General features: G+C 40.4%; 3 protein-coding genes across 4 annotated transcripts; 2 read left to right on the forward strand and 1 right to left on the reverse strand.

The window, feature by feature from the left end:
• Window positions 1-4,261: 4,261 nt before the first annotated feature.
• Window positions 4,262-11,231, forward strand: LOC131247054 (integrin-linked protein kinase 1-like). Its single transcript, XM_058247500.1, has 3 exons — window positions 4,262-4,462; window positions 10,933-11,073; window positions 11,220-11,231. The coding sequence occupies exons 1-3, from the start codon at window positions 4,262-4,264 to the stop codon at window positions 11,229-11,231; spliced, it is 354 nt and encodes a 117-aa protein (XP_058103483.1).
• Window positions 11,232-21,328: 10,097 nt separating this feature from the next.
• On the forward strand, window positions 21,329-105,723 carry LOC131246087 (integrin-linked protein kinase 1-like). Of its 2 annotated transcripts, none has more exons than XM_058245953.1 (8): window positions 21,329-21,880; window positions 22,301-22,380; window positions 24,979-25,041; window positions 25,163-25,281; window positions 35,148-35,233; window positions 36,891-37,015; window positions 38,298-38,429; window positions 105,412-105,723. In XM_058245953.1, the coding sequence occupies exons 1-7, from the start codon at window positions 21,851-21,853 to the stop codon at window positions 38,362-38,364; spliced, it is 570 nt and encodes a 189-aa protein (XP_058101936.1). In that variant the 5' UTR covers window positions 21,329-21,850; the 3' UTR covers window positions 38,365-38,429; window positions 105,412-105,723. The 2 variants fall into 2 exon arrangements, with proteins under 2 accessions (XP_058101936.1, XP_058101935.1); XM_058245952.1 differs by lacking the exon at window positions 105,412-105,723 and adding an exon at window positions 102,367-102,682 and having other exon boundaries at window positions 21,333-21,880.
• LOC131247055 (uncharacterized) lies at window positions 51,922-52,629 on the reverse strand. Its single transcript, XM_058247501.1, has one exon. It carries the CDS (start codon window positions 52,627-52,629, stop codon window positions 51,922-51,924), a length of 708 nt encoding a protein of 235 aa, XP_058103484.1.
• Window positions 105,724-144,179: the final 38,456 nt, after the last annotated feature.

Here is a 144,179-nt window from a genome sequence, read left to right on the forward strand (position 1 = left end):
GAAAACTTTGAAAAATGTGTGAACTTGTTGTGCTTTGGCCCAATCATTTGTGCTCGACAACCAAGAATACGTTCTGTCACGTGCCGCGTATTCAGGAAATGCAATCTGTAATTCCATTGCCGCATCTAACATTTCATAGGTCGAGTTCCAACATGTATAGATATCCAACTTCAATGTTTTTTTAGATGGCACATTCAAACGTTGGATGATGTCATTCCATATACTCAGTTTCGATGGTGACCCCCTTATATATTTCACACTTTCTCTTATGTTCTCTATAGTGTTGTCAATTGCTTTCAGCCCTTCCTGTACAATTAAATTTACAATATGGGCACAACATCTGACCTGGAATATTTTTCCTTTAAAAATAAATTTCCTATAGCCCTAAACTGGTTACGTAAGCATGAAATGACACTGTCATTTGCTGAAGCATTGTCTAAAGTTATTGCTGAAATTTGCTTCTCAATGCCCCAGCCTTCTAGACAACTGTAGATGCAATCTGAAATAAGTAAACCAGTATGTGGAGGAAGAAGGTGTTTGAAGTTTAAAATTCTCTTGCATAGTTTTCAATCTTTATCAACATAGTGAGCGGTTAATGAAATATATCATTTTCTTTGATTAGACGCCGTCCATAAATCAGAAGTCAAAACTATTCTAGTCACTGAAGCCAAAACTTCTTTCAGTTTCATCTTCTCCTTTGCGTACATCTTCATGCTTTCTCTCTGCACTGTGACGCGAGAGACATTCTCAACCCGAGGGTTAAGGAATTGACAGAAAGCCCTAAATCCTTTACTTTCAATCATTTTGAAAGGTTTTTCTTCCAAAATCACTAATCTAGCAAACCACTCATTCAACTTCTCCTTGTCAAACTTATGAGTGGACACTATGCCTTGGTAGTCGTCCCCTTCTGACTTCGTAAATGACAGTATCTGTTGGCCAAGATGAGGAAGTCTTGTTTTCTTAGGACACGTCTTCAAATGTCTAATTAGATGTGTCATAGATCCTCCTGGAATCTTGCTGAATAACCCTTTGCAGTGATTACACTTTATCTTCTATACACCGTTAACTGTCACATCTTCGAAATCATCTCACACTGCTGATCTCTTCTTCTTCCCTTTGCATGTGGTTGACGTATCTGTGTCTCCCTCTACTATTAGAGGAGTTGTGGCCGATGCACCCATTCCAGGGGTATTTGGGCTTTCGTCTTGACTAGCCATTTATAAAATAAAGTTCTCGATATGTTATACGGCTATACTTAGGGGCTAGGGTCCTAGATGGCTAGACCGCTAGACGGGCATAATTACTTAACTGTCTAAATCAGTCACCCATTCAAAGTTAGATAGATTGTAATGCTTCATTTTTCAATTTAAATGCTACGCCGAAATTCCGGTAGCATCTCCCCTTATCTCTCCAAAATATATTAATCTTGTATTTGATTCCCATGTCAATCATCAATACAAAGTGTGGATATTTGACCACGGAAATAAATACATGAAATATATCCAGAGAGAAAAAGAAGAGACGAAACAAGAGCAGGCATATGCATTTAAATTGGAATAAATAAAGACATTACAATCTATCTAACCCTGAATTGTCCAAAAAGGGACAATTTGAGAATTTCTATGCATCCAAGAACACACTGAATCTATGTCTGGCAACATAGAAATCCTCAAATGGGCAACCGATTATCTTATACTATAAGTCTACAACTAAAACAATACAAATAATTCATATCTATGCAAACAAAGGAGCATGCTGAAATTGACATTTATCATCTAGCTAACTAATAACAAAATGTCAAATGAAAAATCAAAGACATCTTAAAGTGGTAGCATTCAACACTAACAGTCTCATTAATTGTTAGCCCTATCCACTTATTAAGTGGATCACATTTAAAGATCTTTATAAACAAAAGCTACTCTGACTTTAATAGGCCCATCATGATATTAATTGAAGACCCACAATAGGCTTAGAAATAAACAAACAAACAAAATGATGACTTGGAATTGAGGTGGGCCACACTAAAGTAAATAATTGGGAGTGAGATGTTCACCTTTGATTAAACAATTTCTATATTAACAATTTCTAACATATATTAAACAATTTATATATTAACATATCAGGTTAATCCCAAAACTATATTTTGACCATACAGGATCAAATTGAATATTTTGACCTGGGCCCACATGGCCAATTTGAGACCGAGGACAGGCTAGGAATTTTGATGGCTAGCTAGCCCGAAGCCATCAAGATCCATCTAGATCTTCAACTCCCATCACCTTTGATTGGGTTCATGTTAGTTGGCTACTTTGTAAGTGTCACATGAGATTTATTTACTACAACCATGTGAAATCTCTCACCCCACCTGACAAATGATGTAGACATTAGGTCTGTCAGGCTCACCCAAATGCTTACTTTTCTTCCGACAACATGTGATGACCCAAACCGCCCATTTAGAACAACTAAATAAAGTTGGTACATAAATAAAAATCTCATTAATTAGACATGTTCATACAATGTTTCTTAGGATCAGTGTTCCATAAATGTAATTTCTAACTCACTCTTGTAGGATGATCTTCAATCACTTACAAGCATTTCAAAGGCCTAATCTACCATTAGGAGTCATGGCTCTTTTGTCAGTGTGGATTTGAAATCATGCAGAATGGGGGTTGATCTTATGGTTTGTGTCGAATCGAGCCCATTTGAAATCATGACCTTTTGAAGGATTTGGATCACAAATCCCTCCAATTCTTTATTTCTAAATGACCAAAAAACAGTATATTCGCCGCCAAAAATACATTGGATTCCATGCTTCCAAATAAACCTTAAGTAGTTCTTCATTGATGGTTGTGGACGGATATCACGATTTTTACATTCAGAAGATGTGCCTAGGCTGTTAGCAGTATACAATAAGATGATTCAGCCCAAAGGTTGTATAGCTTGTTTAATTGATTTTTACTTTGTACACTGTAGGTTTAGTAATCCAACTAATATAACTTGGTTGAAAAATCCTAGCTATAGAATATTTACCTTTCATGTGCAAATGGAAACTGAACTTAGCAATTCACCATGATATCAAGAGAAAACACAAATATCAGGTTAATCTCAAACTATATTAACAATTTCTAACATATATTAGCAATAAAAAATTAAAAAAATTAACCCCACACGGCCACACGGCCCACACCTTACCGGACGAGCAGAAGAGGGACGACCGCCAGCTGCGTGCAGGGCAGAGCGATGACGGACGACGAGACGAGTGGTAGCCTGGCAGGGACGAGCTGCGGCACACCAGACGAGTGGCAGGGACGAGCTCCGTCACCGGACAGGGGCACCGGACAGGCCGCAGGGACGAGCGGCACAACCGGATAGGGGATAGGGGCGAGTGAGAGAGAGAGAGGGAAGAAGAGGGACCGCCGGACGGACGCTGGGACAAGCTGCGGCACTGGACGAGTGGCAGGGACGAGCTCCGTCACCGGACAGGGGCACCGGACAGGCCGCAGGGATGAGCGGCACTGCTGGACAGGGGACAGGGGCGAGTGAGAGAGAGAGAGAGGGAAGAAGAGGGATGGCCGGACGGGCACTGGGAGAGGGAGAGAGAGAGAGAGAGAGAGAGAGAGAGAGAGAGTTTTTTTTCGAACGCTCGCTGGGAGGGAAGGGTTTGGGCGCTGCTTGAAAAGGACGGGTGGGGCGGTGGGGGTAGGGTTTGGGCGCTGCTGGAAAATGACGGGCGAGGTAGGGTTTTTTTTGTTTGGGCGGACTTATATACATAGGTACGAGTCGAGTACCGAGTCGAGTACTTCTAGACTCGTACTCTACTCGTAATCTAAACGAGTCGTGGAAACCCGCTCGTACTCGGTTCTAACTCAGACGAGTCGAGTACGAGTCGAGTATTCCGAGTCGAGTCGAGCGAGTACTCGAGCCTTAGTCTACTCGTGTACAGCTCTACTTACAGGTCATCCAAACAGAAAAACTAACTTACCTGTAAGTGACTTACAACTTACATCCAAACAGGTTACCTGGAAGTAACTTTCACTTGTAAGTGACTTACCGGTAAGTCACTTACAACTTAAAATAACTTACACGCATCTAAACAGCCCTAAGGAAGAGGAGCAAGTTCAGTTTTAGCAGGCAAGCTTCGTTCGATCTGAAGCGCAATGCGCTGCGTTTCAGCTTCGGGCGGCAGTCGTAGCTCGATCCGAACCGTCGGGACAAAGTGGTCAAGGAGGAGCTGACGGTGCCAGAAAATCTCGACTCGACGATGCAGCTGCTGTTTTTGGCGTGTAAAGGCGATGTGAAGGGCGTGGAGGATTTGCTGAACGAGGGCATTGATGTAAATAGCATCGATTTGGATGGGCGAACTGCGCTGCATATTGCAGCTTGCGAGGGACATGCTGACATCGTGAAGCTGTTGTTGAGGTGGAGAGTCAACATTGATGCCAGAGATCGGTGGGGTGGCACGGTAATTTGTACTTATCACTTGTAGTTCATGTGACGTCTACCATACACGGGCCTGCCTGTGTGATCAGAACTGTTGATCCCATGAGCCTCCGCTGTGAGTGGCCATGGTGGAAAAATCACACCGATTACACCCATCTGACCATCAATGCAAACCATTGGCCCTTTGAGTATTTGCAGGCCGTGTGCAGGTCAGAGTAGGGCCCGCTGAAGCTGTGCATGCCATCACTATGGTGCGCACCAGTGAACAGTTCTGTCAACAGAGGGTCGTCCCATGACAGTTTAGGTGTTGTGATCTACAATTTCGTATACCAAATCTGCATTTTGAATGTTTTATCTTATAATTGTTCCAGAGATTATGTTTGTTTTTTTAGAAAGAGATGTGGTATATTTTATTTTCGGTGCTCCCTTGGTGGGCTAGATCTGAAGCCAGACGAGCTACGGTGGGCTGTCAGTGGGTCGCCGGCACAGGTTGGCGGCTGCCGGTGGTGCATTGGCACCTTTTGGTGGTCACCTGCGGTGCGGTAGTGCTGGCTGGTGGCTGACAACTGTAGTATAGAACCCCCTTGAGAAGGGAGGAAGAAAAGGAAAATGGAAAAGAATAAAAAAGAAAAAAAAAAAAAAGGAAGGGGAAAGGGAAAGGGGAAGAGGAAGAGGGGATGATGGACGAAGGTAGGGCAACTAGGGTTGGAAAAACTCTATGGCTCATATCATGTAAGAGCATGAGTAGGTCATTTGGGGAAAATTGATAGTTAGGGAGCTAATGACTTCCCTAACCTATTTAATTAAGAAAAAAGTATGGTGTCCCGAGGGAGCAATGAAAATAAACTACACAAACATTTATTTCTCTCTAATAATTTTAACAGTTTCAGTACATGTTCTGAATTGATTAAATTCACGGAAGATGAATTTTGTTATGGGTTGGTATCACAGAATTTCTAGGCAGTTACCTCTGTAAGTGCACATGGGTGATCAGAACTGATGATCTTGTGGGCCAGTGTGTGGATGGGCTAAAGACCAAAAATACGATTATCGGACAACTCTAAAGTTTGATCATCCAGTTATCGTGAGTTTTTCTGGTTAAGTTAGGTTCATCACTCCATTTTGAGCTATGGTTCCTTTCTTCAGGCCACTAATTGGATGGCCACTATAGTTCAATTCCCTTGCTCTTGGAGTATGGGTTATCCACATCGTGGCCTACTAGATCAGATTAAAAAATTAAATCTGGCACTGTTCATTAAAAAAATGTCCCAAATTTTTCAAAAAAAAAAAAACCAAGAAAAAAATAAAAAGAAAAAGAAAAAGAGATGAAAACGTTAATTTAGTGCATGCATGTGACTATAGATCTAAACTCTATACATGTATTTGAACAATCTACATTCCAAATATTAAAAAAAGAACGCTGAAAATTATATAAAAACTAGGAAAAATACAAAAATTTTGAAAAATTATACAAACATGGCCAAATCAAGCACAATTCTAGTAAGATTTGGCAGATTCAGTAATATAATGTTAATTCAATATATTTGCAGAAAGAAAAAACAAAAAAAAATAATTTTTACCCCTTTTTTTTATTTTCCCCTAACCTTCAAAGATTCCCCAAAATCTAGTCGAAAATGGATTAAAAATAGTCCCAAGAAGCAAAAATATTTAAAAAGTGAGGGAGAAATGGTGAAAAGTTAGAAAAGAGTCCCTTGGAAAGAGGCTTATATATGTTGGACCATAATGGTTTGTTTGGGGCTGTTACAATTCGATTTTTTTTGGGGGAACGGGCCATTACCGTTGTGGTTTGATTTACAGTTTCGGTCATGTGATAAATGCATGCGTGCATAAAATTGAATGTGCGGCTCAATTCAAACCGAACAACTATGACCCCAGGCGCCAAGATAAGCAGATACAAAGTATGTGACCGAGATTGACGAAGATCGGTCGCCTATTCAGCCACTCACACAATATGTTAAAATGATCAGGTGATAGTCAGAATGTAGGGTTTGTCTTTTGATAATAGGTTATACTTTTGCCTTCCGTACGAAAGGACTTTTTGATATAGATAAAAGAAGAACAAGCAAGGAATTCTTATAGTCGGTTGCAGAGAACAACTGCAAAACACCTTTTCCTGGATGAAAAACTCTGGTTAATGCTTGAACTGAATCTAGCGTATGAGTGTAGACTCAAATTACAGCTAAAGTTAACACCTACTTGGTTACCATTGTGGATTACACTAAGGAATGTAAATAGCAGATAAAAGTAAAGGATTACACTATGGAATGTAAGTGACTTGTGAAAGTTAAAGGGTTACACTAAGGAATGTAAAGGATAGATAAATGAAAGGATAATGGAAAGATAGATTTGGTTGGTTTGGTTGGTATGAGACAATTTGTTTTGCTGAATTCATTTACTATTTATATCCTTAATTCGACCATCTGAATGCTTCCCACATTCTGACGGTTGTTATAACCATTTTAACACTACTTAACCCTCTCTACTTCTAAACTTGCCATTTGTCCTGTAATCACTTCAGCACGATCACTCTTCACTCAATCACTTAAGTAAATGACGTGACGTTGCTTGATACGCTCCAACTGTATTACCTTCATCTTCGTTTATCCCTGAAAATCTTCAAATACACCATGCAACTTGATCCTGATTACAAGTAACCCATTATAATTGGCTTTCGCAAGAATTGACAACAATAGGGATGAACATTGCCCCCCCCCACATCACTTTGCCTTTGGAAAAAAAAAATGTGAAAGCGAAATGTGACCCCTCATAAATGCAAAAGTCCTTCGGTACATGTAGCGACGCCACAGCAACCGTCTCTAACCAATGTAGTCCCACATGTTAGCTCCAACTACCATTTTTTCAAAAGAAGAGTTAAGCCTGTTGCGACGCGTGTACATGTATTGTATAAAACGAGAAATTAATGATGCCCTAATAAATGCTCTATATCCTCTGCCGATATAAGTGTCGTTTCAAACGTTCTCTCTCATTCCACGCTTTCTTCTTTATTGTTTCTCCTTCGAATCTTAAATCTTTCTCTCCGATTTTAACGATGGCTACTTCATCGTCTTCTGCTCCATCTTTCCATCTGGATGATTTAATCACTGTATTGGACGCACTCTTCGAGAAATGTTCCAATGAAATAGTCTTCAAATCACCGATCAGAGACTATTACTATATGGGACTAGCATTCTTCCCTGGAGTTAAACCTGAAGAAATCAGTATGATGGACCCTCTATTCCTCAACTATCCAAGCGAAACAATACTGATTCAATCTGAATCTGTCCTAGAGCCATTCAATGCTCTGAAGAATCCTCTATCCTAGCCGAAACCTCTACTAGAATGGGACAACTGGTTCGATCGTGTTGTTGCTCAATATGAAACAACATGGAGGAATTTTGGCATTTACGAATGCATCAAACTCTTCATGTACGAATATCCATTGGATCCTGACAGCGATGTCGACATTCTGGAGCCCATCTACCAACACATTCTTCTTTTGATGCGGCCCTATGAGTCTAACAATCTTGGATGTTAAAAATTTGACCTAACTCATTCCCTTTGACGAGATTGTCTTCCCCAGCTTCGCTAAGTAAAAAAACCAAGACACTTTACCAATTAGGCCGACAATGCCCATTCACACTTCATGCATGTTTACCACAAATATGAAGTCCCGGTCGAGTATGAAGAACACACGACCTTCTTACTGCTCTGGATTTGTTGACATTTACTGTGTGAATGCTCTTTAGATCACAAATGAATATGTCCAATTGGTCGAGGTGCTCGCACATGTTCGAAAACTTGCTCTAGCGCCTTTTGTACTTGGCCACCTGTACAGGGGTATTTTTGAGATTATCATCAAAGGTTTGTATCTTGGAGGAAGATCACAATGGCTTCTCCAGATGTGGATCTATGAATATTTTGGCTCTTCTCTTGTCATGGTGTTCCGTATCTGTTACGATATGCCCGTAAAGGCCGATACATGTAGGTAATGGTCATGACCATTACGCGATACGGGGGTAAAATGGGGCGGTTGGTTTTTTGGGACCGTATCGGCCGTTACAGTGGCCATAAAGACCGTCACGGGCCATAATGACCGTTACTCTTTTAATTGTCGAAAAACCACCATTTTTTTTCTATTTAAATTCATTTTTCTCTTCATTTTTTCACTTTTCTCATTCCAAAAACTCTCCTAGATCATTTTACAATAGATTTCGACCACTTTTACTATAGTTTCTAAGATTAAAACCGTAAATTAAAGTAATTTCAATGAATAGAAGCTCCAAGGGTTTTTTTTTTTTTTTTTTTTTTTTTTATAAATTTGAAAAAGTAGCATTTATGCCTTTTTAATGATTTCTAGTTCTAATGCTTGATTGTGATGTGTAAACATTAAAGACATATAATCATGTTCATAAATTCACTAAACAACCCGATACAATACTCTCACCAAAGAGTAGACCGTTACACTACCATAAACATGATCAAAACAAAAAATGAATATATATTTGGAATATTTACATTATTCTGGATTTTCTAGATATTTTTTTTTTTCAGAATTTTTTGAGCAAAAGAAAATTTTCAACCGTTACAGGTGTCGTAATGGTCTTTATGCCCCTGTATTGGGCTATTGGCCATTATGGCCAATTCCCGTATCGGTAATGGTGGTGACCGTTATGGAATACCTTGTCTCTTGTACATTCTCCCATTCATTCCGATGTTGTTTATACTTCTTATGATCACCGTGTTATTCATTCCCCTAAGGAGATTCGTACATTTTCCAGCTATATGGGCTCCCTATTCTTTCCTCTCAATAAAAGCAAACACAATCTATCCTTCACCTGATGCAGGACGTGAATTTAAATATGATATGCAAGATTTCAGACTTAGATCACACCAATTCAGAAACAATCACACAAATTCCACATCCCACATGAAAGTCCAAACATTCAATTAAATGGGAATCTATGCGGATCCAGGCCTACACATGTTAGGGCTGGATCAATGAAAATTATGAACCAAACAATACTTAAAGGGAAATAGAAATCACCCACACATGTATAAGAATCAGTCCCTAATCCAAGGGATTCCCCAATCTCAATTCAAGGAACCCTAGGATGAGAAAAGAGGCAAATCAATTAGGGATAATGTAATCTAGGGTCATGATTTATGAAATCATATATAAAAGAGAGGAAAATAGGAAGAAACTTGAACCCGAGACAGTCCGTGCTTGTGGACAGCGAGCCAGGTGCGGGTGCACGTGCGTCTGAGGCTAGCCGCACGTGTGGTGGGGGACGGAATCCAAAAATGGATTCCTAGGCCTTGGTCGGCCAGGCTTGGGCTGCAAAACCTCCAAATTTGACGTCGATCCGAGCTCTGGTCTGAGTGTGGTGCTCCGCTGACGTTTTAGCTTGCCCGCGGGCTGAAATCTGGAAACCTGCTGTAATGAAGAAATCTGATGCAACAAAAGGGACGAATTTGAAGTACGGATGGTGGGGGAAGATGGAAAAAAAGATGGAGGATGGGGGTGAATTGGGATCGATGTGGCTTCGCACCACGGTAGTTAGCCCTTCGAAAAGGGAGGGCTTCGCACCCACTTTTGAATTCTTCCACAACTCACGAAGAGAGCAGAAAAATAAAGCAGGAATTTTTTATTAACTTCAATGAATCAAAAGAACTACAAGGGGTGCCTATTTATAGGGAAAATCCTATACCCCAAAACTCGCACCATGTTGTATGGACCCTTTTTCTGTATAACTCATGAAAACTTATAAAACAAAGAGGTTTGAAACTATGATGGTATTTGTAACCAAGGCTGAAGTAGTTATTACTGTCTCCAGGTTAATGTTAATTTTCTTGGCAATTCTGTTTGAGCCTTGAGGTCTGGAGTGATTCTCTTAGGGTTTTTTGGACTTGGGATCCGGGGAAAAAGACGGAAGAATTTCTTTTAAATCTAATAGGGTGGGAAATGTTGTTCCTATTAAAATGTCATTCCAAGGAATTGGTTGAAACGAGAACATGTTTCTGCTGTTTGTTTTACAGCAAAAATTTCCTTGAAAATTGGTTTAGTTTTCCACCTCCTTTTTAGCAGTGATGTTCTTCCATGGAAAATAGACTTGGTTAGGCTCAAGTCAACTAATGGATCATCTATCGATGGGCCCCACATGGAAACACACATGGATAGGATCGACTAAAAATGGGCTCCACATGGTTAAGATCGTATAACAATGGGCCCCACATGGAAATACACATGGTTAGGATTGATTAACGATGCCTGCATGGAAATATACATGGTTAGGATCTTGTAGTGATGGGTCCCACATGGTTACTTAAGATCATCTATCAATGAACCCCATGTGGAAATGCACATGCTTTAGATATGGATGTGGAATTTGGAAATTTATTTCCGAAGAAAATATTTTCGAAGCTAACTAGGGAAATTTTGTTTTCACTGAAGTGTGCTGCACATCCAACCAGGTCCTTACATTAAAAGTGACTTCTAATATGTTATCCTTGGAGGAGATACCAAACGCAAAACAACAACAACAACAACAACAACAATTTAAAATCCAGTGGAAGTTTCCTAAGGAAAAACAAAGCAGTAATTTGGCTGCTAAGGTGTGAAATATGATCCCTCAGTATGATATTTCAAAACAGAAACAATGATATTAACAGAATATATAAACACAAAATTACAAGATAAATTAGAGAATCCATCACTACAGATTGTTCTTATTTGCTACAGTATTTTCCTGGCACTACAGATAATCTCTTAATACAAAAATGGTAATAGATACATTGATTAGCATTCAGCCATAAGTTGAACCATATCAATTTTACTAATATTCATTCTCCTTACCATTTATTATGATGACATCAAGAGATAACAGCATACTTCATACAGGTGATTAAGCAAACTGAAATTGGAGGTTAAAAATTGTAACTTCCAAACTGGAAATATAGTAAAAAACTAAAAAAAAACTTACTATTTTTCCCCCCTTTAAACATAAATGTAAACCCAAGGAGAGGTGAGATGGTAGAGTCAAGAAGAGAACCTGATTCACGAAGAGGCGTCTCAAGGCAAAGCAGATCTTTGCTTATCGAATCAAAGTAGAGAAGAAGTCTCTGATCCCGTGGCCGGTCAACGTTAGTCCGAGATCGTTCTGTGAGAGGGCATGGTATCTAAGCAAAACATTTGGGGGAAGAATGGAAACTCATCTTACCCTCTGCCAATTCTTAACCCCTTTTGTGACAGATTTTCCGGAGGGACAGTTTTTGGGGAGGAGGCCTTTGTTAAGGAGGTGGTTATTCCAAAACTCAAAGGTTTTGGTCAAAGCAGGCAATGTTGTTGAATCACATGTGTCTATGCGCATATGGGATCGCACAATTGCATATGCGACCGCATATTTTTTTGTTTTATTTTTATTTTTTTAAAAATTTTAAAAAATTGAAATTTTTTTAAAAATTCAAAAAAAAAAAGTAAAAAAAAGGAAAAAATTAAGGGTAACTTTCCTAAGATAATAAATAACTAATTTTACATATTTAAAATATATTTGAGAGAAATAAAATCAATTAAACAATGAATTAAATAACAAGTGCTTGAATCTTGATCTTTCAACTTCTGAGAGAGGGAATGTAGGGGAGAGAGAGACCACTTGGAAGTAGGAAATATAAAAGAGAGAGAGAGAGAGAGAGAGAGAGAGAGAGAGAGAGAGAGAGAGATTAAAACCACTTGGAGTCAAGAAATGTAAGAGAAGAATAGAGTACAAGAGTTTTGGAGTAAGAATATTGCAAATGGGGGAGGTTTCGAAGTCTTCTTTTAGAGAAAAAATTATTATTATTATTTTTAAATTTTTTATTACTATAAAATAAAATAAAATAATGTGCCAACCGTTGGCCAATATTCGATCGCATATGTTGTATGCAATCGGATACGTCGCATATGCGATCACATATTTTCGCATATGTGGCAGATCGCACATGTGATCTGCATATGGAATCATAAGTGGAGTAGCGTTGTTTAGCCTTGTTCAGCTTCTCATTGGAAAAGGCCAGAGGATGTCCCTCTTGGCTTAACAATCTGCCTATGGCAATTCCTGACACGTCACATGCTACCTCAAAGGCTTTGGTAAAGTCAGGTAGACGCATGATTGGTGCTTCCGTTATCTTCTTCTTAGCTTCTGAGAAAGCCTGTGCTGTGGCTCTAGTCCATTGAAACTCCCATTTTCGTATGCAATCTGTGATGGGAGCCATAATCGAGCTAAATCCACGGATGAACCGCCGATAGAATGTAGCTAGGCCGTAAAAGCTTCTCACGTTGTGTATGGTACACGGCTTAGGCCAATTGACAATGGCCTTGACTTTCTCAGGGTCTGCAGACATACCCTTTGACGATACAATGAATCCCAGGAAGATAACATGGGAGGTCAAGAAGGAACACTTTTTGAGGTTCGTATAGAGCTTTTCTGTGCGCAAGGCATTGCATACCTACCTCAAGTGCTCGATGTGCTGGCTACGGGACGTACTATAGATGAGGATATCATCTAAGTACACAACTAAAAAGTTGCCCATAAAGGGTCGCAGCACCTGGTTCATCACCCTCATAAACGTACCTGGGGCATTAGTTAACCCAAAGGGCATAACCAGCCACTCATATAAGCTGTCCTTCGTCTTGAAGGCAGTTTTCCATTCATCTCCTAGGTGAGCACGAATTTGGTGATAACCAGTCTTGAAGTCAATTTTTGAAAAGATAGTAAAGGTGGCCATCATGTCAAGCATGTCATCAAGCCTCGGGATGGGAAGTCGATAGTTGATGATGATTTTGTTTATGGCTTTACTATCAACACACATGCGCCACGTACCGTCTTTCTTAGGCGTAAGAAGCGCGGGCACGACGCACGGGCTCAGATTCTCACAAATGAATCCCTTTTTAAGCAATTCATCCACATGCCTCTTCAACTCAGCATGCTCGATGGGGTTCATTCTGTAGTGAGGGAGGTTTGGTAGGGTCGCCCCTGGGACGAGATCTATCGCATGCTGAATGTTTCACATTGGTGGAAGCTCCTCTTGAAGGTCCTCAAGGAAGACATCCCGAAACTCCTCTAGGACCAGACGAGCCTCCTAGGGTATCCCCATAGCAACCTTAGGTGTATTCTCCGTAGCTAGTAGGCCGTACACCATACTTCCCGCCTTGGTCTCTCTCTCAAACTTTTTAGTATCTATGATGTGGAGAGACTTTGACTGAAGCGCCCTTTAACTCTTAGGACCGCCTGGGGACGCAACATCTTTCGCTCCTGTAGACGATTTGGGAGGGCACGGGCTTAAGACAAGCTTCTTTCCTTCATGCTTTAATACACAATTATTCGTATGCCCGAATATTATGACATCTTTGTCATAGAGCCATGACCTTCCCAAGATGATATGACCAACGTCCATCTTGACCACATCACACCACAACTTGTCCTTGTATAGTCCAAACTCAATCGGAACAAGGCATCTCTGGGTCACAGGTAGGGATGTCGCATCCACCCAAGAAACTCTGTATGGGTTGGGGTGAGGGACTGGTTTCCCCAAGCGACTCAAAGTAACTGGGGAAACTACATTCTCATAGCTCCCGTTGTCTATGATCACTTTGTAGCTCTTTACTCCGCAGTTGGTGTAAGTGTGGAAAATGGTGGTTCTGCGCAAATCTTCGCTTTCCTTCCTCTGGGTCACGACGCACCTCACCACTGCAAGTGGGACAACCACAGTATCATCTTAGGCATCATTAGCCAGTTCAAGGGAGGGTATAATGATCTCATCATCCTAGTCACCAATCAACTTTATCTGCCACTTCTTTTGTGGGATGTTCAGAAACAAAGGCAATGTGCCTACCCTTATTTGAATACTCGGCAGCAATGTAACCCATGCCACCATAATGGTAGCACTGCCCTGGCATCGTGGGCCTAGTACTTGGTCCAGCCATATTGTTACTTCGATTTTTGTTGACTGGCTGGGTGCCAAGTTGAGCTCTGGGTTGAATTCCGATCTGGGGTCTCACTCCCTACGGAGCTACTCTAGGCGTAGTAGGTTGAAAATCAATCCCCCTCACATTGGACTGGCGCACATAGTGCTCTAGTTCCTGCACCACTTGGTAAGCATATTCCAGACTAGTGACCATGTGAAGCGTGAGCTCCCGTTGAAGCCATACAGAAATGGGAGAGAACCACAGTAGGGTCCTCATCCATATCACACCTCATCATATATTCATCAAACTTGGCACTGTATTCCGTCATCGTCATGAATCCTTGGCGCAAAATGTGCCATTGATACAACAACCTCTACCTGTAAGAAAGGGGAACATACTTCTCTCGCAACAGTTCTTTCATTTCAATCCAAAAAAGAACTGGCCTCCCTCCACATCATTCACGGCGACGCTCCACATTTCATCAATATAGTTTTGCCTGACCCACTAATTTCATCTTGGCGAAACCGACTCGTCATGGGTTTGGCAGACCGTGTCACTCAAAGAAGTGGTCCATGTCTGCTAACCAGTCAGAAAAAACTTTGGGATCCAATCTCCCATCAAAACCGGAGGCGTCAATCTTGATGCCCTTCATGACCCTAACAATAGGGTCCTCGTGCTCATGATATCTCTGGGGGTATTGACGACACGCCCCATCATGTCCCTTTCATTGGGTGGGAAGAATAGGATCACGATTGTGTGCAGGTGGTAATGGATATATGATGCGGATAATAGTGGTGCACCCTTTAGAGTGTACCAGAGGAGGAGGCGTCGCCGACAGAGTACCAAAGCAGAGGAGTTGATGTGAACGGACGACGGGTCCATCGGACCCACTTTCTAACGCGTTACAAGTGCAGGAGCGGCATGGCCGCACCCCGATCATAGATCCATGGGTCTGATTTTACACCCTTCCACCCTGACCATAGATCCATGGGTTGGATTTCACACCCTACCACATGGGTGTTTTAGTTTTGGACTTTTTTATTTTTTTCCTTGTTTCGGGGGCTTTATTCCAACTTTCTTTATTTTTCATCTTTTTGTTATTTTTCTTATTTCCAGGGGCTTCACACCTTACTACATGGGTGTTTTAGTTTCGGACTTTTTTATTTTTTTCCTTGTTTCAGGGGCTTTATTCCAACTTTCTTTATTTTTCATCTTTTTGTTATTTTTCTTATTTCCAGGGGCTTTAGTGCACTTTTACTTTTTCCATAGCTTATACATATGTTGTGAGGAACCCTATTTTCATTATTATTGAATGAATAAGAATTCATCTATTTTCTTCCTCTTTATTCAAGAGATTAGAGTTTCAGGATTGGCCCTTGGGTGTTGAGGATTCCACCCCGATTTCGGGTTTCCCTCTTTTTAAGATCTTTGAGGTGCAAGAAAAGGTAAGAATCATCCGCTTCCTTTTTTTTTTTTTTTTTTTTGACGACAAAGGACCTATACCTTCTTCATCTCGAATCCCTCATCCTTACCCCTTTCGTTTCTCTTTAGATACCCATTTCTAGTTCGAACGGAAAAAATGGATGGTTAGTCAGTAGAATCAGATCCAAGCTTACTCGTGGATTGACTTATGCTAGATCTGGGATATCCTCATATCCCGAGGTCCTCCATTTTTACTGTTTATGTGATCTTATGCTAAGGGACATGATCTTGACGAACAAACCTCATCTTTGTGTTGAGATTTACCTAATCCCTTTGTTTGGAAACAGTTAGTTAATTGGTGTATTTATTTGAATATTCTTTAATCTGATTATGCATGTATCTAGGGTTAGGTTATCACATGTCCCTGCATCAATATACCCCATCGTGCTTGTTGCTAGGCTCACAGACCTGGCCTGTGCCCAAACCATCCCTAGGCGGATCAGGGCCCATAACTTGGACTGATCGACAACCTCGGTGTCAAGGGTCGCTTGGGCTCCTCCACCTACAGTGGCGGTTGGAATAACAGCCTCTAGATGCACAACTCTCTCCTCTAGACGCATGAACCTACCATCCTGATGCGCAAACTGCTGCGCGATATCATCCCTCAAGATTCGAAACTGTTGATCCATTTTCTTAGTTAGGCCCTCCATAGCTTTGGCAAATTGATCGGAGTCCATGGTGTAATGGAGACCGAATCCACGACCAGTGCACGTGGGCATACACCGGGAATGACAAGTGAATGGTCTTATGTGCGAGAAAGGGTAAAAACGATGATACCAATGCAATACAACTACCTTATATGGCCTAGATCTATATGGGGACTCAACAAAACCTAGGAAAAAAGGGCTAATTAAACTCAACAAAATATGTCCCCTACTCTACTCATTTTTATTTTTTTTGGGCAAAGGGGTTCTTTAGAAAATTCTCATCAAAAGATAAACTGACCTACGTTAAAAATCTAGTCTCTGATACCAAAATTGATGTAGAGACATGTGATGACCTAATCCTAAATGCATGTATAATCAGGTTAAAGAATGTTCAAATAAATACACGAATCAACTAATCGTTTCCAATAAAAGGGATTAGGTAAATCTCAACACACAGATGAGACCATTCCGTTTGGATCAAGCCCCTTAGCATAAAATCATGTAAACAGTAAAAAGGGAGTACTTAGGGATATGAGTACATGTTTACATGAGTCAGTTAACTCGTTAGCTCGCTCGGATCGACTCGGAAAAGCTTGACTCGACTCGGATTGAAACTGTGTTCGAGCCGAGTCGAGCCAGTTTTAATGAGCTTGAAACATTTCGAGTCAAGTCTGAGCTGGACCTAGCTCGACTGGACTTGCTTAGGCTCAGATCGACTCGGATCGATTTTTGAGTCGAAGTATATATAGGTTTTTTTTATTAAAAAAGCCCTTACCTGTTCTGCCAACCCTAACCCCAGTGGCCAGCACTCAAATCCTCTTGGTCGTCCGTTCGCCCAAATCCAAACCAACTGTTTGATGAAATGACCTAACCAAGTGTCGACTGATGGCAAGGAAGGTATGTATGTGAAACAAATACCCCTTTTTCTTAATTTTCATGTTGCCTACGAGGTGTTTGATGAAATACCTATAAAAACCGCTGTCGCTGTTTTATAAAAAGTGAGAATTTGAGATGCAGTCCATGTGTTTGCGAAAATGCCGCAGAGGCGAACTCGACTTGATCTTGGCTTGAACTAGCCCGAGCTACTGACCGAACCGAGCCGAGTTCGAGTTGGGGTCGGCAAGTGGCCGAGCCGAGTCGAGCTATGCCAAGCTCGATTCGGATCGACTCGTGTACACCTCTAGATATGAGGATATCTTAGATCTAGCATAAGTTAGTCCACGGTCAAGTTTGGATCTGATTCTACTGACTAACCATCCCTCTTTTCCGTTCAAACTAGAAGGGGGATATCCAGAGATGAACAAAAGGGGTGAAGAATGAAGGGTTCGAGATGAAGAAAGTACAGGTCTTTTGTCATTAAAAAAGGAGGATGATTCTTACCTTTTCTTGCACCTTGAAGATTTAGAAAGAAGGAAACCTGAAATCGGGGTGGAATCCTCAACACCTAAGGGTTAATCCTGAAACCCTAATCTCTTGAATAAAGAGGAAGAAAACATACGAATTTCTATTCATTCAATAATAATGAAAATTTGGTTTCTCACAACGTATATATAAGCTGTGGAAAAAGTAAAAGTGCACTAAAGCCCTTGAAAATAAGAAAAATAACAAAAAAGATGAAAAAAATAAGAAAGTGCAATAAAGCTCATGAAACAAGAAAAAAGAACAAAAATATGTTTAAAACTAAAACACTCGTGTGGTAGGGTGTGAAATCCAACCCATGGATCTATGGTTAAGGTGCGGTCATGCCGCTTCTGCACTCATAGCGTGTCAGAAAGTGGGTCCGATGGACCATCCGTCTATCCACATCAACTCCTCCGCTCCGGTACTTTATCAGTGATGCCTCCTCCTCTGGTACACTCTAAAGGGTGCACCACTGATGTTCGCATCATTCTTGTTCCTTTTGTTCTTGCTTTGGCACTATCTCAATGCCTTTTCAATGAAAGTTCTAGTTATCTTTCAAAAAAAAGTTGGGTGGATAAAACAAAAGTTGTTTTCAAAATTTTATCGTAAAAATATGATGGGCCTTCTATAATCATGGGATTCACAAGTTTCATGAGTAAGTATTAATTGTCTGGATCATGGGCTTTCTAAGCTTACTGGTATGTGACCTTCGAGCAGGAGTTGAGTGTTTTAGGATCTGCTATAATGTGAATTTGTAGGGAACTTTATGTGTGTTTACATTTGTAGGCTATCCTTGTAATCTTGTTGAGTACCATATCTTTGTTTCATATTAATTTAAGTGTAGTCATTAGAGCTAATGCTTAATTTGTTGCCCTAAATTCTCCTTCTCTCCTTCTTCCCTGTTCCTCACTTTTCTCTCATTTGTAGCAAGTTTGAGGACACCCGCACGCACGCACGCGCACACACACCCGCACGCACGCACGCATGCGCGCGCACACACACCCGCATGCACGCATGCATGCGTGCGCACACACACAGGGAAAAGGTACTATGAGGTCGATCTCAGGGGAAGCAACCCATGAGGTCAAGCTGTGTGGGCCCCACCTTGATTCATGTCGGACATCCACCCCATCAATCAGATGCACCTGTCCATGATGGGCCATGAGCCTAAACATTAAGCCAATCCATAACTTAGGTGGGCCACACCACAGACAACAATTGAGAGTGGATGACTACCCATTGAAACCTTCATGATCATTTATAGGGCCTATTTTATGTGTCCCACTTGGATGAGGGGTCACACCAAGTTTTAGCTGTATCCAAAACACAGGTGGGCCCCACCAAGTGCTTTGAGATGTTTTAGGCGTGATTTCACAGGGTTTTAGATGGTGTGACCGACTTGAGTTTTGGATACGATCGTTTTTTAGAATATCCCATAACCCAGAGGGGACCCACCAAATGCATGGTGTGGATGTTCGACGTAGATCATGGTGAGGCCCACACAACTCGACCTCATGGGAAGCTTCCCATGAGGTCGAGCTCTGTGGGCCCCATTGTGTTGGGTGATGAACATCCGTCCCATTAATCAGATGCACCCTTCCATGGTGAGCCATTGACCTAGAAATCAGGCCAATCCATGACTTAGGTGGGCCACACCATAGACAACAGTTGAGTGGATGCCGCCCATTGAAACCTTCCTGATTGTATATAGGGCCTAGTGAGATGTGGTTTAGACATTCAACCCATCCATGTGTGTGTTCCACTTGGATGAGGGGTCACACCAAATTTTAGGCCAATCTAAAACTCAGGTGGGCCCCACCAAGTGATTTTAGATGTTTTAGGCCTAATTTCCTATGATTATAGATGGTGTGGCCCACCCGAGTTTCAAATACCATATATATATGAGAGAGAGAGAGAGAGTCCCATGGTGTTGAGCAATTTGTTTTAGAGATTCACTCCATCCATTGGGTGTGAGCCCCTCAAGCTCTAGCAGGAGGCTAAGAGGGGAGCCAAACCAATAAAACCTTCCAGATTGATTGTGGGGCCCAAGTAATGTGTATATGCCATCCAATTCATTCATCAGTGATGGGGACATCATGCGCACACGCGCACGCACACCACCTCCCCTATGCACGTACGTACGTAGGAGGACCCCACCATCGATCTGGCTCGATGACGACGTCCAGGGAGAGTCTCCTAGCTAGAAGATGAAGTTTTGGTTCAAAAGGATGGACCCGATAGTCAAGAAAAGCCCATCATGGGATCTCATGATCGTGGCCCACTCGTCGGATTGATTTCATATTTTAGGTTTTGCTTATTGTTATTATTTAGAACATCGTGAACGCTTTAGATTTCTTTGTTTGGTTTTTATTTTAGTTTACTTCATCGCCAAGTAATAGGTTGCGCACATGGTGTGAGTTTTTGGGGTATAGGGTTTTCCCTATAAATAGGCACCCCCTGTAGTTCTTTTCATTCATTGAAGTTTAATAAAAATTCCTGCTTTATTTTTCTGTTCTCTTAGTGAGTTGTGGAAGAATTCAAAAGTGGGTGCGAAGCCCTGTCTTTTCGAAGAGCTAACTACCATGGTGTGAAGCCATATCTATCCCTATCCCCCCCTACCCTCTTCCATCCATATCTCTCATCTGCTATCATCATTATTGCTTTGAATTTCTCAGCTTTTGCAGCTATTCATCCCCCTACAGCCAGTTTCCAGAATTTGGACCTGTAGGAGGGCTGAAACTTCAGTGGAGAATTACGCCTCGACCTTACGTTAGATCGTCGTCAAACTTGAAGGGATTGGAGGTCTCTCCTGGCCGACCGAGGCCTAGGTGTCACTTTGTGGATGCGGGCTTCCATCACACTTGTGGCCAGCCCACCTGCGCAAGTGCGTCAGCCCTGGGCCACCATCTACACGCAGGAGCTTTCTCCGGGTCAGGTTTTCCTCTGATTTTCCTCTTTTCATTCTTATTTCCTAAACCTTAGCCTTAGTTTGCATTAGCCCTAATTTATTTGCCCTTTTTTTTCACCCTAGGGTTCCTTGAATTGAGATTGGGGAATCCCTTGGATTAGGGACTGTTTGCTATGCATGTGTGGTTGATTTCTATTTCCCTTTGAGCATCGTTTGGTTTATAATTTTTATTGGTATAGTCTTAGCCTGTGTAGGCCTAGACCCGCATAGATTCCCCTTTACTTGAATGTTTGGACTTTTTATGTGGGATATGGAATTTGTGTAATTGTTTCTGAACTAAGGTGATTTTAAGCCTGAAATCTCACACATCATGTTTAATTTCATGTCCTGCATCAAATTTGGTATCAAAGCTTAGGGTTCTTATAGGGGAATACATTATTTGTTTAGGGTTAGTTGGCGCAGACCATGTTTAGAGTTCTTAGGCATGATTTTAGACCGTTCCCTCTGGTGTGATCCACCTGAATTTGGATCAACCTGATTTTTTGGATCAAGGGTTAAGGTGAGGTGAGTAGGTGACGTATGTGATGGACTGAGTGGATGTCTAACACAGATCATGGTGTGGCCCACTTTGCTCAACACTGTGGAAAGATTCACAGATGCGTCTTCATACAAAGAATCTGGGTCCAAAGTAGCTTTGTTTTGTTATTGGGATACTTCTGGTTGAAAGCTTTCTATTTTTTGGTTGTAATGGAATAATTCTCACTCCCCAAGAGCTGTCCTGTTGGGAATTTCTTCATGGATGGTTTTTTCACAGTAGATTGTGTCAACTTGTTTGTTAATGAATATTTTCAATTATCTTAAAGCTATGCCATTCTTTTTTGTTTGTTTTCTTATTCTTATGTTTACTTCTGCTGGAGCAGAAATGCTTTCAACCATAAGCTGACATTGTTAGCAAAGGTTCGTCATCCTAATGTGGTTCAGTTTGTGGGAGCTGTTACTCAAAATATACCCATGATGATTGTTTCAGAGTACCCTTCAAAAGTAAGCCTTTTCACCTTTATAGTACAGAATATCTGCTGTGAACATTATGCCATACAAGTTTTAGTCTAACTTTTTGTTTCCTTGTGCTGTCTCATTCTATTACATTTTATTCTGACTAGGTTTTCTTGTTGAGTGGTGGTGTTCCCTAATATGTTAATTTCTTAAAAATCGTTATATGTAAGCGATCAGTTATTTGGTTATACTGAAAGTGCTATGGTGCATTTTTACAAATCAGTTTATAAGTATATTGTCCTTGGTAGAGTGGAATGGTGGAATGTTATTTGCATGACCCCAATTGGTTGGAATGAGGCTTTAGGTGATGACAATGAGATGATGATTTATTTCTTTATTTATTTATTTTATTTTAAATATAAATTATTATATCATAACTAGTAGCTCTTATACCGTGGTGATTTTCAGGGCGATCTTGGAAGCTACCTTCAGAAGAAAGGATGTCTGCAGCCTACTAAGGCTCTGAGATTTGCCCTTGATATTGCTAGGCATGTTCTACTCTTGTTTAAAAAAAGTTTCCCTGAAAATCTATGAATTTTAGCATGCTGTGTTTCAGTGATAGACTTTTTCTGTTGTTTCTTATATTAATTTATCGGTCCTGACAAATTTCAGTCCTTGAGGATAATGGTGCCCCATCAGTTGCTGAGATAGGGCGAGTGGGCACCCCCTTGACCCATCACTTTTCATGGTTGTGGCCCTTGCTTCTTGCAGACGGGCAGCTGAACTAATTTGCTAGACTCGGATCTTTTTCTCTTCTTGAAATTGACCAAATTGTTTGCTTAAGAAGTTACTTGTTTATACTTGTTAAAAGTGATGTGTGCAAATATGCGTGGATAGCATTTCTTCTAAGATAACAGGTTCAAAAGCTATTTAATTCAGATAACAATAAAATGCCTTCAGATGGTGACTGCATTGTCTTCTGATCATGTGGAGTGTTTCATTTATATCCAAACAATCAGTGGAAGTTTTTATCATTGTGCACCTATGATTAAGGGATGATAGCCATTTCAAGCACACAAACATAATATAAAAGTTCAGAAGTATCGTCATCATCAGTTCCCTAAAAGCTGGTGACATTCCCTTGGGCCCAATTTTGTGGAAAATTTTAATTTCTTTGAAACGTATTTTCACAGAAATGCGGGGAAATGGAAATGAGATGTTTGGGAATTTGTTGATTTCCTTAAAAATTGATCTCATTAATACTTTTTCCTGACACATATTTTTCATTTGTTTGCAAGAAATTGAGAAATGTAAACTAGTCAAATCCAAAACATAGGGAGTATGTTTTCAACTAGGAAAAAATAACAAGAACAACTTATCGGGGGAAAAAATTTGAAGACGTTTCAAACCTCATAAAGAAAGTAATGGCTGAAAACATTTGAAAGGATACCTTCAACAATCCCCTAAATGATTTTGAGGTGAATTGTAAGAACCCTTGCTGTCAAAATATTTCCACTGTGTAAGGAAGGTTGTAATGGTCGGCCCAAAAATGTGTTCATTTGAAAGGGGAAACCTCACAAAAAAAAAAAGAAGAAAAAAAAAAGAAGAGAGAAAAAAGAAAAATGCATGATACTTTGATTAGAAGCAGTGGGTGTGGGAAGGGGTCCTCAGTTGATTGAAAATGGCGATTATAGGGACGAAAGGAAAGAGATGACCAACATCAGTAATGATAGGGACAGAGTTTATGTCAGGGGAGCACTCCCGTAAATAATGAGTCTCTGAGAATTTCTTCTGTGAAAATTGAGTGAATGTATTGAGTTCCATGGAGGAAATGCTTTTGGTCCCTTTTTTTGTTGAAAGGAAATGTGTGGAAAATGAGTGACAACGGAAATGATACATTTCCACAATCTCACAAATTTCTGAAATGGCTCATTTCTGCAGAGATGCATTTCCTCAATTGCATTTCAAAGCTCCCCAATGGAGCCTTGTAGAAATAGAAGGTATGATAAGCATAACATCATTGAGAATTTTCAGTTATCTACTGAAATTTCTTGATTAACATAATCATTCAAGAAATCACCAAAAGGTCCAAAAGGATCTTTACTCAAGCATCAAGTTGTGGTGTGGCATCAATTAGCATATCCTATTACTATGCTGTTTATGGAACACCAATACCCTTACTGATTGTTGTCATTGGGTATATGTCTGGAAGGAATATCAGAACATCTCTTATTCTTTACTCAATGGGTGTGATGTTTTTGAGGGACTATCAAAAAGCCAAATTTTTTAGCCTCTACGATGGCCGGCTGTGGAGCCTGGGTAAAAGAGAAAGGTTCATCTATGCTGGGAAGCTGATAGTAAAGACTTTTTCCAATCTTCCATTTCAAAGCCAACCCCAAATTGCTGGGAAAAAGTTAAGGTTACGATGAAGATTTTTTCAAGGCACTGACTGATTGTTTCTGAACAGTCCTTGCATGGAATAAGGGTATTATCTTCCCTTCATGTCAACTTTTTCGTTTCATGTATCCGTGGACTTTATCTATTATGAGGGTATTATCATTCTCCTATGTCAACCTTTTCGTTTCACATATCCAATGGATTTTCTGTTGTGACCCACATAAGCATACTTAGTCATGGAGTACATAGTACTCTGGAGTTCAGGTAATATGCATTTTGATGCTTATTCCCCTTTGTTACACATCCATAATCTTGCATATGCACAATTTGTCTAACATATCTATGGATTTTATCATTTTGTGTATCCATGGATTTTCTGTTCTGATCCACAAAAGCATATGTAGACTGTCCTGCAGTACACGGTACTCTGGAGTTTGGTCTAGCATGCATATTGATGGTTATTCCACTTTACACATCCATAATCTTGCACATGCATAATTTGCCTGATATATTCTCCATATGGTGTATAACTCTCTCTCTCTCTCTCTCTCTCTCTCTCTCTCCCCCCCCCCCCCCCTTTGATGCATTAGACATCAGCTGTTTTTTTTTTTTTTTCCCCTTGCTCTTGCTAGCTTGTATATTGGTCATGCTAGGTGGTAGTTGCATTCAAATCTTCTTTTGTCATAAAATTTTCCAAATTGTACAGGTTATGACTTTTTCTTATACGCGGGCTGTTTTCCTGTATTCAGGGGTATGAATTATCTTCACGAATGCAAACCGGAACCCGTTATCCATTGTGATTTAAAGCCAAAGTAATGCATCCAAATGTGAGAGTAATTAACTTTGCTAGATAGAGTTGTTGCAAATTCAATGTAATTTGTACTCAGTGGGGTGTACTGCTCTTGATTATTTGAAGTTTTGGTTAGGTTCCAGAAATATTTTGCTGGATAGTGGAGGCCAGTTGAAGGTAGTAGGTTTTGGTTTGGTCAGGCTGTCAAAAATATCACCTGACAAAGCCCAACTAGCTCCAGGGGCTCAGATTGACAGTTCAAGTAAGTTTGCTTCATAAGCCTATTGAATACTTATACACTCTATCAGCTCCAAACTTTAAATAAATGGTCCTGTGGATTCTGATATTTTCATGTTTATAACTATGTGAGTAGTTCCTAACAGTAACTCGTACTTGAGAAGATCAATGATTTCTTAAATGGGATTTGATTAGAAAAAAAATGAACTGAATAGATTCTCCAATTTATTGTTGTTTTGTTTTGAGTAGAAATCAGATCTAATATCTACAAAATGGTACTAAATAAATCCAATTGGGTTGAATGGAAGTTCAGCAGCGAAGTTTTATAGTTTCTGTCTAGTGCTTTTATTTTGTATAATAAATGATATCAAATATGAGGATCAGAGAAATATGTAATGTGGTGTGTAAATGCATTTGATGGCACCAATGTTTCAACCATTAAGAAGTATTAACAAATGATTCTTTTATAGGCACCTAGGTGTACCCAATGTTCGAGTTGTCGGTATCGCTGTAAGTTTCGTTGGCCGGCGATAAAGATATAATATCGTTATCGCCGATAATATCGCCAATAACCGGAAATGCGGGGAAAAGGGGGGAAACATGGTGAATCGGTGGAATTTTTCAGTGAAACTCAGGACATGCCTAAATACACATATTTGCATATTCAAGAATAAAAAATTGCCAAAAGAATGTATTAAATAATAAGTTTTCACTGAATGGGGCCCAAAAAGTATGCGCTCCCATAATAAATCACTAGAGTAGTAACCAAAATGAGTTTATATAATACAAATGCAGCTAGCCTATAATAATTAAGACATGTAAAAGTAAATGAATTCAAAAAGTACACCTTTTTGGTCATATTTCACTCCACATGGAGTGACGGGGTGGCTCGTAGTCAATCAGATCCCTTTGCAGTTGGGCGTGGTACTGTTGCCCAACATGTTGGCAGTACTATTCTCAGGTCATCCTCTGCTTGTACCATTTGAGGAACTCTCTTATGTACCTCTGATAATTGTCCTCCCCGAATTGTATGAGTATGCCCAGATGTGGGTACTGCGTGACATACATGACGACATTGGCTAAGTAGGGTCTTGAGGAAATAGATCGAGTCCAACCTTGACTCCCTGATAGTATTGTTGCCAGTCATACAAGTACTCGTATATCCTCCTGTTAAAGGGTCATGACTCAAAGAGCTATCTGTCGGTTGCCTGTATCCATGGGTAGACGAGTCTGATTGAATGTTCGAGTCGCCATACCCATACCCGTGATATCCCCCATGTGCATAAGGTGGGACAGAGTTGGAGCTCATTTGCTTTGAACCAATGTCCATAGATGACAAGCTATGTGCGAAAGCATTAGCCGCGACCCGTTCGACCTTCTTTTTTGAACGATGCTCGAAAATATGTGTGGACTTCTGATGCTCTCACCCTGGATGGTGGACGAGATCCATGGTCATCGTCATGAGTGGCATGGTCTAATTACTGCTCCTTAGTGAACTGGCAAACGGATTGCTAGCTCTAACCTGTCGTGTACCCTTCACCATTGCTACCTCCACCTCCACCCCGACTAGTACCATCTACATCAGTGCCGGTGCCTCCATCCCCTCCACCACCATTATCATTGTCGTCGTCGACTTGTCGTCCCCATGATCAATGTCAAGTGGGGGTCAAGTCTTATCATCATCGCTCACTACAACTTGATGATGGGGAGGGGGCCCTGATGATGCTTCCTCACCCTCATTGGAACGTGCCGAACTCCTTACCAAAGGATCAAAGAAGTTTGTATCTGCCCTTTATTGGCTTACTAACTGGTCAACATCGATACCAAGAGAAGCCGCTTCCACGGGTACCTGTGGAGCAGGGCCTCTATCCGCATCATCTAATCAACCGACTTGAACCACTCATAAAGTGGGTGCTTAGTGTTGTTACGTATCTGTGCCATGGTACCTATCGATAACAAGTCGAGCTGGTCCGAATTTGCCTCCATGTCTCGGCCTTCTTGCAACTGCCTCTCTCTTAATTTTATATTGTAATGGTAGTAGATGAGCTTATGCAATTATCATATGCCAGCCTGTTTCTTTTGCTAGTGTGTATGAGTGACCACGTGCTCCAATTCCTCTCGCATGCTGAAGAGGATAAAGTCTGGGCAAGAACACGAATTGCCAATAACTGCAGTGCAGGTATGCCGCCTCCATACATCGCCCACCACTTGCTTATATAACCATGAGGAGTTTGTTTTAGTTTGAAGTTTAAACGGGGAATGCAATTACCCAACCATATACCATACTACATAAGTAAATAAATTAAAAATTATACTCACACGGCATCATCGTTTTTTGTCGATGCTTTTGCTAGTGTGGATGAAAATGTACCCCTAGCATCCCTAAACTACAACACCTATAAACATGGATTCGCAGGTCACCATTTTTAACTACCCATATTTATAGAGACTAAGAAAATCTGCTCATTAACAAAATATGCTCAAATTGTATTACCTGGTCACTGAATTCTGCTTGCGCCGACAATTCAGGGAACAACCTTTCAAACACCTCTTGGACAGCCATATTCAAATAATCTCTCATGGAGCCGACGCTTGTAATGGAATTTGGGATTCAAGTAATATGCTGAAATCCAAATATTATTTACTCAGTTGCTTAAAGTGTAAGTGGAAGTGATAAAAAAATACAGGTAAACATAACAAACTTACTAGCCTGGTGCAGTGGATCTTCGAGGGTCTTGGTGAAATTGCACGTGGTGTAGGATACCATGGCTATGCGTGGAAGCTTGGCGGAGCTATAAAATGAAGGCTATGTCCCGGGGTGGGTGGGAGTGATTACGATCAAATAAATTTGTGTCAGTTAAACATACAATTGTTTAAACTAATTTTCAATTAAAATTAAGGCAATTAACTCTAAGGCTTCCAAGCCAATAGAGGGTCCAATCACATAGACTATAAATGATATGCTAATGAAGCAACTAGTCTATAGTAAACAAGATAGTGTACATGTGTGTGTAGGATGTGCTATCTATCAAATCCTAACATTCATCTAATCATGCATAAATATAATTCATCAATTAATCACATAAACATAATTAAACAAGTGCTTAAAGACAATACCAAAGATGTGCCCTACCATGATGAATTTGTTTCATTCACGCCGTCCATCAATTTTCCTAGATCATTTTATGGTATGATCCCAAAAACGAGGAAGATGGAAATCTCAAGTGGACCACATCACAGGAAACATTGCCGATTGAAGGCCCACCATTAAAAACATATTGGGGGTCACAAAAGTTTTGGATCAAGCTGATATTTGTTTTTTCCTTTCATCCAGGTCTGTATGACCTAATTATCAGGTTGGATGTCAAATAAACATTACAGTGGGTCCAATGTTTGAGTTATCGGCAAGAAATCGATAATATCGCCAATATTATCGGTGTCGCCTGACCTGCGATACCAAAAACCCAATATTTCGTTTCTCTTCTGGATGTCGCCGATATTTTCGATATTATCGGCGAGATTTTCGGATCACTGGCCAAATCAGCCAACTAACCTGTAGATTTTGATAAAATAGGCAAAACAAATGCCGTGTTTTCGGCGACATAAGGCGATGACCCTCTTATTCGGAAAAAAATATAGAAAAAAGAAGAAGAAGAAGAAGAAGAAGAAGAAGAAGAAGAGGCTCTCTTACCTTTTTACTCAAGATCTACGTCAAGGAGTGGCCTTCGGCTGGATTTGGTTGGCCAATCGAGATCAACAGCGCCGGATCTTTCACAAGAACGAAAAACCTAAAACCCCCTTTTTCCTTCTAATAGAATAGCTTTGAAAGGAAACTAGATTTCTACCTAGGCTTACGGGGATTTGATTTGGGATTTGAAAAAAATCTGAATTTGGAGAGAGATTTTTGAGAGTTTTAATGGAAAAATCATCGAAATCCCCTTTGTCGTTGCCGGTTTATCATCGAAATCATCGAAATCTGAATTTTGGTTGCCGGTGTACGACACAGTAGCTACATAGCTGCTGTAGGTACGTGTCACGCGCAGACGAGCACTAAGGCTCCTCGAGCTCCTAGTACGAACGATTCAAAGGAGATTAAAGTTACGTGGCCCCACAGTGATGTATTTATTATATCTACACTGTTCATCTATTTTTTGAGATTATTTTAGAGCATTAGAAAATGAATCATATCCAAAGATCATCTGGACCACACCACAAATAACAGTGGAGATAATGATTTTCACCGTTAAACAATTTGTTGGGCCCACCATAACGTTCTGTAGGCCCCACCATGATGTATGTGTTATATCTTTACCGTCCATCTATTTTTCGAGACCATTTTAGAGTATGAGACAAAAAATGAGGTATATCTCAATCTCAAGTGGACCACATTACAAGAAATAGTGTTGAATGAACGTACACCATTAAAAACATTTTGGGGCCTATAAAAGTCTTGGACCAAGCTAATATTTGATTTTTCCCCTCATCTAGGTCTGTATGACCTAATCATACAGATTTGATATCAAATAAACAGTACAGTGGGCCTTAGGAGGATTTTAATGATGGTTATCCAATCATTATTGTTTTCATGTGGTGTGGTTCATTAGAGATTTGGATCTGACTCATTCTTTGTCTCATACACTAAAATGATATCTTCAAATGGTTGGACGGTGTGGATACGAAACATAAACCATGGTGGGGCCACATAACCACTCGACGTCACTTCAGTGGCAGGTCCCGCTGCTCAACCCGTCACAACTAATCTGCGTCCCTACGGACTCGGGTGGGTACATATGTGTTGCGTATTGAGTAAATTATGTGGGGTCAACTGTGATTTACATATTTTATCCACTCCGTCCATCCATTTTAACAGATAATTTGAGGGCTTTAGCCCAAAAACTAAGTATATCCAAATCTCAAGTGGACCTCATGAAGGGAAACAGTGTGTATTGAAATTATACCGTCTAAAATTTCATGAGGCCAAAGAAATTCCGGATCAATCTGTTATTTGTGTTTTTCCTTCATCCGTGTCTTTGTGATCTTATGAATGGGTTGGATGACAAATAAACATCACTGTAGGCCCTACCAAGGTTTCAACTGTGGAAATCATTATTACCATTGTTTCATGTGGTGTGGTCCACTTGAGCTTTGGACCTGCTTCAAATTTTGAAACAACCATTAAAATGAGCTGAAAAAATAGATAGAAGGCGTGGATAACCCACGCACATTCATGGTGGGCCCAACATGTTGGGCAACAGTACCACTCTCAATTGCCACGAGATCTGGACAATGATTACGAGCCACCTCGTCATTCTATGTGGGGATGAAATGTGGCCAGAAATGTGTATTTTTTTTTTAAATTCATTTACTTTTGCATGTCTTAATTGTTATAAGCTTGCATTTGTATTATATAAACTCATTTTGGTTACTATTTGAGTGATTTCTTACGACAACGCATGCCTTTTGGCCCCCATTAAATGGAAACTTCTTATTTAATGCATTCTTTTTACATTTTTTTCATTCCTAAATATGTAAATATGTGTATTTAGGCATGTCATGAAGTTTCACTGAAAAATTCCACAAATTTCTCCATGTTTCCCCCTTTTTCCCTGCATTTCCGGTTATTGGCGATATTATCGGTGATAACGATATTATATCTTCATCTCCGGCCAGCGAAACTTGTAGCGATATCGACAACTCGAACACTGAGTGGGTCCTATGAGGTTTTTAATGGTGGACAGTCCACTTGAGATTTATATTTGCCTCATTTTTGGGTCAAGCCCTATAATGATTCGGAAAAAATGGTTGGACGGCGTGGATAGATCACATACATCATGGTGGGCCCACAGAGCACCAACCAGTAGCCACCTAGCATGTCTAGGGAGGTTTTAACGGTAGCCATTTCCCTACCCATTTTCCTTGTCATATGGCCCACTTGAGTTTTGGATATCCCTCATTTTTGGGCCCATGGCCTAACATGATCTAAGAAATGGATGATATGGCACAGCTAAACATTACGGTGGACCCTACAAAGTTTAATGGTGGGTATTCAAAGAGCACTGTTTCTTGTGGTGTAGTCCAACAGAGATCTGGATCTGCATCGTTTTTTGACCCATGCCCTAAAATGATATGGCAAAACGAATGGATGACATAGATGTATAATGCATACAATGAAGTTGGCCCACATAACCACTCGCAAGTCCCAAGTGTGCACTCAACACAAGGAGTGCGAGAAATTGGCTTGTGTACTAAGGTACGTAGTACGCTTTTATTGTACCGAGTAAACTCTATTGGGCCCACCATGAATGTTTGTGGTTTATCTACGCCGTCCATCTGTTTTTATAGCTCATTTTAGGGGTTGAACCCAAAATTAAAGCATATACAAAGCTCCAGTGGACCAGACCACAGAAAACATTGGGAATAATGATTTCCACTGTTAAAACCTTCCTAGTGTCCACAGTGATGTTTCTTTGTCATTCAACTTGTTCATAAGATCACATTGACATGGATAAAGGGAAAACACAAATATTAGCTTGATCTAAAACTTCCGTGGCCCTCGAGAATTTTCAACAATAGATGTTCAATTCACACTTTCAGGTGGTGTGGTTCACTTGAGCTTTGGACATGCTTGATTTTTTTAGCTCAAGTCCTAAAATTATCTAGTAAAATGGATGGACGGAGTGGATAAAATAAATAAATCACAGTGGGCCCCAAGAGTTTACTCAGTGCGCTTAGGGTATCAATAAGCAATCTGCTTCCATTTCCTTGGGTAACATGTTTGTGGGAGCGGATTAAGTGAGACCCCAGATCCACCGAGGTGGGTGGGACCCATGACTGTGGGTCCCAAAAATGAAGCATGCCCAAACCTTAGGTGGACCACACCACAAGAAACAGTCGTGATTGACTCCCCACCATTAAAAACTTCATGGAGTCCACTGGAATGTTTATTAGCCATCCAATCTATTGATAAGGTCAATCAAACCTGGATGGCAGGAAAATACAAAGATCGACTTGATGTAAGACTTTTGTGGCCTATAAAATGTTTTTAATGGTCATTTACCACTATTGCCAGTCTTGTGGTCCATGTTCGCCTGAAATTTGGATATGATTAATACTTCGGATCACATTATAAAATGAGCTTTGAAAACGGATGGACAGCGTGGATAAACAAAAAATTCATTAAGGTGGACCCCACATAGTAAGGGTAACACCCACTAAGGTGCTAGCCGAGTAACACATAATTCACTTAAATCGGATTGCATATTGAGTAGCTCAGTATGCTTTTTTCATAATGAGTAAACTCTTTTGGGCCCACCTTGGATGTATGTGGCTTATCCATGCCGTCCATCCATTTTTTCCACTCATTTTAAGGGTTCGGCCCAAAATTGAAGCATAAACAAAAAGTGGATGACACCACAGGAAACAATGGGGTTAATGATGTCCACCATTGAAACCTTCCTAAGGCCCACAGTGATGTTTATTTGTAATTCAACCTGTTCATAAGGTTTCAAAGATACGGATGAAGGGAAAACATAAATATCAGCTTCAAAACTTTTGTGGACCCACAGAAGTTTTCAATGGTATACGTTCAATTCACACTGTTTCCCATAGTTTAGTCCACATGAGCCTTGGATATTCTTGAATTTTGGGACCATGCCCTAAAATGATATGGAAAAACGGATGGGTGGCGTGCATATGACGTGTACATGATGGTGGGCCCCACAAAGTCTACTTAGTACACTAAGGGCCTGTTTGGATTCGCGTATTAGACTGTATTGTATGGTATTAAAGGGCTTGATTTGACATTTACCGTGTTTGGTTTGGAGTTGAGATGCGTGGAAAACCATGCGCGCGAATACATCGTAATTCTAAAAAATCGCAGCGATGGTAGAGGATTGTCAGACGACTCTGTTGCCGTCAGTACAGACCATTCAATGCAATGTATTCGCCAACTTTCATGTCTATCTCTTCCAAAAAGGAGTTCATCTCTCTGAGAAAAAAGAAAACAACTGAAAGTCAAATAGTTTTTCTTCCTCTCCTTTAGATCTCTTCTTCCCATCTCTTGTCGGTGAATAGGATCGGATTTTGTCGTTTTTCTTCTTCAAATCTAGCAAGAAGAAGAAGAAGAAAAAAGCCCATCTCTTTTGTTTTTCTTCTCCTTTTGTTATATAGGTTTTTGAAATCAGTTGCTGTTTTTTCTTTCTTTTTTGATATCTGAGTTTTAGAAGGAACAGAAAAAAATACAAGAAATAGGGAACGGTTGAGATTGAACGTTCTCTTTTAAGTTTTTTTTATTTGTTGTACTGCTTGTTCTGATCTTTGATCTTGAAAAGAACATCTGAAAATCCGATTCAAATGGGTTTTTCTCCTTCTTCTTCATGTTCTTTCAGACTCTCTTTGATCTCTTTTGCACTCTTTCTTTTAATGGTTTTTGGTTTTCTGAGTTTGATTCCATCAACAACATTCCTTACATTCTCAGCTTTGATTTTATCTACAATTGCGATCTTCACTTCCACAAAGAAGAAAGATATTGCAGAAGCAAATTCATCGAAAGCTGAGATTTTTTTAACAGATGACGGGCTAAAAACTCAGCCAGAAAAGGAGGTTGATATGAAAATTCATGACTCTGTCGTCAAATCATCGGAGCCGTTGTCGAACAATGGGTATGATCTTTCATCAACAACTGAAGATTCTGACGTCGATCACTGGAGCTATTGTCGAACTCTGGAGTGCTCAGATTGTTCAGTTTCCGACGACGAAAGCTTAATTGAGATCATGCTTCCAGAAGGGCGGTACATTGGCAAATCAGAAGGATGGATGGATAGGATTACTCAATTACGAACATGTTGGACAGCTAGGATTAATTATATCACATGACGGTGGGCACCACCTCTTATGAAATGGACGAGAAATTAAAAATAACCAATCCGTACAAATACTATTGTATGTTGTACGATTGTACAATACGCAGGCCTAATACGTCGTATCCAAACATTGATCTGTACAAGAATTTGTATACTTGCTCGAACAATACCTCCTATCCAAATATTGATTAATGGCATGTTGATTTGGATGTATTCTGAAAATCATCCAACGTATACATGAATAGTACTCGGATACAATACAATACACCCTAATACGCGAATCCAAACAGGCCCTAAGGGTACTACATAGTGCGTACGCAAGCCGATTTGTAATTGGCTCCCTTAATAAGGGTTAAAAATGAAAATCTATCCCCCCTACCCTCTACAACCCGAAAATCCCTCTCCCTAGAACCCAAAATTCGAAATTTCCTTCATAAGAAAACAGATCTCCAGATTTTTGTAGCCCTAACAACATGTTTTGAGGTTGGCAAGCCGATTCTTTTCGGAGAAGTCACCATTGGTGGATTTTTTGATGGAAAGTCTGAACTTTATTAGGGTTTGATTCGTACCTTTTGAAGAACAGTTGCCAATCTGCAATCAATGACCGTTGAGCTCTGAAAATTTCTTCCTCAAACAGATCTGGGAGACAAAAAAGGTATTAAAAAGGGGTTATATATGTTTTGATTACCCAGTGATACCGATATTATCGGCGACAATTCGATATTGTCACCAATAATTTAAACACTGGTTGTACCCTTCGCATGATTGTGTTGAACTCAAAACTACGCTAGGCCTAACCAGATTCTTCATCATTAGGATTTGGAACAGAAACAAACAATAGTATCCACCCAGATGTTTAAATCAACACTGACCACTAAAATCCAGTGAACCCGTTACCCTTACATTCAACAAATTTCATCACAGAATAACCTTGTGATTGTGGTTTTTGTATATGTTATTCTATAGTTTGCATCGGTCATGCAATCCATGTACCTCTAAATTGGAAAATAATTTTTCTTGTTCACGCTAGGTTTATACATGGCACCGGAGGTTTACAAAGCTGGAATATTTGACAGAAGCGTTGATGCATTCTCTTATGGTCTAATTTTTTATGAGGTATGATGCCTTTGCTTGTTTCATGTTTTTCTTAGTGTGTAGGGTTCCTCCATTCCCTGCCTGGTTTGGTAATTTTCTCAAGGTTCAAATATTTGAGACCATATAAGAGGTTTGCTTTAGTGGTACCAGTACCACCATAAGTAATGGAGGTACCAGGCTGTTGTGGGAATTAATGTGGTGTTTTTATGACATTCAACCTGTCCACACAGTGTGCCCCACCAGGATGACCTGACACCCCAAATATCAGGCTGGTCCAACCATCAGGTTGGCTACACCATATGAAACAATGAAAATGCACAAAGCCTCCAAATTCAGGTGGTGGGGCCCACCTGATGATTGGATTGGCCTGTTTTTGGGGTTTCCCATCATCATGGTGGGGCACATCTTTGGACAGGTTGGATGCTATATGCATCCCATGTGGACTGCCACTTAAATTTGGTGGTTTTTGGGTGGTTGTACATTGTTTTCTATGGTGTGGCCCACACTGCTAGGTTAAAATAATGGTGGGGTGCACCTTTTGGATGGGTTGACATCATACGCACAATACATGGGCGGTGGGTCCTACAACAGGCCAGTACCAATGTTACTTACGGTGTTACCAGTACCATTGCAGCGCTCTCCAATATGTGATCTTACCACCACAAACAATTAGAGCATGCCAGTTTGCCATTTCTCATTCAACTTTAAATGGATCTAGATCAGAATTTTAGTAGGGAACAGCTATCAATTTTGGGGGACTGCCTGGTGCTCATTATTTTCTGGATATAAAAACTCTGAACCTAAATATGTGTAGTATTGGTATCCATAAGAATGGATTGCCTACTCAAGAACCATATTTGAATTAGTAAGATCTGTCTTTTTTGTTTTTTGTTTTTTTGTGAATAAGCAATTAGGCAGATCCTTCTGTACCTAATGCATGCTCGTTCTTTATAAAAGAAAAATAAGAAGGATGCTTGAACCCCAAAGATTGATTCTGTTCTCAGTATTTCTTTATCGCTGTATGTGAACCTGTCTTTAGTTCCCACATGAAGCATGAGACAGGTGTTTAATATTCACATTTAGCCAGAAATGTGTTACAAATATCATCCTTGGTATGGAACAGATACTGAATTGGATCAATGTGTTTTATTGAACTATAAATATTAATCTTACGAAAAATAATGATGCTAAAATCCCAATATACTCTTACAGAGATGCATTGGTAAGGTAATCACTGTTGTTAAGTGATGTGCTGTGAACACTGTCAAAATCCCGACTTTGTTGGTGCTGGAGGAGAGGAAGTAGCTGGCTGTTAATTGTTCTGAAGGCTATCAGTTCCCAACTGATATGAAAGACTAATTACATTATTCTATATAGTCACCTGAACAAGCACCTTCAGTCTTATTTCTTGATCAATGCAAAAGTTATAATGTGATTTATACACAGGTGGCCTGTTGAAAATCACTTGATAGGCGAATGTTATTCCTGCCCCCTTTTTTTCTGTGACTCCAGATATTAAGTTTAGCACTTGCTCCTGATGCCATATTAGCAAGTGTTTTGCTAACTAGTATTGTCCATCAGCTACATTATGCAAATTATCTTCTCGGATTTACCATTTATTAGGAAATAAGTATACTTTTTCTTTCTACATTTTATGCGTTTGCTTGACTGGGTTCAGATGATTGAAGGAGCACCCCCTTTCCACCCCAAGTCCCCAGAAGATGCTGCTAAAATTATTTCTTTAGAAGGAATGAGACCACCATTCAAGCTTAAATCAAAAAATTATCCTCCAGACCTTAGAGAGTAAGTCCTCTTTCCAACTAGCAATACACTTCTGAGTTTTGGGGGCTATCCTTAATAACTGATATAAAGTACTAATATTTTAGAATTGCTACTAATAGTTAGTTATTTTTTGGAAGTCAGTTTTGAGTTTAGAGAACATCTTTAGAGCTAGCTTAGAAGAATGCACTAAACTTGAGCATGGTTGACTAGTTGGCAAGCTTTTTAACTGCTGTTTGGAAGCCTTGGATGGAGTAGGGTCAATCACGCTGATGGAGGCAACTAACTATAATCAAAAGCTTAGTCACATACATGTATTTCATATTTCGATGATAATTTCCCAATGCAAATAACTTTTTCTTGTACTTGGAGGCTGACCATGAAGTATTTGAAGACAAGCTAATGCTTTTAGCTTGCTCTTGAGTGTGCAATTCACATATTAACTTTTTACAGATATCTGTAGAAGTAAGTCTCACAAGATATTTGAAATCGCTAACTTCATGATGAGAGTAATTTAGTATTTAGACCCTATCAAATTATTGGCACTACCAATTGAACTCAAAGACAGCCTTTTCTTGAACCAGTCATTTGGTGTGCTCCAGCTGATGAAATAAAAGTAGCAGGACAAACATGACTCTTGTTACCAGTACCATCTTTTCCAGGGGAGAGATTCGATAATTCTGATAATTTTTTAACCATCAACAAGTGTTACCTCGTTATGGACATTTTCGATCTCTCCTGTCTTTTAATAATGATATTGGAATAGCAGAATATTGTGGGCTAGGTGCTATAAGAAACAAAAACATACTATTGTTATCAAGCTTTCCTCACTCCAAAGAGTCTTTTAAGTCGAATGCTACCTTTAAAAGCTTAAGCCTTGTTTGACGTGTGGAGAACTCAAATATTACTATAAATTGCAATAATTTCCTAATATCTGTTTTCTTCATATTGTTTTCCAATGCTATAGGTCAGTATGCTGTACCTGATTACAGGTATTCAAAAACAGTTAAGTAACACCGTAACAACAACGGTGATGCCCGTTATGCGATGCAGGGCTGTAAGTCCCGATCAAAGAAAAATTGGCCTGTAACAGGCTGAAATGGGGACGATACATTTTTTCTTTAAAAAGAAAATTTATTTGACCATGACATGGCTGTTAGGGCCCTCATCTTGACAGTCATATGGCCGGCCGTTACGCTGGCCATCAGCATTACCAAATACCTTGAACTGATTTTATACCTCTTTCCTATACAAATTAATCTTGAATGCTTATGTTTCTGATCATACTTGGGATGTACTGATGCAGGTTATTTGAAGAATGTTGGGACCCTGAACCTGTGGTTAGACCAACCTTTTCTGAGATTATTGCGTGACTGGACAAAATAATTGCAAACTGCTATAAGCAAGGATGGTGGAAAGACACTTTCAAGCTTCCCTGGTATGTGTTATTTTACCAAATGTCTCCTTTTAAACCCCTTTTCTAGTTCTAAAGACTGCCCTAGTCACTGCAACTCATGATGTAGTTTATCATTTTTAATGAGAATAATTTTCCTTTTCTGTATGTGTGTGTAGGATACATTCATACAGTTAGTGATTCTAGCATGACGAATATATATATCCAATTTACTTGAGAATGATATGACTAAGATATTAGTGGCATGGGTCTGCAAAGCCAATTAACATAGGGGCTTGGATTCTAGGCCTGGGAATTTGGCATGATGTGCTAGCCCAAGCCCAGTCCATATCGAGCCAGGTTCAATAACCCAACAAGCTAGCCCAGCCATTGACAGTAACCCAACAAGCGAGCCCAGCCATTGACAGCCCCAAGTCTAACCCAGCTTGTGACGGACTGGGCAATGACCTGATAGTTTGATCCCATCTAAATGGGACTCCCAAGTCTAACCCGTTAGGTTTTTTTTTCGAGATATTGTTAAATTGTCATCATCTTCATCATCATCTAAGCCTTATCCCATCTGAATGGGGTTGGCTTAAAGATAGTGTTTGATCTTCATCATTTATTTGTGAAAATACAATTAGGCACAGTTTGGTAGATGCCTAAAAATAAGTGTCTCATTTTAGTAACAGTGATTATGTATTAGATATCTACTCTAATACATAATGAGTTCATCTCATTTTTAGGCGAGTTTGTGTATTGGAGATGAAGATCTCTACCAATACAAAGTTTGTTTGGTAGATGCCTGAAAAAGAGTATCAAACAGGGCCTTAGTGAATAAGTTAAGCTGTATTTGGCTTGGGCCTGAGAAAAATAGTTCGTGATTTTGGAATTTCTACTCTTAGTATAATTTCCAAATCCATGAATCAATACTGAAATGAAGAGGTTGTTGTACCTTATTTCTAACTGTTCCTGGAACAACTAATTAAGAAGGGACACTTGTCATTGCACGAAAGATATATAGCATGCGTAAGACCTATAAGGATATTAGGAGCGCTTTTTACAGAATTATAGTTGGCATTGATCAGGTCTTACATGTCATCTATAGACGGAGCGTGATCGAGCAGTTTGAAAGGAGGATGTGTTCGAGATAAAAACAGTGCTAAGAAGGTTACCAGGATAGGTGTCCAAGAAGAGTCTGGAAGGCTGGAGTGGTGCCAAAACAATTACTATAATCGACTGAATGTGGGAAAAAGGATCTAGATGACTATCGCGAGGAAATCTATAAATAGCAAAGGAGTTCAGTGAAGTAAAGTGTCTCGTACCAACCCAATCAAACAAATCAAATCTATCAATTATCCTTTATGTTCCTTAGCATAAACTGTCTTTTATGTTCCTTAGTGTAACCAATAGCCTAATCTTACATTCGGAGTAGCAGTAATTCAATAGCTGAAGTCCTTAGTTGTAATTCAAGTCTACGCTCATATGCTGGACGAATTCCCATTGTAATACAAGCAACTCTTCTCTCAGAAAGGTGCTTTGCAGTTGTTCCTTGCGGTTGACTGTAATTGTTTCCTTTTTGTTTTGCTTTTGTATTTGAAAGTCTTTTCGTACGGAAGGCAAGGTGCAACCTATTCTCGGAGGACGAAACCTGCCCTCTAATAATCGCTTGATCATTTTAAATAACATCTTGTGAGTGGCTGAATAGGCAATTGGTCTCCTCAGATCTCGGTCATATATGCTCAATTATGATGTATCTTCCTATCTTGGCGCTTGGGGTCAAAGTTGTTCAGTTGGAATTGAGCTACACACTCGGTTTTGGCACACCCACAAATATTACACGTGATCAAATTCTGCATTCGAGAGGACAACAATTTTTTGGCACAACTGGTGGGACTCTTGATTTGGTGTACATACTGGTGTGACATAAGCCTGATTAATCAATCTAGCTTGAGAAATATGAGTAGAAGGGTTACTCCAAGCTCTTCTGACGCTAATGAGCACGCTCCACCTTATGCGTTACCTCCACTCGAGGAGATGCAGGTGCAACCATCACCTGAACTCCTGGGTTCGCCATCAAACCCAATGCCCAAATCCTCCGACCCAAGATGGGGCATCCTCATCTCGGAGTGACTCTCTTGATACAAAATCGGTAGGGCTATGAGATATGCAGCTGGGAATTCAACATATTGTGAAGCAAGGAAGGGCTCAAGCCGAGCAAGCATGAGCTCAGACGGAGCAATCACGAATTCAGGCAGAAACATTCAACAGGTGGATGGCCATTAGGTTGGATCTTATAATAAAAAAATGAAAGGAAATGCTTTCGGAGAAGGAGACATGGTATGAAAGGTGGCTCTGCCACTGGGGGTCCAAAGATGCTGCTTTTTGTAAATGGTTGCCAACTGGGGATGGACCATTTACAATTGTTCAAGTTCTCCGAGGTGGATCTTATATCCTTCCCGACATGCAGGGAAAGGTAACAAAAGCTCTAATTAATGGGAGAATTTTGAAAGCCTATCATTCCAGTAAGTCCTTACTTGGATGATGATAAGGATTTATAAACAATAAGTCCTTGCTGCTAAAATAACTTCCATAGTTGAGAATAAAGCATGAAAGGAAACATTGATTTTATTGATGCAGGGAAGGAACACAAGAGGGCTCCTGACCAATAATAATAAAAAAAAAAGAAACAAAAAAGAAAAGAAAAGAAAAGAAAAGAAAAAAACAGAAAAAAGAGAAACAGAAATAGAGGCCCGACAGAGATGATGCTTCAGGTGTACGCTACCTTGATTTTTTTCGAACTCTCGCTGTGCACAAGCCTTGGTCTCCTCCGCTTGACGCTTCTTGTCCTTCCAGGATCTCCCCTCGACTACCACACACTTGGGGAAGCACACGACTTCGTCCACATGAGAGCCGAGGGCGATGGCTTTATTCTCCACATCCATCTTGCGAGTATTACTCTCCTGCGTCCGAGCTTGGAAGATATCAATCTGGGAGTCTATGAAAGCTAGAAGCTCTTCAGGGTTGGTGCGGTCTCTCCCATGGTAGAGGCGCTTCGTCTCTCTGATGTTGTCCATTAGATCCTTGCATTGAACCTGGAGAACTCGCAATACCATCTTGTCAAATTGGTGTCGCCGAGTCCAGCGAAGGCATTCATTCCAGGCCTCCTCGTACTTCTTAGGTTGGCCGCGAGCTTCCTCTTGGATGGAGGTTTTTGGTTTAAGGAAGAAGAGGATGGGTTGTAATTCAAATTTTACCTCGAAGTAGGTGTTCCCAAGGTGGTGAAGTATTCTTAGGATCTCTAGGATTTCTCCCAGGGTTAGATCGGTCGGGGCAGGTTCCCTGTTGTCTTGGATGAAGGTGTCTGCGTCGAATAGGAGAGAGGATTGACTGTAGAAAGTAAGGACATCAGAGAAGATCTCTTTCAGGTAGGCTTTAGCATGGGAAAGATAAGAAGAAGTCACAATTGAAGACATGATTGGCTAGAACTTAGTGAAAAAGAAGGTTAATTGTAAGGAAAATTTGGAAGCGTGAAGAAACAAAATGAGAAGTGTCGTTTATATAGGTATCAAAGGATAGAGATCATTCTCCCATTTGTTGTGTCATGGCAGAGATATGTATGGTAAATGTATGCAAGGTGTTGTACCACCTTCCGAGGAATTGGGATGTGCAAACCGCAATGGCATTATTTCAACAAAGAAAACAGCGCGTGATTCCTCGTTTCTATGCCATGTCATCATGGCAATCATGCTTTCTAGTGCAAGTAAAGGAAAGACGAGAAGTAAAAAAGCTAAGTAAAGAAGAATAGTCGAGAGGTAAAGAAAAGAACATGGCACTTAGGCCGATTTTGTAAATTATAAACTGTTTAACAAATTGAGGATTAGAAAATCAAAAGAAGAAAATGCAATTGAAATTGCGGTTTTCCGGCCGCAATGCGTTGTGCGGAAGTATGGCAGAGTTATAGAATGTAGACAAGGTCCTAGAGGCGGGGTGATTAGGACTTTTTTAAAAATATGCCTATTAAAAACAACAATTGCCTAGTTTGAACTAATTGCTAATTAAACTAAACTAAGCAATGTAACTCTAAGGCTTCCAAGCCAATAAAGGGTCCAACACACAGGCTACTTAAGATATGCAAATTAAGCAACTAACCTATAGCATAGTGAACATGTGAGTATGAGATGTGCTACCTATCAATCCTAGTATTCATTTAACCATGAAAGCATATAATTAAGCATTCAACATACAAGCATAATTAAACGGATGCGCAAATCACAATCCTAAACACAAGTATGTATAATGGTTCGGTTATGTGCTTACTCCACTCTTGGCGGACGCACTCTTTCCTAGGGTGTATCGGATTTCACCATCGGAGGTTTTAAATCAGGTTTACCTCAAACCTTTATAGCCCTACACAAGGACTCTAACATTTATGTCCTACACAAGAGTAAGGGTCATAATCCTGAACTTGATAATTTAGGCCCTACACAAGAGCCAAAGTCGTACACAAGAACCTGGTGGTTTAGGCCCTACATAAGAGCCAAGGTCCTAATCCCAAACCTAAGATTTATGCCATACATAAGAGCAAGGGTCCTACTCCCGGACCCGACACGTATTCTCCCGCCAGAGGCCTACACAAGGACTTGAGTTGGTTTTTCCTTCGGCTAACCAACAACATAGGTTCTACAAAAGCCATAGAATTTAGGACCCACAGAAGAGCTAAGGTCCTGTGAAAGAACCTAGGTGAGTTTGAACACAAACTCTTGCATTCCAACCTACACAAGGAAGGAGTACAAACATGGACTCCTACATATGAGACTTGTCGGATTGAGTCCCTTTTGATGCTCCTCTTGGGTTGCTTGATCTCCGCTCTATCGTGCTTCAATCAGCTACCCTATGCTCCCCTGATCATGTTGCCGCAACTTTGCCAAGGCTTCAGCTCTACGATCAATCTCACTGCATTTGATGCTTCTTCAAGATGACCAAGGTGATGGGAGTGGGTTGAATCTCCTCCAAGTAATGTGTAGTTGTTTATCTTAGGAGATCTAACTAGATGGGTCTCTTAGAAGAGTTGGACAATGATTTACCAAGAATACTTAAGTCTAATCTCTAGGAAATAGAGGAGTTCAACCATATATCAATGTTCAGGTTGGAATCCTCATTAGAGTTGTAATCTCAAAGGAGATGGCTTAGAACTCAATGGAATAGAGGCTTGGGATGAGGGATTTACATATGGAATCACCCTACCTTCTATTACTCCAAAACTTATAGAAATGTCCAAAGAATTGACTGCTTTTTATTAAAAGTTCGAGCTCCAATGGTAAATTTTAAAAAAAAATTTAAAAAAAAAGTAGAAAATGGCTCTTTCAATGTCATCGAAGATTCCTTCAATGTCATCGAACAATCTAGACAAATATGATGTTTTCTTGCTGGACAGTTTTGGACCATTTTTCGATTTCATCGAACATTCTTTGATGTCATCGAAACGTGCTCTTTGATGTCATTGAAGAGGCTTCGATGCCATCAAGAAAGTTAGGGGCAAAAATCCATTTTCTTGCTAAACAAAATCTGACTCTCAACCGATGTCATCGAGAATTTCAGAAAGAAATCCAGTTTGGTTGCTGGACTTTCTCAACTCACGATCGATGTCATCGAAGACCGTTCGATGGTAGCTCGATGCCATCGAACATCACACAGAATTTTTGTTTTGGGCAATCTTTTACGTAGCAGATTCGTACCTCTTCTAGCCTTGTTTATCATGTTTTTCTTAGTCTCCTACAGTTAAGGAATGATCAATTAATTATTCCTATTAGGTCAAGATCATCTAGAGGTGTGTGAGTTATTTTGAGTAAAGAGTTAGGGTCACCAAGGCCACTTGTTTACCTGTTCTTGTTACCTTGATGCTTCAGCTCTGCTTGTGTCTTTGGTCTTCACTTTCTAAAGGCTCAACTGACTTTACGACATAAGGACTCACGTGATTGACAAACTGAGGTACAAAAATGAGTGCACTAACAGCAATAACAACTGTCTCTATTATATGTGCCTGCCTAGCCATATGTTTTGTGAGTGTTTCTTGAGTCTTTAGAGCCACCTGCCTGGCTCAACTAACTGATAATGTTCTAACTTCAACGAAGTTGACTAGATTATCTATTTCATTCTCCTGCTCCTTGTGAGCTCGTTTGATCTCTTCTCGGCATTTCCTCAAAGCTCCTAATTGTTCCTCTAATGCTACAATTTGAGTGGAGAGATCAACCTCTTCCACTTCTAATTCTTTTAGCTTGGTATAGGCTATAGAAAGCTTCTCCAGCAGCACTAACCTTTGTAACTTCAAGGTTCGCGGTTGAGTGCTCAGCTTGGATCTTCTCGACTATGACATTGATTTACCGGTACTCTTCGACAATGTACAAGAATTCATGAAGTGCTGGCAACGTGGCTGAGATGGTCTTATCTAATCGAGAAAATACTTGGTAGCGTTAAATGAGAAATGCAAGTCTCTCGATCGATCCCATAAAGATAACTTCTACAACCCTTGAATGAATGAGAGCTCCTAGTTCGTCCTTGATTTGTTGAAGTTCTGGGGAAGGCAGAGGAGACTTGGCCACCGTGTTATCATTGTTGAGAACTTGGTTGAGAGAGGAGAGCACAACTTCCATGTGAAATACCTTCATAGGAGCTAAAGGGATTGATGTTGCTGTTTTGATTTGCGATGGTATAGAAGCAGGAGCTGGTTCTTAAGAAGTGGCGACTCTAGATATGATGGAGTTTGAGTCTGCCACAGGAGCATCACTGGTTGTCCCTCGGCTAGGAGTCATTTTTGATAGATTAACTGGCTGAGTTGGTTCTTCTTCCTCGTCCATGATCACCAAACGCCTAACAATTCTGATAGGAGCGGACCGTTTAGTTGATGGTGCAGGATGGCTGGCCGATGTGGGAGTAGAGTGATAAGATGTACCTTGTTGTATATCTCGCGGTGTCGACATAAGTGGTTCATCACTGTCTTGGTCGAGCATGGTCGATGGAGCTTCAGAATGAGGAGAAACATGAGTAGGTTCCAATGGTTGGGCAATTTCCGTGTCTCCAGAGATGTCTTCTTTGTACCGAGGTGCATCGCTTGTAGTCGCTTCAGAATCCGAGGCCGTGAGTTCTATTGTAGTTGTAGAAGTATCCACAATAGCAAGGGTGGTACTTTCTGCATTTGGTTGGAGAGGAGGTATTGCTTCATGAACAACTTGTTTCTTAGTACTCGTTAATTCTCTTGTCACTACATAGGTGAGAAAAGGTTGACAAGGCAGGAGAGAATGTATAGGGAATGACTGGAAATGAAAAGAAAGGAAAATATCCACCTAAGTCGGATTGGATAGCGAAGGTGGGGTATTGGTCGATCATCGACTGAATTTTGATAGGATTATTGATAGTCACAACAAAAGGACGAGCAAAAAGAGGAAAAGGTGGAGGATTGGGATGATGTAGTTTGAGGTATTGATCAAGAGAAAGCTTGAGATCATTCAATCTTTCCTTATCTTTCATACCTCTTATGAGCTTGCTTTATTTCCCAAGAATATTTGGAAGGTGTTATTCTTGGTTAGTACTTGTAAGTGTAAAGGTTTATCAATTACACGTGTTATGTGTCATCAAGTCCAAGTGAGCCCCATGGATAGTCAAAGACTCAAGAAGACTTGAAGACTTGCAGACATCAAAGTACAAAGAAAGGTAAAATGGTTGTGCCATGGTACAATACCTCAAAACCAAAAACTCCTAGCCCTTTTCTTGACCCAAAAACCCAAATTCGAGATGTCTCAATTCTATAGGAAAACCTTAGAAACCCATCTTCCAAAAGCCTAAGATAAAATGATTTGAAAAAAACTGAACTTCAGGCATGTTCTATCGCACTGAATCCATCTTCGGTCCGACCGAAATAGATCACAATAGGACAACAAGCAAACATGCTAATTTGGCTGCAACCGATTGACATGTTCGGTCTGACCGAATGCATCTTCGGTTCGACCGAAGGTGATGTTCAATCCCACTTAACTTTGTGAAAAAGGGACAACAATGAAACACAGTAATTTGGCTAAAATCGATTGACAAGTTCAGTTCGACCAAATGCATCTTCGGTCTGACTGAAGGTAATGTTCGGTCCCACCTAACTTTGCGAAAAAGGGACAACAAGCAAACATACTAATTTGGCTGCAACCAATTGTCAAGTTCGGTCCGACCAAAGGTAACGTTTGGACCTACCTAACTTTACGAAAAATGAACAATAAGGAAACTAATAAATTCAGCTGCAACCAAATAAGAATTCAGTCCGACTAAAGTACATATTCGGTCCGACCGAAGGTACCAAAAACTATCCAGTGGCCAATGATGTTCTTCACGCTTAATTCAGTGCAACCGAAGGTAAATTCAATCCGACTAACAACTAGTCATTTTTTACTTTTTTTCACCTGTTTCAATCATTCTATAAATTCAATCTTTGAGCATCTAAGCCCTTGAGTGAGAAATCCATAGAGCCTTGAGAGAGTGTTATTCCCTAGCTAAAATCCCTCCTCCCATACTCTTTTCCTCATGGAGTTCATTATTCAATCCTTGTGATTAAGCGCATTCATTGAGCATTCAAAGCTCGGATTTAAACATGAACTCCAACATTCATTAATGCCCTAACACCGATCTTTAATGGCAAGTCTTTTGTGTTAAAGAGCATTGAATGCTAGTCCGTAGGGATCCTAACTTGTACCCTAAAAGATTCCTCATCTTAAGTTAGGTTCTCCTACCCTTCTCCTTTACCTCGGCACTAGAAATGCACATTTACTTCAAGGTTGCTGTTGAGGCATAAAAAAGATGAGAAAGAACTGAAGAAAAAGAAGATTAAATGTGAAAAGTGGAAGGAAACAGAAGATGAAGAAGAACAAATGACTTGGAGGGGGTTTGCGCGGGACCGCGCAAAACATATCGGTTGCGCGGGGTCGCGCAACGGGCTTTTGGACTTGTGCATGCATTAGAAGAATCAATGAAAGGTGGGTCCCTTGGCACCAAGATCGAGGTTTCGCACGTGGAGGCCTATAAATACCCCCCTTCTCCTCTCATTTGGGGGGATGAAGATTTTGGAAGAAGTGCAGAGCAGCAGAGAAGACCGAAAGGTAGGACTGAAGAGAAGCCCATGGTTTGCACGGACCCGCGCAAACTATGTTGGTTGCGCGGGTCCGCGCAACCAGACTACCATGTAGTCTATAATGATGAAAGGTCGAAATGTTGCCAAAATGATTAGGCTCCAGTTCCTCTTCTATCAAAGCTTTAAGAAGAGAAATCAGCTGATCGGATCCGCATGATATTCCTCTTAAAGAGATGATCAAATCACAAGTCGAAGTGCTGTCGAATTTGACATCCGGCTTGGATATTTGAACTTTGTCAATTTCTATATTCTAGATAATTTATCTTAGAATTGAGGGACACTCGAGGATGTAAATTGTAACACCCTGATTCTCATAACTTGAGGATGATCGCTCGAGCATGAGAATCCCGAGGGTTATATCATACTATGTAACTACCATTCATGTAATGTTTAACACCTTTCATAATATCAACACATAACTGCTATATAAACTAATTAATCAAGTTCATCATGTGTGAGTGGAAGTAAAAAAAATAAAGCAAGATCCCACAGCAGGGGATTTTTATTTACATTTCCCAAACCAAGCAAAACTAAGATAGTGTCTGAAAACATGAAAGTAAATAGATTCTATATCATTAGTTGAGCTCCAACGGCTCAACTGTGTAAACATACTGTCCTTTCTCTCCATGCTCATTTGAATTCGCTGGAGTTTTGGGTTTTTATCTGGTCAACGATCGTTTGACCCGATACTTGGGTATCCTGCATGGCGTGTGCACATTATATGTGTACACGCACAGATTAAATGTGGGGCCCACGCCGTGATCCAGTCCGATCAATTCCGTCCATTGATCTTAGATAGTCCTTTAATGGCTATAGATTTAAGAGTTGGTAGGTTTAAGTGGTTAAATGTTTACTTTTTAGGGTTTTAAGATCCTTAATGGTAGATTATCGTAGGTCATGATCGTTCGTGGGTGAAATCTGAATCACACGTTTCTCGTACCAGGTTTGTTATTGGCTTTGGATTGAAGATCAATATATCCTTGTTCCTGCAAGGGGGTCCTATTCGCGGATTTACTTTTCATGAGTATGATTGTTTTAATTGGGGCTGTTAGTTTCTATTTTCGGCGTGAAAATTAGCAATCCTAAGGTGTGTCTAAAGGGAGATAGTCCTTCTTAGGGCTAGGATATTGCTATCGGATTTATGTTAGTTCATAGTGTTGGAAAGTGGGGTGGTTGGTCCTACTTCAAGTTGAAATTTACGATAAAAATATATGAGGGTCGTTACAATCTCCCCTCATAAAAAAAAATTTTCATCCTCGAAATTGTACCTGAGTGAGGTCGTCGAAAAGGTGTGGATACTTTTCTTCTATCTCAGCTTGGCGTTCCAACGTTGCTTCCTCGACTCCGCGACGAGACCAAAGAACCTTCACTAATGGAATGGTTTTGGTGCGCAGGATTTACTCCTTGTGATCCGATATGCGAACTAGTGCTTCGATGTAGCTAGCGTCGTCGTTCAACTTGATCTCTTCCCAACTGATGATATGAGATGCATTCGGTTCATATTTCTTCAACATAGATATGTGAAAAACATTATGAACATTGGCAAACTTTGGTGGAAGAGCTAGGCGATAGGCAATGGCTCCAATCCTGCCCATGATTTCGAAAGGCCCAACGAATCAGGGAGAGAGCTTCCCTTTCTTCTCGAATCGCATGACGGCCCTCATCTCGCCTACGATTGTCTGCGTAACTCTTCTGTCTGCTTTGAGCCGTACGCAGGTGTCTTTGGATTATGTCAATCTTCTCTGTAGTCTCTCGGAAAAGTTTTGGTCCCAGTAAACTCTTTTCTTCGACTTCAGCCCAGCAATGCAGTGCTCGATAAGGTCGTTCGTATAGAGTTTCAAACGGTGCCATGCCAATGCTGGTTTGAAAGCTATTGTTATAAGCGAATTCTGCGAGATGGATATGTTCATCCCAACTGCCCTTGAAGTCCAATACGTAAGCTCTCAACATGTCTTCTAGCACTTAGTTCACCCTTTCGGTCCGACCGTCTGTCTGGGAGTGAAATGCTATGCTAAATTTTAACTCCGTACCTAATTCATCTTGTAGCCTTTTCCAGAAGGTGGAGGTGAACCTGGTGTCGCGATCCGACACAATTTCCTGTGAGATACCATATGCATGAACAATCTCCCGAATATACAGCTTAGCCAAGTCGTCAACTGAATTACTTACATGTATAGGGAGGAACCGGGCTGACTTGGTAAGTCTGTCAACTATCTCCCAGATGGAGTCATGGTTCCCATGTGTCATGGTTCCCGAATATACAGCCTCTCCCTTCAATGATTCGTCTTGATCTTGAGATTTAATGATACGGCGGATCAAGGCTAGTTCCATAACCAACGAAGCTACTAGGATACTCGGTCCTCTGAAAGAAAACTGCGCATCATAGTCCCGGATGAAATCCAGCATCTCTCCTTCTCTTATCATGAGGCCAGCCATAACTTTGTGATTCCTCTTCCGACTCAAGGCATCAGCTACAAGGTTCGTCTTGCCTGGATGATAAGATACTTCAAATTTGAAGTCTTTCAACGTTTCCATCCATCGATGTTGCCGCGTGTTCAGATCTTTTTGAGTGAAGATATACTTCAAACTCTTGTGATCGCAGAATAATTCGAACTCTTCCCCATATAAGTAGTGCCTCCAAATCTTCAGGGCGAAGACTACTGCAGTGAGTTCCAAGTCATGGGTAGGATAATTTTCTTCATGTTTCTTCAGCTGCCTGGAAGCATAGGCGATGACCTTCTCGTTTTGTATGAGTACGCATCCTAGGCCTGTCTGCGATGCGTCAGTATAGACCACGTACTTGACCCCTACTTTTGGAAGTGTAAGCATGGGGGCCGTAGTGAGTCTTTTCTTAAGTTCCTGGAAAGATGTCTCTGCTTCAGCGCTCCAACTGAATTTCACATTCTTCTTAGTCAACTGAGTTAGGGGTCAAGTGATACGAGAAAATTCCTTTATGCCGATAATATCCAGCCATTCCCAAAAAGCTCCTGACTTCTGTGACTGTATCAGGTTGTTCCCACTTCACTACAACCTAGACCTTGGTTGGATCAATTGTGATACCTTCTTCTTCATGACGTGACCCAAAAATTTTACTTCTTCTCTTTAGAAGTCACATTTCGATAACTTTGCATATAGCTGCCTTTCCTGGAGGGTCTTCAAAACAGTTCTTAAGTGCCCCTCGTGCTCTTCACGACTCTTGGAATAAACTAGAATGTCGTCAATGAAGACTATGATGAATCGGTCTAGGTATGGCATAAAGACCCGATTCATCAAGTCCATGAATACCGCAGGTACATTAGTGAGTCCAAATGACATCACCAAAAATTTGTAGTGCCCATATTTGGTGTGGAACGCTGACTTGGGGATGTCTTCTTCTCTGACCCTCAACTAATGATACCCTGACCTGAGATCGATTTTTGAGAAATATTTGGCGCCCTTGAGCTGATCGAATAAGTCGTCGATACGTGGTAGGGGATACTTGTTCTTCACTGTAGCCTGATTCAATCTCTTGTAGTCAATGCAAAGGCGTTGCGATCCGTCTTTCTTCTTCACAAATAACACTGGTGGGCCCCATGGAGATACATTAGGGCGGATGAATCCCTGCCCCAATAATTCATCGATCTGCACCCGTAATTCTTCCATTTCACATGGCAGCATCCTATATTGAGCCATGGATATCGAGGTGGTACCGGGTAGGAGGTCAATGGTAAAATCTACCTCTCTCCTTGGTGGCAATCCCGGTATGTCTTGAAACACTTCAGGGAACTCACCAACCACCGGTATTTGGTCGATGGCGATCTCTGCTGATTCTGCCTCTTCTAGAGCCTGTAGACCTTCATTGGTCTCAAATTGATGCCTTCCTTGCATAGTAAAGGGTGACTGCCCAGATAATGTTACTGTAACCATCCGGGCATGGCAGTCCAATATTGCACGCGCCTGAGTAAGCCAGTCCATACCAATAATGATATCGAACTGTTTCATTTTCATCACAACTAAGTTCATACGAGTCTCATGGCCTTCCAATACGACCAGGCATGCGGGACAAAATCTCACAGTTTCTACAAATCCTCCCATTGGAGATGCTATGACCAAGGGTCTTTCAAGATGGTTTAATTATAAATTCAGTTCTTTAGCTACGGATGAACTAACAAGAGATATGGTAGAACCCGAATCAAACAAAACAAATACTGGAATATTCTGAATATAAGCCGTACCTTGGACAACTCGTGGAGTGTCCCCATCCCGTTCTTCTGCGGACGTAGCAAATACCCGTGCTGTGGGGGCTTTGTTCTGTAGCGGAGTTGTTAGTCTCTGAAACGGAGGTCGGCTACTGATAGGTGGCCTAGCCACTGATTGGGGTGGATGAGGCTAAATCGCTAGTGGCCTAGGCTTATCGCCCTCATCTCGTGCCCTCCTGAAGCAAAACATGGCGGTATGCCCCGACTTCCCACAATAATTGCACGGCATACCCGGATACGAAGAAGTCTTGGCTCGCTTATCAACCATAGTGAGGCTAGGAGGCAGAGGCGCGGGCCTAATTCGGCTACTCGAATCCCTGAATGGAGTTTGAGCTTTCATCATCTGGTCTATATCCTTCTCTACTCTAGTGGCCTTGTCCACCACTTGTGCATATCTGGAAAAGTCGAAGTAGCACAATTTCGACCTTATTTTCAGCCGCAGACCATCTCTGAATTTCCTCAGTCTAACCCTCTCTTCATTGACGATAGTCGGCACGTACCGAGAGATTTCGGCAAAGTAGGCCTCATATTGTGCGACCATCATATTCCCCTGCTCGAGTTTGAAAAACTGTGACACCTTCTCGTCATGAAACGACTCTGGGAAATATTTCTCGTTGAACTTGGTCTGGAACCTCTCCCAAGTCCATAGATATTCTGCCCCAACGATCCTTCGAGTAGAATCCCACCATTCATCTGCTTCCCCCTCTAGTGCGAAGGTGGCAAGAGTCACCTTTGGAGCATCTATACACCCCAAAGGTTCCATCAACTTTAGCATGCGTTTCAACCATTGTTCGGCTACTATGGGATCTGTCGTCCCAGAGAAGGTCGGGGGCCTCATCTTCTAGAATCTCTTGAATACGTCGATATTATCCCCTGCAGCTGAGCGCGGAGCAGACCCACGCTGTCACTAGTTTATAGCCTCTACTGCGGTCGCCATGGTGGCCTGCTGGTCCTGCATAAAGGCATGCTGTTGGCTCAGCAAGGCAACCATCTGTTCCCAGGCATTTGGTGTCGGAACCCCTGACTAGGCCTCAAATGACGAAGTCCTCTCTGCATGAGTTGGGTGAGGCGTCGGGACAGCCCTTGCCCTTGACTCTGAGTCAGGTTCCTCAGATTGCACCGGGAGTGCCGGGGTGTATATAGGACTCTCCCCCCTTTCAGTCCTCCCTGTGTCTTGCGGCATCGCCAGATATGCCTGTACTTGCTTGGATTTCTTCTTTGGGGGCATCGTATCCTGAAATTTAGGAACGCAATGTCAAGTGCAGTATTTTATCATTATCGCACCATAGGGCAGGAAGTCCTGACATAAGGATTCCGCTTTGTAAGGGATTCTAAACCCCCGATTCTTGTTTGACCAAAAGGAATTTCTCAGAGATTTAATCGGTGTTCTAAAATGAATTTTCCAAAGAAAACAACATCTCTAGTTTTTTTTTTTTTTTTTGAATCTATGTAGGTAATAGTAAAAAATGGGGGCCTAGGTTTTGTTCCTATGTTTAGACAATGACTGCATACAGAGTGGAGAGCATGCAATAACTAACAGTGAGCCTTGTGTCAAGAGGCTATAATAACGTGACTGCAGTTCTAACTTCCAATTCCACATCAAGGTTAAAAAGGCTCATAGAAATAATTGAAATACTATCCACGTTAGAAATACTAATACCATGTGGAATGATGGATTTCGCAGGGTAGTTGTGGTAGCAGCCAGATAGCATTAAATGAGCATAAGAATGAAAAGAAAAGCAAGAAATTTAAACAGGGTTAGAGCCTACTCACGTTTAATAATCACAGTTTCATAAATCAAAGATTACTAATATCTTATAAAATTTGCAATGCTATCATGCATAAAGATAATTGATAGTTTAAAGGATAAGCTATTTACAGCTGCGTGTGTTTTGAGATGAATGAGTGTCCACGTCACTTTATCCTTTACTCATATATTCACATATACAGGGGGCTTTCTAACTCAATCAAAAGGATATAGTCACTTGCATGTGGGTCTATTAGGCAGTTAACGTTGGATAGCCCATCAGCATGAATCAGCTCCAAACGTCCTAGTATTACACTGTTGTCCGCTACAGACCTATGTCATGTGTTATTCAAAACATGCACAGTGGTTCCCACTTCAAATGGTACATAAAACAGTGACTTGATTAAAATGAATCACCTACTAGTTAGTTAAACTAAGGGAATGATCTTCATGAATACGAAACTTGATTGTTTAAGTTTAATACTTACAACTTCATAGTTTAAATGTTTCAACCATACACTCAATGAAAAGTTCAGTTTGTTTTACTTGAGAAAGATATTATAATAGAGTTCAAATCGTGTAACAATATGGAATCTATGTACTTACCTGATGTGAAAGTCAAGTCTTAGTAATGCTATCATAGATAGGAATATTTGATAGTTAGAAAATAGGTAGTTCATAGTTGAGTGTAGTCGAAATAAGGGCATTGACATGAGTAAGAGTATATGCCTGAAACCTAATGTGATTATGGGATTCAATATTGGGGACCTAAATTTGGGTCTCTATGTTCATAAAATAGCCTAAGCCTAGGGGAAAATTTTCCTATGTTCAACTTTCTAATTTAAGGGGACACCCATGAAATTTTAAACGTAAAATGTAGAAAGTTTGTACAAACTCCTTCCCAAAGGCAAGGTTTGTCTAAACTCTCTCTCTGATACCAACTTGTAACACCCTGATTCTCATAACCCGAGGATGATCGCTCGAGCACGAGAATCCCAAGGGTTACGTCATACTATGTAACTACCATTCATGTAATGTTCAACACCTTTCATAATATCAACACATAATTGCTATATAAACTAATTAATCGAGTTCATTATGTGTGAGTGGAAGTAAAAAAAATAAAGCAAGATCCCACAGTAGGGGATTTTTAATTACAATTCCCAAACCAAGCAAAACTAAGATAGTGTCCGAAAACATGAAAGTAAATAGATGTTATATCATCAGTTGAGCTCCAACGGCTCAACCGTGTCAACATACTGTTCTTCCTCTCCATACTCATTTGAATTCACTGGAGTTTTGGGTTTTTATCGGGTCAATGATCGTTTGACTCGATACTTGGGTATCCTGCATGGCATGTGCACATTATCTGTGTACACGCACAGATTTAATGTCAGGCCCACGCCGTGATCCAGTTTGCTCAATACCGTCCGTTGATCTTAGACTCCTTTAATGGCTATAGATTTAAGAGTTGGTAGGTTTAAGTGGTTAAATGTTTACTTTTTAAGGGTTTAAGATCCTTAATGGTAGATTATCGTAGGTCCTGATCGTTCGTGGGTGAAATATGAATCACACATTTCTCATACCAAGTTTGTTATTGGCTTTGGATTGAAGATCAATATATCCTTGTTCCTGTAAGGGGGTCCTATTTGCGGATTTACTTTTCATGAATATGATCGTTTTAATTGGGGTTGTCAGTTTCTATTTTCGGCGTGAAAATTAGCAATCCCAAGGTGTGTCTAAAGGGAGATAGAGTCCTTCTTAGGGCTGGGATATCGCTATCGGATTTATGTTAGTTCATAGTGTTGGAAAGTGGGGTGGTTGGTCCTACTTCAAGTTGAAATTTACGATAAAAATATATGAGTATCGTTACATAAATGAACTCAGTATTAATAATACGATGATCGTTCTTAATGAACTCTTTCTCTGTTATATTTGAATAAGATAATCTTCCAAATCAAAATGCATTTGTTTCTTGTTCAAAACAAAATGGCGACTCTGCTGGGGACTTTTATCTTATTTAATGTTAACAATGAGATAGTTCCAGGACTTTCATTGTAGTTTGGCGTCTTTCTGACGCCAAAATGGTGACTCTCAGTAGAAACATCCTCTCCTTCATCTCTCAGAGAAATTATATTGTTATTCAAATAATGATTACAATTTTTTATTGTATTTCGAAGGTAAAAAAGATAAAATTGCGAATTACGATCAAATGGAAAACTCAGCGATGAAGGTAAAGTTTTACTTCACCGCAACGGGATTCATGGTGGAATATGCGCTAGATCAACCTTCGAGGTGTGAAACCCAGTCCCCCATAAGCAAAAATAGCCCAACCCGAACAATGGTTGGAGTCGTGTCTGCTTCGCCTCGAGTACCAGAAGGTGACGAGAATTGGACTGTCCTGACATCTCGGAGAATCAGGGCTCGAAATGCAAGGAGCTTTAGAACAAGTCTACCTTCACCACGAACCAAGGGACTAATAACACGGAACGCTGCTAGAAAGAATCCTGAATTGGCCCCTGCTGTTATATATCCGGGGCACACGATTCCATAGTTAGCATCACGTGACTTCCTGGCTTTGATTGCTCCAAGAGTTCGATGGACAAAAGAATAAAAAGGAAAGGTGTTACTCGTGGGATCACCTGCTTCTGTGTCATCACGATCAATCAGTTGCAGAGGAAGTATGGGAAAATCAGACGGGACTCCCCTCCTTGTAAGCCTCATCACATCAACATATTCTTATCCCACTCCGACTACGGCTTCATTAGGAAGGGAAGCTACAATACACATGGCCGGAATAGATCAGGGGACCATGCCGACTACAGAGGATCGAATGAATGAAATGGCGCACGCACAGAGGACGTTAATGGAAGAATGTAGAAATCTTAGAGAGGCTCTGACAACTCTCGCGCATAATGTAGTCCAGATAGCAGCCCCTCCGATGATGGGCACGATGAACGGACAAGAACATCAACCTGAAGGTTTCCAGCCACAGGGGGCAGGATCACTCGGATTTACTCCGACAGTGAAGACCATAACTCAAGAGGAAGTACGACAAGTTGTTGAGGAAGCCGTGAGAGTGGAACGGGAATGCGAGAATGTCGATTCAAATATCAAACACCATATCCACGGGAAGTAGAGGATGTCCCATTCCCAGTTAACTTTAAGCACCCAGATTTTCAAAAGTTTAATGGAGAGGGATCGCCAGAGGAGCATTTGATGCACTTTAATACCAGCATGGGGAATTTCTCCACGATACCACAGTACTACCTACGTTTGTTCGGATCATCCCTGACAAGTAAAGCATTCCGATGGTATTCTAGTCTGACTCCTAGATCGATACGCACATGGGAGCAGATGTAGGATGCCTTTATGTCGAACTTCTTCTCCTTAGAACGCGATGTCAGCATCACAGAGTTAGCTTCAGTACGGTAGAGAGAAGGGGAACCAGTGGAGAAGTTTATAGATATGTGGAAGACGTTGGGAGCCTCGTGTAGGTAGCTATCGAAAGAAAAAGAACAGGTCAAGATGTGCCTAAACTTTATGGAGACGGGAATTGCATTCAGGCTCACTTAAAATTTTCCGCGACTTGGCCACCAAAGCCCATGCCTTAGAACTGATGACTCATAAAATGCCAGCGTTTCACTACGAAATAGGCATAAGAGGACCAAGTAGGTTAATTGCAAATACTGTGGACCACAAGAAAAGGAGTCAAGCAATAAGGTATTCAGGAGAAAAAAGGACAGAGCGGAAGGAAGAATCAAACCGTCCTAGAAGCAGGTTCGCTAGAAAAAGACCCAGATCGCTTAATTCTCACGAAGGGTTTGCATTCGATAGAGAAGATATCGTTCCTATGATGAATCAGTTGCTAAAAGCCGGTACGATAGATTTACTCGCGTCCAAGCGCCCTGAAGATCACAAGAAAGAGATTTTTGCCGCTACCATCGTCTAGTGGGCATTCGACAGAAAATTGCTAGACATTAAAATGCATAACAAAAAGAATGATAAATAGGGGCGAACTAGTGATCGGAGAATAAAAAGAAAGGGATGCAAAGGCGACGGTGAACGTGTTGACGGTTCGGAAAAGTGCTCATGAAAGAGCAGAGAAAGAAAGTCGTGAGATGACAAGGAAAGCCGCGGTAATTACGCTATGGTCAGGGAAAAGAATGGCAAATCCCCCAAGATAGAAAGTCGGAACGACAAATACTGAGGTCATCAAGGACCAACGCGATACTGACGAGAAAGAAGAGAAACATTGAAGGGTATACCAGCTTGGTTAAGCGTTTACGACGCGTTAAAGTTATCCGAAGATTTCAGGCAAAGTCTGATTCAGACGCTATCCAACCACAATGTCAGAGAAACATTGCTGGTGGAAATGGAAAATGAAAAACACAGAGAGCAGGAAGACTGTATGCCAGTAGTCTCTTTCTCTGATGATGATCTAGCTTGTGATATAGGACATAATAGGCCACTGATGATAGTAGGCCAAATTCGCGGCAAAGAAGTAAAAATGATTATTCTCGACAATGGACCTATGGTAAACCTGTTACCATTAACAATGTTGAATAAATTGGGTTACCGTTGTTCTGATTTGCGCCCAAGTGGAATGATGATACAAGGCTTTAATCAAGACGGGCAGCGTGCGCTCGGCAAAATTACGATGACATTGGAAATAGGAGACTTAACTACTGACGTTGTTTGTCACGTGATCAGTGCGGTTACGACATATAATCTTCTCTTGGGAAGACCGTGGATGCATCAGTACGGTATTATACCTTTTACTCTCCATCAATGCTTCAAATATTGTAAGAGTGGAATATAGTATAAAGTAATGGCCGATGCAAGACCATACACAGAAGCCTAGGCCTTCTTTGCAGATGCCAGTTATTATGACGGATTCGCTAGAGGAGGAGAGAGAATGATGAAAACAAAAACCTAAAAGATGCTCGTATGAAAGTAATAAAGGGAGACTCTGAAAAGGTAAAATCGTCGGAAACTTTAGAAGCAAAGAAAAAGTTCTATTTTGTGCCGAGACATCTGAGGCAGCCAGGACAACCGCCGTTAGCGTTATTATCGCCTGAACAGTTGAAAATCCTACAGTCAAACTATATAGTACCATTGCCATATGCCGAAAGAAACAAGTCATTTCCAGTTGTTTCGGAAAAGTTTCATGTTGAAGCCAATGCAAAATATCCGGAGCCGATTGAATTTTACGCCTCTTCGGAAGAAAAGACAGAAATGAGGGCTGAGAATAATGTGTATCACGGAGAGCTGACATCTCGTGATCTCAAGAAATGCAATTCGGCAAGCGAAAGAATGATGAAAAAGATGGGTTTTGATAATGAAGAACCGACTGGTTTAAATCATGGGAAAGGAATTCAGGTCCCTATTGGAGTAGGGCAGAAGAGGAGAGAGATTTCAAGGATTGGGTGCAGAGTCTTCAATAAATATGGCCACAGTCGATCAGCTATCAGAGGTAGATCCCGAAATAGTCAAGCATCCTGAAACAACTCCGAAGCAGATAGAAGATGGAGGGCAGCCGACAATCGACAGTTTGTGAGAGGAAAATTTGGGCACAGAAGAAAAGCTGAGAAATATATTCATAAGCGCTGGTCTTCCTGAATAAGAAGCCGAAGAATATATCCAACTGTTGAAAGAAAATAAAGATGTCTTTGCCTGGACATATGCGGAAATGCCGAGTTTAGAACTTTCAGTGGCAGTACATCGATTAAATATTTCTAAGGACAAAAGACCGTTTAAGCAAGCGTAAAGGTGATTTCATCCAGATTTAGTCCCTCTGATAGAGGAAGAAGTGAACAAGTTGATCAAAGTCGGATTTATCAGAGAGGTCAAATATCCCAAGTAGATATCGAATATTGTCCTAGTAAAAAAGAAAAGCGGACAAATCAGGGTGTGCGTAGATTTCAGGGATCTGAATGAGGCTTGCCCAAAGGATGACTTTCCCCTTCGATAACGGAACTGTTAATTGACAGTACAATGCAATATGCCGTTATGTCTTTCATGGATGGCTATGCTGGTTATAGTCAGATTAGAATGACACCTGAAGACGAAGAAGCAACTGCATTTAGAACTTCGTTGAGAATTTACTGCTACAAGGTTATGCCGTTCGGTCTTAAGAATGCTGGGGCAACATACCAAAGGGCGATGCAAAGTATCTTTCAAGATATGATGCAGAAGTATGTTGAATGTTATGTTGATGACCTGGTGGTTAGGTTGGGGAATCATCAGGAACATCGCGAGCATTTAGCATCGGTCTTCTGTCAGCTCAAAAATAAGCAACTAAAGATGAACCCGGCTAAATGTGCTTTTGGAGTGCTGTCAGGAAAGTTTCTCGGCTTCGTCATCAGGCACAGGGGTATCGAAATCGATCCAGGGAAAATCAAGGCCATTCAAGATATGCCGCCTCCAAAAACTTTGAAGGAACTGAAGAGCTTGCAAGGGAAACTGGCGTATATTCGCCACTTTATTTCAAATCTGGCAGGGAGATGTCAGTCATTTTCCCATTTGATGAAGAAAGGAACAGAGTTCGTGTGGGATAAGGCCTGTCAGAATGCGTTCGATGCAATAAAAGAATTGTTGAGACAACCTTCGGTATTGACAGCTCCTATAAAAGGTAAACCACTTATCTTGTACATATCTGTGGCTGAAAACTCGCTGGGAGCTTTGTTAGCACAGGTGAATGAAGATGGAAAAGAAACTGCTCTTTATTATCTAAGTCGAACTCTGATAGGCGCGGAATGTAACTACTCTCTGATCGAGAAAGAATGTCTGACACTGATATTTGTAGTACAGAAATTGAGACATTATTGTCTCTCCCATGACATAACTTTGATCTCAAGAGCAGATCCGATAAAGTTTTTAATGACAAGGCCGATGTTATCGGGAAGATTGATTAAATGGATGCTGTTACTTTCGGAATACACAATCACTTATGAACCGGTAAAAGTAGTGAAGGGACAAGCAGTGGCAGATTTCTTGGCAGCGTATCCTGTAACGGAAAGTGAAACAATTAGCGACGATTTTCTCGATGAGCAGGTAATGATGATTGAGTCACAAGGTCAATGGCAGATGTATTTCGACGGTGCTTCTTGAGCGTCAGGAGCGGGGGCAGGAGTTATTTTCATCACACTTCAGGGTGATTTATTACCCTATTCTTTCACATTGGGCATCGCTTGTACGAACAGTGAAGCCGAATATCAAGTTCTTATCATTGGAATGGAAATTGCCCATGAAATGAAAATAAAGATGTTGCAGATTTTTGGAGATTCCAAGCTGATTATAAATCAGCTAACGACCGAGTTTGAAATAAGAAAGCAAGAACTCTTGCCATATTGTCAAAAAGCCCAGCAGGTATTGGAACAATTCTGCCGTGTTGAAATCACACATGTACCCCGATCTGAAAATGCAAAGGCAGACGCTCTAGATAGTTTGGCGGCAGCCCTGTCCTGTCCAAACCGAAGTCCAATCCAAGTAACTATAGAAGAGAGGAGATTCTTGCCTTCTTCTGAAGTTGCCAATGAAGTCATTGAAGCACTTCCCATATCATGTTTAGAAGTGACAGCAGATGATTGGAGACAACCGTTCATAGATTATCTCAAATATGATATCTTGCCAGAAGATCCAGCGCAAAGACAGTATATCAAGCAGAGATCGGGCAGGTTCATCGTTTGTAGTGAAGTGCTATATAGAAAATCTTACAACGGGATGCTGCTACGTTGTCTGGGTGAAGAAGAAGCAGGTCAGATGCTACGAGAAGCTCATTCTGGGGAATGCGGAGCACACCAGGTTGGACGGAATTTATTTCATTGAATACATCGAATGGAGAATTACTGGCCCACAATGTTCAAAGATGCAATAGATTATGTAATAACGTGCCATGAATGTTAGATCCACGGAGATGTCGTGCATGTTCCTCCTGAAGATCTCCATCAAATGATCACTCCTTGGCCTTTCGCCACTTGGGGACTCGATGTTATCAGGCTCATAAACCCGCCTTCATCCAAGGGAAAACAATATATTCTAGCTGTAACAGACTACTTCTCCAAGTGGACAGAAGCGATCGCATTACGCAATGTCAAAGAGAAAGACGTTGTCAATTTCATTCGACATGCGATAATATATCGTCATGGCATTCCAAAAAGGATTGTTACCGATAATGGTACCCCTTTTAAGAATAGAGGCATGGAGAAGCTGTGCCAAAAGTTCGGTATCCACTATTCGTTTTCAACACCTTACTATCCATTGACAAATGGATTAGCAGAGGCATTTAACAAAACGATTGTGAAACTACTAAAGAAGACGATGATTGGAAATAAGCACGACTGGGATGAAAGATTGCAAGAGGCATTATGGGCATATAAGACTACTCACCGAACGGTAACAAGCGTAACACTGTATTCACTAGTTTATGGCATAGAGGCGGTCGTTCTGATTGAAACGCAAGTTGTGTTGCTCAGAATAGCAGTGCATCAGTCTATTACAGATGATGAAAATGCAAAAATAAGGCTGAAAGAACTGGACATACTCAATTAGAAGCGTCTGACAGCCCAGCAACGATTATAGTTGTATCAAGCAAGAATATCGGCCGCCTTTGATAAACGAGTGAAATATCACTCTTTCAAGGAAAGGGGATATGGTACTAATGTTGAAAAGACCAATAGTGGTGACCCGCATAACAGGGGGCAAGTTTAAGCCTATATGGGATGGGCTGTATATCATAAAAGAAGTTTATTCAAACGGAGCATACAGAATGGTTGATCAAGATGGACGGGGTATTAATATACCAGTCAATGCGCGCTTCATCAAGAAATATCATCCCTAAAGATGGTTCCGATTTTGATCTAGAAGATTATCGCCATAATGCTTCTACGTCAAAAGGGGGCAAAGACGAGTGAAGTCATGTTCATATATTCTTTGTCAGACGATTGAATAAAGGAGGAATTTCAAATATATCGTTAAAGATTACATATCAATGATTTCTTAAAAGAGTGTAACCATTGTTGTCGTTATTAAATAAGCTTCGTTGAAATTCGTCAAAATTGGTATCATCACCAGGCCGATATATTATCATTATCTGCAGAGTACGAATATTGTCAACATTATCAGTAGTGATGATATATTGATCAAGACACCTATTATTATTATGACAACGATGGCAGCTTATCCTCATCTAAGGCAGCCTGGCCATGCCTATACGACTAACTATGCATAAAGCTTATCTCCATCGTCATTCGGGCTACAGTGAGAAGCCAGTGGCTCGAAAAAGCCCAGGAAGGCTATCGTACGCGTACCCATGCGGGCAGCGGATGAAGTTAGTGACTGAAAGTCCTATAGGGCCAAAAAGTCCTCAACGGCCAATCATGCGTAACACCCATCCCGTCTGTATAGCTTTCCGGCAGTGTCACGGGGAATGGATGAAATTGCCCTCCTGTGAATGGGTTTGACCTTGCAGACGAAGAAAACGCGGGCTACAGTGTGCGCTCTTTGGCCATTGTCTATAGATAGGCCAACCATGCATAAGGCCCCCCAGATTCTTGGATTGATTTCAGTAACTCATGAGGAAGGGCCTAAACCTACTCATTGATGGACTGACGGCCCTGGATTTGGTACCCCAAAGGTCGCCTTGTGCGCCCCGTGAACTCTAGAGAGTTACTGCAGCCAACCCCTTGCGTAAATCCAACCGAGTTCATGGCCCCGGTAGCTTCACTGGGCCCCTTTGATGGATTGCGGTTTGTGAACTCACCAGGCTGTGAGAAGTTCAGTGAACTCATGAGAGTTACAGAGACTATCACGTGAGACCCGACTCCACTACCCAAGAGTCTAAAAAACTACGTTGCTCCACTACTCAAGAGCTTAAACTGTATGATCATTTAACTAAATTGAAACCTAGTACCGCCAATAAATTTTTTTAAAAATCATATAGGAAATCCCATACTGACAATCATAATATGTTAATGTTTTTTTTTTTTCCTCAATTCTTCGTTAAATATCATGTTGAGATTATTGCATAAAACAATATGCTTGAAATGATCCATGATGTAGAAATTTATGGAAGAGTAAAATATCTCAAAGATATCATCATGCCGTCATTGATATATGCTGAAAATCGAAAGGAATTACATGTTCAAAAAAAAAAAAAAACATACACAAATAAAATGATTTCTTTAAAGCTCATCTGTAATTCCTAATATTCCCATATACTTTTGCAAATCTTCCTTTAATTGCACTTGAGCTGCGGTATGTTTTGACTTTTCTTCAAGGATGATCTTTGCCTGGTAAGGAATTCCAGCTAGCTTGTTTTCCAAGGATGCGATCATCTCTTCACTTCTGAGTAATTTAGATCTCCCAGCATCAGCAGATTGGATATTGATCCGTATCTTTTCTTCGATTTCCTTCATAGTTGATTCTTTTGAATGATTTTTCAACTCCACCTGCAAGATTTCCTCTTTTCGGGCAGCAATGCGGTCCTGAATAATCGTCCTGTCATCAGCGCAAGTCTTCAACTATTCTTGAAGGGTTAATTGTTCTTGATTAAATTCCGAAATAACAGAAGCGATGAGGGAAGCCTTTTCCTTGGAAAGAGTTAGTTGCTTCTCGTATTCCAAAATATCAGGTGCAATGGTGACATTTTTTGCTGATGCTAGGGAAATTATTGAATCACGGAATCTGAAAAGAGAATCACGTAGGGTAGAAATGTTGATTTTCACCATCCTTGCAGTACTTTCTAGGATTTCAATGGCGATGTCCAAATCCAACCATTGCTCAGGATCCTTGAAAATATGAACTATTGCTGACATAGAATTCTTCATCAAAAGCATTTTTGTGTGTAGGAATCTTCGCAAAAGACAATAGTTTAGATGCAGTGGCTACATATTCGGAGCTTGCTGCACCACTACAAGGAGGAGTTCCTGTAGTATGAAGGAGAGGAGAAGTTAGGGTAATCATAACAAGGATAGAGGATGCGAAAATCTCGATAAAGTAGCTGATATATATATATATATATATATATACACACACCTGCTGCAAAAATACGACTGACAGGAGGTGGAATTTCATGGACCGAAGAAGGACCAGCTCCTAACATATCGGCAAAAGAAGGCGCTTTGGCCTCCATGCTTGAATCTCTGGTAGTTGGAGTTGGTAAATCAGTGGTCTCTACTTGGAAAATAATTTCACGAGCTACCACTTTTGGTGTTATCAAAGGAACCAGAAGAGCCCTTGGTGAAATCACCAGTGTAGTTGAAGAAGGATCCGTGGGAGGAGTATCACCTGTCTTAGCATTAACAATACGAGCACCTGAAATAAAGATATAACAATAATAATGAGATAACTATCGCAAAATGCGTACACACACACACACACACATATATATGGAATTTAAAAAAAAAGAAAAAAAAAGAGAGAGAGAGGAGAGAATTCTTTACTTGGTGAATATCCATGCTCTCCATAATCCAAAGGCTCATCTTCTTCCTCCTCTATTACTACAGAAGATTTTGCAGGAACATTGATACTAGGAAGAGTCTCGGAATTTGGTGGAGGATGCTCTTTGTCAGCACTTTCTGCAATGACATCCTCCTCGCCATCTATGTCGACTTTTCCTTCTTCGAAATCATCATCATCATTTCACCATTTTTGTCGTCTTCATCATCTTCGTATTCGGCAGAAGTGGTACCCTCCGATGAAGAAGCTGGACTTTCATCCCCTAAGTCTTCTTCATCGACTTCTTCAATCATGACCTGTTTCCCTTTAGAAGGAGGAGCTCGACTACCTTCTGGCTGAGATTCTTTGTTAACTAGAATCGAAGGGGATGGAGAGCCTGTCTACTTCCTTCTTGGGGAATAGACGGCGACGCTTGCAAGCGCGCCCGAGACCTAGTCATGGGAGAAGATGAGCTAGGAGTAAGCTGTGAAGGAGGAGCGGGTTCATCTAGAGCTGCAGCAGTGTCTGCCGGAATGGGAGAAGATGTTCTTTCAACATCATCTGTAACCCGGTCAACGAAGTCATGAGGGACTTGTTCAAACTCTGCCATAACCCCATGAGCGATCCTACCTTCCAAAGTGTTGATGACCTTCTTTTCATGGATTGTATCTTCTAAAGATATTTTTCTGCAAATCTGGCTGTGAAAAGGGGCGCGACTCTTCTCAGGTATATAGCCAATTCTGTCTTCAAGCTTCCTACCTCTTAGCCTGGGTGGGGGAAGCCAGATGGGTTCATCTACTGGCAAACAATTGTTGACCAAGTATGATTGGTGATCCCACCATCGCATCTAGCTATAAGAGGCACGTACTATACGATTGTAACTGGGGATTATGAAAGTGGAATCAACACGACCACCTAGTAGCTGTTTCCATACGATGGCCCAATTGTAAGGACTAGTGCCATATCAACGCATTCTTTTAGTGAGTAATTCGTAGTCTTCTGGAATAGCCTGATCAAAACCAAACTGACGAGCAAAACGACTGGGATAGTATGGTTATCTCCAAAACTTCGTTCCTTCCCGCAGTGGCAGGCTGCAAGAGTGTATGGAGAGAAAGAATGCCCTTTCTCCTATAGTGAGCGCCGAGGTGTCTACCATGTCAGTATCTTCGATGTAGTGGTAGAGACAGAATTGAAACAAATCAACTTGATCAGTGTCTCGAATCTTGTTGGCTACTCAGTTGTAAGATCTTTTTTCCATGGCCCCTTTCTGAAAAACCAGAGTGGAAGGTGTGAAAGATGAACATATGCCTTCTCTGGCGCTTCAAAAGTCCAAGGAAAATAGACCCCCATCCAGCCAGTGATATAATGCCATGGGGTGTACACCGAAGAAGCCCCAGTGGTGGGATTCTTGACGTGAAAGGCTATTTCATCAAGGGCTCTATAAATAGAGCATAACACTGGAGGTGCAAGAGAATGCTTATGGCCTTTCGCCAAGGCGCCAGTGACTGTAAAGACCGTGGGGCGAATAACGTTTGCCCATTTCGAACTAGGAAGCACTACAATACTTAGCCAGTACACTTAGAAAGCTGCGAGCTCCCCATATAAGCTGTACTCTGTTCTTTCTTTGATGTTGTCGCGAAGTTCCGTTTAGTTTTGGAGAATGGCAGTCGCGGAATCTGCAGGAGAAATGAAAATGGGTGAGAAAAGGTACAAATAAAGAAAGCAGTAGATTCATGGACTTAAAATTACCTAAGGGCTCTAGAGAAATGTGCAAGCCATTGTAGAGGAGAAATCTTGTGAATGTTTGGAAATTTTGACATTTCCTTGAAAAGTTCAATAGTAGTTTCTGAGATGGAGGGTTTGCGATCAAGTGAAGAAACGAACGCTTAACTCCTTGTTGGACGAGACGAATTCATTGTAAAACTTCCTTGTTATCGAAAGGCCCACTATTTAGTGGAGATCCTAGAGTGTGATGCTCATCTCACCCACTAGCAAATGAAAGGAGTTAGTGGTGGGAGACCAGTAGTCGAGGAAGCCTTTTATCATGGTTAGCTCTTTGTAGAAGTACTGGGATGTAACTTCTATGGCATTGTATAAACCTATCTTGACGAGCATCTTCGCATGTTCAGTCAAGATAGCTTCCGCCCAATCCGAGTAGTAACGACGCGAAGTTAAGAGACCCCTCGTTTGAAATTCCTTTGGTCCCCAAAGCGGCTCACGGTCTCGGAAACGTTGTTGGACCGTCTTGTAGAAATATGTGGCGAATAGGTTGTGAGGATTGTGAGAAAGGGTGAGGAAAATCATTGGGTAAACCTCACCACTGCGTTGCCGCGACTTATGTGCTAGCAAGATCCCCTCAAGAATGCGCGGTTCTCTCGACGACCAAGAAGAAGTGTACATCAGTCTCTCTCCATCCATGTGATTTCTTGGCTCACAGTCAAGCATGGACTGATGGCGATGAAGACTGAGAGGAATCACGGTCATACCCTCCGAGTGCGGGTTATCAAACTTCATGATGCCTTCGATCACTCTGACCATTTCCCATGAGTTTGGAGCTTCTTTTTGTTATGCTCCTTGATCTTCTCCTCGAATTCTTTGGCCTTATTGCGGCGAGTTTTCTTTGATTGAGAGGCGGGAGGTGTGTCCTCTCAAGCGGGAGGTCTTTGGCTATCAGTGCGGATGTGGGCGGTTGATTTCAACCACTCATCCCAGTCGTACTTGTGACCATGCTTCGGAGGTTATTCTATGTCTCCCATCGAAATTGCTCGATGAATAGCAGACAGTAGTGAGGAAATGCGATCGGTAAAGTCGAAGATCGAGAGCACGGCCTCCTTGAAATATGTAGGATGGTGAGCAGTAGTTTTTGTGCGCTTTTGCTGAGGTTGATCAGAGGATGGAAAGAAGATAGGTCTGGCAAATCTTGGTGAGAGGGTTGTGCAGTAGGAGGGTCAACAACACGAAATGTTCGCTTAATATGGGCCATGATGAAAAAGGGTTAAGGACTTGAGAGTATTTAAAGAAAAAAGGTTCAAGGTTTGAAAATTTTTTTAAGTCCCAGTTGCGTGGACTCACGCAATCAAGGTCAGTTGTGAGGGGCAGCGCAACGACAAAGAGCCTTGCGCGAACAGAAGGTCTGTTGCGCGGGTTCGCGCAATTGAAAGCAGTTGCGCGGGGATTTGGTGGAGAGGCGAAGGTTCGTTGTGGACTGAAGCAAAGTGCAGAATGAATGAAGTCTGGAGTATTTATAGCAAGTATGGTCGAGTAAGGTCAACGATCGTCAGTTGCCCGGGTCTGCATAAAACCCTATCAGAGTGGAAATTGATCCTGATTCTTTGATTTCTGAAGAAACAAAGAAAGGATCAAGTGGGCATCTGTTGAGGCATGAAAAAGACAAGAAAGAATTGAAGAAAAAGAAGATTAAATGTGAAAAGTAGAAGGAAACAGAAGATGAAGAAGAACAAATGACTTAAAGTCAGTTGCGCGGATCCGCACAATCAGTGTCATCAGTTGTGAGAGGTCGCACAACTGACTTCTGGACTTATTATGCATGAATGAGAAGAATTAATGAAAGGTGGGTCCCTTGGCGCCAAGATCGAGATTTCACACGTGTGGAGACCTATAAATGCCCCCCTTCCCCTCTCATTTGGGGGGATCGAAGATTTTGGAAGAAGTGCAGAGCAGCAGAGAAGACCGAAGGTAGGACTGAAGAGAAGCCCATGGTTTGCACGGACCCGCGCAAACCATGACCCACGCAACCAGACTGCCATGCAGTCTATAATGATGAAAGGCCGAAATGCTGCCAAAATGATCAGGCTCCAGTTCCTCTTCTATCCAAGCTTCAAGAAGAGAAATCAGCCGATCGAATCCACATGATATTCCTTTTAAAGAGATGATCAAATCACGAGTCGAAGTCCTACGGAATTTGACATTCGACTTGGATATTTGAACTTTGTCAATTTCTATCTTCTAGATAATTTATATTAGAATCAAGGGACACTCGAGGATGTAAATGAACTCAGTATTAATAATACGATGATCGTTCTTAATGAACTCTTTCTCTGTTATATTTGAATAAGATAATCTCCTAAATCGAAATGCATTTGTTTCTTGTTCGAAGCAGTTGCGGTTCAAGGGAGTTGAAGAAGAAACTTTCGTGACAGAGGAAGCTCTTTAACAAGGCACATTCATGGGGGCACATCCACTTAAGTAAGTTATTTTTGAGTCCATTTTGTGAAGATTTGGGTTTCAGAGTTTGATAAATGAAACTCGCCAAGTCCTTGTGTAGGCCTCCGATGGGAGCATATGTGTGTCGTCCTTTTGTAGGACATCTTGCTGAGTTTGAAACCCAAAGTGTCTAAGACCTTTTACAGGCCATCGACGGATGCAAAACATGGAGACCTTGTGTAGGTTGTAAAGGTTTATGGTAAACCTGATTAAAAGCCATTTTGATAGTGAAATTCGGTACACTCTAAGAGAGTGATGTAGGGATGAACGTGATGAGGTCGATCACCGTCTTCCTCAAGGATAACTACTCCGAATCCACGGAGCTTCTCTGGACTCCTCACAGAGACTTTTCGAATCCATGAGGAAAGAAAGCAAGAAAATAGAAATAAATTCTAATAAATTTGAAATTTAATTGATTGATGAAATAAATGAGTTTACAACCCTTTAAATAGGGATACCAAGCAATGAGAGAGAAATCAGAAGCAAACTATAACTAAAACTCCTATAAATTCGTAACTTACTATAAATAGTAAATTTACTTTTATAGTAAGTGTCCTATGTGGCTTAACCACATTATTCTCCTAATTATTCTAAGCACTTTTCATGTTGGACACAACTCCTAAAGCCTAACGGATGAAGAGTTATAATCAAACTAAACTTACTATTTATAGTAAAAACGGAACTAAACATGGAATTCGGCCGTCGATATGATGGAATCTCACAAATTCGGCGTGGGTAACCCGACATAGCCAAGTTGGTTGGCTAAAGTAGCTCATCCTACCCCAAAATCATATATGGTACATCAAGTAACTCATTCTGGTTTGAGAGATATGCCTGTTTTAAGGTTCTGACGATCTTAATGACTTCTGCTTCTGATTGGGCCTTCTCTGATCCATCTTGGACATGAAAGTGTCTGTGACCCACTCTACATCAATCCCCTCCACTTCAAAAGAACTCGTCCTCGAGTTCTCGTGCTGCTTCGGTTCATGATACTCGGTCTGGTGCGCCGTAATGATACCCGGATCAAAAGTTATGATCAATTTACGGTCTACCTTCTTTTGGTCCAACCATGATAGGAATGTATCTGTGATACGTTCTACATCAGACTCCTCCGCTTGAAAAAAAACTCGTCCTCAAGATACTCAAGGGACTTGGTTTGTAATTCTGAGATAACTTTTGATGTCAATATTTACTAGCCATTTTCTTATACTTGGCATTAAGCTCTTGAGTTGATACAATACATGTACTCATGCTCTCTTTGATTTGGTTAGTATGAATCGGTTTTTTCACTTCTGCCTTCAAGATCTCACATTTCTTCTGATAATGAGGGCAATTAGGCAGACTTATCCATGTGACAAGATCAATGTGGTTTTGTATATCTTGTATGGGAGGCAATTTATTAGGGGGTTCATCAAGCACAATCGCTTTGAACTCCTGCAACACTGGTTTCAAATCCCCTGGGGTGATCACAGGCTTCATATATTCTTTCTTTTCAACTAATGCATATATATCTCTTGTTTCCTCATATTGTTTAACAAAAGCCTGTTAGTTGTGAGAGACTGTTCTTCAACTTTAGAAGTCGTGGGTTGGTGATGTAGGACATGAAATTCAAATATGATGTGCAAGATGTCAGGCTTAAGATCACATTAGTTTAAAAACAATTACACAAATTTCATATCCCACATGAAAGTCCAAACATTCAATTAAAGGGAATTTATGTGGGTCTAGGCCTACACCTGTTAGGGTTGGATTAATTAAAATTATGAACCAAACGATACTCAAAGATAAGAAATAATCATCCACACATGCACAATAATCAGACCCTAATCCAAGGGATTCACTAATTTCAACTCAAGGAACCCTAGGGTGAAAAAAAAGGGCAAATAAATTAAGGGTAATGCAATTAGGGTTAGGGTTTATGAAAATAGGTATGAAAAGGGGAAAATAAGAGAAAACTTGAACCGAGAGACAAATCCCGCGAGCGGACAGCGGGCTAGGGCCAAGTGCACATGTGCACTAGCCTGGCCACACGTACGAGCAGGTCCCACACCCGAAAACTGATTCCTTGGACCTGGTTGGCCAGGGGTGGGCTCCAAACCCCCAAAGTTTCAGGGCGATCCGAGCTACTGGTTGTAAGCGGTGTATTTCGAACAAGAAACAAATGCATTCGATTTGGGAGATTATCTTATTCAAACATAACAGAGAGAATGTATTAAGAACAATCATCGTATTATTAATATTGAGTTCATTTACATCCTCGGGTATCCTTGATTCTGAGATAGATTATTTAGAATACAACAAATTGACAGAGTTCGAATAGTGAATTTGAATATCAAATCCAGCAGCACTTTGACTTGTGATTCGATCATCTCTTTAAGATGAATATTGTGTGGATTCGATCGTCTGTTTTCTCTTTCTGAAGCTTGTACAAAAGAACTTGAGTCTGATTATTTTGACAGCATTTCGGCTCCTATCGTTACTGACTGTATGACGGTCTGGTTGTGCGGACCCATGCAATCGATATGGTTTGCGCAGACCCGCGCAACCCCTTAGCTACCCTTCAGTCCTACCTTCAAATTTTTTTGTAACTCTGTAGCTCTGCACTTCTTCCAAAATCTTCAATCACCACAGATGAGAAGGGGAGGGGGGGTATTTATAGGCCTTCACACATGCGTACCCTCGATCTTCGTGCGATGTGAGCCACCTTTCGCCAGATCTAATCATTCATGGACAACATATCCTAAAATCCTTTGCACCAACCAGGGCAATTGGTATCACTGGTTGCGCAGACCCGCGCAACTGATATGGTTTGTGCGAACCCGCGCAACCCCTTAAAGACACGTTTTTCTTTCATCTTTTGTTTCTCCTTCCTTTTTAATACATATTTTTTCAATCTTCAATCTTTCTTCTTCTTTTTATGCCTCAATAGATGCCCTCTTGATCCTTTCTTTGTTCTTAAGAATCAAAGAATTAGGATCAATCAACCCTTCCACTTTGAAATGGTTTGCGCGGACCCGCGCAACCGACGCTCATGTACCATGCTTGGCCTCATTCACTATAAATACCTCAAACTTCCCATCATTGTCCACTTGCTGCGCTCATAACGAACCTCTACCCTTCCAAATTTCCTCTGCGCAACCAATTTTGTTTGCGCGAACCCGCGCAACAAATCTCCTGTTCGCGCAAGGCTTCTGGTCGTTGCACTGCTTCACGCAACGGGCTTTGATTGCGCGAGTCTGCACAACCAACACTTAGAAAGATTTCTAGACTTAAATTTTTTCTTTTTTAAATATCTTCAAAACTTGAACCTTTCTCATCATGGCCCGCACTAAGCGAACATATCGTGTCGTTGACCCCCCTACCGCACAACCTTCTCACCAAGATCTGCAGAACCCGTCCTCTTTTCACACTCTAATCCTTCTCCATCTCCTGATCAGTCGCAACCAAAACGTATGCAGACCACTGCCCGACACCCTGCTTATATTAAGGAGCCTGTGCTCCTGACTTTTGATTTCTCTGATCGTATCTCCTCACTGCCGTCTCCCATCCATCGAGCAATTTCAATGGGCAACATTGAACGACCTCCGTGACATGGTCGTGATTATGACTGGGAGGAATGGCTGAAATCAACTACCCATATACCTACTGACAGCCAAAGACCACCTGCCCGAGAAGATACGCCTCCTGCATCTCAGTCTAAGAAAATTCGCCACAATAAAGCTGAAGAATTTCAAGAGAAGATAAGGGAGCATAATAAAAAGAAGCTCCCAAATTCGTGGGAAATGATCAAGGTAATCGAAGGCATCATGAAGTTTGAAAACCCGCATTCAGAGGGTATGATCGTGATTCCTCTCAGTCTTCACCACCACCAATCTATGCTCAACTGCTAGCCATCAGATCATATGGATGGGGAGAGACTAATGTATACTTCTTGGGTGTTGAAAGAATCTCGCATCCTTGAGGGGATCTTGGTAGCGCACAAGTCGCAACAACAAATTGGCGACGTTCACCCAATGAACTTCCTCGTCCCTTCTCACGATCCCTACAGCTTATTCCCCAGATATTTCTATGAGATGGTCCAACAGCGTTTCCGAGATCGCGAATCGCTTTGGGGACCAGAAGAATTTCGGACCAAGGGCCTCTTGACTTCGTGCCGTTACTATTCAGATTGGGCAGAGGCTATCTTGACAAAACACGCGAAGATGTTGATCAAGGTTGGCTTGTATAACGCCATAGAAGTTACGTCCTAGTACTTCTACAAAGAACCGACTGTGAGAAAAGATTTTCTTGACAATTGGTCTCCCATCACCAACACTTTCCATTTGCCAACGGGTGAGATGAGCATTACGCTCTGGGATCTCCACCGAATTGTGGGCCTTCCATTAACAGGGAAATTCTATGATGAGTTTGTCCTGACTAATGAGGAGTTGGCGTTTATTTCCTCACCTGACTGGAAGCCTTCCATTTCAGAAACCACTATAGAACTCTTCAAGGAAATGTCGAAATTTCCAAACATCCACAAGATCTCTCCTCTACAGTGGCTTGCGCACTTTTCCAAGGCCCTTAGGTAATTTTGAGTCCATAAATCAACTGCTTTCTTCAATTGCACCTTTTCTTACCCACTTTTTACTTCTCTTGCAGATTCCGCGATTGTCATTCTTCGGAGTTAACGAAGCTTCGTGCTAACATCAAAGAGCAGGCAGAGTATAGTCTATATGGAGAGCTCGCGGCCTTCTTGGTTTATTGGCTAAGCATCGTGGTACTTTTGAGTTCGAAATGGGCAGATGTTATTCGCCCCACGGTCTTTGTTGTTGTTGGCGCTCTATCGGAAGGCCAAAAACATTCACTTGCACCTCCAGTCTTATGCTCTATTTATAGAGCTCTCGGAGAGATAGCCACATATCTAAAAAGCGCTGTCATTGGAGCTTCTTCAACATATACTCCGTGGCATTATATCACACTAGTTGGATGAGGGTCTATTTTCCTTGGACTTTTGAAGCTCCAGAGAAGACATACGTTCATCTTCGCATCTTCCACTCTGGTTCTTTCAGCAAAGGGATATGACAAAAAGATCATACAACTGGGTAGCTAACAAGGTTCTGGTCGCTGATCAGATTGATTTCTTTCAATTCCGCCTTTATCGCTATATCGAGGATACTGATATGGTAGATACTGCGACACTCACTACAAGAGAAAGAGCATTTTTCCTCTCCATACGATCTTGTAGCTTGCCACTGCGGGAGGGAACAGAGTTTTTGAGAGAGCCATACTATCCCAGTCGCTTCGCTCGTCAGTTCGGTTTTGACCAAACTGTTCCAGAGGACCGTGGATTAGTTACCAGGAGAATGCGTTACTATGGCACTGGCCCTTATAATTGGGCTATGGTATGGAAACATCTACTAGGCAGTCGCGTCAATTCCACTTTCTAATCCCAGGCTGTGATCGGATTATTCGGAATTCTTATAGCTGGATGCGATGGTGGGATCACCAATCATATTTGGTCTACAATCGTTTGCCAGTAGACGAACCCATCTGCATTTCCCCGCCTAGGCTAAGAAGTAGGAAGCTTGAAGATGGGATTGACTATATACCGGAGAAGAGTCGCACACCTTTTCATGGCCAGATTTGCAGACGAATATCTTTAGAAGATACAATTTGTGAAAAGAAGGCCATCAATACCTTGGAAGGTTAGATTGCGCATGGGGTTGTCGTGGAATTTGAAAAAGTTCCTCGCGACTTCACTAACTAGGTTGCAAATGATGTTGAAGGAACATCTTCTCCCATTCTGGCAGACACTGCTGCAGCTCGAGATGAACTGGCTCCTTCACAGCCTACTCCTCCTAGTTCATCTTCTCCTATGACTTGGTCTCAAACGCGCTTGCAAGCTTCGCCATCTATTCCTCAAGAAGGGGGTAGCCGGGCTTCTCCATCTTCTTCGGTTCCGGTTAATAAAGATTCTCAACCAGGAAGTAGCCGAGCTTCTCCTTCCAAAGGGAAACAGGTTATGATCGAAGAAGTAGATGAAGAAGATTCAGAGGATGTAAGTTCAGCCTCTTCATCTGAAGGCACCAATTCTGCTGAGTATGAAGATGTTGAAGATGATGAAAATGATGACTTTGAGGAGGGGGAGGTTGACATCGATGGTGAGGAAAATGTTGTTGCGGAAGATACTTTTATTGACGAAGAACATCTTCCGTCAACCTCTGAAGTTCTTCCCGATACCAATATCCCTGCGAAGACCCCTGCAGTGATAGATGAAGAAGAAGATGAACCTCTAGATTATGGATAATATGGCTATTCGCCGAGTAAGGAATTTTCTTCCCCTCCCTTTTTTATAATCTCTTATATATATATATATATATATATATATATATATATATATATATATATATATATATATATATATATATATATATATATTGCAATAGTTATCTCATTATTATCATTATTTTTTTCTTCTAAAAAAAATAATAATTTCGGGTGCTCATATTATCAATATTAGGACGGGTGATACTCCCCCTGCAGATCTTCCTTCGGCTGCACTAGTGGTTTCACCGAGGGTCCCTTTGGCTCCTTTGGTAGCACCAAAGGCGGTACCTCGTGGAATTATTTTTCCAATAAAGACCACTGATCTACCAACTCCGACTGCTAGGGATTCGAGCACGGAGGCCAGAGCGCCTTCCTTTGCTGATATGTTAGGAGCTGACCCTTCTTCTGTTCAGGAAATTCAACCTCCTGTTACCTGTACTTATGTGGCAGGTATGTATATCATTTACTTCATCGGAATTTCCACATCCTCTAGCCTTGTTATTATTATCCTAATTTCTTTTCCTCTTTATATTACAGGAACTCCTTGTAGCGGTGCGGCAAGCTTTGACTCCGTAGCTACTGCGTCTGATCTATTATCTTTTGAGAAGATTCCTACACAAATTGCTTTTGATGAGGAATTCCATGTCAACAATAGTTCACATTTTTAAAGATCTCGAGCAGTGGTCGGATCTAGATATTGCTATTGAAATTCTGTAAAGCACTGCAAGGATGGCGAAGATTAATATTTCTGCTCTACGTAATTCTCTTCTCAAATTCTGTGATTCAATAATTTCTCTAGTATCAGTGGAAAATGTCACCATCGCTCCTGAGATATTGGAATATGGAAAACAACTAGCTTTTTCCAAAGAGAAGGCTTCCCTCATCACTTCCACTATTTCTGAGTTCAATCAAGAGCAATCAACTCTTCAGGAACATTTGAAAGCTTGTGTTGACAACAGGATGATTATTTAGAATCGCATAGCTCTCCTGAAAGAGGAAATTTTGCAACTGGAGTTAAAAGACTGTACGAAAGAATCAACAATGAAGGAGATCGAAGAGAAGATGCAAATCAGTATTCAATTTGCCAATGCTGAGAAATCTGAATTAATAAAAAATGAAGAGATAATCGCATCTTTGGAAAGCAAGCTAGCTGAAAATCCTGATCAGGCAAAAATCATTCTCGAAGAAAAGTCAAAACACATCGCAACTCAGATTCAATTAAAGGAAGATTTGCAGAAATATCTGAGAATATTAGGAATCACGGATGAGCTGTAAATAATTCATTTTATTTATTTTATTATTTGTTTTTTTGTGTTTTTTTTTTCTTTTTTTTATAAGAACATGCAACTTCTTTTAATTTTCAGCATATATCAATGAAGACATAATGATATCTTGAGATAGTTTGCCTATAAATTTCTAAATCATGAATCATTTCAAGCACGTTCATTTATGCAATTGTCTAACATAATATTTAATGAAGAGTTGAGATAAAAATATCAACATATTATGATTGTTAGTATGGGATTTCCTATATGATTTTTTGTCTTGATAGGCGAAACTAGATTTCAATTTAGTTAGATGATCACACACAGTTTAAACTCTTGAGTAGTGGAGCAACGTAGTTTTTTAGACTCTTGAGTAGTGGAGTCGGGTCTCACGTGATAGTCTTTGTAACTCTTATGAGTTCGCTGAACTTCTCATAGCCTGGTGAGTTCACACACCGCGATCCATCAGAGGGGCCCAGTGAAGCTACTGGGGCCGTGAACTCGGTTGGATTTACGCATGGGGTTGGCCGCAGTAACTCTTTACAGTTCACGGGGTGCACAAGGCGACCTTTGAGGTACCAAATCTAAGGCCACCAGTCCATCGATGAGTAGGTTTGAACCCTTCCTCATGAGTTACTACTGAAATTAAGCCAAAAATCTGGGGGGTCTTATGCATGGTTGGCCTATCTATGGACAATGGCCAAAGAGCGCACACTGCAGCCCAGATTTTCTTCGTCTGCAAGGTCAGACCCATTTACGGGAGGGCAATTTCATCCGTGCCCCATGATGCTGTTGGAAAGCTATACTTATGGCATTGGTGTTACACGTGACTGGCCGTTGATGACTTTTTGCTCTTTTAGGGCTTTCAGTCGCTGGCTCCATCCGCTGCCCGCATGGGTATGCATATGATGACCTTCATGGGCTTTTTAGGGCCACTGGCTTCTCACTGCTGCCCGAATGGCGATAGGCATTGTGCGTAGTTAGCTGTATAGGATTGGCTTGGCTGCCTTAAATGATGATAAGCTGTTATCGTCATCGTGATCGTAATAGGCGTCTTGATTGATATATCACCATTGCTGATAATGTCTTTGACGATATTCGCACTATGCTCATAATAATATATCGGCTTGGTGATGATACCAATTTCAACTAGTTTTAGCAAAGTTTGTTCGATGACGACAACGATGGTTACTCTTTTTTTAAAGAAATCACTGATACGTAATCTTTGACGATATGCTTGGAATTCCTCCTTTATTCAATTATCTGAAAAATAATATATGAACATGACTTTACTTGTCCTTTACCCCTTTTAATATAGAAGCATTATGCTGATAATCTTGTGGATCAAAATTGTAACTATCTTCAAGGACGATACTTCTTGATGAAGCGTGCATTGACCAGTATACTGATACCCTGTCCATCTTGATCTACCACTCTGTATGCTCCATTAGAATATACTTCTTTTATGATGTATGGCCCATCCCATTTAGGCTCAAATTTGCCCCCTGTTCAGCGGGTCACCACTATTGGTCTTTTCAACATTAGCACCATGTCCCCTTTCTTGAAAGAGCCATATTTGACTCGTTTATCAAAGGCAGCCGATATTCTTGCCTGATATAAATGTAATCGCTACTGAGCTGCTAGGCGCTTCTTATCGAGCAGGTCCAATTCTTCTAGCCTTATTTTTGCATTTTCATAATCTGTAATTGACTGATGAACTACCACTCTGAGTGACGCAACTTGTATTTCAATCGGGATGGTTGCCTCCATACCGTAAACCAATGAATATGGCGTTGCTCTTGTTGTTGTTTGGTGGGTAGTCCTATATGCCCATAATGCTTCTTGCAACTTTTCGTCCCAATCACGCTTGTTTCCCGTCATTGTCTTCTTTAGTATCTTCACCATTGTCTTATTGAATACTTCTTCTAATCTATTGGCCGGTGGATAGTAAGGTGTTGAAAATGAGTGGTGAATACTGAACTTCTGACACAGCTTTTCCATGCCTCTATTTTTAAAAGGGGTATTATCAGTAACGATTTTCTTCGGGATGCCGTGGCGATATATTATCGCGTGTCGGATGAAATTGATCACATCTTTCTCTTTGACATTGCGCAACGCGATCGCTTCTGTCCACTTGCAGAAGTAGTTTGTTGCTGCCAGAATATATTGTTTTCCTTTGGATGAAGGCGGAATTATGGGCCTAATAACATCGAGTCCCCAAGCGGCGAAAGGCCAAGAAGTGACTGTCTGATGGAGATCTTCAGGGGGAATATGTATGATATCTCCGTGGATCTGACGCTCGTGGCATTGCTTCACGTAATCTATTGCATCTTTGAACATTGTAGGCTAGTAATACCCCATTTGATATATCTGATGAAATAAATTTTGGCCAGCGTGATGTGCCCCACACTCCCCAGAGTGAGCTTCTCGTAACATTTGACCTGCTTCTTGTTCATTAAGACAACGCAACAGCATCCCATTGTAAGATTTTCTATACAACACCTCGCTACATATGATAAATCTGCTTGCTCTCTGCTTGATTTGTTGTCTTTGTGTTGGATCTTTCGGCAAGACATCAAATTTAAGATAATCTACGAAAGGTTGGCGCCAATCATTTGCTATCACTTCCAAGCATGATATGTGGAGCAGCTCAATGACTTCATCGATAACTTCTGAAGAGGGCAAGAACCTCATTTCTTATATAGTTACTTGGAGTGGCCTTCGGTTCGGGCAGGACAGGGCTGCTGCTAGACTAGCCAGAGTATCCACCTTTGCATTTTCAGATCGTGGTACATGCTTGATTTTAACGTGGCAGAATTGCTCCAATAACTACTGTGCTTTTCGACAATACGGCAAGAGTTCTTGCTTTCTTATTTCAAACTCAGTCGTTAGTTGATTTATAATTAACTTGGAATCTTTGTAAATCTGCAATGTCTTAATCTTCATTTCTTAGGCAATTTCCATTCCGATGATGAGAGCTCGATATACAGCTTCATTGTTTGTGCATGCAGTACTCAATGTGAAAGCGTAGGGTAATAGATCACCCTGAGGAGTGACGAATATTACTCCTGCCCCTGCTCTTGATGCTCGAGAAGCACCATCAAAATACATTTGCCATGGATCTTGCGACTCTGTCATCATAACCTACTCATCGGAAAAATCATCACTGATGGTCTCACTTTCCGTTACGGGATGCGCTGCCAAGAAATCCGCCACTGCTTGTCCCTTTACTGCTTTCGCCGGCTCATAAATAATCGTATATTCCGAAAGCAACAACATCCATTTAGCCAATCTTCCTGATAACATCGGCCTTGTCATTAAAAACTTTATCGGATCTGCCCTTGAGATCAAAATTATATCATGAGAGGGGCAATAATGTCTCCATTTCTGCACCACAAATATCAACGCCAGGCATTCTTTCTCAATCAGAGAATAATTGCATTTTGTGCCTATCAGAGTTCTGCTCAGATAATAAACAGCTATTTCTTTTCCATCTTCATTTACTTGCACTAATAAGGCTCCCAGTGAATTCTCGACCGCAGATATGTACAAGATAAGTGGCTTACCCCTTATAGGAGTTGTTAATACTGGAGCCTATCTTAACAGTTCCTTTATTGAATTGAACGTGTTCTGACAGGCTTTGTCCTCTACGAACTCTGTCCCTTTCTTCATCAAATGCGAAAATGGCTGACATCTCCTTGCTAGATTTGAAATAAAGCGATGAATATACGCCAATTTTTCTTGCAAGCTTTTCAATTCCTTCAATGTTTTCGGAGACGGCATATCTTGAATGACCTTAAATTTCCCTAGATCAATCTCGATACCCCTATGGCTGATAACAAAACCGAGAAATTTTCCTGACGACACTCCGAAATCACATTTAACTGGATTCATCTTTAACTGCTTCTTTTTGAACCGTTGGAAGACTGATGCCAAATGCTCGCGATGTTCCTGATGATTACCTGACCTAACCACCAGATCATCTACATAACATTCAACATACTTGTGCATCATGTTTTGAAAGATACTTTGCATTGCCCTTTGGTATGTTGCCCCAGCGTTCTTGAGACCGAACGGCATGACCTTGTAACAGTAAATTCCTAACGCTGTTGCTTCTTCATCCTCAGGTGCCATTCTAATTTGATTATAACCAACATAGCCATCTATGAAGGACATGACAGCATATTGTGTCGTACTGTCAATCAATAGTTCTGTTATTAGGAGTGGAAAGTCGTCCTTCGGGCAAGCTTCGTTCAGGTCTCTGAAATCATCACACACCTTGATCTGTTCATTTTTCTTCTTTACCGGGATAATGTTCGATATCCACTTGGGATATTTGGCCTCTCTAATAAACCTTACTTTTATCAGCTTGCTCACTTCTTCTTCTATCAGAGGAACCAAGTCCGGGTGAAATTGCCTTTGCGCTTACTTAATCGGCCTTTTGTCCTTAGAAATATTAAATCGATGTATTGCCACTGAGGGTTCTAAACCCGGCATTTCCGCATATGTCTAGGCGAAGACATCTTTATTTTCTTTCAACAGTTGGACATATTTTTCGGCTTCTTGCTCAAGAAGACCAGCGCTTATGAATGTATTTCTCGGCTCTTTTTCTGTGCCCAGATTTACTTCTCGCAAACTATTGATCGTCGGCTGCCCCCCGTCTTCCATCTGCTTCGAATCTATCTCAGGATGCTTGACTATTTCAGGATCTATCTCTGATAGCTGATCGACTGTGACCATATTCACCGAAGATTCTGCCCCCAATCCTTGAAAATTTTCTCGTCTCTTCTGATCGACTCCGATAGGGATCTGAATTCCTTTTCCATGATTTAAAGCAGTTGGTTCTTCATAATCAAAACCCATGGTTTTCATAATTTTCTTGCTTACCGGACTGTATTTCTTAAGATTGCGAGATGTCAGCTTTCTGTGATATACATTATTCTCAGCTCTTTCTTCTACCTTTACTTCCGAAGGGGCGTAAAATTCAATCGGCTCCGGATACTTCGCACTGGCTTTGACATGAAACCTTTCTGAAACAGTCGGGAATGGCTTGTTTCTTTCAGCATATGACAATGGTACTGTATAATTTGACTGCATCATTTTCAACTATTCAGGCGATAATAACGTTAATGGCGGGTGTCCTGGCTGTCTTAGATGTTTCGACACAAAATAGAACTTCTTCTTTGCTTTTGAAGTTCCAGACGATCCTGCCCTTTCAGATTCCTCTTTCATTACTTTCCCATGAACATTTTCTAGGGCTTTGTTTTCATCACTCTCTCTCTTCTTCTCTGGCAAATCTGTCGTAATAACTGGCGTCTGCAAAGAAGGCTTCCGCTTCTGTATATGGCTTTGCATCGGCCATCACTTTATACTATATTCCATTCTTACAGTACTTGAAACATTAATGTAGTGTAGAAGGTATAATACTGTACTAATGTATCCATGGTCTCCCCAAGAGAAGATTGTATGTCGTGGCTGCATTAATTACATGGCAAACTACATCAGTAGTTAATTCTCCTATTTCCAATGTCATTGTAATTTTACTGAGCATGCGCTGCCCGTCTTGATTAAAGCCCTGTATCAACATTCCACTAGGGAGCAGATCAGAATGATGATAGCCCAATTTATTCAACATCCTTAGTGGTAGCAGGTTCACCGCAGACCCGTTATCGAGCATAATCCTCTATACTTCCTTGCCGCAAATGTGGCCTACTATCATTAGTGGCCTATTGTGCCCTGTATCACAGGCTAGATCATCATCAAAGAAGGAAACTACCTGCATGCAGTCCTTTCGTTCTTTGCGCTCTTCATTTTTCATTTCCATAAGTAATGTTTCTCTGACATTATGGTCGGATAGCGCTTGGATCAGACTTTGCCTAAAGTCCTTTGATAACTTTAATGTGTCATAAACGCTTAACCGAGCCGGTATGCCTTTCAATTGACTTACTACATCATAAGTCACCTTCGTTGCCTCATTCTTCTATTCCTTTTTTATCACCATCATGCTGATCTTTGATGGCCTCTGTTCTTGTGGCTCTAACTTTCTGCCTTGGGGGACTTGCCATTCTTCTCCCTGACTGTAGTGTGATTACCGCGGCCTTCTTGTCGTCTTACGATTCTCTTTCTCTACTCTTTCATGAGCACTTTCCCAAATTGTCAATACGTTCACTGTTGCCTTTGCGTCTCTTTCTTTTTCTTTCCCGATCACTATTTCGCTCTTGTTTATCATTCTTTGTATTATGCATTTTAATGTGTAACAATTTTCTGTCGGGTGCCCCACCAGACGATGATAGTGGCAGAAATCCCTTTCTCTTATTCTTTTTGCATCTTCAGGCCGTTTGCATGCAGGTAATTCTATCGTACTGGCTTTCAACAGTTGGTTCATCATGGGAACAACATTTTCCCTATTGAACGTGAACCCTTTGTGAGAATTAAGTGATCTGGGCCTTTTTCGGTTGAATTTGTTTATGGGATGGCTTGGTTCTTCCTTCCGCTTTGTCCTTTCTTCTCTTGAATCTCTCGTCTCCTGACTTCTTTTCTTATGATCCACAGTGTTCGTGATCAACCTACCGGGTTCGCTCCTGGCCGTTTCATAGTGAAATGCTGGCATTTTTCGAGTCATCAGCTCTAAGGCATGGGCTTTAGTGGCCAGATCACGGAAAGTTTTGATATCAGCGCTAGTGAGCCCAAATGTGATTCCTGTTTCCATGGAGTTCAAGCACATCTTAATCTGCTCTCTCTTCTGGCAACTGTCTGCAAGAGACTCTCAATGTCTTCCATCTGTCTATGAATTTCTCCACAGGTTCCCCTTCTCTCTATCGTATAAAGCTAACTCCGTAATGCTAACGTTGCATTCTGATGAGAAGAAATTTGACATAAAAGCGTCTTGCATTTGTTCCTAAGTGCATATCTATCCTAACGTCAAACTAGAATACCATCGGAATGCCTTACTTGTCAGAGAAGATTCGAACGATCGTAAGCAATATTGTGGTATCGTAGAGAAATTTCCTATATTGGTAATGAAATGCATCAAATGTGCCTCTAACGATCCATCCCCATTAAACTTCTGGAAGTCTAGATGCTTGAAGTTAACTGGAAAGGGAACATCTTCTCCTTCCCTCAGATATGGTGTTTGATATCCGAATTGGCCGACATTCTCACGCTCCCTTTCTGTTCTGACGGCTTCATCAACAACTTGCCGTACTTCCTCTTAAGTTATGGTTCTCACTAATGGAGTAGATACAAGTGATCCTGCCCTCAGTGGATAAAAGCCTTCTGGTTAGTGTTCTTGTCCGTTCATCATGCCCATCATTGGAGGAGCCGTCATTTGGCCTACGTTGTGCGCGAGAGTTGCTAAAGCTTCCCTGAGATTTCTACATTCTTCCATCAGTGTTCTCTGTGCTCGTGCCATTTCATTCATACGGTTTCTATAGTCGGCATAGTTTCCTGATTTGTTCCGGCCATGTGCACTGTGGCTTCCCCGTTTACTGACGAAGTTGTAGTCGGAGTAGGATGGGAATATATTGATGTGATGGGGCTTACAAAGAGGGGAGTCTCATTCAATTTTCCTGTACTTAAGCTGCAACAGATTGATCAAGGCGATACAGAAGTAGGTGATCACGAGTAGTGCCTTTCCTTTTTGTTCTTTTGTCCATCGGACTCTTAGAGCAATCAGAGCCGAGAAGTAACGTGATGCTAACTGCGGAACTGTTTGCCCAGTATATATTGCCGGAGGGGCTAATTCGGGATTCTTTTTGGCAGCGTTCCATGTTATTGGTCCCCTGGTTCTTGGAGAAGGTAGACCCATTCTGAAGCTTCTTGCATTTCGGGCTCTTGTCCTTCGAGATGTCATGATGATCCAGTCCTCATCACCTTCTAGTGCTTGAGGTGAAGCAGACACGACTCCAACTGTTTTTCGGGTTAAGTCATTTTTGCTTACGGGAGACTGGGTCTCGCGCCTTGGAGGCTGATTCGGTGCATATTCCACTGTGAATCCAGTTGCAGTGAAATAAAAATTCACCTTTCTCATTGAGTTTACCATTGATCGTAGTTTGCAACTTTATCTTTTCACCTTCAATATAAAACATGAAGTTGTAATTAGCATTTGGGTGATAACGTAATCTATCTAAGAGATGAAGGGGAGAATGTTCCCACTGATAGTCGTCATTTGGGTGTCGGAAAGACGCCAAACTATAAAGAAAGTCCTATAACCTTCTCAATGTTAACATTAAATAAGATAGATTCCTCAGCAGAGTCGCCATTTTGTTTCGAACAAGAAACAAATGCATTTGATTTGGGAGATTATCTTATTCAAACATAACAAAAAGAATGTATCAAGAACAATCATCGTATTATCAATATTGAGTTCATTTACATCCTCGGGTATCCCTTGATTCTGAGATAGATTATTTAGAATGCAACAAATTGACAAAGTTCGAATAACGAATATGAATATCAAATCTGGCAGCACTTTGACTTCTGATTCGATCATCACTTTAAGAGGAATATTGTGCAGATTTGATCGTCTGATTTCTCTTTTTAAAGCTTATACAAAAGAAGAACTTGAGTCTGATTATTTTGGCAGCATTTCGGCCCCTATCATTACTGACTGTATGATAGTCTGGTTGCATGGACCCGCGCAACCCCTTAGCTTCCCTTCAGTCCTACCTACCTTCAATCTTCTCTGTAGCTTTGCACTTCTTCTAAAATCTTCAATCACCACAAATGGGGGGGGGGGGGGGGGGAGGTATTTATAAGCCTTCACACATGTGAACCCTCAATCTTCGTGCCATGAGACCCACCTTTCACCAGATCTAATCATTCATGAACAACATATCCTGAAATCATTTGCGCCAACCCGTGCAACTGGTATCACTGGTTGCGCGGGTGCCAACCCTTGCAACTGGTATCACTGGTTGCGCGAACCCGCGCAACCGATATGGATTGCACAAACCCGTCCAACCCCTTAAAGACACATTTTTCTTTCATCTTTTGTTTCTCCTTCCTTTTTAATACTTATTTTTTCAATCATTAATTTTTCTTCTTCTTTTTATGCCTCAACACTATGCTTCGTCGAAGTTTCAGCCTTCCTACAGTGCCAGATTCTGGAAACTGGCTGTAGGGAGAAGATCCGCTGTAAAACTGATGGATTCGAGGCAAGGATGGCTGTAGAAGGTGAGATATATAGATAGAAGAGGGTAGGGGCGGATGGTGATAGACGTGGCTTCGCACCACGGTAGTTAGCCCTTCGAAAATGGAGGGCTTCGCACCCACTTGAATTTTTCCACAACTCAGAAACTCAGAGAGTAGAAAAAACTTGTAGAAATTTTTATTAAACTTCAATAAAAAAAGAACTACAAGGGGTGCCTATTTATAGGAAAATCCTATACCTTAAAACTCGCGTTATATGCGAAACCTATTATTTGGCGATGAAGTAAACCAAAATAAAAACTAATCAAAGAAATCTAAAGAGTTCATGATGTTCTAAATAACATAAATAATCAAAACCTAAAATATGAAATCAATCTGACTAGTGGGCTACGATCATGAGATCTCATGATGAGCTTTACTTGCCTATCGGGCCCACTCTCTTCAACCAAAACTCCGTCTTCTAACTAGGAGGTCCTCCCTGGGCGTCGTAATCGAGCCAGATCGATGGTGGGGCCCTTCCTCTCCTTGCATAGGTGCGAGGGGGGGAGGGGGGAAGCATGCGTGTGATGTCCCCATCAAAATTCTCCCCAGCTACAAAGTTTCGCCACTGACGAAATAAAACTCCTGAATCGCTCTAGGATGTTGGGATCAAGTCTCTGAAATTTCTCCTCAGTGAGCCACGTGTTGTCTGAAGCTGGGCGTGACTTCTATTTAACTAGGTACTTTCTGAAACCCGTCGTTCGACGTTGAAATTATCTAATGGTCTATGATATCCTTTATTTCCTCTTTGGGTGTGTGAAGGTTAGGTATGAGAGGTAGAGGCTGGGAAGAAAGGTCAGGAAGAGTAGGTATGAGAGGTAGAAGCTGAGAAAATGGGTCGAGATGGGTAGGTATGGGATTGTAATGACCCGAAAAATTTCGTGCCAAAACCCGAGTACTACCTCTATTTTTCTTAGAAGTCATTTGTGGGTAAATTAGCGCTAAACTCGATTGCTTGTGAAATTAACATCAATCACTTTAAATTTGATCTGCATGACTCAAAACCTATAGAATCATTAGCGCTATGTTACTTTGAAATTTGGGATTCATTGCTAAAGCCAGTTGCTCTTGGAAATTTTTAGAAACTTTGGATCAGACATGGACTGCGCGTCGAAAGTCCGATAGCGATGATCTTATACAGTTATGGTCACCATGTTGGACTTGGCCACCACCTCAAAAATCAAGTCCAGATGATGTCCTGGGTCGATTTGATTGAGTCCGGAGTGAAGAGTGTGAGAACGGTGAGAAATTAAATAAGATTTTATGAAATCTGAGTCGTGTCGCTTGCGCGACGGTTTTAAGCAATCTGACCGTTGGATTCTGACCCAATTTCACCCTCGGATCAGGGAAGATGGCCTAGGTGTCACGCCCCGAACTCGGAAACCGGGCTCACAAAATTCCCGATTGCCGAATCCGGCGCCGACAGCCTCCGTAGAACCCCATTTTCGGATTCCGGCACCCATTCACCAGGTTCCGATCCTGGAATACTACAAGGAGGATTTCAAGTCATCAGTCTGATTCATAATGAGCATAACAAAAGCATAACCCACAAACAATAACCACAAGAACACCACCACAAAATCCACTAAGATAAAAAACTTTTGAGTACAATGCGATAGAAAAGGAAAATACAATGTGATAAAAGAAACAAAACTCCAGAAGCTCGTCTGCACGGTCCAACTACGGCGAGACTATGGCTGCGACTGCGTCCTGGCGTCACCTGCACGCATCAATCGTGCATAAGCTTATAGAAAGCTTAGAGGGTGGTGCAAGTGTGTGCGCAATATAAACGTGCTCAAAATGCAAGGTCAGAGTGATGCGGAAACATGGTAGTGAGCACATGAATGCAATCAGTCGTACCAAGGCTATGCGGTGCAAGATATGAATGCTATCGGCCATAATACGGCCATGCGATGCAAGATGCAACTCAAGCATGCCAATCCTCATCATGTATCGTACAGTTCTCATGGATAATCATCAGGGTTCAATACACTCCAAATGGCATCTGTCGCTCTCCTAGCCGCAATCAAATGAGCGTAAGAAACCTCACTATCCGTGACCAATAGTCCGCCAATACCTATCCGACACGTCGATAGCGGACCCATTCGCGAGTTGGTCAAACTCGGCCTAGTATTGCCACCTACCCTCGGGCGAGTAAGGCCACACTCCTTTCCAACCGACCACGACACGGTGGGAGACGCGGCCTCAGGTATTCGGCCCTCATGCGCTCGTATATCCACTCGGTCTCGACGTTGGAGTCATCCTGAGTACCATCGGGTTTAGGGATTTTCACCGGGGACATCTATGGTGCCCGTATGCTAGAACCAAATATTTCCGGTCTCAATCCTGCCATCCACGATGTATCTGTGGAGGCTATGGCCCGATGTCGCTAGGGCATACGGTAACTACAATCACACAATGCAAGTGTATGAATCATACTATCAGACATCAGCCCTGTATATACCACGCACTTATATGAGGCAACTCCGCATTTCAGTGAGCCCATAAACAGTCTAGCCTAAGATTTATGCTATGATCGGTCATTCCTCACATCGGGCATACATATGGTGCGAATGATCATGAATCATGCATCTATACTAAACATGTAATAAGAGATGGGTCCTCGGTATAATGGAGATGGGCCTAGACGGCCTACTTACCACAAGTTTGGGCCTATCGGTGGGCCTTAGGGAGAGCTATAATGCGGACATTTAACCAACATTATCAATGTGGACGTCAAACCAACATCGCTCCCAACGAATGGCCTTCCATGAAGTACACATTGTAATGGGCCTTTTATACATCTAATTGGGCCTTGACCCAAGGACCCAAATACATCAAATGGGCTACCTAACATGAGCCCCATATCTATATCAAGGTGGGCCTCAATGGGCCTCATAATATGGGCCTAATACAAATCAAGGTGGGCCTCAACAAGGACCACTAATGCATGAAGATGGGCCTCCATAATGGGCCTTAAATTATCTCCACAATAGTTGGGCCGTTGGATGAAACACATACATTATGATGGAGCCCACACTAATAGAGGGTGCGGTTGACAATACTTACCTAAGTGGGGCCCACCAAAATGCTCATTTTCCACCCAGCTTAAGACCCAACATAATGTTTATTTTCCACCCAACTAAGGTCCAACACAATGTTTATTTTCTACCCCAATTGTTCATAAAATTACGTGGACCAAGGTAGGGCCCATTGTAATATTTATTTGTCACTCAACCGTTCAAAGGGTCTTATGGTACTGGGGTAGGGCCCACTGGACTGGGGAGCTGTGTACACAGCCAGGGAAGCCCATGGTAATGCATGTTTATAAATGTATATATATATATATATATATATATTTATTATTATAATAACTATTATTATATTCACATGGACAGGGGGTCCACTGGGAGGTGGTCCCCAAATCCAGTCCACTCATTATGTGTGTCCCACTTGGCTGAGGGTACAGACCAAGTTTCAGTCGCATCCAAATTTCAGGTAGGCCCCACCAAATAATTTTATATGTTTTAGGCATATATTCACATGATTTTTGGATGGTGTGGCCCACTTGAGATCAGTATACGGCCAATTTTTGGGGACAGACCATAATCAAAGGGGACCCATCAAATGCTCGGTGTTGATGATCGAAACTCATCACCGTGGGGGCACACAGCTGGAGCCGTGAGGCCCGCCACCGCATTCTCTGACGGTTAAAACCGTCGGCGTTTGTTTTTTTTTTTGTGGGGCCCACCGAGATGTGATTCACAATCCAGTCCACCCATTATGTGGGTCCCATATAAATGACGGTACAGACCAAGTTTCGGCAACATCTAAAACTCAGGTAGGCCCCACCAACGATTTTATATGTTTTAGACATGTCTTCACATGATTTCAAATGATGTGGCCCACGGAGTTCCATATACAGGCTGACTTTTGGCGTGAACGGATGAACCGTGGGGACCACCAAATGCTCGGGGTTGATGATCGAAATTCATCACCGTGGGGGCTCACAGATAGAGCATTACAGCCCTACTCCTGATATGCACATACGGTAATTTTAAATTTTCTTTTTTTTTTTGTTGTTTTGGGGCCCACAGAGATGTGATTCACAATCCGGACCGCCCATTATGTGTATCCCACTTTGATGAGGGGTCAGACCATCCTGCATCCAAACTTCAGGTGAGTCCCACCGAGTACCTTTTTAACTCTCGGCATGTCTTCACATGGTTTTAGATGGTATGACCCACACGAGTTCAGATCGCCTTAAAATTTTGGCTCAACGCCTAAAGAATCTGGAGAATAGATTGGACGGTGTGGATCACATACATACATCAAGGTGGGGCTGTATGAGTGGCCACCCACTCCTCTTGCTCTACCTCTAGTGAAAACCACGCGATTACAACACATCCGAACTCTCCACGTCTGGATGGCCCGGTGGTAACGCATCTGAATACATTAATGTGGTGGGTCCCACGTAGATGTGGCCCACCAATACTTATACATAATATATATATATATTATATTATATTATATATATAATACATATTATATTATATATATTATATATATTATATAAAATATAACATATATTTACATATATAAAGCATTTGACCCACCTAAACGGTGGATGGTGTGGATCATCACCTACAATAAGATGGGCCGCACCGTCTAATGTAGATGGACGGGTAGATGTAACACATATTGGTGGGATCCACACCATCACAAAGGAAGAGAGAGAGAGAGATAGAAAGAGAGATATAAGGTGAGATAGAGGAACCCCGCCACTATGGGCCCTCTTGAATACATCACATACATCCAAATGGGTCCCACCAACAAGTGGGCCCTAAAATTTAAAATAATGGCAATTCACCCACCTTATCTTCCTTCTTCTTGGTCCCTTAGACTCCAATGACCCTCAGCTTCAACTTTGATGGAGGATGATGAACTCTTGATGGTGGGGATGAGAGATGGGAGGGTGTAGATGGATGATGGAAGGTGGACCACACTTGTGGTTTGGGAGAGAAGGCTTGGACGTTTGGGGCTTGGGGTTGCTTGGAGGGATATGAGAAAATGAGAGAGAAAATGAGAGGATGGGAGTGATATGAGGTGATGGAGTGATGGGTGTAATTAATGGGGCATGAGTTTGTTTGAAAAGTGAGTAAAGGAGGGATGGGTGAAGAGAGAGAGAGTTGACTTTGTGAAGAAAGAGGTATGGGTTGTTGTACTTGAGATAAGGTTGCATTTAATGATGATTGATGGGACTTATTGTGTAGAGATTCCCTCGAAATCCGCAACGCGCGGTGTTTCTTCGGAATAAACGCTGATCGGCATCTTCTTACCTGGGTATCGGTTCGGTACGCAAGTCACGGCGTTGGAACCGCGGCGACGACGCGATCGTCAAGACATAAGTTTCAGATCGAGCCGACGTCGGTGCGCGGGACCTGGCTTAGGATCGTGCGCAAACACCGAATTCGGTGCGAAGGTTGCCGGAATTTGACCGGAAGGACCGCGGAAGCTAACAGAATGGTACGGATTAGGACACGGGTCTTACACTAGGCATGTTATAGTGCTTGTGGACCTGATCGAGTTTCGGTGACCGTTGAATTGAGTGTGGTCTGCCACGGCTGATCTGTAAAGCCGATCTGTACGAAAACTCAGCCTGACCTAGATCCATGGTCAGTGAGCTTAAGTCTGACCGCACGTGGGAAAAGGACCAACGGAAGTGCTCCGTTGGATCGAGAGAGGCCTGATTTGGTTATAACCTAAGTATACCTTGGCCCTGGGGTTATTTTCATCAATGTTAGGCCTATATAAAGACCTTAAAACCCTTACTCTCTTTTCCATACGAATTTCCTAACCCTAGCTAAGAAAGAGAGGGGAAAAGAGAGAGAAAGTAAGAGAGAAGTTGGTGAATCATCCTTAGATTCTTTCCTGTTACTCTACATCCTTAAACCACCACTTTAGAATCATTATTCCGGCGATTCTAAGTTCACTCTTGAGTAAGTTAACCTAACCCTAATCTATTTAGAGCTTAGAATAGTATATGTATTGTTGTAGCTCATTTCTATTCTTGCCTTAGGTTATCCTGTCGCCGTTGACGAAGACATATCGTCTGAATTAGTTCGGTGCTCTATTTCTGGTTTAAGGTGCGGACTTTAATCGTATAGGTTATGGTTTTCAAGGCTTTCAATGTCAGTTAATGGTTTATTCTTGTTATGGATGTAATTTTACATGCTAAATGTTATGTTTATATTGTATTCCTGATATATATGCCTTGTGTAGAGATTTGTGTATTCTATGTATATGTAGAAAGTTCCGTATACGTATAAAAATATGAATATGTGTTTGCCATGATTATTTGTCGTGTATTTGTGCTAATTGTATGTGTGTCAACTCCTTGGCAAAAGGAATTGTCCAAATGCATGTATTTCAACATACGTCATGTATGTTGCACTTGGTAGTCTAAGTGTTTGTAGAAATGTCTGAATGATCTAAAGTGTAATATATTATACTATTTGCGGGCGTTGAGAAGTGATTCTCAACTATCCTTTTGGTGTGTATGTTCCTATATGCAAGTCACATTCCTTGTTGTTTAACTTCAAGCATTACTTGTGTGTAATTCTATGTTAAGTTGATATACTTCAAATGCTCACATGCTACATGATGTGAATTGTTGTTCCATTACTATTCTAAATTGTTGATATGAATATGTGTCATAATGGAATGTGTTTGGGAGTATGGAATAGTCCAGAAAATCGGTAATCGGCCTTGAGTTCGTGACTGAGGTTGCTTTTGTCACGAAGGACGTGATTTGACGAACCCGAGTCGTATTAAAGTTGTCGGCAGTGGTTTGGCCATACGGAGTGTTTGCGCACTCTATGTCGTTTAACCCAACGTGCGCTCGTGCTAGTCGAGTTCGTCAAGTAACCCGATTGTCCGATGTATGTTCACAATGTATGGACACTATTGTATGAATCTAGGATACCAAACTTACCGATGAAATCCTGTTAACCATGGTACCTTGATCCGCTAAGACTCATGAGCCGGACATGGTGGTACTGGACACCATGGTCGAGCTGTCGGCCTACACTGGGGTGACGAGCGTCCCCGTAGTGACCAGTGAGTAACCAAACTCGTGAGCCGATTATGGTGGTATGGGACACTATATTCGTGCTGTTGGCCTACATTGATTGGTGACGAGCCCTTTGTAGTGACCTCGAGCATACCTGGATACCGCATTGAGGTGACGAGCCTTATTGTAGTAACGAAGGTATGATAGGCGTGCATTGATTGGTGACGAGCCCTTTGCAGCGACCTAGAACCATATGATCGTATGAGATGTCTAGGACTGACGACCCTAGAATGGATCACTGTTTGGATAGTAATATGAGGAAGCTACTTTAACTTCCTAATCCTGCTGTATGAAAAGGACTAATAACAACTTGGTAATCATGTTCATGCACCGCATTGCATGTGCCTGGAAGAGGTGGAGCACTTGAGGTGATGTCATGCGTAACGTAAGATGAAGACGCTGAGGGTGTACAGGCGAGGGCACGCATCATTCTACATACATCCTTGCACTAACAAGAGTAATTAGGTCATGTTTGATTGTTCTGCTTTATCATTACTGCTTGATTGAACTGATAACATGTTAACCTTTGCTTTATTGTTCCATTGAGTTGATCACTCACTCCCACGTTCTGGGACGGTGTTTAAACACCAAACCAGACTCTGTCTTAGATGCATATATTGATGCGACCCCTGAGGCAGAGCAGGAGTTTGAGGATGATGAGGCCGCATTTTCTTTTATGCAGTTCTCAGGCGGGTTCTTGTGAGCCATGTCCTGATGTGCGGGAATTCTGGATTTTCTTTTGGGAATAGATGGTGTCATTTAATATTTGTATTTTTGATAGTAACACTTGTAAGTATGACCTGGCATGTATACGTATTTCAGAGACTTGCACATGTACACTTATGTTTCTTTAAGTCTTCCGCTTGCGTTCTTCACTTATCCCTGAATTATGTTTGCAGTTTGGCTTAATCTATTCCATATTTTATGTACTCTTACAGACAACATACATCCATCATTAAATATGTTACATAAGTGATGTTTTGAAACTCGGGAGCCGAGTTATGCTCGACCCCCGAATTTCAGGGCGTTACAGGGACGTGGAGGTTGAGAAAATGGTTTGGGAGGGGGTCATGGATCAAGGAAAATGTCTAGGGAATCAGGATGGTTAGGAGAAAGGTTGGACAATGCATCAATGACCCTTTTGAAATGCAACTAGATCCTCCACATTGAATGTGAAACTAATTCCCATGGAGGGTGAAATACTTGTCACATACGTATTGAGACCGTTTTATTTTATAATTTTGAATGGTCCAGCGCTATGCACGTGTAATTTTCAAACGGTTCCATGAGGGTACCGCTCTGGCCTGATGCGGGTCATCACAGAGTACCTTACTCTGAATTCTTTGAAACATTTATGTTGGTTTGTAGAAAATTTGTAATGCTCATTACTAGTAGTGATCTTCTGTCTGATTTCTTGATGTCATGAATGAATGTGATGTGCAAAAGACTCTGCAGTTTCTAACGGCCTATGGGGCAATGACATGGGGACAAGATCAATAGGTTTCCCAGGTTTATAACCAGTAAGGACTACATAAGGACTGAGACCTATGGACATATCGACAAAACTATTAAACGCAAACTCGGCTGTAGGTATTACGGTATCCCATGTTCTAATGTGCTCTATATCCCTCCTAGGTGAAAACTCATCCGGTAGATTATCAGGAAAGACATCACGGAACTCATCCACTACTGGAATGGCCTCAGTGGATAACTCTACACTAGCCTCTGGTGCACCCTCTCTAGCCACAAGGCCGTGCATGTTGTACCACTCAAAATAGCGATCTTGATGTCCCTCATGGGGTGGGTGCACGAGTGCATACCCATGACTGATTCCTTGACCAACTCCATTCATTGGTCTATCCTCCTTGCCATCCGCCTGAGATTAGGCATTTACCCCAATGATGGGGTTTGTCCCGGCGGAGGCCTTTAGTTGGGTAATGCGTACCTTAAATTGTTCAAAGCGTTGGTCCATATGTTATTCCCAGCGCTTATCCAAAGACTTGATCTGCTGGGACAGTTTGTTTAGTGACTCTAGTAATCGTTCCATGTTTAGTGTAGGGTGCAAACCAACCACGACCTGTACATGGGGGCATACGACTGCTAACTCCACCTAAGGACTTTCTATGACGACTATATGCAACTAAATGAGACTAAATGATCCTATGAGGCTTTATATGAGGGAAACTACGCAGTGTTACTAAAATCCAATAATATAGTTGTCGAAATAAGGGAATAACAAAAAGTTACAGCAATGTAAATTGCTAACTTCCTGCTACCAGAAATTTCAGCAACAAATATTAGGGACTATGGTCTTCTAAACAACTATATGTGATGAACTGGATGCATGAAGTACTTAACAAACTAAACCTGAACATGTAATGTATTCCCTACAAGAACCCTAGGCTCTGATACCAAATTTGGTGCAGGACATGAAATTCAAATACGATGTGCGAGATTTCAGGCTCAAGATCACGTTAGTTCAGAAATAATTACACAAATTCGATATCCCACATGAAAGTCCAAACATTCAATTAAGGGGAATTTATGCGGGTCCAAGCCTACACATGTTAGGGCTGGATCAATAAAAATTATGAACCAAACGATACTCAAAGATAAGAAATAATCATCTACACTTGCGCAATAATCAGTCCCTAATCCAAGGGATTCACTAATTTCAACTCAAGGAAGCTTAGGGTGAAAAAAAAGGGCAAATAAATAAAGGGTAATGCAATCTAGGGTTAGGGTTTATGAAAATAAGTATGAAAAGGGAAAAATAAGAGAAAACCTGAACCAGTAGACAAATCCCGTGAGCGGACAGTGGGCCAGGGCCTGGCGCACGTGCGCACTAGCCTGACCGCACATGCGAGCAGGTCCCACACCCTGAAACCGATTACTTAACCTTGGTCGGCCAGGGGTGGGATCCAAACCCCCAAAGTTTCAGGGTGATTCGAGCTACGGGCTGTGCTCGGTACTTCGCCGAAGTTTCAACCCTCATACAGGGCCTGATTCTAAAAACTGGCTGCACAACTGATGGATTTGAGGCGAGAATGATTGTAGAAGGTAAGATATATGGATGGAAGAGGGTAGAGGCGGATGGGGATAAATGTGGCTTCGCACCATGGTTGTTAGCCCTTTGAAAAGGGAGGGTTTCAAACCCACTTGAATTTTTCCCCAACTCAGTAACTCGGAAAGTAGAAAAAAACTTGTAGGAATTTTTATTAAACTTTAATGAAAAAAAGAACTACAAGGGGTGCCTATTTATAAGAAAACTCTATACCCTAAAACTCGGGCCATGTGCACAACCTATTACTTGGAGATGAAGTAAACCAAAATAAAAACTAATCAATGAAATATAAAGCATTCATGATGTTCTAAATAACATAAATAATCAAAACCTAAAATATGAAATTAATCCGACTAGTGGGCCACGATCATGAGATCCCATGATAGGCTTGGTTATTGGACCCACTCTCTTAAACCAAAACTCTGTTTTCTAACTAGGAGGTCCTCCCTGGACGTCGTCATCAAGCCAGATCGATGGTGGGGTCCTCCCTCTCCTTGCGTACGTGCGTGGGGGCGGCATGTGTGCATGTGATGTCCCTATCAGTTGGTTCTCCGCTCTCATAGGGAGAAGGCCAATCTTTCTACCATCTTTAGTAAATTTAAATACATTATCCTGACCTCTATGTGTAGCAATAACATCAATATTATTTTGCCATGGTCGACCAAGTAAATATGACAAACTTCCATGTCGGCTACGTCACAAAGTACTTGATCCTTATAATTTTTACCAATTGAAAATGAGACAGTACATTGTTCGGTTACCTCTGTTTTATTGACCTCCTTAATTCATCCAATCATGTACAGAGATGGATGCTTTTCTGTTTTCAATTGCAGCTTTTCCACCATTATTTTCGACACGAAATTCTCACTGCTCTTGACATCGATGATTACATTATAGACTTTTTGGTTTACAATACACCTTGTTCGAAAGATGTTGTCTGCTATAATTCTATTTCTACCTTTGGCATATATAACGGCTTTCTCATGATCGAAGTGGTGGCCTGCGATTTACCATCATCTGATGGTGGTTTGCAGAAATCGGGTTTGTGTTGTACAACGACCACAGGCGGTTGAGCATCACTTCGAGATCGAGGCAGAATTAGCGCATCCACAATACGGTTGAGGGTTGCATGTAGCCCTTGCATGGTCAACTAACTCTCCCGGTAGAAAGCTTTCATTCTTTCTAAAAGATAACGAATCCCTAGATCACCGTCCACAAGATTTTTGTTCATACCTTTATTGTTTGCCATCGGCCTGAGGGGAGTCCTCGCTCTGATACCAATTGATGCAGGGATGAATGTGATGAGGTCGATCACTGTCTTCCTTAAGGATAATTACTTGGAATCCACGGAGCTTCTCTGGACTCCTCATAGAGACTTCTTGAATCCACGAGGAAAGAAAGCAAGAAAATAGAAATAAATTCTAATAAATTTGAAATTTAATTGATTGATGAAATAAATGAGTTCACAATCCTTTAAATAGGGATACCAAGCAATGAGAGAGAAATCAGAAGCAAACTATAACTAAAACTCCTATAAATTCATAACTTACTATAAATAGTAAATTTACTTTTATAGTGTCCTATGTGGCTTAACCACGTTATTCTCCTAATTATTCTAAGCACTTTTCATGTTGGACACAACTCCTAAAGCCTAACGGATGAAGAGTTATAATCAAACTAAAACTTACTATTTATAGTCAAAACGGAACTAAACATGGAATTCGGCCGTCGATATGATGGAATCTCACAAATTCGCCATGGGCAACCCGGCATATCTGAGTTGGTTGGCTAAAGTAGCTCGTCCTACCCCAAAATCATATATGGTACGTCTAGTAAGTCATTCCGGTTTGCGAGATATGCTTGTTTTAAGGTTCTGATGGTCTTGATGACTTTTGCCTCTGATCGGGCCTTATTTGATCCATCTTGGACATGAAAGTGTCTACCACCCGATCTACATCAGTCCCCTCCACTTCAAAAGAACTTGTCCTCGAGTTCTCGTGCTGCTTCGGTTCATGATACTTAGTCTGGTGTGCCGTAACGATACCCGGATCAAAAGTTATGATCAATTTACACTCCACCTTTTGGTCCAACCATGCTAGGAATGTATCTGTGACACGTTCTGCATCAGAGAGTGAGTTAGCTAGGAGTGGAGTACACACATAGCCGAACCACTATACATAGTGTGCAATGGGTTGAATGAATTTGTCTATTGTTGGTTTCTTTTTGCTAAATATTCATGAATGCATATCCGTAGTGTAGCCAACATGTTTGATGAAATGCACACACTATGATTCTCTATATTCATGATTTAGAATTGAGCTAAATTGTCATATCCATATCTTATGTAGTTAGGTAAGGGATTGGAGGTGGGCCTTAGCAATTTAGCGTAGAAATTTTCAAAAGGTCCTATTCACCCCCCTTTAGAACTTAACATTATTTTCTAGCTTCTATCGTAGCGGCTATTGACTTAGACCACAATTTCAGTACTTATTTTTATAGTATGTTTCGAAGGCATGAACAACACTGACTGTAGGAGAAATACCTAAAATCTTCCTTGTAGCTCGGCTAGTCCTAGGTGTTGTAGGAAAACTTATTGGCGTAGCTAGAATAGCTGAAGCTATAGGAGCAACAATAATGGGACCTAGAAGAGGTCTAAGGTTTGAAATCTTCCTCACGACCCGAGGAGTTGCAAGAATTGGAGTAGGTTGAATTAATTGTGTTCATTGAGAAGGGCATGTAGCAACAACTCTTTGGCACTTGCGCTAAGGTGATGCTGGATTGACTGTTTTTCTTGTCATCGATGGAGAGGTGGTTGGTGTTGTTGCTGTTCTCTGAGCTTGTGTAGTCTTTCTACTTGGAGACGTAACTGTTTTTGTCGCGTTCTTTCTCGTAGCCTTCTTGATTGTTGGTCTCTTTTTATCGGCCATAAATTCATCTTTTCCTATATCTGAAGAGTAAAGTCGAACGATGACGAGTTTGGTGGGCTCGGTCACCAACTTATTGTAGCAGTTCTGCCACCAATCACAGAAATTAATAGTCTGGTGTGGTCGACTCTGAATAACTAGCAACTCAAGACTAGCGCTTTTTGACTGAAAAATGCTATGGAGAGTCTGGATGTCGACTGAATCCACGAGTGGGCCCTCAGGATGTGGTTGTTTGGAAGTTTTATGAGTGAAAGGGAAGGAATGCATTGAGCTAGATCGAATTGACGAGCAAGAAGGTTGGGACAATATTGTTCAACCCCTGCCTTCGCGTTGACACCAGTTTCCATAGTGCCACCATAGGGGAGGTCTCTACAAATTAGCTAACCCTCCCAAGCTTTGTCTCTTTGCTCAATTATGTCAGGATTAGTCAGTTCATAGTCCTCGGCGAACCAGGCTGGGCCGAGCTCTTTATTTTGGAATGGACGAAAACAACATTTGGACATACTAAAGCAAAGTAGAAGAAGTTCATACATTTTGCAAATATATGAATGATCCAGTGATAAAAGATATTGCGCTGACTGAAGGAGGCAAAAAGAGTAGTAGCAGGGTTACAGGTGAAGGTGTAGAAGCATTCACAAAGCCACATTTGGAATATCCATAAAGGACCTCTGCTGTGGTAAAAACCTTTTGTTGTTGCTTCATACATGCCAGTGTTCGAAGTATCGGTATTGCTACAAGTTTTGCTGGCTAGGGATATGAAAACAATATCAATATCGTCAATTATATCGCTGATAACCGGAAATATGGGGAAACATGGGAAAAATAGTGGAATTTTCAGAGAAATTTCAAGAGATGTTAAAATGTACATATTTACATATTTAGAAATAAAAAATTTGCAAAAAGAATGCATACATAACAAGTTTCCGTTTAATGGGGCCTTAAAAGCATGTGTTGTTGTAAGAAATTAGACCAACCATACCATCCAACCTATTTAACCATCCAACCTTCCATCCAAACATCCATCGATGTTGCAAAATATCGACAACACATGATATTTCACCAAGATATCATCAACAATTGGAAATAAAATGAAAGATTGTGGTCTCAATATCGCGCATGTTGTGATATCGATAATATCGAGATATTATCAATATATCAATATGACAAATTGAACACTACATGAAACCATGTGCCCATGAAAAAAAATTTGAAATAATTTTTTTCCTAATAAACAAAATTTTGATGATATCAATACATTGGCGATATTATTGAAATATCGTCGATACACTTATGATACAAGCATTACCTAGAATTTATATCGTCGAAAATATTGGTGAAACATTGGCAATATTGATGCATTGGCAATACAAGCGACACCTAGAATTTACATAGTTGAAAATATTGGTGATTACATTAGCGATGAAAATATTGGCGAATACATTAGCGATGAAAATATTGGCGATTACATTAGCGATATTGATACGTTGGCGATACTTAACGAAACATTACTAATAATTGGAATTTCTGATACTACCAGCATTATCGATATCGTTAAGATGGAGATAAAGATAATCTTGGAGATAATTCGAACATTGATACAAGCCATGATACATATGACCGAGCACAAATGGAGCGAGAGCTAATTGTCATCCTTCAGCTAGCGACTCAATCAGATGAACATATACTTTTGTGATCTGTACAATATTCATGCAAAGCAGATGTTGACAGATCCACATCAGCCCAGGATGATGGCTTATGCGATTTGGCAACATTAAGCATGAAGTGTAGGAAAAATCAAAATCGATTTGAAATGGAGTATATATCAGTCCGGAACAATTAATGAAAGGATAATCATGACTTCTCATATCATTTGATTATTTGCTATATGTCATAATGATGGTCGTGGAAAAGGAACAAAATCGCCATTCGGTTTTCATCTTGGTTGAGCAAAATCAATAGGGAGTTGACATGTGGAAGAGAAGCTGATCACATTTATTGCATTGAAAAATGGACCACCGCCACTTTCACCTTTTTGCCCAAAGGTGAAGCGACGTTTGGGGGGGCAAAGTTGTACCCTATTTCTAGCTATTCCTGGAACAACCAATCAGGAAGGGCCACATGTCACTGCACGAAAGATATATAGCATGCATAAGATCTGTAAGGATATTAGGAGCACTTTTTATGGAATTATAGCTGGCGTTGATCAGGGTTTTGCATGTCATCTATAGACGAAGCGTGACCGAAAAGCTCGAAAGGAGGATGTGTTCGAGAGAAAACGGTGCTAAGGAGGTTACCGGGACCGGTGTCCAAGAAAAGTCTGGAAGGCCGAAGTGGTGCCAAAGCAATTGCTATAATCGATTGAACGCAAGAAGAAGCATCTGGATGACTATCGCAAGGAATTCTATAAATAGCAAAGGAGTTCAACAAAACAAAGCGTCTCATACCCAACCCAATCAAACAAATCAAATCTATCAATTATCCTTTACGTTCCTTAGCATAGACTGTCTTTTACGCGGTAGCCTAATCTTACAACAGGAGTGGCAGTAATCAAGTAGTTGTAGTCTTTAATTGTAATTCAAGTCTACACTCATACGTTGGATGAATTTCCATTGCAATACAAGCAGTTCTTCTCTCAGAAAGGTGCTTTGCAATTACTCCATGTGGTTGATTGTAAGTTTCCTTTTTATTCTGTTTTTGTATTTGAAAGTCCTTTTGTACGGAAGGCAAGGTGCAACCCATTCTCGAAAGACGAACCCTACCCTCCGATAATCGCCTAATCATTTTAAACAACATCTTGCGAGTGGCCGAATAGGCGACTGGTCTCCTCAATTCTTGGTCATATATGCTCAATTCTGATGTATCTGCCAATCTTGGCGCTTGGGGTCAAAGTTGTTCAGTTGTAATCGAGCCGCACAGTCGGTGCTGGCACGCCCACAAATATTACATGTGACCGAATTCTGCATCTGAGAGGACAACAGAGGTATTTCTTGCCAATACAGCACAAGCGAGACCCATCTCCAACCTTGTAGTTGATATGCGCTGAAGCTTGAACTATCTGCATATGAGTCTCTCTCGATATAGCAAATCTCAACGAAAGAAGCTCCCTTTTTACGTAGGCTCGTTAGGTTCATGTCAAATAAAGAGAACGGATTCATTTTTTCTTTTAGTCCTAAAATCAGAAATTGGATGAATTTGTGAATTCAAAATTCTAAATATCTTCTTTTCCTTTCAATGGCTACATTAGAACGAGAGAAATTTCTTCACGTTTTCATGTCTCTGCAGGAAATGAGGTGGTTTCCGTGAAGCATACAAAAGGCAGGAAAAAGATGCAAGAACAGCAAGTTGTCACCATACACAAAAAAGGTTTTCGAGAGCACGTTGCTGTTGTACTATAATGTAACAGAATAAAAATTAAAAAAGCTTCTATTTCACGATAGAGGCTTAAATAAAATGATGATAATTGATTGCATGACATGCTAACTTGAAATGCCGGCCTACTTTCTGGCCATAATGCCACTTGTGTAGGACAATCCAGACAATGAAAATGGTTGGTCCATCATTAAATGAAAGATCATCTGGTGCAAAATAATAATAATAATAATAATAATAATAATAATAATAATCATGCTGTTTCGCATATCAGGTGGGCCAAGCTATTGAAATCAACGGCCAGTTGACGGTTGGACCCTTTTGCGTGAAATGATAGTTTGGTTCCTAAGCATGCCTATCCTTCACCCATCTCAGCCGCTTGATCTAGACAATCAAACTGCTGAATATCACGGTGTCTGCCGGAAGATCCATCAATGGGATATCTGTTAATCACTTTGCTCGTGGTCATTTTTCTATTAGATGTGGACAGGTTTTTTGCCCCCCTCTATATTCAATGCTTATGGCCGTGTCTAACCTTTGCCCATCAGTGGTGGGGCACTGTAGATGGAAGGTCAATATCATCACATCCTTGTCAATTTCTAATATCATTACCAGGCTTTCCACACTAATTTCTAGAATCCAACACTGTTAGGCCCTTCAGTGGACCATTAGGATCATCGCACCATGCTGCGATGTGTAACCCTGCGTGGATGGCCAAGGAGAATCGATAAACCTTGCAACTACATTTTTCTTCCGATTAATGGAGGAACTTGCATGATACCCTTTAAAAGGGTGGTCGATCTATGCATGTATACATCCAGAGGACACATGGCATGGATCATAATCAACAACTCACGCCAGATGGACCATCTTAGCCCCATAATTAGCAGGCATTCCGATTTGTCAGCGAACTTCTTGTTCTGCCCTATCCCAGCTCTAGTTGGGGCCAATGATTTGGACGATCTGGATTGAGGTTACGCATACATGTATGGATGAGTTTCCGTTACTCGATTGAACCCAAAATTCAGTTATTTCAACTACATCAAATGACATTCGAATTGTTCAAGACTCCACTTTATGGTATCAGTAGAGCTGTCAATTGATTGGATTGACTCACGATCCGATCCATTTATAGCGGCTGTGGACTACTATATCGGTTTTAAGATGCTGATCCATTTATAATCGGAATGGTTCTGGATCCATCTTGATCCGATCTGGCTAAGACTCGATCCAATTATTTTAACGAATGTTTTAATCTTAGCTGTCTGTCTAAAAAACTCGAAAGTAAAAAATAAAAATAAAAAAAATACAAAAATACAAAAAAAATTTTACCATTCCATTCCCTCCCCCAAAAATAAAATGTCAAATTCAATGAATGTTTTAATCTCAACCGTTTGTCTAAAAAATTCAAAAGTAAAAAATCTCAAGTTATTCTATTTCCTCCCTTGTTTCTCTCTCCACAATCAGCAACCCACGCAAAAAGAAGAAGAAAACCCTATTTGTCCTCTCTCTCTCTCTCTCTCTCTCTCTCTTTCTCTCTCGACGGACCATGACCCAAGCCACCACACCCACCTCTTTTAATATTTGATATCCTAAAGGTTTTTTTTTTTTTTTTGCTTCTCGTTTCTTCTTCCTTTCCTCTCCTCTTCATTCTTTTCTTTTTGTTTTATTTTTCAATCTTCTTCTTATTTCTGGTGGGTTTTCTTCAACAGATCGAGGATTGCTTTCTCTTCAATTGCATATATTTATCTGGGATTTTTATTTTCTAGAGAATTCGTGAGTCCACAATATAAAAAGCACTGTATAATCTTCTATGGGTGCATGTTCTTCTCGATTTTAATGTTTTTTTTTTTTTTACCTTTCATATATTGTTTTATATTAGCTTGCTTGGTTTTAGTGTTTTCGTTTTTTATTTTTTTGTTTCGTGATTTTATTTTTTTTCTTTTGTTGTGTTTAACCTATAAAATATAATACATACTATTCCTTTATTTATTTTTGTGTTATTTCATTGATGTTGCATTAGGACTGCAAATAATTTGTTGGATTGTTATCTTTGAAACTAGTCAACATATTGACAAGAATATTGTTAAAGTGTCAAGTCAATGTAGTTCTCCTAGATGATGAAAATTGACATCTAAAGTATGAAATGACTTTGATAAACATATGTTCCCAAGTGATGAGGAAGTGGCTATTTGCAAGCATTGTAAGGGAAAGTTTGTGGGGGGTAATAATCAATGTTGTCATGTGTGATCGCACATTCGCATATGCGCACAATGGAGCAGAAATCACATATGTGACAGTGGCATAATCGATTTATACACATATGCGATCGCATATGCCACTTGTGTGAGCATATGCGATCGTATACGCGATGTATGCGATCCCATATTGGCTAATGGTAAAAAATCTTACCATTTTCTGACCGTTGGATTTTTATTTTTTTTTTTAAATTCTACATTTTTCCTAAAAAAAGGCATTCAAACCCACTTATTTGCATACTACATGCACTCAAACTTTCTCTCTACTCTATTACACTTTCAAAGTCTCAACTCTCAAATCTCTCATTCTCTTTTATATAATTCTAGGGCCCAAGTTCTATATTTCTTTCAAGTTTCAATCAAGGATTCAAGATTCAAGAAAGTAAAGCAAGCAAGAATACATTGAAATTGAATTCGAGTTAACTTAAGTCTCACATTTCATTTTCTAATTATACTTCTATCTCTTTATAGTTTCTTTTATATATCATTTCATTTTCTACATCTCATATTTCTCATTCATTTCATTTTCTACGTTCTCTTATTCATTAATAGTCATTCTATAGTTAGTTACATAATATGCATTCATAAATAAATCATAATCATATAATTATATTCATTCACCCACTCTCTTTTTCTATCTCTCTTTCTTTACATTCAAGAGTCAAGAGACTCAAAAGTTAAAACATTTTGTTATTTTTAGTTTGTTACAAGTTATCAGTTACAATTTACAACTTACAAGGTACAACTTACAACTTACAAAAAGATTCAAGAGCAACAAGAGTAGAAGACTACAAGTCTACAACATTCAAAACTTAGGACTCAAGAGTCAAGAGTGAAGACAAGAAGTGAAGAATATATTTCCAAAATTTAGATTGTGTAATTTGTGTTTTTGTAATTTTGTAACTCTTTCTCTTCCCCCCTCCCCCCTCTTCTACTACAAGTGTAAGTGTGCAACTTTCTCTCTAGTTTCTCTTTTTCATTTTCATTTCCATCTCCCTTTATAGTTTCTATTACTAAGTGTAAGTGTAAGTTTGTAACTCTCTCTCTCTCTCTCTCTCTCTCTCTCTCTCTCTCTCTCTGTCTCTCTCTCTCTAGTCTTTAGTCTTTACTTTTTAGTTTTTACTAGTTTACCACTTACAAGTTATAACAAGAAGAATCAATATTCAATACACATACCACACCATGTCTTCTTCCTAATCTTTTTCTTTGAAACCTAAGTCGAATGATCTGGGTTAGAAGTTTGGGCACTATCGTAGTATTGCGGATAAGACTTACATAATATGTGAGTTATGTGGGTATGTGGGTTTTGGTGGCATTGCGCGACACAAGCAATACCTTACACATTTATTAGGGTCAAATGCAGAAGCATGTGATAAAATTACTTCATACATTTGAAGGGAGATCATGGAGTATATGGATAAATAATCGAGAAAGAGATGCGATAATGTCATACGTCATGAGGAATATATGAAACAAGACGTGTATGAAGATATAAATGTAGTTGATGTAAAAGCTAGTCTTACTCTCCCTACTTCGACAGGCCGGTATAGATCATAACCAATGGCCTCGAAAAGAGCCCGAGGGCATAGACCCATGGATAAATGGTGTAGACCACACTCTAAGGATGTGGTCGATTAATGAGGTTGGGTCAAAGGGCCGGCTTAAACAACTTTAGAAAATCGATATAAACAAAAAGATTAAAAAAAAAAAAAAAACCATTATTCGATATATTGTTAAGTGGTTTTACCAAACCGGCATTGCTTTCAACATAGTGAAATCGAGAAAGTTCAAAGTTATGGTTGATGCTATAGGTCAATTTGGACCCAAGCTTAAACCTCATTCATATCATGAAATGAGAGAGACATTCCTCAAAGCCGAAGTTGATTATACACGATCCTTTATAGCTGAATATAAGGAATCGTGGAAAATGTATTGGTGTTCACTTGTGACCGATGGATGGATCAATAGATCTGGTTGGTCTCTCATTAACTTCCTGGTAAATTATTCAATTGGGACAATGTTCTTGAAGTCTATGAATGCATCGGGTCATTCGCATACTGAAGAATACTTATTTAGTTTACTAGATAATGTAATGGGGGGAATAGGTGAGCAATGCGTTATACAAGTAATTACAGACAACGCAGCCTCATATGTATTGGTCAATCGTCTTCTTATGGAGAACATGCATCGTTTATTTTAGACCCCCTGTGCGGCCCATTATGTTGATATGATGTTAGAAGATATAGGTAAATTATTTTTAAATGTGATTGTAAAGGTTAGAAGAATCATGATCTTTATATACAAGCACATCATTTTTAACCTCTAGATCTCTCCCTAATCTCTATCGAGCTCTTTCTTTCTCTCAAACCATTTCTTTAATTCTCTCTCTAATCTTTCTTTCTTTTTTTTTCTCTCTCTCTTAATATCTCCCTAATTCTCCCTAATCTCTTGCTAGTAGGGGATTTTTTTTTCTCTCTCTCTCTCTTAATATCTCCCTAATTCTCCCTAATCTCTTGCGGTAGAAATGAAAGAAAGTAGGGGATTTGTGGTAGAATTTTTAGGGCATAGGAGGGATTAGAAAAAGATGGAGGGGCAGAATGGAGAGAGGGAAGGAGAGGGGGATGACTTAGCATGGGGAACGCATGGGTTGCATGGGCTTGTTTAACAAATGGGGAGAGAGAGACATGAGTGATTGATGGCTTGATTGTTGGGTTGATTGATGGATTAATTGATTGATTGATTGATTAAACAACCTTAGAATTTGTGCAAGTGGGGCCTGTGTGCATTGCGTGACCCACATCAGATTGTGACAAAATTGCAACTTCTAATCTAGGGGTTGCAATGGGGCATGCCGTGCGGTGTTGGAATTGTAGCACTCGCGTAATGATTATTGTACTAGTCTCGGGGTGTTATGATATTAAAATAGAGTCGTGATAAAAACTCATCGATCTGGTCCGCCGGGAATATGCGGGTGGCGAAGTTGAAGCGTATGGAAGTCTCATGAGATTACTGGTCTTACACAATGTAGTGTGGTGCGTGCAAGGGTGAATATACTTGCCACAAACCTCCTTTTTTTTTCTTTTTTTTTTTTTCTTTTTGCTTTTTAAAATAGTGTTTTTTCAATGGTTGGCTAGAGTGGTAAAAAATTTAATAGATTAAAAAACCAAACAGTAATCTTTATTGAAAGCCCAACAACCATGATTGTTGGCAAATGGTGCTTTTACACCCTTTTGTGATGACCATTGAAGTATATAAAACGGGCTTCGCTGGTTATTTTTTTGTATACACATTCAAATCATTTTGCATTCTATTTTCTGAAGTTCCAAATACTTCTTTTGATTTTGATTTTGTCTTTAGGTTAAACGTACGTTGGTGGTTCGGATCTTCGTACATTATGTGCATCGGTGTGACGAGACAACAATTGAGGGTATCCCGAAGGTTAATTGTCCAATGTTCCTATTGCACTATGGACAGCATCTACGGGCCTGTTTGATTTTCCAAATTCACTATAAATGCCTTATAAATAGTCAATTATTACAATTTCACCCCGTTTGAAAATATGTAGGTATTTCTACTTCGAAAAATGGTTAAAAAGGACTAGATTAAATTTGTGAGCCCCACCGTGATGTATGTTACATATCTGTGTCGTCCATCTGTTTTACCATAACATTTTGAGGCATGAGTCGAAAAATGAGGTAGATCCAACATTCAAGTGGCCCACACCAAAGTAAAAGTGCCCCCATGAAGTTTTTAACGGTGGGTGCTTGATTCCCCTTTTTTTGTGGTGTGGTCCACTTGAGCTTTGAATCTGCCTCATTTTTTGGCTCATGCCCTAAATTCAGGTTGCATAATGGATGGTCGGGGTGGATAATCCACGTACATCACGGTGGGCCCCACATATATTTGGCAGCATCTTCGATTTTAGTGTTGAAAAAAGTAGGAGTCAAATCAACCCTAGGAACAATGTGGTAATATTGCCAAAGGAAATAATTGTTATTTATTTTTAATTCATTTACATTTACAAAATCAAACATGCCCTGAAGGGAGGCAAATCAAATTCAAACCCAGTGATTTAATAACGCATCAATTCTAATAATTAGTTTTGTTATTCCTTGCACTTTATTTTCTTCCTTCTTATTATATTTTATTTTATAAGTGTTTAGTGTTTCGAATTTCCAAAATTATGGATCTATACAGACTTCAAATTCCAACACATTCTTAGGGCAGTTGTAGGTGGATGGCCTTGATTATCGGCAACAAGGCATACATCGTAGGACCCCAGCAACTTAAGAGCCGGATCTTGTGAACACACGCCAGGACGCACACGCGGGATGGAAAACATGGGATGGGTCGATAACAAGTTAGTCATTCTACAGCTTAGAGTACAAGGAAGGTTTCCACTGGACAAATAAGAGAAATTTACCACTGTACGACCCATTTATGGCCCATTTACGAGTTGAAGCCCACCGCTTTTTGCCTCACCAGAATAAGTCCCAGCTGTACGGACGACTTGCCAAAGGTCGAAAAATGCCCCTGCTTTTTCAGGTTTTTGAAAAAGCTGAGGCTCCCTATGGCTACAGATTATAACCGTAGCCATAACCGTAGCATTAATCCGCCAATTACAAGAGGCCAGCGAGTCAAGATCAACAGGTTAGAGCATGGCCTATAGCTACGGATTATAACCGTAGCCATAACCGTAGTTCTATGCACATTTTCTCTCTTTTTTAATTTTTTTTAAAATTTTTTTAATTTTTTAATTTTTTTTTTTACACATGGAGAACTTTATTCTACCTACATTTTTCTCTAATAAATATTTATATAAATATGTATATAAGCATATAAATTTTTTTTCTCTCTCTCTGTTTTTTTTTTTTTTTTTTTTTTTTTCATTTCTTGCTCTATTCATTTAATAAGAATATCTTCTAAACCAAAATTAGTTACTTGACGTACCACATATGATTTTGGGGTAGGAGAAGCTACTGTAGCCAAACAACCTGGTTATTTTCTAAGATTCCATCAGGTCGATGGTCGAAAATCCATTTCATTCACTTTACGGTCAATTTCAATTAGTTCGCGGTCAACTCAATTCATTTCACGATCAATTCTCTTCACTTCATGATGAATTCCATGCATTTCATGATCAATTCCCTTCACTTCACGGTTAATTTCGTGCATTTCATGATCAATTCCCTTCACTTCATGGTCAATTTCATGCATTTCATGGTCAATTCCGGCGATTCCCTTCACTTCACGGTTAATTCCCTTCACTTTATGATCAATTCCATGCATTTCATGGCCAATTACGGCAATTCCCCTTCACTTCATGGTCATTTCCATGCATTTCACGGTCAATTCCCTTCACTTCACGGTCATTTCCATGCATTTCACAGTCAATTCCGGCAACTTCGTTTCAATTCACGGTCATTTCCATGCATTTCACGGTCAACTCCCTTCACTTCACAGTCATTTCCATGCATTTCATGGTCAATCCCGGTGATTCCGTTTCATTTCACGGTCATTTCCATGCATTTCATGGTCAATTCCCTTCACTTCACGGTCATTTCCACGCATTTCACGGTCAATTCCCTTCACTTCACGGTCATTTCCATGCATTTCACGATCAATTCCCTTCACTTCACAGTCATTTCCATGCATTTCACGGTCAATTCTGGCGATTTCGTTTCATTTCATGGTGATTTCCATGCATTTCATGGTCAAATCCCTTCACTTCATGGTCATTTCCATGCATTTCACAATCAATTCGCTTCACTTCACGGTCATTACCATGCATTTCATGGTCAATTCCGGCGATTCCGTTTCAATTCACGGTCATTTCCATGCAATTCACGGTCAATTCCCTTCACTTCACAGTCATTTCCATGCATTCCATGGTCATTTTCAACGATTCCGTTTCATTTCACGGTCATTTTCGGCAATTCTGTTTCATTTCATGGTCATTTCCATGCATTTCACGGTCAATTCCCTTTCATTTCACGGTCATTTGCAAGCATTTCACGGTCAATTCCCTTCACTTCACGGTCATTTCCATGCATTTCACAGTCAATTTGCTTCACATCACGGTCATTTCCATGCATTTCACAGTCAATCCCGGCAATTCCGTTATTATTCACGGTCATTTCCATGCATTTCACGGTCAATTCCCTTCACTTCACGGTCATTTCCATGCATTTCACGGTCAATTCGCTTCACTTCACGGTCATTTCATACATTTCAGGGTCAATTCCGACGATTTCATTTTGATTCACGGTCATTTCCATGCATTTCACGGTCAATTCCCTTCACTTCACGGTCATTTCCATGCATTTCACGGTCAATTCCCTTCACTTCATGGTCATTTCCATGCATTTTACGGTCAATTCGCTTCATTGTACGGTCATTTCCATGCATTTCGCAGTCAATCTCGATGATTCCGTTTTGATTCACGGTCATTTCCATGCATTTCACGATCAATTCCCTTCACTTCACGGTCATTTCCATGCATTTCATGGTCAATTCGCTTCACTTCACGGTCATTTTCATGCATTTCACGATCAATCCCGGCGATTTTGTTTCACTTCACGGTCATTTCCCTTCACTTCACGGTCATTTCCATGCATTTCATTCTACTTATATATATATATATATATATATAATTTTTTGCATGGAGAATTTTATTCTACCTATATTTTTCTCTAACACATATTTATATATAATATGTATATATAAGCTTATAAAAAAAAAAGTTTATCTCTTTTTTTTTTTTTGTTCATTTCTTTCTTTATTCATATAACAAGAATATCTTCTAAACCAAAATTAGTTACTTGATGTATCATATATGATTTTAGGGTTGAAAGTTGGGCGGGTTCAACCCGACCAACCTATGATCGACCCGACATTGGGTTAGGCTTGGGGAGGATGTATCGGGTTTGGTCTTGGGGTTGGGCCATACAAATACCAACCTTATAAAACTTGGGTTGGGCTCGGGTTGAGGTCTCGGGAATCGCCGGGAAATGCATGGAAATGACCGTGAAATGCATGGAAATGGCCATGAAGTGAAGGGAAATGACCATGAAATGCATGGAAATGACCGTGAAATGAAACAGAATCGCCGGGATTGACCGTGAATCAAAACGGTATCGTCGGGATTGACCCCGAAATGCATGGAAATGACCGTGAAGTGTAGGGAAATGACCGTGAAATGCATGGAAATGACCGTGAAGTGAAGGGAATTGACTGTGAAATGCATAGAAATGACCATGAATCAAAACAGAATCGCCGAGATGGATCGTGAAATGCATGGAAATGACCGTGAAGTGAAGCCAGTTGACCGTGAAATGCATGGAAATGACCATGAAGTGAAGGGAATTGACTATGAAATGCATGCAAATGACCGTGAAATGAAAGGGAATTCTCCTTCTTAGTTATTTCCAGTGATTCCGTTTCACTTCACGGTCATTTCCTGCATTCCGTTTCACTTCACGGTCATTTCCATGCATTTCGCGGTCAATTTGCTTCACTTCACAGTCATTTCCATGCATTTCACAGTCATTTCCAGTGATTTCGTTTTATTTCATGGTCATTTCTATGCATTTCACGGTCAATTCCCTTCACTTCATGGTCATTTCCATGCACTTCACGGTCATTTCCATGCATTTCACAGTCATCAACCTAATGGAATCTTGGAAAAATAACTAGGTTGGTTGGCTAAAGTAGCTTCTCCTACCCCAAAATCATATAGGGTTCATCGAGTAACTAATTTTGGTTTGGAAGATATACTTTTTAAATGAATAAAGAAAGAAACGAAAAAAAGAGAGGAAAAAAAAATTTATATGCTTATATATGCATATTTATATAAATATGTGTTTGAGAAAATTGTAGGTAGAATAAAGTTCTCTATGTAAAAAAAATAAAAAAAAATAAAAAAAAAAATAAAATTTGCATAGACTGTCGTCACGACAGTCCGTTTATGGCTATGGTTATAATCCATACCCATAGGGGCCTCCAGATGGGCATGGCCCCACTAGATTGGTGTGCCCCTGCCGGATAGGCCAGCAACTGGCGTGGGGGCCGCTAGTTCGGTGAGCCTACCCCGGATAGTCCACTATGGCTACGGATTTTGGTATTTATGGCTACGGTTATAATCCTTAGCCATATCTATGACCGTAGCATATGCTGTTACCATTCTACTTTGAACATCTACTGTTGAAACCCTTTTTAGGGGTCACACAAGTTTTGGATCATTATGAAATTTGTTTTTCTTCTTTATCCATGTCTTTGTGACCTTATGAATAGATTGGATGGAAAATAAATGTCATGGTGGGCCCTACAAAAGTTTCAATGGTGAAAATCAATTTTCCGCTGCTCTTTGTGGTGTGGTCCAGTTGATCGTTCGGTATGATTTTTTATTTTTTTTTGATAATGCTCAGAATGATCTCGAAATATGGATGAACGTTGTGGATATAATAAATACATAACTGTGGGGTCATGTAACTTTGATTTCTTTTGAACCGTTCGTATAACTCGAGTTCGAGGAGTGTCAGCGCTCGTCTTCGAGCACCAGCCGATCCGCTTGAAGGAAAAAACAGGGGCATTTTCGACCTTTGGCAAGTCGTCCGTACAGCTGGGGCCTATTCAGGTAAGGTAAAAGGAGGCGGGTTTAAGTGGGTAAATGGGCCGTAAATGGGTCGTACAGTGGTAAATTTCTCAACAAAGAACTTGCCAGCGTGTAGCTTATCTTGGGCAGTAGAAGTAGGTGGGCCCCGATCTCAGCTGTGTGATCGCCTTGATCACGAGTCATGGCTGTCTTGGTGAACCCTGTTATTTGTGTTTTCCCTTCTTTCATGTCTACGTTAACATATGAACAGTTTGGATTTCAAATAAATATGATGGTTGACCTTATGAAGGTTTCAACGGTGGCTGTAACTCTCCCCTCTGTTTTCTGTGGTGGGGTCCACTCCAGCTTTGCATCTGTTTCATTCTTTGGATCATGCTCTAAAATGATTTCTCCAAATGTATAAACGGTGTGGATACAGCACATACATCGTGATGGGCACCACAGAACTTTGTGACGTCACTTTAGTAACCAGTCTCGCTACTCAACCTGTAAGTAGCTAATCCGCGTCCGCAATTCATACTCAGCCCCCGCCGCTCGTAGCGCTTAGCCAATGGAAGCGGATTGGCTGGTGTACCACACACCAGCTATATAGCTGCTGTAGGTACGTGTCCTACCAACACGAGCACGGAAGCGGATTGGCTGTGTAGCACACACTAGCTATATAGCTGCGGTAGTTACATGTCGTGCGAAGACGAGCACTGACGCTCCTCGAGCTCCGAGTTATAAGAACGGTTCAAAGGGGAAACGTATTGGCTACTCCCCCTGCTACCAGCCAATGGCTAGTGGTTGGTGCTTGGTGGGCCCCACATGATGTATGTGTTTCATCCATTCCATCAATCTATTTTTCTAGATCATTTCATGATATAAAAAAAAAGGTAAATCCCAATATCAAGTGGACCACATTACAGGAAATAGTGTTGAATGATTGTCGACCATTAAAAACTTTTTAGGGGCTATAAAAATATTGGATCAAGTTGATCTTTGTTTTTCTCTTCATCTGGGTCTTTATGAACTAATCAACAGATTGGATGTCAAATAAACAGTACAGTGGGCCTTAGGAGGATTTAAATGATGGATATCCAATCACTATTGTTTTCCTGTGGTGTGGTCCACCTGAGATTTATATGCCTCTCAGTTTTGCAGTATATCTCTAAAATGATCTTTAAAAATGAATGAACGGAATGGATAAAACAAATACATCATGGTGTGGGCCCCACAGAACACCGACCATCAGCCATGGCCCCACAGTGAGTAGGAGTTGAGCGCAAGTTTCGACACGGCGTAGTCCGTCCATAGCTTGTGCCAACCTTCCTGCGCCCACGTCCCCAGCGACACTTGGTCAAGAAACCGGCGGACCAGATTCTCTTCATCTTGAAGTAGCTCCCTCAATGCTGGATTACTCACTTTTTACATGCACGATTCAGTAATTAACCGAGCCAAGCCAAAACCCAGTACTTTTATGTTAGACTTCTTTGTAGTTAACCACCGTTTAAAAAACTGTAGTGACTCTTCAACCACACACATCGTATAGTTGTGCCGAAATCCAGACCGTCAAATTTTCAGTGGGAAGATAAAAGTAGCCATTCAATATTTCCCTTGGGATTTGGACACATCAGTCAATGTTTTACTTTTTGCCATCCATTTGATAATAATCAATTGATGGTTGGGATTTCTTGATGATTGTGATTTTAGAAATATAATCTATTAAAAAATTTGGCCCATCGTTTGGATGGTCTACATAATTGTACAATGACGCTGAATATGAGGAGGATGAGTAAGCACCATTTTCAGAATGGTGGTAGCCAATACAAAATTCTTGAAAGAACGTGGAGCTCCATCGGATTAGAGAATGATCAGGTGCATGCACACAAAATGATATATACATGGCATTCGTGTGCCTCAATCAAAACTGTCCACTTAGTGTATCCATTGTGTTGTTCATTCGATGGCATGGATTGGTAGGATAATCCATTCTTTGTATTTTTGGTTTGGCCCCATCCGTGTGGATACCACAATTTGGCCCGTTTAAATGACCATACTATTCCATGTGGACGTGCATGCGTAAGTAGCCTACCTGGCATGGTAATATATAAAGTTAATTATTAAAAACTGTCTGTTTTTTTGCTTTTTTGTTTTTTTTTTTTTGAAAACATACTTGTTTTTTAAATATTGAAATTAATCCACTTACCATTTGAAAAACAGAAAATTGACTAATGAAGATGGATGGAAAAGTATCGTTAAAGCCTAAAAAAGAGCCTATATTACTCCCAAGGCCATTCTCTTTCACGATTTTGTTGCTATTGTTTGGGGTGGGTGTGTTAAAGAGTCTATGATGTCCACCTTTATGTATATGTATATGATTAATCAATGCCCTTCATTAATTTTATAAACTCATTTTACGTCTTGGGCCCAAAAAATGAGACAGATCTGAATCCCAAGTGGGCCTAAGAAGGTTTCAATGGGTGAAATCTTTGGACTGTGAAATGAATCTGTCTGGTGTGATGCACTTGATCATTACATCTGCCTCATTTTTTAGGTCATATCCTAAAATATTCTGGAAAAATATATGCACAACGTAGATTTTTCACACACCATGGTGGGCCCGTCTATCTTTGGACCTAGAGCGAAGTAGGTGAGGTGAGACTTTGGGCTCATCAAACATGGTGCAACCCTGGCAGTGGGGCCCACCTTAATGCATGTATTATATATCCATTCTGTCCAACCTTTTGATAAGGTCACGGTGGCCTGGATGAAGGGGAAAACAAATATCAACTTTATTTAAAATATTTGTGGCCTTTAAGAATATTTTAATGGTCAAAAACCACTGTTTCCTGTGTTATGGTCTTGGTCTATCCGAGATTTGGATCTACTTAAGTTTTTGGCACGCCCGTAAATAATTTAGAGATACAAATGGACGGTGTGGATATACAATACGTACATCAAGGTGGGCCCCACAATTAGGGCAGCATTGGGTCAGTGAGACCGGGGTCGCACCCCGCTCCCCCTCTCTTGTTGTACGCGGGTTGCGTACTGACACAGTCGGTAGCAAGGTTGCTTGGTGAGGTCACTACTGGATGATTCTCTATAGCCTCGTAATCTAGTAGTATGTGTTTTATCCACTCTGTTCATCCATTTTGGATCATTATTTTAGTGCATGAGATAAAAAAGGTAATGCAGATTCAGATATCAGGTCGACCACATCACATAAAAACAATGACAAGAAAACTTCCTAAAGCCCCCTGTAAAGTTTATTTGCCATCCAACCTGTTGATTAGGTCACAAATACTTGGATTGAGGGAAGCACAAATATCAGCTTGATTTAAAACTCATGTGGCCACCGGAAATTTTTTCTTGTTGTGTGGTCCACCTAAGATTTGGATTTGCCTCAATTTTGGGAAAATGCCTTAAAATGAGCTGGATGGACAGCATAGATAAAATACCTACATCATTGTGTGGCCCACAGCACCAACAAATACCGACGTGGGTATTGTAGGGGTCACTACGGGAGGCGATTAGGTGTGACCCAAGCCTGAGTTAACACGGTGCGTCCCTCATAGTGGGGCCCATCTTTATTTATATCTTGTATATCCATGCCATCCATCATTTTTTTGTAGATCTCATTAAGCAGATCCAAATATCAGGTGGACCAGACCATAGGAAATAGTGATGGTTGAACGTCCATCGGTAAAAACTCTCTACGGTACACTTTAATGTTTACTTGCAATCCAACATATTGATAAGGTCAGACCTAAATGAAGTATACACACACACACACACACACACACACACACACACACACACACACACATATATATATATATGGGAAAAGGTACTATATGCTCGACCGTATTATACCTTCCATAAGGTCGAGTGTTGGCGGCACATTATTCTTCGGATGATAAAATTTTTATCTCTCGCATATTTTCTGTAAAAATCTTGCACCCGCAATTGAAACCTTACTAAGGCCCACTATGATGTTTATCTGAGATCCAACCTGTTCATAAGTTAAGACATACATGAAAGAAGGGAAAATACAAATTTCAGCTTGATCGAAAACTTTTGTGGCCCTTAGAAATTTTTAATGGTGGGCGTCACTCTATCCATTGCTTTCTATGGCGGGTACATTCCAACTTTGGATTTAGGTCATTCTTTGTCTCATGCCTTAAATTGATATCTCCAACTGAATGGACAGTATGGATATAACACATACATTTATGGTGGGTCCCAGATAACTTGGTGACGTAACCTGTCCATAGAATCCGCGTCTAGCGAGTCCATTACGCGTATTGTGTCCTACCCCTGCACAGACAGTAATCCATTCAGGCAGGGCTTTGTGGGGTCCACCGTGATGTAAGTGTTTATCCATGCTGTTAAAAGATTTTCTCAAATCGTTTTAAGTTATTATCCTAAAAATGAGGCAAGTCCACAGCTCTAGTGGACCACGACAAAGGAGGCTGCACTGATAATGAAACTCACCGTTGAAACATTTCTAAGTGCCAGCGTTATGTTTCTTTACCATCAAACATATTCATAAGGTCATGTAGATGTGAGTGAAGTGAAAACACAAATATCAACTTAATCCGAAACTTCTCCAGCTCGCAAGAAGTTGTTAATGGTAGATGTTCAATCCCCACCTCATGGTCCACTTAAGCATTGGACCTGCCTCATTTTTTGGTTCATATATTAAAATGATCTGAGAAAATCGTTGAACGGCGTGGATAAAACACTTACATCACGTTGGCCCCACATAGCCATGCCCGGACGGATTACTATCTGGGTGAGGTAGGATGTAATCCGCGTTTAAGTGCACGTAGCGAGTCAGCTACTGAAGTTACGTCACCAAGTTCTGTGGGCCCCACTATGATGTATGTGTTGTATCCACACCATCCATCCATTTTGAGATATTATTTTAGGGCATGAGTAAAAGAATGAGGCAGATAAAAATCTGTAGTGGAACCCACTACAGAAAACAGTGGGGAGAGTGATTCCCACCATACATTGAAACTATCCCAACGCCCACTATAATGCTTATTTGAAATCCAACCTGTTCAACAGTTAAAAAAGACATGAAATAAGAGAAAATACAAATATCAGCTTGATCTAAAACTTTTGTGGCCTTTAGAAGTTTTTAATGGTGGGTGTCACAATCCTCACTGTTTTATGTGTTGGGCCCACTGGATCTTTGGATTTAACTCATTCTTTGCATGCTGCCCTAAAATGATATCTCCAAATGCATGGAAGGTGTAGATATAAAACATAGATCATGGTGGGGCCCACGGAACTTGGTGACATAACTTCAGTAGCCAGTCTAGCTCCTCAACCTGTCAGTATCTAATTCGCACACGAAGTGGATGTAAACAATGTGAATTGAACTTTTGTCATTAAGAAATTCTCGGGGTGGCACAGTGTTTGGTAAGAGCCAACCTTAGTGTTTGTGAGAAATCTACCTCGTCCATCAGTTTTTAGAGATCATTTTAGGACATAGGGCCAAAAATGAGCCGGATCCAAGACTCAAGTGGGCCGCACTAAAGGAAAAGGTGGGTAGGGAAATTCCTACCGTTGAAACCTCTGGGTCAAAAGTGATATTTCAATTGCATCCATACCATTCATAGCAATATTCCTACTGAGATGAACTTAAAACACAAATATTATCCTAATTTAAAACTTCTATTGTCCCACGAATATTTCAACTGTGGACGTTCAATCCTCATATTTTTGGCCCATTTGAATCTTGGATCCGGCTCATTTTCGGCCTCTTGTCCTAAAATGATATGAAAAAAAAGATGGACGGGATTGATTTCACAAAAAAAATAATCACGTAGGCCTCACCTAAGTTTCTAGCGTAAGGCTTTTTGCAAAAAATAAGCGCGAGAGAGATAGAGGTGAAGGGGTATTTTAATAACAGGTTGCTTCTTCAGTTTTCCTATACAATCTCCCATCCGACGAATAACGTGCTACACTTAACCTTATGGAAGGTATAATACGGTCAAGCGTATAGTACCTTTTCCCACACACACACACACACACACACACACACACACACACACACACACATATATATATATAGGGAAATGGTACTATAAGGTCAAACATTCAAAATGCACAATGTGACGGGAAGATGTGACAACCTCTCGGGGAAGCTTAATGTGATAGGAAGCTAGTTAGGGCCCACCATCATGTTGTGAGAAATCCACACTGTCCATCTGTTTTTTCATGTCACGTTAGGATATGAACAAAAAGTGGGGCAGATCCGAAAATAACGTGGGTTCATGACAGGAAATAATGAAGAATGGATGTTTGTTGGTGAACCTTGGTGGGGTTACAGAAGTTTTGGATTGGGTTGATATTTTTGTATTTTCAGTTCATCCCAGTAAGAATACCCTATGAACAGTACGGATGGCATATAAGAATAATGGTAGACCTTAGGAAGGTTTCAACAATAGGCATTTAACTACTTACATTTTCTTATTGTGTGGGCCAATTGAATAGATATACCTCATTATTTTTCTCACGTCATAACATGACCAGAAAAAAATGAATGAACATGGTGGATTTCTCATAAACATTATAATGGGCCCACTTATCTGTGTAGATAAAAATTCATTCCCACACAATCCAGACGACAGGCTGTCCACATGGGGAGTGTATTAGGTGCGGCTTCGGCTTGACCCAAGATGGTGCGGTCCTTATTGTACATTGACGTATGAATTTTATATCCACTCCACCCATCTGTCTTTATAGATCATTTTAAGATATGATTTAGAACCTGAAGTAGATCTAATTCTCTGGTGGACCAAACCATAGTAAAAGGTTGTGATTAACAATTAATGGGCCACTTATATTTTGGATGAAGATGATATATACATATATATATATATATATATATATATATATATATATATACATATATATATATATATATATATATATATATATATATTTTACTTCATCCAAGTTTATGTAACGTATCAACAGGTTAGATGGAAAATAAGCATGATGTAAACGTTAGAGTGGGCCATGGGAAGTTTTTAATGGTAGAGTATTCAATCACTACTGTTTTCGATAGTATGGTTCACCTTAGAATTGGATCTTCTTTATTTTTGGAATCAAGACCTAAAATTATCTTCCAAAACAAATGGACCATGTAGGTACACAATATATAGATCCAGTTGGGCCCCATGATGAGGGACGCACTGTCGTAGGTTAGGCTGAGGCCGCACCTAATCTGCTCCCTTCTGCGTGGTGCGGATTAGCTATTGACAGGTTGAGTAGCAAGACTAGCTACTAAACTGACTTCAGCAAGTTCAGTGGGCCCCACCATGATGTATGTTTTGTATCCACACCTTCCATCTATTTCGAGAGATCATTTTAGGGAAATATACAAAGAACAAGTTAAATCCAAAGCTCCAATGGACCCCAACACAGAAAACAGTGGGACAGTGACGCCCACCATTAAAAACTTCTAAAGGCCACAAAAGTTTTAGATCAAGCTGATATTTGTATTTTCCCTTGTTTCATGTCTTTTTTAACTTTTGAAGAGGTTGGATTTCAAATAAACATTATGATGGGCCTTAGGATAGTTTCAACGGTGGGAATGACTCTCCCCACTGTCTTCTTTGGTGGAGTCCACTACAGATTTTTATTTGCCTCATTCTTTGGTTCATACCCTAAAATTATATCTAAAAATGGATGGACGGTGTGGATATAACACATACATTATAGTGGGCTGATAGAACTTAGTGATGTCACTTTAGTAGCCGACTCGCTACTCAACCTGTCAGTGTCTAATCTGCGTCCCCTTCCGTGTGGGAAGCAGAAAGGCTGGTGTGCCACACGCCACCGACTTTGATGGTGTGTTGCTGTTTCGACAAGAAATGAATGCGTTTTATTTAGGGAAATTTATTCAATGATAACAAAGAATTTGATGAGAGAACAATGATCACAAGATATCTTTTCATTTTGAGTTCATTTACATCCTCGAATATCCCTTGATTCTAAAAATAAAGTACAATCAATCAATGCAATGAATGGAAGATAAGACAGTCTGATGGTGATTTTGGCAGCATTTCGACGCTTTTGATGTTCATCACAAAGGCGGATGGGTTGTGCGGACTTGAAACCCTTGATCTGGCCGTGCGATAGGTTCTGATTATCCTTCCAGTCGTACCGACGATTCCTCCTTTCCTTCTATGAGCTTCTTGGACAAACTCTTCTTTTCCTCTGTGAGCTTCTTGAGACCCTCCATCATAAGTGGGGTGCACAAACTTTATCCAAGGTGGAGTGCATAAGTCTTACTTCAGGACATTCTTCCATGTAAAGTGGTGCAGAGGGCTTGCATTAAGACAAGAGAGCATGGAAAATGTTGCAAGAGTCAGTCTTTAGGGCATTCTTCCATGCAAAGTGGTGCAGAGGGCTTGCATTATGACAAGAGAGCATGGAAAATGGTGCAAAAGGCAGTCTTCAGGACATTCTTGCATGCGAAGTGGCACAAAAGCCAAGCCTCAGGACAAAGTCCCTTTTAAAATGGCGCAAGAACCAAGCTTTAAGACATAGCTCCACTCAAAATGGAGCAGAAGGCTTGCATTAGGACAAATCTCCTTTCAAAGTGGCGCAAGAGCCAGGCTTTAAGACATAGCTCCACTAGAAGTGGCCCATGGAGGAGAGCTTCAAGACAATAAAAGCTTGCCTTAAGGACAAAAGGGAGAGAGAAGTGGTGCGTGCATGGCTCATGCAAAGGGTTTTTCTTGCAAAAGTCTTCCTTAAAGAGTGGTGCATGGAGGAATTCCTTAGGACAAAGTCCCATTGGAAGTGGCGCATAAGCCTTGTGTCTAGACAAAATTCCAAGAGAAGTGGCACACCAACCATCCTCCAGGACAAAGCTTCACAAAAGGTGGCACATCCTCTCTATCTAATTTCCATTGCGCGGGTCGTGCAAAAGCTTTCCTATTGCGCGGGTTATGCAACAGCTTCTCCAGTTGTGCGGGTTGCGCAACAACTTCTCTCTCTCCCTCTCTTGCCTTCCTTCCTTCTTGTCTTCCTTCCTTCTTGTTTTCTTTCCTTCTTATCTTCCAATCCCTTAAATGAGGCATGGGGAGGGGTATTTATAGGCATCCTAGGCCCCTCACTCTTTAAGTAGTGGTGATTACTACCACTTCTTTCTTCACACAACATCCAACCTTCTTCCGTAAATAGTGGTATTCACCAATCTCTCCCTTAAATAGTGGTGTACAACCACTTTTTCCTTGATATAAGGCAACATCCATCCACTCTTTTTTACCAAAATACTCCCATTTACTCCTTTTTACCAAAATACCCCCATTCACTCCTTTTTATCAAAATACCCCATTCACTCCTTTTTACCAAAATACCCCCACTCACTCCTATTTACCAAAATACCCCTGTCACGCCCCAAACTCAGAAACCGGGCTCATAAAATTTACGATCACCGAAACTGATGTCGACAGCCTCCGTAGTACCCCATTCTCGGCTTCCAGCGCCCATACACTATAATCCGATCCTGGGATCTTACAAGGAGGATTTTTCAACGTACATTTATCTCGTAAGAAGCATAACCACAAGTTTACCCAAATCACAAAGGCAACATCATCATCGCATATTTTCTAATATAAACAGTTGAATACAGTGCTGAAAGGGAAATACATATATTGCAAATCAAATCTCCAGAAAATAGCTGCATGCTCCAAACTCAACGCTGCTGCGACCTAACGCCACTTGCATGCATTTATCGTGCATAAGCTTATAGAAAGCTTAGAGGGTGGTGTAAGTGTGTGCGCAAGATAAGTGCCAGGTATGCAATATCAGAGCAATACGGAAACATGTTGGTAAGTCCATAAATATCATCAACATTATCCAGGCTATGTGATGCAAAAACATAATAAGCCAATATCATATATCGAGGAAGCAATGTAGATCAGCTATGCAATGCGAAGGCATAGTAAGCTAAATATCATATACTAAGGATACAATAGAATATGCAAATCCTGACAAGTCTACGAATACCGTCGACCTTATCTAGGTCATATAAATGCAGAAACATAGCAACCCAAAATGCCATATGCCGTGGATGTAATGCAATATGCGATGCGGATAAATTGACCAAGTTAGAGTGAAGTTAGGATGATAGTACGTAGTATCGCAGGTTATGGGGTTCATCACAAGAGACTTCTATCCAAACCAGTCCCATACCTAAAGTTGGATAGCTAGACTCAATGTGGTAAACTCCTAATATCAGGTTGGTCGTGCACCCCAACCGAAATCCTAGCCATTGTGAAGGTACACATAATAATTAGTTACACACCACCAGCCCGAGTGGATAGTGAATGAATGAGTAAAATGCTGAGTATACAACTCATACTCAATAAGTCCACATATCAGTACTGTATATCTCTAGGATCATCACCGGGGTCTAGTACACTCTATGCCAGCTTATCGCCCCTATCCGAGCGCACAACTAGGTAAGTGTAAGAGACCTTACTATTCGCTTGCAATATTAGGCCCGACAGGTCGATAGCAGACCCATTTCTGAAGCTGGTCAAACTCAACCTAGATATTGCCCCCTCACTTAGGTGGGTAAGGTCACACCCACTTCCAACCGACCACGACATAGTGGGAGACGCAGTCTACTGGTATATGGCCCTCATACACTCATGTATATCCACTCGGTCTAGACGTTGGAGCATCCCCTGGCCTCGGGGGTTTATGAATTTTCACCCAGGGACATCTATGGTGCCCGTATGGTAAAACCAAATATTTTCGGTGTCCCATCTGGCCTTTCACGACATGTCTGTGGAGGCCACGACCTTGATGTCGCTAGGGCGTATGTTAGTCATGTCACAAAATGCTAGATGCATGAGTCATTCCATCTAGTCATGCATCAAACCTGCCCGCACCGCGCGCTCATGTGGGGTAACTTCATTTCACAAGGAGTCCCATATTAAACCAACCCAATGGCATGTGCTATGATTAATCACTCCTCATATCAAGCATACATATGATGTGCATGGGCATGAATCGTGGAGCTATATTAAGCATGTTATATGATGATGATGTACTCTCCTCATATTAAGGATGGGCCTGACGAGGCCTAAGGGAAGGTTACAATGTGGACATTTAACCATCATTGCCCATCAATGTGGACATTCAACCAACATTGCTCCCAAGGAGTGGCCCTCATAGGGCCAATCATATAGTGGGGCCCATGGCCTCACATACAACGTAACGGGCCTCACACAAGCGGCCAATATACATCACAATGGGCCTCACATAAGGGCCTAATATACTTCTCAACGGGCTTCATTATACGGGCCTTATACACATCATAATGGGCCGCATCACATGGGCCTAATACACACTACAATGGGCCGCATCAGATGAGCCTCAAATACATCATAATGGGCCGCATCTCATGGGCCTAATACACATTATGATGGGCAACATCAGATGGGCCTCAAATACATCACAATGGGCCGCATCTCATGGGCTTAATACATATCAATGGGCCTCATGCCTGGGCCCCAATTACATCACATCGGGCCTCATCAAATGGGCCATAAAAACATCATATTGGGGTGGGCCCTGCACATTCCAAATGGGCCCCACTAGATGGACAGTTAGGATTAAACACGTACATCATGTGGGGACCACGTGAATGGACGGGTGAATACATAACACATCACAAGGTGGGCCTCACGTCTAAGGGACGGACAATGGAGATAAAACAGATACATCATGGTGTGTCCCATGGATGGACAACAGGGATAAAACAAATACATTATGGTGATCCCCACCACCGTCAATGGTATGGACGGTGTGGATATATACATGCCATTAAGGTGGGCCCCACCTATCCAGAAATCAGATGAACGGTGTGTATAAAATACATTGCTCAGGTGGGGTCCACATCAGCATAGCCCACCGTTAGATCAAACTGATATTTTTTTTCCTCTCCATCAGCGCTTACTGCTGGACAGCAACAGGCCAACTGAAGATGGGCCGCCTAGCCCATGGTCTGGATGAGTAGATGATGGACGGGGTGGATATATAATGCTTACATCACAGTGAGGTCCACACTGGTGGGCCACATGGCTGAAAACCATGTTGATGTGTACTTTACCCTTCATCAGAACCTGTGTGACCGACCAGTCACACAGGCCGAAAATGGGTAGCCGGTGGCCTTGTTTCCTGGATAGTGGGCGTCCCACTATATGGTTAGCATGTGGCCCCATTGGATGGACGGTCTAGATGTCACATACACTTATCAAGTGGGCCATCATTCGGGAAGAAAGAGGTAGAGAGAGAAAGAGAGCATGATGATGGAGGGAGCTCCACCACTATGAGCTCCCTCAATACATGATACAAAGCATACATTAAGATAGGTCCCAAATAGGATCCATACCATCAATCGGTAGGCCCCACTTGGCCCATCATCAAAAACATAATCTAACCTATAAATCACCCACCGTTTACTCTTCTTCTTGGATCCATGGCAAGCTAAGCTCCTTGGCTTCTTCTTTAATGGTGGGAGATGAAAATTGAAGGGTGGAGATGGGAGATTAGGGGGTAGGAAGTGGGCCACACCTAGCTTCTCTCTTTGGGAAGCTTGGACATCCACTCTCCCTTGGTAGCTTAGAATGGAGTGAGAAATGAGGGAGAGAGGAGTGCCGTGTATGACATGGGAGGCATGAGTCTCATTGACTTGTTGGTGAGAAAGGAATGACTAGGTATGGGTGTTGTTGACTTTTGAGTGAGAGAGGGATGGGTAGGGTATGAGTTGCACTTTACTTGATTGATTTGAAAGGTGGTAAAGATTCTCTTGGGATTCGCAATGCGCGACATTTTCCTTGAGATATACGCTGACTAACAACTCCTAGCCTGGGTATCGCATCGGCGCACGAGACGCGGTGTTGAAACTGCGGCGACGACGCGGTTGCAAGAGTACAAGTCTCGAGTTGAGCCGACTCTGATATACGGGATGCAACTTAGGGTCATGCGCAAATGCCGATTACAGGTCGCGGGTTGTTAGAATTTGACAAGGAGGATCGTGAGAGTTTACGGAATGGTACAGACTAGAATAAGGGCCTGACAACACCCATCTACTCTTCTATTCAAAATGTTGAGCATACAACCTCTTTTAACATGGAGCGGTGCTTCAGAAAGCTTTTATACCATTATATATTTTTTTGTACCTCAACAGTTGTCGTTGCTAAGTTCCGTGGGCCCCACCATGATATAAGTATTATATCTACATCGTCCATCCATTTGGTAAAATCATTTTAGGGCATTAGCATAAAAATTAAGCAGATTCAAAGCTCAAGTGGACCATAACATAGAAAGTAGTAGGGATTGAACGCCTACCATTGAAAACTTCTTGGGGCCATAAAAGTTTTGGATCAAGATGATATTTGTTTGGTCCCTTCATCCAGTTCTGTGTGACATTAGGAACAGGTTGGATGTAAAATAAACATCATGATGGGCCGTAGAAAGGTTTCAGCAGTGGGCATCATTGTCCCCACTGCTTTATGTGACGTGGTCCACTTGAGGTTTGGATCTACCTTAGTTTTACGGTCAAGCCCTAAAATGATATCTCAAAATAGATAGACAATATGGATATAACACATATATCATTAAGGACCACATGATTGTGACGACAACGCACCCCAAAATTGTATAATGCACATTTATCCGGTTTTACCCTTTTTTGGGATGACATCTTCGCTATATATTTTGAAAATTTATCATCTAATGGTTTGGACTAAGACACGACTCGACCTTATATTATGGTTCTATGCGCTCGACCTTATAGTAGCATTGCCCCCCCCCCCCCCACACACACACACATAATCTTGATTCCAAATTCTTGTTGCCCATAAGAATTTTTTAATGGTCAGTTGACATTGTATCCATTGTTTTGGTTCATTTGAGATTTGGATCGGCTTCAGCTTTGGGCCCATGTATAAAACTAATCTTGAAAAACATATGAATAACATGGATATATATTATGTATATCAAACTGGGTGCAACCATGGGGGTGGCACTATGTTGGGTGAGGAAAGGCGGCACTTAATCCATTCTTGTCTCTAAAGCTGGGCATCTAATCAAGTAGGATTGAGTTAGGGCTGACCTGACTCCATCCGGTTTTAAAATAGGCCTGACCCGAATTTGACTTGACTTAGTGCTGAGTCTAGCATGCCTAAACTGATTTGAATCCGGGTTTGGCCTGGACTAATCTAGACCGAGTTGGACTTGGTAAAAAGCACCGAGTCAGTTTGAGTTGGCACCGATTCAAATCCGATTCGGATTGAGAGATGAGGGAGGGAGTGGAGAGGAGAGAGAGAGAGAGGATGGAGGTGGGTGGTTGACGAGATTGAAAGAGGAGGATGAGGGAGGAAGAGAGGATGAGATTTATATATATATATATATATATGAAATGGTTGAGCTAAGAGTCCTAGAAGGGGGGGGGGGGGGTGTGAATAGGACTATGCCAAATTAAAAATTAAATGTAAAATTTAAGCAAATATAAATAAAGATAGCAATTAAATAATCCCATAATGCATAAATGAATAACAACCTTAAGTGTACAAGTATTGAGAGGTTGATACAGATGTTTTTCTAAGGACAACCTTACACCAAAAACCAATGGCTTATGGTAAGACAATCTGATTTCTAGAACGGTCTGTGTATCAAAAACTCAAATTGATACAGAGGAATAAAGAAATAAACAGCAAAGAAAATAACTAAGCTATTACAACATTCCTACACATCCATAAAAAGATTACAACATTCTCCACAAATGCGTAAAGGAAAATTACAATATCCACACAATGAAATAATCAATCAATCACCACAAGACTAGAAATTATAGTGGTTTGCTTGTGTGTACACCAACTGTTTAGAAAAACAGCCACACAACTACTCCACTCCTAATATCCTCACACAGTGGATATTAGCATTCACTATGAAATAGGTTTTTCTAGGTTCACCTAAAACCCTCACAATTGTGTCTTTCAAGTGAGCTTACATAATTCAAAAACCCCACACTCTGAGTTTTCTGGATCACCTCAGACAAACCAAAAGAAAGAGATTTTTCTGGCACAATTTCAAAGAAACCAAAAGAATAAATTTACAAAACTGTAAAATACTTATCTGGATATTCTCCTTTGATGCAGCCTGGTAAAACCAATTCGGAGTAGAAGTTCAACGTAGATGTTCAATGTTCACACTCACTTTTGAAAGGGTTCTAAGTTCTAAATTGATTTTAGATTAAAATCACCTTGAGCTAGCTTGATTTGATTTTGATTCCAAGAAATGGAAAAACTTCAATCTCTCTTTCAAATAAAATTGGAATGTAGAATACAAAATTAAATGCAAAAAAGTTAATTAAAGAGAATATAAAATGAGCACTAAATAGCTTAAGAATATCACTAACTTATCTCTCAGAGTGGTGTCTTGATTTTGCTTGAATTGGATATCAAACTTTAAAAATTGTACACTATTTATAAGTGCAGAAATCATTCCTTCGACTAGCCTAGAGGACAACTCATTTGGTCGAAGGACCAATAAACTTTTAAAAATTTGGACGCGATAAGATTAAACTGTTCTACAACTGGTCGAAGGGCCTACTCGACCGGTCGAGTCCTTTCCACGATTGGTCGTGTGGGACACAATTTAGTTGCTGGATTTTAAGTCAAGCCTACAGGACTGGTCGACCACTGTTCACTTGACTGGTCGAGCAGTCTCCCGGACTGGTCGAGGCAATAACAAAAAATTTCAAAAATTAGTAACAAACTTAGAACTGGTCGAGGATTTCTTAGACTGGTCGAGCTAGTACTAGGACTACTTGAACATAGTCTAAGACTAGTCGAAAAACAGTCTATGCACTTATAAAGTAACCCAATTATTATGCATTCAAAATGACCTGTCCTATGGTCAATCTAGGGTCATTCATATCTTATAAGCGATATATGAACATTGAATCTTCTTTTGCTTCAGTTGATAGTTGTTCTTTGAAGTTCACGAAGCTTGAGATCTTGAGCTATGATGAACCTTGAACTTGAGATATTTTGAATTTTGAATTTGCAATACATTGAAGCTTGAGCTTGAGGTACTTGAGTTGTACTTCACCTTGAGCTTTGAGTACCACAGTAAAGACTATTGTCTTGCCTTAGATAAAGCTTTGAAATCTTAAACTTTGAAGCTTGAAGGAGTGAACTATCACATGGTGTTGTACTTGAACATGTATTTGTATATCTCTTGATCTTGCATTTGAAGTTCTTGAGGTAAAGACGTTTGTTCTTGTACATGAGATGCACAGTCTTGAATATGTAGATGAGCTACACAAGACAGAGATTTCAAGATGTTTTGGCACTACAAAATTTGACAGTCATAGGAGTTAGAAAACATAGCACTTACAATCTCCCCCTTTGTCAAATTAGTGAGAAAATACACTTCGTTAAAAATAAGCATAATATGCACAATAAAGAATCATGCACCAGTTACCAATATAATCCAGTTACAACCTGGTTAAAGAATCATGCACCAGTCATAAACAGGTCAAAACAATTCGCATCTACTCCCCCAACAATACTCCCCTTACTCTCCCCCCCCCCCCCCCCAAAAAAAAAAAAATAATGGCTACCTATCTACAATCCACAATCCATATATCACAAGCATGATAAAATTCTCCCCCTTTTTGTCACAATATGATAAAAGAAGGAACCAATAAATAATAAAGGAAGCAGATAAATAAGGAAGAATAAGAAGAGTAATGAGGAAGAAGAAGATTACCAAGTTAACCAAATTCATAAGCAAGCATGTTCAACCCCATAAAATAAAAGAAATCCAAGAAGTTTAAAAGTTATTACATAACAGATATTCAAATACTAATCTGAAGCTGATGAAGGAGCAGGTATGGTAAGATCAATTTGATGAAGTCTCTTATTAATGCGCTTCAGATACTTGTGCATATATTTAAATTGCAAGTCATGGGACACATTCATATTTTCAACCTTCTCCTTAAGTGAGTGCAAATGCGCATCAAAGTTAGATGACTGATAATCATGATCATCTACAGAATCAGATTCAATTTCATCAAAAATATCATCCATATTGATGTCATCTGGAGGCAAACACATTTTCAGCAGTATTCCATTCCGCATCTATATTGCATAAATCTCTATTAAGCATTCACTTCTCAGTTTCATATGGTTTTGCCACTAGAGTGCTAATAGGAATACCTTCATCATTGACATGTAGATCCATTAATCTAGAGATAAGATGATGGTCCACATCAATTGGACCTTCTCTGGTCGTTATAGTAAAGGTCAGATTTTCAGTAGAAAAATCAGTAATGCGAGCATACATAGCCTGTGCAATGGAGTGGTATGCCGGCCCACCCCAATGAAGTATGTTATCTCATCCTACACACTGAAGGAGAGGAATGATATCAAACGGAGCCAAATGATCAATATTAACGGGTCGTTCTACTATAACATTGTGTAACCGAATATCCCGCACATAAGTGGGATTATCTTTGGCTGACCGAAGGTGGCACACTGTGATAGGAGTCGACCTAGAAGTAGAGGGACCACGAGATCCTTTCTTTCTGGTTCTACCTTCCATTTGCAATAAAGAAAGCAAGGAACAAAGAGATTGCAAAAGAGGTAGAGTGGATTTCCAATAGATCAGATTTTTGAGAAGAAAACCCCCAAAACTACTATAAATCAAGAAATAAACCACACAAATGATGAAAAGGGAGTGCAAAGGACTTGAATTTACAAGAAAAATGAAAAAATGCACTAACCTTGAAGAAATAGAAGATGGGATCGACCGGTCGATGTAAGAGCCGTTGGAGAAGACAACCAAAATGAGGAAAAAGTGATTTTTCCCCCAAATAAAGCACCAAACCTGCAGTTCACGGCTGGTCGAGTACATGCTCAACCAGTCGTGCCACGACTGGTCGAGTATGTACTCGACTGGTCGTGCATACCCTAAAATGTGCAATTTTACATAAAAATTGAAATTTAAAAATTTAAAATAACAAATATATACATTATGATACAGAAATACATGAATTAACCATTCATATTGCATATACCAAGATCAAATTTCAATTTAGTAAACCTGCTTTTGTCGAGCAGTTTTGTGAATATGTCAGCAAGTTGAGTCTTGATCGGAATATATTCCAAAGAAATTGTGTTGTCTTCCACTAATTCACGAATATAGTAATATCTAATGTCAATATGCTTGGTTTATGAATGCTAGATTAGAATTTTGGAGATATTAATTGCGTTTGAATTATCACAATATAAAACCATAATATTTTGCGTAATTCCGTAATCGCTTAACATTCTTTTCATTCATACAATTTGAGTACATGCATTACCTGTTGCAATGTATTTAGCCTTAACAGTTGAGAGCGATACGGAACTTTGTTACTTACTTAATCAAGAAATTAAACAGTTCCCTACATAGAAACAACCACTACTGGTTGATTTTTGGTCATCAATGTTACCAACCCAATCAGTATCCGTGTAACCAGCTAATTGCACACTAGTATCATGTGGATACCATAGACCAAGATTTACTGAACTAGTGACATATCGCATAATCTGCTTAACAGCAATTAAATGTGACTCTTAGGGTCAGATTGATATATAGCACAAATTCCTACACTAAATGCAATATCAGGTCGGCTCGTAGTTAAATAAAGCAAACTACCTATCATACTGTAATACAATTTAGGATCCACACTCTTACCTGTAGAGTCCTTTGAGAGTTTTAAAGTAGTATTCATTAGAGTATCAAAATTTTTTCCACTCTCAAATCTGAACTTTTTAAATAAGTTCAGAGCATATTTGGTTTGAGAGATAAAGAAACCATCAGGTTGTGTTTGCAACCCTAGAAAATAATTTAATTTTTCAACCATGCTCATTTCAAATTTAGACTTCATAAGATCTGCAAACTCAACAGTCATATTAGCACAGGTAGATCCATAGATAATATCATCAACATAAATTTACATTATTAAAATGTGATCATTATGTTTCTTTACAAACATGTCTTATCAACACTTCCCATTATAAAGTTATGACTTAGTAGAAACTTAGTCAACTTTTCGTACCATGCCCTAGGAGCTTGTTTCAAATCGTAAAGTGCCTTTTTCAGGTGGTAGACATGATTAGCATTCTTAGGGTCTTCAAAACCTGTTGGTTGTTCAGCATACACTTCTTCATACAAATTGCCATTCAAGAATGCACTCTTTACATCCATTTGGTATATTTTGAACTTTCTAAAGCATGCAATGATATAAATAGTCCAATTGATTCAAGACGAGCTACTGTGGTAAAGGTTTCATCATAATCGATGCCTTCAATTTGAGTGTACCCTTGTACAACTAGCCTAGCCTTGTTTCTAATAATATTACCAAGTTCATTAGACTTATTTTAAAAAATCCATTTTGTTCTGATAATGTGTTTATCTTTCGATCTTAGAACTAAGTACCAAACATCATTTCTGACAAATTGATTGAGCTCTTCTTGTATCGCTACAATCTAGTTTTCGTCAGAAAGAGCTTCTTTTACATTAGCCGGTTCTATCTGAGATGTAAAGCACACGTAATTACACATATCTTCTAGTTGTTTACGAGTGCGCACACCAGTGAGAGAGTTTCCAAGAATCTAATTAGTTGGATAGTCTTTAACAGTCCTTAGTTCAAAGTTATTTTGACTTGATGAAGTATCTAGTTTATCAATTAGAAGAACTTTATTATTTTCTGAACTTGAGATAGGTGTATTCAAGTGATCGTTAATAACCACATTAATGGACTCTTGGATTATACCGATCCTCTTATTAAGAACCCGATATGCTCGACTATTCAGAGCATACCCTAGAAATATCCCTTCATCACTTTTGGTGTCAAACTTACCCAGATTTTCTTGGTCACATAAAATGTAACACTTGCTACCAAAAACCCGAAAGTATTTGACAGTAGGCTTCTTATTAAACCACATTTCATAAGCCGTTTTACCATTTGATTTTATAGTATAAACATGATTAATTATATAATAAGCAATATTTATGGCTTCGGTCCAAAGATTTTTAGGGAGCTTCATACTATTTAACATTACATTTGCCATTTCTTAAAGCACTATATTTTTTCTTTCTACTATATCATTTTGTTGTGGTGTTTTGGGTGCAGAGAATTCATGTGATATTCTCTGATTACTGTAAAATTTCTCAAAACCACTATTTTCAAATTCTGAACCATGATCACTATGGATCTTAGAGACTTGTGATTCTTTTTCCATTTGGATACGTTTCAGTACCCATTTTGCTTCATCGAAAGTTTCTGATTTGTCTCTTAAGAAGACTACCCAAGTGAACCTTGTAAATTCATCAACAATTACCAGTATGTACTTCTTGCCACCTCGACTCTTCGTTCTAGTTGGTTCAATGAGATCCATGTGGAGAAGTTCGAGCGGTTTAGATGTGGCATTGGAGTTCACCTTTTTGTGAGTACTCCTAGTTTGTTTGCCAATCTGACATTCACCACATATTTTGTCTATTTTTTATATTTTAGGTAGACCTCTTACCAACTCTCTTTTGCTTAATCTATACAAGTTTCGGTAGTGTACATGTCCAAGGCGTTTATGCCATAATTCGGTCTTATTGGTATGGACCATATAACACGATAAATTAGATGAGCTTGAATCACTCACAATGTAGTAGTTTTCAGAAGTTCTGCGACCAATTAATATTACAACAACATTTTTATTTAGAATTTCACAACCTTGGTTAGTAAATTTTACACTATGATTATTATCGCATATTTGAGAGATGCTTAATAAATTATGTTTTAACCCTTCTACATATAAAACATTCTCAAATAGAGAGAGGTTAAAGGGTTAAACCGTACCTTGGCCAACAATTCTGCAGTTGATACCATCACCGAATGTGACTGAACCATCAGTTTGTCTTTAAAGATTGGTGAACAAGCCTTTGTCGCCTGTCATGTGTCTGGAGCATCCACTGTCTAGGTACCACTTTAAATGGCTTGAAGCTTTGAAAGCAGTGTGGGCAACTAAGCAAGTAACCTTAGGAACCCATTTCATTACAGTCTTGGGTTTAGGAGTATAGTTGGTCTTCTTATGTTTGTAGTTGTTATAAGACTGACCCACTGAGTTAGATCTTAAGATCTCCTTAAGTAAGTCAACAATTTTCTCAGCTAAAGGATTACGATTTTGATTTTTATAGTTGATATGGTTGCTTTTAGGTTTTAAGGTTTGAAAAGTCTTAGCAGATTTAGAATAATTTTTATTTAGACTTTTCCCTTTTGAGTTAGAAGATTCCCCTTTCACAAATTTCGGTGGAGTACTCTTATGTTTCGGAGGAATGCTTTTATCGTAGCCCAATCCAAATCGATCTCCACATTTTTTGGATCCGGATAAGAGTTTTTCTAACTTAGGATCACCTTAGGTATACACCTCCAAGCGTCTTTTAAACTCAAAAGTGAAGAGACTTCTAGTTTTAGCTTTTCATTTTCAGATTTTAGGTTTTCAACAAGGGAGGTTTTGAAATCTAAGTCGCACTTAGTTTTTTCAAAACAATCTGAAATGTGAGATTTTTCTAAAACAAGATTATCAAAATTTTCTTTAAGTTTTGAAAACTTTTCTTTCTTAAGTTTTAGTTTTACAGCAATATTGCAACTTTTCTTGTATAGGGCATTATAAGCATCTTGAAGATCTTCTTCATTTTCATGATCACTATTTAAATTTTCTTCACAAATTGAATCATTATTATCTGAAAAAGTGAACTTGGCTAGAGTCATAAGGGCTTTAACTTCATTACCCGACTCGGTTTCAGAATCTTCTAACTCAAAAGAGGCTTCAGAGCAGGAAGATTCATCCCAAGTAGCCAACATTCCTTTCCTTTTAGGTTTGTCCTTTTTAGGACATTTGTTTGTTAAATGCCCATATTCATGGCAGTTGTAACATTGACTATCTTTTAAAGATTTTCAGGTTTTAAATTTAGATCTTTTCTTTTCATTAGATTTTTGTAAATCAACCCTCTTTTTACTTTTGAAAATCTTATAAAACTTTTTAGCTAAAAGGGCCATATCATTTTCAGAAATTTCTAAATCAGAATTGTTATTTTCTTGAGAAATAAGTTTAGAAGATTTAAGGGCGATGAATTTACCTTTAGGAGCTTTACAGTTTAACTCATAGGTCTGTAATGAGCCAACTAATTCTTCTACCCTCATATTATCCGTATCACGAAGTTTTTAAATTGCAGTCACCTTTGAATTGAACTGTTCAGGCAGTGAGCGTAGTATCTTTGCACAGACTTTACTTTCTGGGATTCTATCATCGAGACCCCACATAGAGTTGATAATGTCATTCAATCTTGTATAGAAGTCCATGAAAGTTTCACTTTCTTCTACACGTATTTCCTCAAATTTGGTTATGAGGATTTGGACTTTAGATTTCTTGACAATTGTTATTTCCTCGTGTGTCATTTCTAATATATGTTAGGCTTGCTTTGCAGTATCACAGGATATAATTCTTTTGAATTCATCCGGTTATAGTGCGCAAGTAATTACATTTAGAGCCTTTGCATTGACACTACTCTCACGTTTCTGAAGAGTGGTCTAAGAGAAATAAGGTGTGACTTTTATAGTTTTGGATCTGTCGGTACTAGTTACTTCAGTGGTAGGAGGGATCCAATTAGTCACTGTGGCTTGCACATGCTCTCATCCATGGATTTTAAGAAAATTCTCATCTTGGCTTTCTAATAGGCATAATTGGAGTCATTAAATGGTGGAGGCCTAGTGACTGAAAGGCTATCAAAATTTGACGTCTTAAAAAGCTCAGATCGATTAGCTTAGAAAATTAATCCACAAGAAATAATAATTAAAGCGAGCTATTAGGCTCTAATACCACTTGAAAAGTTCAGCTAAGAGTCCTAGAGGGGGAAGGGGGGGGGGGGGGGTGAATAGGACTATGCCAAATTAAAAATTAAATACGAAATTTAAATAAATATAAATAAAGATAGCAATTAAACAATCCCACAATGCAGAAATGAATAACAACCTCAAGTGTACTAATATTGAGAGGTTGATATAGATGTTGTTTTAAGGACTACCTTACACTAAAAACCAATGGCTTATGGTAAGACAACCTGATTCCTAGAACGGTCTGTGTATCAAAAACTCAAACTGATACAGAGGAATAAAGAAATAAATAGCAAAGAAATAACTAAGCTATTACAACATTCCCACACAACGTAAAAAGATTACAACATTCTCCACAAATGCGTAAAGGAAAATTACAACATCCACATAATGAAATAATCAATCAATCACCACAAGACCAGAAATTATAGTGGTTTGCTTGTGTGTACACCAACTATTTAGAAAAATAGCCACACAACTACTCCACTCCTAATATCCTCACACAGTGGATATTAGCATTCACTATGAAATAGGTTTTTCTAGGTTCACCTAAAACCCTCACAATTGTGTCTTTCAAGTGGGCTTACACAATTCAAAAACCCCACACTCTGAGTTTTCTAGATCACCTCAAACAAATCAAAAGAAAGAGATTTTTTTGGCACAATCTCAAAGAAACCAAAAGAATGAATTTACAAAACTATAAAATACTTATCTGGATATTCTCCTTTAATGCAGCCCGGTAGAACCAATTCAGAGTAGAAGTTCAACATAGATGTTCAATGTTCATACTCACTTATGAAAAGGTTAAAAGTTCTAAATTAGAATGTAAAATACAAAATCAAATGCAAAAAAGCTAATTAAAGAGAATATAAAATGAGCACTAAATAGCTTAAGAATATCACTAACTTATCTCTCAGAGTGGTGTCTTGATTTTGCTTGAATTGGATATCAAACTCTGAAAATCGTGGTTTATTTATAAGTGAAGAAATCGTTCCTTCGACTTGCCCAGAGGATAGCTCGACTGGTCGAAGGACCAACAAACTTTTGAAAATTTGGGCGTGATAAAATCAGATCGTTCTACGACTGGTCGAAGGGCCTGCTCGACCAGTCGAGTGGCCTCCACGACTGGTCGAGTCCTATCCACGACTGGTCGTGTGGGACCCAATTTAGTTGCTGGACATTGAGTCGAGCCTACAGGATTGGTAGAGCACTGTTCACTTGATTCGTCGAGCAGTCTCCAGGACTGGTCGAGGTAATAAAAAAAATCCCAAAAATTAGTAACAAACTTAGGACTGGTCGAGTATTTCTTGTATTGGTTGAGCCAGTACTAGGACTAGTCGAACATAGTCTAAGACTAGTTGAAAAATAGTCTATGCACTTATAAAGTGACCTAATTAAATTATGTATTTAAAATGACCTATCCTGGTCAATCTAGGGTCATTCATACCTTATAAGCGATATATGAACTTTGAATCTTCTTTTGCTTCAGTTGATAGTTGTTCTTTGAAGTTCACGAAGCTTGAGATCTTGAGCTATGATGAAGCTTGAACTTGAGACATTTTGAAGTTTGAATTTGTAATACATTGAAGCTTAAGCTTGAGGTACTTGAGTTGTACTTCACCTTGAGCTTTGAGTACCACAGTAAAGACTATTGTCTTACCTTAGATAAAGCTTTGAAACCTTAAACTTTGAAGCTTGAAGGAGTGAACTATCACATGGTGTTGTACTTGAACATGTATTTGTATATTTCTTGATCTTGCATTTGAAGTTCTTAAGGTAAAGACCTTTGTTCGTATACATGAGATGCACAGTCTTGAATATGTAGATGAGCTACACAAGAAATAGATTCCAAGAGGTTTTGACACTACAAAATTTGACAATCATAGGAACTACAAAATATAGCACTTACAATATATATATATATATATATATATATATATATATTGTAACAGCCCACGCCCACACTGTATGATATTGTCTGCTCTGGGCATAGCCCGCATGGTTTTGTTCTTGGAGAACTCCCCCAAAAGGCCTCATATAGTATAGGGTGACAACTTCACATATAACCACCACAACTTCAGATGACACTTTCAATGTGGGACAAAGTTTCACTTTCACTATGTGCACAGTAGCCTGCCAACCACATAGTAGCCTACCAGCCATCTTGGGGCCCATCCACATGTGCGCCCGCCCACGTGTGCCCGCCCACATGTGACCACAGTGACGGGGCATCACAATATCCCCCACTGAGGGCAAAGCCGTCCTCGGCTCTGATACCATTTGTAACAGCCCACGCCCACACTATATGATATTGTTCGCTCTGGGCATAGCCCGCATGGTTTTGTTCTTGGGGAACTCCCCCAAAAGGCCTCATATAGTATAGGGTGGCAACTCCACATATAACCACCACAACTTCAGACGACTCTTCCAATGTGGGATAAAGTTTCACTTTCACTATATGCACAGTAGCCTGCCAGCCACACAGTAGCCTACTAGCCATCTTGGGGCCCGCCCACATGTGCACCCACCCACGTGTGCCCGCCCACATGTGACCACAGTGACGGGGTGTCACATATATACACCTGATACACACACACGCACACACCTGAATCCGAGTCGAGTCGATTTCGGATCGAGTCGTGTTTAAGTAGATCAAGTTTCGTGTTGAGTCAGGTCGAGTTACTAGGTAACTCGAATTCGACTTAGTTTGAGTTCGGATTGGGAGAAGCCTACTCGGTTCAGAATGATTCACCCATTCGGTTCAGGTCGAGTTGGGTCCGAACGAGTCAAACGAGTCAAGTTAGGTGAGTCGAGTCGTCCCCTATCTAGGTCTAGTCGTCTCTCTAAGAAAAATGGTGGAGCGATTGTGTTATCTTTGGTTTTCCTGACTCTCCTGACCGGACTTAGTTAGCCAATGTTTGAAAAATGATTTTCAAGATTAGTTTAGGATGTTTTTCTCACACTAGATGTGCTATCTTAGTTCCACCTTTTTGTTTTCACATATATTGGTGTTGGAGGGTTAAGTAAGGTCCACCATGATGTCTATAAGGAATCCACTCCATTCATTTCTCATGACCAGACTTAGCCAATATCTGAAAAATGAAGTGGATCGAACTATTAGGTGAGCCATTGTGTATGCACTTAAGGGATTTTGTTTATAATTTTACCCTTCTACATTGCTAAAACTTTCGTCATCATAAACTCCTAAGTGCACCACTTAAATGAGTCAAAACTTCACTACTGATCGTTATTTTTTATGGTCTCTCAACTGGTTAAATTTGGGTCCTGATTTCTCAAGGATGACCAAGATGCTCCTTTAATGGCCAACATATTCCATGCTTCAAAACAATGCTTGTACCCAACTAATTGAAATGTTACCCGGTAGTTTGGACATATATCCTACAATCCCCATAATGATCGGTTTATCCCAATATTTGGATGGTTCGTTTGGAAGATCCAAACATGATGGATGGCTAAATGACGTGCTAAAAATAAGGAAGATAGATGTTTAACATTCTAGTCACGTATTTAAGTGATGATATGGTTTGTTTTGTAAATGGATCAATAGAAATGGTTCTTCTTCTTCTTCTTCTTCTTCTTCTTCTTCTTCTTCTTCTTCTTCTTCTTTTTAATCATGAAAACATCCTTTAATGTGTTTAAGCGAGAAAAGGAGGGAAAATTCTATGTAAAAAAATGGACTTTTCTAGACCTAAGTATGTGAAATTTAGGTTATTACAGTCTCCACCCTTAAAATAATTTCGTCCCCAAAATTTCCTTACCTTATTCATCAGCTTCATTGAAGAGATGGGAGTACTTTTCTTTCATCTCTTCTTCATGTTCCCATGTTGCTTCATCATTACCAAAGGGAGATTGTAATAAGGTAAGACTTTAACCAAAGGGATGACTTTTGTGCAGAGAGTTTGTTCCTTATGATCCAGGATTTACATGGGCTCTTTTATATAAGTAGCATTGTCTCTTAGTTCTATCTGTTCCCAGATAATAAAATGTGATACGTTGTGTTCGTACTTCTTCAACATGGAAATATGGAAGATGTTATGGACATTGGATAACTAAGGAGATAACACAAGGCATTACGTGACTTCTCCTACCCACTCCAATATTTCGAACAGACCAATATATCGTGATGCAAGTTTGCCTGTCTTTTCGAAGCGCATCATGCCTTTCATGGGGAACACCTTCAAGAATACCTTGTCTCCTTCAGTGAATTTGAGACCTCGTCGACAAGCGTCCGCGTAGCTCTTCTACCTACTTTGTGCAACTTGGAGACACTTTCTTATTATATTAATATTTTTAGAGGTAATTTGAACAATCCCTGTTCTTAAGACATTTTTCTCACCCACATCCGCCCAATAGTGTGGTGCATGGTAGGGGCGTCCATATAGAGCCTTCAATGGAGCCATGCCAATGCGAGCTTGAAAGCTGTTGTTATAGGAAAATTAGATAAGATGAAGGTAATCATCCCAGCTACTTTTAAAATCCAAAATGTAGGCCTGTAACATGTCTTCTAGTATTTAGTTTACTCTTTCTTTTTGTCCATCTGACTAGGGATGAAATGCAGTGTTATGATTTAAAGAGGTTCCCAATGTAGTCTATAGCTTTGTCTAAAGATTTGAAGTGAACTACGAGTCTCTGTCTGATATGATTGTGGTTGGAATTCCATAGAGTTGCACAACATTTTTCATGTAAATTTCTGTCAGTTCCTTCATTGAGGCAGTGATGTGCATAGGAATGAAATGTGCAGACTTAGTTAGATTTTCTACTACAACCCATATTGAGTTGTGATTTCTTCATGTTTTGGGGAGTCCTACTATGAAATCCATAGATATAGAGTCCCACTTCCATGGGGTACTTCTAGTTGTTGTAATAAACCTGCTAATCTTCAATAGTCTGCTTTGACTTGCTGACAAGTGAGGCAACCAGCTATATACGTGGCTATCTCCTGTTTGGTGTTGTTCCACCAATAGTGATGTTTCACATCTTGGTACATTTTGGTACTCCTGAGGTGAATAGTCAATTTGGATCTGTAGGCCTCATCCAATATTGTTTTCTTTAGTTCGGAGACATCAGGTATACATAATCTGTCATGGTGCTTGATTCCACCATTAGGGCCAACATGCCATTTCGTGTCCTCACTTTCTTGAGTAGTTAAATAACGCTTATGAAATTCCTCATCTTGACTTTGTGCCTCAATGATCTGGCGTATCAGTGACGATTCCACTGATAGATTTTTGAGGAGTGCATTCCTCTCACCCAAGCTTAGCTGGATATTAAAGCCTATTATGAAGTCCAACATTTACCATTCCTTGAGTGCGAGTGGGGCTACTGTGGCGTGAGATTTCTTGCGACTGACTGCATCGATCACCACATTAGCCTTTCATGGGTGGTACTGAATTTTGAACCTATAATCTTTTAGCTTTTCCATGCATATGTGCTGACGCATATTTAGATCCTCATGGTTAAATAGGTACTTGAGTCTCTTATGATCGGTGTGAAGCTTGAATTGCTCACCATATAAATAATGCATCTATATTTTGAGGGTTAATACTACGGTCACTGTTGAGTGTCAAATATTGCATATTTTCCCCATTTATATCTTGGTTTTATGAACATGATACTACTTAATGGTATATTTTATACATGTTTGTGTTGCAAGGTGAGTTTAAGAGCTTATAGTGAAAATAATGTTAAAAGCATGGATTTGATGCTCAAGAATCACTAAGTAAAAGAATGGACTTTTGGAGACCAAGATTGAAGATTTCAAGCCCCAAGAGTCAAGAAAACCAAGTGAAAAAGGAAGGAAGTGTAGAAATTAGTGCAGAAAATTGCAGGATCTGAGTTTCGATGACATCAAATTTTTTTTTAGATGACATCGAAGAAATACAGAAAAATCAAGTTTGGTTTTGGACAAATTGGATGTAGTCTTAGATTCATCGAAACAATTTTGATGACATTAAAGCTAGCCTTAGATGACATTGAAGGGTTTATGCGGAGCCTACGTGGAGTGAGCAGTTTTGAAGCAGTTTTCGATTTTTTTCAAACTAGTTTATAGGAGGGAGTTCCCCACTTATAAAGATGGCTTCCCAGGGTATTCCTAAGCATCATTCAAGGCATTCCAAAGAAAGATCTAGAGTTTTTAGAGAGTTTTATCTAGGGTTTTTGAAAAGTTTCATAGTTTTTCTTTACAAACTTTTTATTCTTTATTGTTGCTTTTTATTTCTATAATTTAATTATATTTTTCTAAGTTCCCTCTAGCCTAAGCTCGAAGGTAAGCACATTGGTTTAATGTTTTTATAGTTATGCTGATTGATTATTTTAATGATGAGAAGAATGGTGTATGCATGTTATCAATTGTTTAGGTTTAGTTTTTTATTCTCATGTGAGATCCATATGTTTTCATCATATGAGATCCACATTGATGGATAGGCTTACCCTGAATCAATTAGATTTTCTAGATAGGAGATGTTCTCAACCTTCTACATTTCTTTGATTCATTATCTCATGGATATTGAATGCTTAAAATCACTGACGCTTGAGAATATATATCAATGGTGCAAATCCATGATTTTCTAATCTTGTATATCATTTATTTAAAATGTTTAAACTGTTTTATTTTCCGATTAGGCCAACCATAATGCTCGGATCCTAGTTGTGTTATCCAAGTCATCATAATATTGGAACATTAACCTATGTGTGGAACTTTGAAGCTTGGGTGTTGTTTTAATTCAGTTGATTTACATCCATTCAAAACTTCCAAAATCAAATCATCAGTTTAGTTTTTATTACTTAGTTTGTTTTGCATTTGATTTTTTCATTCTCATAATTCATCTCCCTATGAGATCGACCCTATATTCACAGGATATTACTTATGAACCTTTGCACTTAGAGTCAAGCAATCAAGTTTTTGGCGCCGTTGCCAGAGAGAGATTGAGATAAATTAGATTTGTGCAAGATAGCTAAGGTAAGTTCTCTTTTAAACCCTCCAAAATTTTTGTAGATTTTCTATTTCTCTTTGAAAGTAAATTCAGTTGGGTCTTTCAAACACTAACTATGATATAAGGTTGCCATGCTTGGGATTTTATCACCCAAGTGCTATGGTTGTCCTACAGTTGCTGTTTGATCACAAAGATCATCCGTTGAATCTAATTTTCAGATTAACATAGTTAATTCTCTGCATTAGTTTTATTTTCTTTTGATTTATTTTGCTTCGTGGATTGAACCCTCATGGTCGGCTCTGCCACCTTGGTTATTGATATATTTTTCTTTGTGGATCGAACCCTCATGGTCGGCTCTACCACTTGGATTGTTGGTTAAGTTTTTGTTTTGTGGATTGAACCCTCATGGTCGGCTCTGCCGCCTGGGTTGTTGGTTAAGTTTTTATTTTTATTTTAAGTATCATACTTGCTATTTGAATTAGTGATATTTGTTGTGTGGTGCGGATGATTTATGTCCTGTTGGAGTAGGGATCAAAACAATCGACTCTCCTTCGAAGGCGGACTAGTTTTAGGCCTTCATCATTCACTTAGGAGAGGTACTCAACATCACTTGGATTCCATGGCAGACCCAATTATAATCCAAATCCAAATATATCATATCCAACTATAAATCAAAACAGAGAAAATCAACGTAATCCTCCTCTTGAGGATGAGAGTGAAGTTCATAGGAATGTGTTAAACCAACCACGAACTTTACGTGAACGTCTACACCCTGAGAGATTAACTTTACCATCTTGTATAGTGTTCCCTGCTCACATAGTAAACATTAATTTTAAGCTAGGTATGATTCAATTAATTCCTAAATTTCATGGCTTGGATTCTGAAAGCTCCTATTTGCACCTCAAGGACTTTGAGGAAGTGATTGCAATATTACA

This window comes from Magnolia sinica, chromosome 5 (genome assembly GCF_029962835.1).
Source record: "Magnolia sinica isolate HGM2019 chromosome 5, MsV1, whole genome shotgun sequence".
NCBI classification, from domain to species: Eukaryota; Viridiplantae; Streptophyta; class Magnoliopsida; order Magnoliales; family Magnoliaceae; genus Magnolia; species Magnolia sinica.

Excerpts from the sequence above, each read along its gene's own strand:
- LOC131246087 (XM_058245953.1), top strand. The coding sequence starts at position 21,851 with ATGATGATTGTTTCAGAGTACCCTTCAAAA. Across the intron at positions 25,282-35,147 it reads GGCTCAGATTGACAGTTCAA|GTTTATACATGGCACCGGAG; the intron begins GTAAGTTTGCTT and ends TGTTCACGCTAG. Across the intron at positions 37,016-38,297 it reads TATCCTCCAGACCTTAGAGA|GTTATTTGAAGAATGTTGGG; the intron begins GTAAGTCCTCTT and ends GTACTGATGCAG.
- LOC131247054 (XM_058247500.1), top strand. The coding sequence starts at position 4,262 with ATGCAGCTGCTGTTTTTGGCGTGTAAAGGCGATGTGAAGGGCGTGGAG. Across the intron at positions 4,463-10,932 it reads GAGATCGGTGGGGTGGCACG|GTCCTTACATTAAAAGTGAC; the intron begins GTAATTTGTACT and ends ACATCCAACCAG.
- LOC131247055 (XM_058247501.1), bottom strand. The coding sequence starts at position 52,629 with ATGAGGCCCCCGACCTTCTCTGGGACGACAGATCCCATAGTAGCCGAA.